At 36.6% G+C, this 114,804-nt stretch overlaps 3 protein-coding genes across 12 annotated transcripts; 2 read left to right on the top strand and 1 right to left on the bottom strand.

The window, feature by feature from the left end:
* Positions 1–50,227: 50,227 nt before the first annotated feature.
* KLRF1 (killer cell lectin like receptor F1) lies at positions 50,228–65,732 on the top strand. Of its 2 annotated transcripts, NM_001032961.1 has the most exon segments (6): positions 50,325–50,422; positions 55,405–55,503; positions 56,355–56,504; positions 62,263–62,402; positions 62,770–62,882; positions 64,835–65,083. In NM_001032961.1, coding segments are annotated over 6 exon segments (696 nt in total). In that variant the 5' UTR covers positions 50,325–50,337; the 3' UTR covers positions 64,944–65,083.
* Positions 65,733–74,237: 8,505 nt separating this feature from the next.
* On the bottom strand, positions 74,238–89,915 carry CLEC2B (C-type lectin domain family 2 member B). Of its 2 annotated transcripts, XM_015150998.2 has the most exons (6): positions 89,289–89,915; positions 83,824–83,909; positions 83,540–83,620; positions 78,532–78,695; positions 75,417–75,520; positions 74,238–74,439 (listed from the first exon to the last, which is right to left on the bottom strand). In XM_015150998.2, exons 2-6 carry the CDS (start codon positions 83,900–83,902, stop codon positions 74,331–74,333), a joined length of 537 nt encoding a protein of 178 aa, XP_015006484.1. In that variant the 5' UTR covers positions 83,903–83,909; positions 89,289–89,915; the 3' UTR covers positions 74,238–74,330.
* Positions 86,712–113,364, top strand: KLRF2 (killer cell lectin like receptor F2). 8 transcript variants are annotated; one of them, XM_077953569.1, is made up of 8 exons: positions 86,712–86,894; positions 87,210–87,332; positions 104,310–104,408; positions 108,356–108,403; positions 109,713–109,769; positions 109,922–110,070; positions 110,329–110,441; positions 112,621–113,364. In XM_077953569.1, exons 2-8 carry the CDS (start codon positions 87,233–87,235, stop codon positions 112,763–112,765), a joined length of 711 nt encoding a protein of 236 aa, XP_077809695.1. In that variant the 5' UTR covers positions 86,712–86,894; positions 87,210–87,232; the 3' UTR covers positions 112,766–113,364. The 8 variants fall into 8 exon arrangements, with proteins under 8 accessions (XP_077809695.1, XP_077809701.1, XP_077809700.1 ...); XM_077953574.1 differs by lacking the exon at positions 87,210–87,332 and having other exon boundaries at positions 86,770–86,894; XM_077953570.1 differs by lacking the exons at positions 86,712–86,894; positions 87,210–87,332 and adding an exon at positions 91,625–100,840.
* Positions 113,365–114,804: the final 1,440 nt, after the last annotated feature.

The raw sequence follows: 114,804 nt of genomic DNA, 5'->3' as shown, positions 1-114,804 counted from the left end.
CCCAGGATTTATTGTTGAATATGAATGTTAAGATCTCTGTGCTCATGGATCTCTCTCCAGCCTGGAAGAGTTTTATTTAGAAAGCTACTAATTGGTTTTTGGAAGTGTGTCATTCACTTCTTCTCTGGCGACTAGATGTATCATGTAGTAAGAAGTTGTTTTAATGCAGGAAACAGAAAGCTTGTGGTCTGGAACTTCCTTGCTAGGCTCTAAAATTGTTTATCTTAAATTATCTGTTTCATTTATTTCCTGCTAATTTTCTTGTCACATTTTCTTGTCATTTAGACTGCTTTTATGTCACCTCAGAAACATGTTCTTCAATTCTCCCCCTGTGCTCTAGGTTAGTCTCTTCAGATACCTCTGAGACTTCAGTCATTTGAAGTAGGATTATTATTTAAAACATTGCTGTGGTATCAGTCTCATTCAGAGAAGTAATGACAGTCAACACAAGATGAATGCAGAAAGCTATGTGTGGGGATTTAAGGAGGGAAATCAAAATATCACTCTGATTAACAATCTTGGTGCCCAAAATTTTATTATTAATATCACTGATTTAGAATAAAGACATTCTGCTTTCAGAGTAAAGCCTTGCTGAAATGTTATGTATAGGTGGGTTGGAAGTTATCATCTAGAAAAGTTAGGTGGACCATTAGATGCATTTGTCTACCTAAGACACAAAGAGGTACACGTTGACCCTAAAGGCTCCATTTGCTTCCATTCTATTTTCTAGTCAATTTCTTAGTCCCTTTTCCACATAGCAGCTAGAACCATTGTTTTATAATTAAGTCATATCATTTTGGTGAAGCATTTAACTCCTCCCCCCACTGCACTTTGAAAGGCTTCCTATCAAATGTACCGTAAAATCCAAAGACCTAATAGTTGAGAATGCTTTATACATAATATGGCCCCTGGTTACCTCTCCTACCATTTTTCCTGTTATTCAGTATCCTCTCTGACAGAAACCTCCTCCTTAAAAATGCCAAGCATCCTACCACTACAAGGCTTTTACATTTTCTCTGAAAGATTCTTTTTCCATCTCCCTGCATGTCTCGCTCTCCCTTTAACCGACTCACTCTTCAGCTGCCACCTGCTCAGAGAAATTGTCAGTTGCTGTTATATGTAAAATAGAACCTCCCACTCTGCCTTTACAGATCGCTGTAAATATCTGATATTATATCATGGTTTATTATCTGTTTCCCTTACTAGACTGTAAGCTGCTTGAGGGCAAGGGCTTTGACTTGTCTCCTCTGTGCCTCTAACACCTGCCATAGTAACTGGAATCTAGTATGAATTCCATGCCGTTACTGAATTAGTGAATGAATGAAAAATACGTATAAAACTCTAATAGTTCTAAAATATGGAGTACTATTTATTTGGGGTTTTTAGGATTGTTTGGTTGAGAAGTGTATGACCTTAGACTGCTACATGCAAAGAACAAGGTAATACATAGGGACAGATGTGAGGTCATTTATATAGGTCTTGTTGAGGAGGTCATAGGTGGAATTAAATAAAAATGAGAGGAAAGATTTAACCATTGAAAATCTGAGAACAGAAAGAACAAGAGCTAGAACACACTCTATAAAACAAAAAGAAGTTTAGCTTCTTTAAGGAAAAGAATGAAGGTCTGTGCAGTAAACCAGTAGTGCCTCGGGAAATTTACCATACAAGTCCACTGAGTTTTGGCTTTGTTACCTGTAAACTAAAAATATAATATCCAATTTATAAGGTTTCTATGAAGAAAAATTATGAATTCTAAATTTTTTTAACATAGTATTTGGTACACATTATGCATTCAATGATATGTAAGGGAGTGACAGTCTGATACACGTCATGAAAAGAGAAAGTTCCTCATTCGATGTAAGGCATTCAGAGATAATAACTGAGAGCTCACAGCATAATTGCTGATGTAATGTGTCTCTTCTCCATCTGAGAAAGAGACAGAGGAAATTGCAGTCTCCTACAACCACCTCTAACAGGTTTAATGGTACTAAGACTCATGGGCTCAAGGTTTCTTGCTGCTTCAACCGTAATCAAGTTAATGGATGCGTGTACACACACAAACACAGACACATATACACACACACACACACATATACATGCACACGTTTTTATATATATGTTACATATAATATATATTTTGCATATATGCCCTAAGCCACAGAAAAATGATACCTAGGAATCTTATTTTGAGAAAATATTTTTAAACATTATGACATTGATCAAAATCTATTAACTTTATTTTACTGTCATTTTTCTCTTCTTTTTTTTTTTTTTTTTTTTTTTTTTTGATGGAGTTTTACTCTTGTTGCCCAGGCTGGAATGCAATGGTGTGATCTCTGCTCGCTGCAACCCTGCAACCTCTGCCTCCCGGGTTCAAGCGATTCTCCTGTCTCAATCTCCTGAGGATCTGGGATTACAGGTGTCCACCCCCACACCTGGCTAATTGTTGTTTTTTTTTTTTTTAGTAGAGACAGGGTTTCACCATGTTGGCCAGGCTGGTCTCGAACTCCTGACCTCAGATGATCCTCTTGCCTCCGCCTCCCAAAATGCTGGTATTACAGGCATGAGCCACCGCTCCTGGCCCTTCTCTGCTTTTTTTTTAATGGGGACAGCCCAAGTATTTTGTTGAAATCAGTACTTGGGTGCGCGGGAGGAGGCAGCCACTGCAAGAAAAAAGTAGCCAATGTACCAAGCATATAGTTGTCAGTGGCCTCCTGGATATCCACTGGGCCCCATGCCGATCAAGGTCTTCGGCAAGAGCCTGAATTTGTTGAAAAATTAACTTTTTCTTCATTTATCTTCCCTCCCTCCCACAATTCTTTCTATTTTTCTTAAGTGTAAGAAATCTCTTTTAATTTGAGAAAGCAATCAATTTAAACTCACAGTGAATAGTGGTTGCTTGGCATTGTCCTAGCTGACACCTGTTGTTAATTTTTAACAACATGTAATTATTAACGCCATGCTATTTCAGTAATTATGAAGAGTATGCTATTTCACTTGTGAGAATGTCCTCTTAGGTACAATAAACTATATGCCCATGGTAGTAATCAATACTTGTTAAGCCAAAGGAACGTATCTCTACATGTGAAATTCCAGAGAAAAACAAAGCAAAGTGTAGAGGGTCAAGATGCAGTGTGGGAGAGATTTGGGGGTCAGAGGGGTTCGTCAGTACCCCTTATTTATCAAAACACGGAAGCAAAGTTCTTGTGGTCAGCCCTGATGGGTTTAGTTCTTTAAAAAAAAAGAAAGAAAGAAAGAAAGAAAGAAAGAAAGAAAGAAAGAAAGAAAGAAAGAAAGAAAGAAAGAAAGAAAGAAAGAAAGAAAGAAACACATGAAGAAAAAAATCTTGTGCAAACAAACCCTTTTCAACCTCTTTATAAAACACAGATGGCAATAATACGTAACTTTCCATTTTTAGGGAGACATTTTATGTGTCGTCTTTCATAAATGATATGTTAAAAAAGTAGGTGATATTTTTTAGGGCAGAGATTATCATTCACATTTCATAGTGTAGCTGAGAAAACTGAGGCTTAGAGAAATTAGTGTGGGGACAAAGTTGGCAAAAGTCATTCAGAGCACCAGCACCCAATGCAGCTTTCCTTCCGGTGTGACCTTATATGTAGAATCCGGGGTGAGACGTCAGACAGGAAATAAAGATGAGGTAATATGAGCTAGATGCAAAGTGTGCAGAGAAGGTGGGGTACACTGTGCTTATCAGACAGCTGCACCAGCAGGATGCTTTTGGGTACATGTGAAAAGGGACCACAGACTTCCGACCTTAGACAATTTCCGGAGACAACCTGCTCATCTTTTTGTTTTTTTTTTTCTTTCCTTTCAATGGGTGATTTAGGTTTCTGAATGGCTTTAATCTTGTTGTGAATCAAAACTTCAATTTAGAATGCATCATCCTCTTTCAAATTAATACAAATTACTCAAATTGGTAAAACTTATTTTTAACCTGCAGGTGCCTGTGTGTTTTTGAATTGTTTACCGTAAAGGGTCAATGAAGGTAACCATGAGTAAATGGGGGATTTCCAGTTTTAAACACTTTCCAACCTTCTCTCCTCTTCAAGTCTTTGAACTTTCTAATTTTCCTCTTCAATGGAACGTCTGAAATACAAAAAATGACCTTGGAAAGTGTGAGCTGGCATTTTCTTCTTTTTGGCTTGAGATGGTGAAGGTAAAATATAGTGCTTGTGTACACATAAACTTGGACTCTGAAAAATCTGATATATTATATTGTCATACTGGATTGTTTGCCAAATGAAAGGTTTAGGTTAAAAATTCCATAGGAAGAAAATAAATTTATTCAGGCTGCAGTGGCAGGAGACATTTCTCAGGAGAGTAAGAGGAAATGGGTAGAAACTGAAGACAGAAATAAGCTAATACATTATATCATTGCAGTATTCTAAATGTGTGACAATTAATTGAATCTAAAGAAGAACGGGTATGTGCAAAACACTGAAAAGAGCTAGTGAAATGATTCTGATAACAGAAAATGTGAAGGTGATAAAGAGGAAATAGCTAAAGATGACTGAACTACTCAGAGTAAAAAAAAAAAAGTGTTCCTTAACTAGCCAATATTTTCATAGGTTGTATTAACCAAAATAAATTTATGCTTTCCAGTTTTTCCCAATGTGATATACAAATCATTCCCAAGCATAGATGCAACCACGTCTTCATCATCCTTTAACAGGTATACAATTTATGCACCTGTTATTTTGTTTTCCATGCCAACACCATATATTCTCTTCTGATCAGCTGTCAAAATACGGCCCCATCTGTTGCACATGTTAATTAAATTCTTATTTTTTTCTCTTAAAAGGAGTCTACTTATGTGATGCCTCACAATCTCTCTTACTAATATTCATCAGAAATCTTCATTGAAAAATAATGAAGTGTTTGGTCTTATAAAATGAGTTTGTCAGTGTTTCCATACTTACTACTTTTCTGAAAAAGTTTGTGTATGTTTGTTGTTATTATTGCTTTGAATTTTTAAAAGAGTTGACTTGTGAAATAACCTGGACCTGGAGGTACTTTTTGTTGTTTATTTTGCTTTTTTAAAAAAGTATTTTTGTTTTTTTAATGGCAACTTCGGTTTTTTAATAGATATGAGGCTGTTTTCTGTTTCTCGTTGTGACAGTATTATTAAGTAGTACTTCCAAGTGTTTGGAAGTTGTTAAATTTATTGGTTTATTGTCTGCTTTCATTATCGTTTTAATGTCTACACAATAACTAGTAACAGTTCCTCTTTCATTTCTGATACTGAGAATCTGTAGGCTCTCTATTTCAATCTCTTTCTTTTATCAGCCTAGCTAGGAAATTGTACAGTATTTTTAAAGAGATAGTCTTTTGTTTCTTTCCTCTCTGCTTTCAGATTTTTCTTTTTTGTGCTCTTATCTTTATTATTAGCTTCTTTCTGCTTTCTTAGGATTGAATTTGTATTTTTTGAGTTTTTAAGGGTAAGTTTAGATTATTGATTATAGAATTATTTTCTTTTATAATTATATGCAAAACGGAGATTAGCAAACTATGGCCTGTGGGCCAAATTCCTCCTGTTACTTCTTTGAGTAAATAAAGTTTTATTGGAATACAGCCATGCCCACTTGTTTACATATTGTCTATTGCTGTTTTGGGGCTAGAAGATCAAAAAGGAGTTTTGTGATAAAGGTTATATGTCCTGCAACACCTAAAATATTTACTCTCCCGCTGTTTACCACACACACGCAAAAATGTGTGGCTGGCTGATTTAAAGCCAGAACATTCACTCCAAAAATTTTTTTAAACCTCTTCCCCCAATTTTCGTTGTTATGTTTTTATTACTGTTCAATTGAGAATATTTTCTAATTTCTTTATGATTTGACACATGCATTATCTAGAAAAGAGTTGCTTAATTTGCAAATATGTGTTTTTTCGATTTTGGTCAAAGAACACACTGAGATTTATGTATAGCTAAGTACATGGTTTATCTTAAACGCATGTGGTATGCCCATTTGGGAAAAAAGGGGCAATCTGAAATTGATGGGTGTATTGCTCTGTACACATAAATTAGACCAAGGTGATTGATGGTGTTGTTCAAAACTTCTATGTCTTTACTGATATTTTGATCTGGTTATTCTATCAATTATTCATAAAGGAATGTTAAAATACCCTTTGTTTATCATAGAATTGTCTATTTCTTCATTAAAATCGGTCAAAAATTCTTTAACAGATTTTAAGGGTATGTTGTTAAACATATTCGTATTTAAAATGTTTCTGACTCTGATGAATTAGCCTTTTAGATTCTGCAATATTTTCTGAATATATATTTAAAATATATTAATGTTTTTGTTTTAGTTCCCAATGGCCCATTAGACTCAGACTAGAACTCTCTTAACTTCTGTGGATGGTAGTTGTGATGGTTAATCTTCTGTGTCAACACGACTGGATCATGGGGTGCCCAGATATTTGGCTAAACATTATTTGTGGGTGCATCTGTGAGGGTGTTTCTAGATGAAATTAACCTGTAAATCTGGACTTGGTAAAGCTGTTTGCCTCCCCAGTGTGAATGGGCATTATTTAATCTACTGAGGGCCTGAATAGAAAAAAAAAAAAGGTTAAGGAAGGCAGAATTCACGCCTTCCTGACTGACTGCTTGAACTAAAATATTAATCTTCTGCTTACCGGAGCTTCCCTGGTTCTTCGGCCTTCAGATTTGAACTGAATTACACCACTGGCTTTCCAGGGTCTTCAGAAAATGGCATGTAAATATATATTTTTTAGTTTGCATTGTTTCCACTAATGGTCAGAAAATGGGTGTGTCTGTTCCAAGAATCACATGCAGACACAAAAGTCACCAACGAGGGAGCAGTAAATAACTGTACAGAACAGAACCAGTAAGATTATCTATCTATCTGAGAGAGAGATATATATATATAAGATACATGTATATATTTTAGTAAATGAAGTTTTATCATATACATATAACTTCATATACTAAAAGAGGTGACAGGAGGAATTTGGCCCACAGGCCTCAGTTTGTATATATAAATATGCAATATATAGTGAATCCTGACCAATACAGTGGTACATATCTAATTTCATTTTGTTTTAGCTTTTGTTGCGTTGCAGTGAGACTGTCCCCTGTCCTGCACATGCCTGTTTCAGGGGCCAGCCTGGGTATTTTATAACGTTTGAACCCATTCTCTGGCTCTTTTCTTTCTGGGATTCTTGTTTTGTTGTTCTTGTTGTTGTTGTTGTTGTTTTGTTTTTTTTGAGACAGAGTCTCGCTCTGTCGCCCAGGCTGGAGTGCAGTGGTGCGATCTCTGCTCACTGCAAGCTCCGCCTCCTGGGTTCACACCATTCTCCTGCCTCAGCCTCCCGAGTAGCTGGGACTACAGGCGCCTGCCACCATGCCCAGCTACATTTTTTGTATTTTTAGTAGAGTTGGGGTTTCACTGTGTTAGCCAGGATGGTCTCCATCTCCTGACCTCGTGATCTGCTCGCTTTGGTCTCCCAAAGTGCTGGAATTACAGGTGTGAGCCACCATGCCTGGCCCTTTCTGGGATTCTTATCTCTTTCTGTGGTAACTACTATATTAGTCAGGGTTCTCCAAAGAAACAGAACCAATAGGATAGATAGGTAGGTAGATAGATAGATAGATAGATAGATAGATAGATAGATAGATAGATAGATAGATAGATAGACTTTATATTTTTCTTTCATGACACATACAATTAACCATCACACTACCATTTTCTTTATTCTTTTATCATTTGTGAAAATGGTTTTTTCAACACTTCACCCCAGATTTTGCCCATTGAACTTCCTTACCACATTTATACTAAAGCCAATCTTTTCACATGTATCTCCCAGGCAGTGAATTCGCTTGGTAGGACACCGAGGTAGGCATATTCCTAGATGTGGAATTCCTCAGGCAGGCAACCTTGATTTGATGATTCCCTATCAATCTTGACAAACATTTTTAGAACTGCACTACATTCTAAGGCTTGTGCACTCAACTTATTTTCCTTCCTTCTTTTCCTCACATGGTATAATATGAAAGCTCTACCCTTCTTTTCTAGAGTCTTCTCATTTTTCTCGGCTGTGTTTTGTCTAATAAATATGTTGCATGTCTAATTCTTTATTGAAGTCTGCTTCTCAAGGGACCCAGAGTAACACAATTTGTCTGGTTTGTATAGTTAGAAAAATTGTAGAGTTTTTATCGGAAATTTATCACTCATCCTGCAGTATGCCTGGAGGCAGAGCTGTAATGTCACTGGGAAACTCATCTTCATGCTGATAATTTCTCCAAGTTGTGATTATTTTCCACATACAACTATTTTAATTGCTCTTATTAAGTCTTTAGATTACTTGGGTTTTTGTTTGTTTTTGTTTTTGTTTCTTGTATTTTGTCTAGATGACTTCTTTTTTTTTTTTTTGGGGCAAAATCTTCCTCCTAGGTTCATGCCATTCTCCTGCCTGAGCCTCCTAAGTAGCTGGGACTACAAACACCCGCCAACACTCCCGGCTAATTTTTTGTATTTTTAGTAGAGACAGGGTTTCACCATATTAGCCAGGACGGTCTCAATCTCCTAACCTCATGATCCGCCCGTCTCGGCCTCCCAAAGTGCTGGGATTACAGGTGTGAGCCACAGTGCCCGGCCTATATGACATATTTCTAATCAGTAAGTGTGTGGGTCTGTGTGTGTGTCTATTGGGGCAAAGGGGAAATACTGGTAACACTACCATATAGAGGCAGAAATTTATTCATCGTTTCTTAATGTTCAACTTGTTACTTCTTACACACTAAGATTCCTCTTTAGGCTGGTTCCATTTACTTTTCTTTGCATTTGAATAATACGAATGACTTCAACTGCAAATAAAAACTTCTGTGTCAGTTGACTAAAACAATAAAGAATCATAATCACTTAAGAAAGTCAGAAGTAAGGGATCTCTACAATTATGATGCATGTGGATGTACATACCCGATAATTGACTCACCATGATTTAAACATTATTATCTCATTGTAGGTTGAGAGGTGGTGATTTCAGCACTTCAAGAACCCAGGAGTTGTCTTTCTATTTTGCTATTCTTATTAGTTGGCATCATTTCTGCTAATAATTACAAAATGACTGTGTCTGTTCCAGGAATCACAGGCAGACACAAGAACAACCAGTAAGGAAGACATAAATAACTGTATGTAACTCATATTCTAAGTGTTAGAGTATTTTCCTTCAGGTTCTTCACACATGAACCAGAACCTTTAGCAATCTCAATGTTCTAGTCTAGATACGGCATAATTCCAAGAAAGCTTATTCTTGGAGAATCTATCCAATTCCTCTTTATCAGGGACGGTCAAGTATAGAATAATCGAGTTCAAATTATCTTAATTGTTCAATTTTTTTAACCTTAAAATGAGATAACATGTATACTTATCACATAAAATAGTTGCAAAAGTTTAATGAGCTCATACTTCAAAAACACTTAATATAATGTATGGTTGAAAGTTGGTGCTCAACCAATGTTAGCTACAAATGCTAGCCTTACTGGCTTTTTATAACCCAGTTGCTAGCATAGAATTGATATCACCATGGTTATCCGGACCAGTTAGGATTTGTCTTCTGAGTTACAGGATGGAAACTACTGCTCTTGAAACACCAGGGCCACATGAAAAATGGCGAGTATCTAAATAGATTCCAATTTCCAGTAGGAAAGGTGAAAGAAATAATAGCATGCTGGCTATGAAATCAACACAGTCTCTAACAATTATTGTAAAATATTTGCCAAAAAGAAATCTTTGTTACCGATCTTCATATTCAAGCTCTGGAACTTTATGTCCCTAACTCTCATTTGTCTTAATCTCCTAACAGGAAATTTTAAAACCACATCAGATGACTTGAAACTTAAAAGAAAAAAGAAAAAAGTGCTATTGTCCAAACACCATAGGGAGGTTTTCTATGAAGTAAAGTTTAGAGAAGTGGGTGGGGAATAGCAGAATCAGATAAAGAGGAAACAAAATGGAACCAGTGCACATCAGTAGTAACAGCTTCAAAGGGAGAAGGCCTAAGAGATACGTTCTGGTTGCAAGTTGTAGAGACTCAGGCTAGAAATCATAGAGGAATGTGATTTGAAAATTGAGTGCTACTAATGCATAAAATTAGATAAGTAATTGCATTTCACTGAATTGCACTAATTCATTTGATATTCAACCAATATTTAATGCACACTTACATTGTTCCAAACACTGAAATAAATATGTATTAAAGCTCCAGTATTGAGCAAAACAATGAAGCTATTCTTTTAGGGAGGGAGCGGTCTAGCAAATAGGACACACAATGAGTAATTAAGTCTTCTCTCCTTTTTTTGTTGGTCAGTCTAGTCAAAGTTTTAACAGTTTTGTTAATCTTTAAAAACAGTAACTTTTGGTATCACTGATTCTCTTCATTGCTTTTCTATTCTGTAGTTTGCTTATTTTCTCTTAAATTTTCATTACTTTCTTTCCTCTTGCTTTTGGTTTAGTTTGCTCCTCTTTTTTCAGTTTTCTTAAGGTGGAAGTTCAGGTTATTGATTTTGTTACTGGTGGTGAATCTGTACAGGTTTGCGGCAACCTCAATTTTTGCCTCCTCAGAAGAAAGAATTTGACCAAGGGGCATAAGGCAGAAGGAGAGACCAAGGTAAATTTTAGAGCAGGAGTGAAAGTTTAATAAAAAGTTTTAGGACAGGAATGAAAAGAAGTAAAGTACACTTGGCAAAGGGCCCAGCAGGCTACTTGAGAGATCAAGTGAACTGTTTGACCTTTGACTTAGGGTTTTATACATTGGTATACTTCCAGGGTCTTGTGTCCCTTCTCCCCTGATTCTTCCCTTGGGCTGGGCTGTCCGCATGTGCAGTGGCCTGCTAGCACTTGGGAGGGGAGCATACACAGTGTATTTACTGGAGTCGTATGCATGCAACTTGAGGCATTCTTCCCTTACCAGTTGAATGCCCCTAGAAGGCCATATACCAGTTGAACTCTGCCATTTTACCACTTAGTGTGCATGCTTGAGCCCACTCGTCCAAGTCCTGAGATCTTATTGGGAAACTAATCAGCAGTTTCAGGTTTTTCTATTGGGAGACTGCCTTTCCCTAGCGCCAGCTGCAACCAATTATTTTTGGAGGGACAGTGTAACAACTGCCTGACCATCGCCTGACATTCCTGGTCGAGCGGAGGACCTCTCCCACCCTTCTCATGTCTGCCTGAACACCTACTGTAACAATTTGAGATCTATCTTTCTTCAAATATAGGTGTTTATTGCAGTATATTTTCTTCTGAACACTGTTTTCACTGCATCCTATAAATTTTGGTATGTTGTGCGTTTATTGTCATACAATCCAAAGTCTAATTTCCCATGTGATTCCTTCTGTGACCCATTGGTTATTTAGAAGTTTGCCGTTTAATTTTCACATATATATGAATTTGCCAAATTTCTTTCTCTTACTGATTTCTATTTTCATTTTCATTGTGGTCAGAGAACATACTCAGCATGATCTCCATCATTTTAAATTAAGACATTTTAAAACTTGCTTTGAGCTAACATATGGTCAACCTGGAAAATTTTCCATATCCACTTAAAAGAAATCTGTTTTTGCCTGTTGTTAAGTGTCCTATAGATGTCTGTTAAGTCTAATTGATTTGTAGCGTTGTTCAGGTCTTCTATTTCCTTGTTGATCTTGTGAAAAGAAAATCTCAAGACTCCAAACCCACTATGCCAAAGGAAAAATTAAGTACAGGAACTGAGTCATGCAAAAACTGCCTTCCTTTTGTTACCAAACCAATAGCTGTAATTTCCCATGCTTACTTTATCTTATGTGAAATGTAGATTTACTGAGTGTAAAAGGAATGCATAACTGATTGTTCCTGTTACCTCTCTCACATATAAAATGTGGATCGAATGAATGCTAACCAAGGCCTCACAAGAATGTAACCGCTTGCTTGGTTGCTTACCCTAGCCTGCTTTTTTTTTTTTTTTTGAGATGGAGTCTTGCTCTGTCGCCCAGGCTGGAGTGCAGTGGCCGGATCTCAGCTCACTGCAAGCTCCGCCTCCCGGGTTTACGCCATTCTCCTGCCTCAGCCTCCCGAGCAGCTGGGACTAAAGGCGCCCCCCACCGTGTCCGGCTAAGTTTTTCTATTTTTAGTAGATACAAGATTTCACCCTGTTAGCCAAGATGGTCTCCATCTCCTGACCTCGTGATTCGCCCACCTCGGCCTCCCAAAGTGCTGGGATTACAGGCGTGAGCCACCGCGACCGGCCTTTTTAAAAAAATCTCTCCTCTTTCCCCTCCTGTTCTCTTTTCCTCCTTTAAATATTGAAGTCCTCCACACCTTCTTTGGAAAAAGCACATGTCACAGATCTTACTGTAACTTGTGTTTCTTTTTCCCAGAAGCATCCTCGACCTTAGCAAAATAAACCTCAAAACTGATTGAGACTTGCCTTAGTCATTTAAAAATTTTTTTGGTTTACATTTTCGTAAACGTGAGGGGATTCTGAGTAGGGTTTGGCCCTCGACCTGTGGCGACTCTTTCATTGGTGCCTGGTACTGGGGTGGGCTATCTTTATTGGTTTGAGAGGAAAAGTATGCTGAGGTCTGGGGTCTTCTCCCTCCAGAGATCCCTGGTCTCCCAAAGATTTTTGTTGCAATCTGAGGTTTATTTCTGCTGTAGGACTCCTTTTTTGGGATTTTCTTCTGCTTCTGTGGTGACAGAAAGCGGTCTTCAGCATGGATTCCATCTGCAGGTAAAGAGATGGTTTGGGGTTTCGTTTTGGGATTTAGTAGCTGAAGGACAAGATCTGTTGTCAGCTAGTGGTAACTTTTCCTTATGCTGAGAGATATTGAGTATATGTAAATTGTGTGATCTTTTAAAAAATTTCTCTGGACTTTTTTTTTTTTTTTTTTTTTTTTTTTTTTTTTTTTTTGAGACGGAGTCTCGCTCTGTCACCCAGGCTGGAGTGCAGTGGCCGGATCTCAGCTCACTGCAAGCTCTGCCTCCCGGGTTTACGCCATTCTCCTGCCTCAGCCTCCCGAGTAGCTGGGACTACAGGCACCCGCCACCTCGCCCGGCTAGTTTTTTTTTGTATTTTTTTAGTAGAGACGGGGTTTCACCGTGTTAGCCAGGATGGTCTCGATCTCCTGACCTCGTGATCCGCCCGTCTCGGCCTCCCAAAGTGCTGGGATTACAGGCTTGAGCCACCGCGCCCGGCTCTCTGGACTTTTTTTTATGGTGGGGGGGAGTGTTGATTCATCTTCTGTTAGATTTGACCAACTCCTGGCCATCTCTAATGTTGACTGAAACTCCCACAGCTGCAGAAAGTCAAATTTCCACCTCTAAAAAACCTGATTGGTTAAGAAAGATAAAAAATTTGAGTACCTGAGAATTTCATCTGCATGACGAAGTCTCTCAAAGCTTGCTAGCCAAGCTTCTGCCTTTCTTTCCCTCATCACCTTTGTTGTCACTAAATCTGACTTAGCAACATAACCTGGTTTTGGCCACGGCCTGATTCTGCATTCTTTACTGCAGCTTCTTAATCTTATTGTTGGGAAGGTCTTCATTCTGAAGTCTCCTGTGTGTACAGATTAAATAAATTTGTATGCCTTTTCTCCTATTAATTAATCTGCCTCATACCAGTGATTTTTAAGCAAAACTTTAGTGGGCCAATGGCCATGGCCCCCATGATAGTGCAGTAAAAAGGACTCAAAGCTGTTCTTCATTTCTGGAAGCTGCTGAGAAGAGAACCCAGGAACCTGATCTGTTGGCAAAAGGATAAAGTACCCACCAGGCACCTGGACTCTGTGCACTTTGGTGAGCAGATGGTAAAAATCACTGTCTCCTCTGGAAGGTTTTGGTTAACGAGAAAAAAGGATTTGTGTGATGACTCTTGGATTGTAGTGACTCTGGTGCACTTTTGGTACTTTGTGTAGCATCTGAACCTTAAAAAGGCATTTGGATTGAGTCCCTATTGAATCTGAGTATGCCACCGACAATAAAAAATGATTTCAGAGATCTCTTATTCTAAACAATTAATAAAAAGGTTGAATTAAAATTAGGATACATAGTAACGTCATGGCTAGCCTTAAGACTTCTGTGACCTAAAAATTAAAATCCTTTGCAAGCTCAAAACTCTGCTTGCTCTAGTATTCTTCTGGGAAGAACAACAGAGACCACCCCATGCTATAATCCAATAGCTAAGGCTCTGTCCTTTCACCACAGTGGCTTGGCTTCAATTCCCAGTCAGAGTATGAGTCTTCTTTGGTTTGATATATGGGTGACTTTTGTAATTTCTTTTTTAGAAAAATTTTATTGTAGGTTCAGCAGTACCTGTGCAAGTTTTTTTTATGTAGGTAAATTGTATGTCATGGGGGTTGGGTATACAGATTGTGTTGTCACCCAGGTAATTAGTATAATACCCAATAGGTAGTTTTTTGATCCTCACCTCTTTCCACCCTCCACCCTCAAGTAGCCCTGATATCTATCATTTCCTCCTTTGTGTTGTCCATGTATAATTGATATTTTAGCTCCCGTTTATAATTGAGAATAAGCAGTATTTGATTTTCTGTTTTTGAGTTAATTTGCGCAGGATAATGGCCTCCAGTTCCATCCATGTTGCTGCAAAGAACATGATCTCATTCTCTTTTATGGCTGTGTAGTATTCCATGGTGTATATGTACCACATTTTATTTATTCAGTCTACCATTGATGGACATTTAGGTTGATTCCATGTCTTTGCTATTGTGAACTGTGCTGTGATGAACATATGTGTGCATGTGTCTCTATGATAGAATGATTTATATTCCTTTGGTTATATAGCCAGTATGATGGCTAATATTGAGTGTCAACTTGATTGGATTGAAAGATGCAAAGTATTGTTATTGGGTGTGTCTGTGAGGGTGTTGCCAAATGAGATTAACATTTGAGTCAGTGGACTGGGTGAGGCAGACCCACTTTCAATCCGGGCAGGCACCATCTAATCAGCTGCCAGCACAGCTAAAATAAAGCAGGCAGAAGAAGATGGAAGGACTTCATTTGCTGAGTCTTCTGGCCTTCATCTTCCTCCTGTGCTGGATGCTTCCTGCCCTCGAACATCAGACTCCAAGTTCTTCAGCTTTTGCACTCTTGGACTTACACCAGTGGTTTTCCAGGTGCTCTCTGGCCTTCAGTCACAGACTGAAGGCTGCACTGTCAGCTTCCCTACTTTTGAGGTTTTGAGACTCCACCCACCTTGGCCTCCAAAAATGCTGGGATTACAGGCATGAGCCACCACACCTGGCCATTGTTGAGCCTTTGTTGGCCTGAAGTTTTCCCTTGTGTCTCTACCAGATTTTGGTATCTGGGTGATACTGGTCTCATAAAATGAGTTAGGGAGGAGTCCCTCCTTTTAAATTTTTTGGAATACTTTCAGTAGGAATGGTAGCAGCTCTTCTTTATATATCTGATAGACTTCAGCTGTGAATCCATATGGTCCTGGGCTTCTTGTCGTTGATAGGCTTTTTATTACTCAATCAATTTTGGAACTCATTATTGTTCTGTTCAGGGACTCAGTTTCTTTCTGGCTCAATCTTGTGAGATTGTATGTTTGCTGGAATTTATTCATTTCCTCTAGATTTTCTAGTTTGTGTGCATGGAAGTGTTCATAGCAGTCTCTGAGGTTTTTTTTTTTTTTTTTTTTAATTTCAGTGGGGTCAATGGTAATGTCCCCTAAGTCATTTGATTATTTAGATCTTGTCTCTTCATTGTTTATTAGTCTAGCTAGTGGTCTATTAATCTTATTTATTCTTTAAAAGAAACAACTCATGGATTTGTTGATTTTTGTATGGTGTTTCAGGTTTCAATTTCCTTCAGTTTCACTTCCAGATTTTCTTTGATTTTTGGTTATTTCTCATCTTCTGCTAACTTTGGGGTTGGTTTGCTATTGCTTATCTAGTTCCTCCAGTTGTTTTGGTAGTTTGTTAATTTGATATCTTTCTAACGTTTTCATGGTGTTTAGTGCTACAAACTTCTCTTTTAAAACTGCCTTAGCTGTGTCCCAGGGATTATGGTATGTCATATCATTGTTCTCATTAATTTCATAGAATTTCTTGATGTTTACCTTAATTTCATTATTTACCCAAAAGTTATCCAGGAGTAAGTTGTTTGATTTTCATGTAGTTATGTGGTTTTGAGCCATATTTTCTTGATATTGATTTACATGTCTGTTGTGGTGTGTTCTGAGAGCATGGTTTATATGATTTTGCTTTTTGGAGTTTATTGAGAATTGTTTTATGTTCAACTGTGTGGTTAATTTTAGAATATCCACAATGTGCAGATAAAAAGACCATAAATTCTGTTGTTTTAGGAAGAGCATTCTGTAGATGTCTGTTAGGATCATTTGGTCAAGTGTTGAGTTTAGGTTCTCAATATCTTTGTTAGTTGTCTGCCTTAATGATTTATCTAATACTGTTACTAGGGTGTTGAAATCTTCCACTATTATTGTATGGTTATCTAAGTCTCTTCCTAGCTCTCTAAAAAGTTGCTGTATAAATCTGGGTGCTTCTGTTTATGCGTGTATATATTTAGGATACTTAAGACTTCTCATTGAATCAAGCCTGTTAATATTGTTTAATGCACTTCTTTGTTTTTGTGCTTTTTAACAAAAATCTTTGTTAAAAGATTTTTAACAAAAAATCTGATTTAAAGTCTGTTTTGTCTGAAATTAGAATAGCAATCCTTTCTTTTTGATAATTTCCAGTTGCTTGGTAGATTTTTCTCCATGCCTTTACTTTGACTATGGATGTCATTGCCTATTAACTGGATTTCTTGAAGACAGCATACGGTTGGGTCATGCTGCTTTATCCAACTTGCCATGCTGTGCCTTTTTAATTGGAGCATTTAGCCCATTTACACTTACAGTTAGTATTGATTTGTTCAGATTTGTTCCTGTCATCATGTTGTTAGCTGGTTGTTATGCAGACCTGTTTATGCGATTGCTTTATAGTGTCACTAGTCTATGTCCATAAGTGTGTTTTTTTAATGGCTGGTAAAAGTCTTTCCTTCCTATGTTTAGCACTCCTTTCAGGACCTCTTGTAAGACAGGTCTGGTGGTAATGAAATCCCTTAGCATATGCTTGTCTGAAAAGGCTCTTACTTCTCCTTTGCTTTTGAGGCTTGGTTAGATATGAAAATCTTGGTTGGAATTTCTTTTCTTCAAGATTGCTGAATATAGTCTCCCATTCTCTTCTGACTTGTAGGGTTTATGCTGAAAGATCCACTGTTAGGCTTATGGGATTCCCTTTGTAGGTGACCTGCCCCTTCTCTCTAGCTGGCTTTAATATTTTTTCTTTCATTTCAGCCTTGGAGAAAATAATGACTATGCATTGAGGGGATGGAATTCTTGTATATTATTTTACAGGAGTTCTCTACATTTCCTGAATTTGAATGTTGGGCTCTTTAGCAGGGTTCTGAAAATTTTCATGGGTGATACCCTGAAATATGTTTTCCAAGTTACTTGCTTTCTCTCCCTGTCTCTCAGGGTCACCAGTGAGTTGTAGATCTGGTCTTTTTACACAATCCCAGATTTCTTGGAGGCATTGTTTACTGTCTTTATTGTTTTTCCTGTATTTTGTCTGACTGAGTTATTCCAGACAGCTGGTCCTCAAGCTCTGAGATTCTTTCCTCATTGGTCAATTTTGCTATTAATACTTCCAATTTTATTTTAAAATTCTTGAAGTGAGTTTTTCAGCACTCTTAGCTCAGTTTGACACTTTCTTACAATGGCCATTTCATCTTCCATCTCTTGTATTATTTTATTGTGTTCTTTTGAATCCTTGGATTGGGTTTTGACTTTCTCTTGATTGTCGATGATATTTGTTCCTATCCATATTCTAAATTATATGTCTGTCATTTTAGCCATTTCAGCCTAGTTCAGAACCATTGCTGGGGAACTAGTGTAGTCATTAGGAGGTAAGAAGATGCTCTGGCTTTTTGAGTTGTTAGAGTTCTTGCACTGGCTCTTTCTCATCTGTATGGGCTGAAGTTCCTTTGATATTTGAAGTTACTGTCCTTTGGATGGGTTTTTATTTTTTGTTTTGATCTTGTTTGTTGTCATTGGGGGTTTGCTATGGTATAAAATGGGTGCAGTTGACTGACTTTGTTTCTGATAGATTTTTGGGGGGCCAAGATTCAGCTTGGCACTCCTGGGCTGTGCACTCTGGGAGGCTGGTATAGGGCTCCCAGTTTTGTTCTCTGGACCATCAGGGTTGGGAACCTGCTTCGCTGAAGGGGATGAGGTGTTCTCAGACCACTGGCAACAAAACTTCAAAGGGTGGCCCCAGCCAATGAACTTTGTCAGGTAGTGGCAGCAGGATCCATGCTTGTTCACTCATGCCAGAAGCAATGGCATCGCAGCATGGTGTGTAATTTGGTGGCTGGGTAGGAGTGCTGGCAGGCCCAGGGCTGCCATCCTCCATGCAGGCATTGGCAACAGCAGCAGTGTTGGTTTAGGGTGGACGGGTGGGGACTCCAGTCTTCTTCTGTGCATTCGTAGCTGTGGTGGTGTTGGCCCCAGGGTGGGGCACTGGTGGGCATATATATATATATACATGTATACACAGACACATATACATACACACACATACACATATTATTTTAAATATATATGAGCTATATATATATTTTAAATTCTTTTATGTTTTTTCTCTTTTTGAATCCTGTTTGGGGATTTTTTTTTTTTAGTTGACTGAAACCTTTCAAAATAAATTTTTGTGCATGGTTTCTCCGTTCACTTCCTTTTCTTAAAAATTGTTCTTTCATTTACTTTTATTCCACAGTATTCCTCCTTCCCCTTGCTATAATAAACACCAAGTGAAAAGATGTACACAAGGCTTCTAATGACTCAGACACCTTAAAGAACTCAGAATAAAGGTGCCACTTACCCCTTCTCTGGAGTCTTCTGGTTTCTTTGTGGAGTTTCAAGAGTCATGGTGATATGACTCCAATGAGTGGAGGAACACCAGGACTCTTGTCTCATGTGACATGGACACACATGGAGTGGTTTTAAGGAGCAGAGCGTTTAAGAGGCAAGAAAGAAGGTAGAAGAAAGAAAGAAGAACCTCCCTTTTACAGAGACAGAGGGAGGGGGCTCCAAAGCCGAGAGAAGAGACTCTCATATGTGGTGGAAACTTGGCTGCTTATGTAAGGAGGTTGCAGGAGGTGGTGTCTGATTTTCTGATTTGCATAGGGCTCAAGGGATTGGTTTGACTCAGCATGTCACTCATGTGGCCCACAAAAAAACTGGACCCCCCCACCCTAGCCTTTTAATATGCAAATACAGGGCACCATGATGTTCTACTCACATGGGGAATATGTGGGGGGTGGCCAGGTTGCCAGGAACATGTGGGACAACAGCAAGAAGAAGGTGGTGGGAATCTCCATGTTTGGGTGGACCCAGTTTCTAATGGCCTGCATTTGCATGTCAAAGTTTGCCGCAGGGCCCTAAGAGTGGGCTTTCCTGCTCGACAAGAAACATTTCTGGAGCTGCTTTAAAAGAAATGAAAACTTTCCAAGGACCCCTTTTTCTCTCTATCTGCTTACAATAATTTCTTAGTAACTCCTAACACAATAGGTAGACAAAACTCTGCATTTTTTTGCATTGTGGTACTTGATCTTTTCAGCTTTTGGAGGCACCAGAAATAACTTTCCATTATAAGAGAATTTGACCTTTGGTATTTATAATGACTAAGAAATGGGCTGATTACAGAGCAGGCTGATTGGCTTTGGGTTACTCCACAGCCCTGGGGAAATATCCTTATAATTAGGTACATTGGAGGGATTACAGTCTCACCCCTTAATGTTTCCTTCTTTTTCTGGTCCCAGGGTTCAATGTAAAAATGAGATTTTTTAATTTTGCTGGATCTGTGTTTTGCCTCCCAGCTATGGCTGCTTCTGCTTTTCTTTTTTCTTTCTTTTTTTTTTTCTGAGACAGGATGCTCTGTTGCCAGGATGGAGTGCAGTGGCGTGATCTTGGCTCACTGCAACCTCTGCCTCCCAGTTCAAGTGATTCTCCTGCCTCAGCCTCCTGAATAGCTGGGATTACAGATGCGCGCCACCATGCCTGGCTAATTTTGTGTATTTCTTAGTAGAGACAGGGTTTCACCATGTTAACCAGGATGGTCTCTAACTCCTGACCTCGTGATCCACCCGGCTTGGCCTCCCAAACTGGGATTACAGGCTTGAGCCGTCACGCCTGGCCTCACACATTTAAATATTAGGTCCTAAAGACTGCGTGCTTTCTTTCCCATATTTATTGAAGGGCTCCACCCTGAAACCAAGAATCTAATTAAGAAACAAGACTAAGTTAAAAAGCCAAAATACAACTTTGTAGCATTAGCTGGCTACCCTAAAAAGAAATTTATGTCTTTAAGGAAATCTCTTCTTGTAAGGGTGCTTACCTGTGTACATTAGGAACTCTTACCATTGTTTTAAATTTACAAATATGCTTTTGTTCAAGGTAATTTTTGTCAGGCCTCTGAGCCCAAGCGAAGTCATTGCATCCCCTGTGACCTGCACGTATATGCCCAGATGGCCTGAAGTAACTGAAGAATCACGAAAGAAGTGAAAATGGACTGTTCCTGCCTTAACTGATGACATTCCACCACAAAAGAAGTGCAAATGGCCGGTCCTTGCCTTAAGCGATGACATTACCTTGTGAAATTCCTTTTCCTGGCTCATGCTGGCTCAAAAAAGCTCCCCCACTGAGCACCTTGCCACCCCCACTCCTGCCTACCAGAGAACAACCCCCCCTTTGACTGTAATTTTCCTTTACCTACCCAAATCTTATGAAACAGCCCCACCCCTATCTTCCTTTGCTGACTCTCTTTTCAGACTCAGCCTGCCTGCACCCAGGTGATTAAAAAGCTTTATTGTTCACACAAAGCCTGTTTGGTGGTCTGTTCACATGGACGCACATGACACTTTTTTTCATTGTCTTAATTGAACTTTTACTTACAGCATTTTTTTCCCCTTGGTTTGAACAAATGATGACGCGGTACTTAGGCTTAATTTCCAAGCCCTGTGATTTTCAAATACAAATTCTCTATCTTGTTTTACCAAAGTTGTCCCTTTAGAAATGCCAATTTAAGGTTGCCTAGCCAACAATTGCCTAGGGCAATGAGGCAGGTAATTGAAAGAAATTGATAGTCTAAAATGGGAGAGAAGAACTTAAAACACTGGCGACTAATGAACTTATAAATTTATAAGATCTGCTTCTGTTATGCCCAGACTGTTTATTCCCCGAAGAAGACCACCAGAGTCCAGAGTCAAAGCTAAGCAGCAAGGATCTTTATTACAGGTTCGAACCTGGAACTCTCCCTCGCTCGTGAAATGAGACGGGCAGGAGAGCTCCCCCACTCAGCTCCGAACAATGTTATATAGTCTAAGAAAAGTGGGCATAGAGTTATTATACAAATCAGATATATGATTGGCTAGTGTTTGAACAAGGCGATTTGGCTAACTATGATTGGTTCCTGCCATTTCTGATATTTTGGTTCAAACTTTGAGGCGGGAGAGCAGGTTTATGGCAGCAAGAGTTTATCTTACTTAAACACGTCTTGTGACCTTGCCTCAGAACTTACAAAATCTCTGGTATGTGCAAAACAAAATCTCTGGTACGTGCAGAAAACCAGGTACTCACAGAACTTACGAAATCTCTGGTATGTGCAAAGATTAGAGAGCAGAACAAGGGTGTAGCGGGTGGGGGGCGGGTACACATCTATCTTTGTGTCCTTTCAGGGTGGGTAATGGAAAATTACAGTCAAAGGGGGTTGTTCTTTGCGGGCAGTGGTGGGGGTCACAAGGTACTCAGTGGGGAAGCTTCTGAGTTAGGATAAGGAATTTCACAAGGTTATTGGCTCAGTTAAGATGGGGCAGGAACAAATCACAATGGTGGAAAGTCATCAGTTAAGGCAGGAACCGGCCATTTTCACTTCTTCTGTGATTCTTAGTAGCTTCAGGTCATCTCCATGTATACGTGCAGGTCACAGGGGATATGATGGCTTAGCTTGGGCTCAGAGGCCTGACACTTTTAAACAAGCTTTGTGTGTAATATTCAGAGAAAATAAAATATTTTTGTTTACCTTTTGAGTAAACTGAAAAAAAAAAACAGTAAGGGGAGAGAAGACAGATTGATTTGACTTCATGCCATCTTTATTAGCCTTTATTGTTTGGGAAAGATATTCTTCTGTTATAGAGTAAGGGTTTTTGCTTTTTAAAATCTTTGAATTATCATTTTGGCTAAATGGATGACTTACTTTACAGAGATCTGTGATCTTATTTTGTCATATCAAGCATTTTAATGTTTGCCATTTGACAAACTTTCCAAAATCAAAATTTCAAGTCTAAATTCAGTCTTTTTGACTTTATTAACTTTTTTAGATATTAGGTTCCCTGAAGTCTGAAAAAAGGACATATTTGGATTATTTGCTATGTTAAAAATCATAAAGAAAGCATTGTCAAATGTGCAACAATGTTTTCCTTTCTTTGGGTTCTATTTATAGAGATGTTATTAATATGTGTTTTATTATTGTATGAAGCTTCTATAATTCTGACATGTCTTAATATATGTTATAAGTAATAATTATCATGTTAAATTATTGTATGCCACAGAAATAAAAAAAAATTTCTAATCAGTTATGTCTTTAACTGTTACTCTCCTAAGACTGTCATCCTCAGATACTGTTTTATTTTTATTCTTCTCAAAAAACAGTTTACAATCTGCTCTAGTCCAAAATTTCCTTCCTTAATAAAATTAATTGAAAGGATGCTGACAAGTAGTCCTGAATGCAGGTTTCTGATAACTTTGGAAATCATACCATTGGACTACACAAATGAACAAACAAATAAACAAAAAACATCTTCTAAGATTGTAAAAGGCTGATGGTGTTCATGAGAATTGCTATCCTAATATCAAGCAGAACAAGAGGTCTGGAGCCTTGTACCTTGTCTACACAATTCCTTCACGGGATTCCTCATCTGTGATAAGCAAAAAAATGTTGCTTTCTGACAGCCCAGGAACCCCACGTTATCTTGAGACTTCATGAAGAGAGAAATTCACTCAATCCCTGCAGGCATCTTGCAGACATAGGAATCCTCGGCTAGGCTCAAAAGGCTTTATAACCTGAGATTTCTTATGATAAAGGTTTCAGCAAAACCATTTTAAAAGGATCCTATAGGATAAATAATTATTCTTGGAGCACCTTATGCAAATAATCAGGCAAAGTAAAATGAGGCTAAAATGTATTTTTGCAAATAAATGGGTCTTACTATGATGTTGTCTTTGATAACAATGGGGGACTGGAGAGAGAAAAAAATATGTTTCAAAAGAAACTATAGTACACCTGTTACTAGATTCTGGCGTTGTCCCTTGTTTTTCAGTTTTTATTATTTGTCTACAGTTTAACTAGACTGGACCCTGAATACTATCTACAAGTCTGCAAAGTAATGTTTCCAAAAATTTATTTTCTCCCTTTTTCTGACTTGGAATCACTAGAAATTATAACTGCTTTTCTTTCCTTTTCTTTTCTTTTTTGAGACGGAGTCTCTCTCTGTCGCCCAGGCTGGAGTGCAGTGGCCGGATCTCAGCTCACTGCAAGCTCCGCCTCCCGGGTTTACGCCATTCTCCTGCCTCAGCCTCGCGAATAGCTGGGACTACAGGCGCCCACCACCTCGCCCAGTTTTTTTGTATTTTTTAGTAGAGACGGGGTTTCACCATGTTAGCCAGGATGAAAGCCCTGTAAACTGAAGCTAGACAACTTATTTATATGTATAAATGCACACACACGTATATACACGCACACCCCATATTCATGCCTGCCTCCTGTTGTATGGACATCTCAGTACTATAGCCTGAATCAGTTGACCAAGATTGCTTTCCCTTTTGTTGCTATAATCTGGCTTTGGTCCCCCTCTTTTTCCCTCCTTTTACTCCATGACCTCCTAGAATGAGCCTTCCTAACAATGTGGGACCTATCCTTCTAGGAATAAAGCATCATATTGACAAGGGAGCAGATCAAGTCTGTGACCAGAAACTCATTTTCTTTTACAATACTTTCCCCAAAATATTTTGAACAATAGGGGGGATATGTAAAAGAAAAATAAAATCTCAGAACCCCAAACCCACTACGCAAAAGGAAAAGTTAGGGTTGGTAACGAGGTCATGCAAAAACTGATTTCTTTTTGTGACCAAAGAGATGCAATTTCACATGCTTACTTTATATTATGTAAAATGTAAATTTATGGAGTACAATCCGAATGCATAATTGACTGTTTCTCCACTCCTTCTTTTTACATGTAAAATGTAGATTCAGTGAGTGTGAATCAAAGCCTCATAAGAATCAAAGCCTCAAGAACCACTTGCCTTGTGGTTACACAAGAATGTAACCACTTTCCAAAGAAGGTTTTGAAAATATTAATATTTAAAGACAAAAGAGTGAGCAGAGCTTTTCTTTTCTTTCCTCTTTCTCTTCCTGCTCACTCTCTTGTCTTTAAATATTGAAGTCCTCAAAACATTCTTTGGAAAAAGTGCAAGACTCAGACTGTAACTTGCTTTTTTTTTTTTTTTTTTTTTCCCCCTGTGTGCATCCTCAACCTTGGCAAAATAAACCCTAAAACGATTGAGAATTTCCTCAGTCATTTTTGGTTTTGGTTTACAATTTACAATCTTCTGTTTAGTTCAGTTCATTATTCAAAGTGGATACAAAAATCTCCAACTATTTTCCCCTTTAATTCTGTTTTTGCTTTATACATGTTGGGGTGTATTTTTAGATGTACATAGGTTTAAGATAGTCATGTTTTTATGACAGATTAGCCTATTCATCATTGCAAAATAATTTCTAGAAATAATTTTTATCTTGAAGCCTATTTTATCTTTCCATAACTGTATTCATGGTCTACCATTTTTATTCTTTTATTTTCTAACTATTTGTGTATTTTAAACCTCGATGTGTCTCTTGTATACAGCACTTAGTTGGATCCTGTTTTGTGTCTGTTTTTCTAATATCTACTTTTTTTTTTTTTTTTTTTCAGAAGCACTGTTTCACTCTGTCTCCCATGCTGGGGTGCAGTGGCATGATAATAGCTCACTGTGGCCTTGAACTCCTGGGCTCAAGTGATCCTCCTGCCTAATCCTACAGATATGCAACACCACCCCTGGCTAATTTTTAAACAAAGGTTTTTGTAGAGATGGATTTCACCATGTTGTCCAGACTGGTCTCCTGGCCTCATGTGATTCTTTCACCTCAACCTCCGAAGTGCTAAGATTACAGGCATGAGCCAGTGCTCCCAGCCTCAACCAATATCTACCTTTAGATCACGGTGTTGAATCCATCTAAATTTAATGTAGTAACTGATTTGTTAGAGTTTGAATCTGACTTTTGTTGTTTTCTATATGTCTTATGTCTTCTTATTTCTTTATCATTCCATTACTATATTCTTTTGTGTTAAATAGATATTTTCTCCAAGTTAACTATATTGTTTCATTTTAATACATTTTCTCAGCTATTTCTTTAGTGGTTTTTCTAGGGGATTACAATTAACATTCTAATTCATAACAATCTAGGTGAGATTAATACAATCTTAATTTTAACAGTATCTCCAAACTTTACTCTTGGATAGCTCTGGACCCTCCGTCTTTCTTTATTGTTGCCATACAAATTATAGCTGTATATATTAGATGTCTATACAAGTCTATAAAGTGTGCATCTGTACACATTTATAATTATTGCTTCATGCAATTTTATTTTAATAAGTTAGCAGAAAAATAGTTATTAAACAAAAATATATGAATACTGTCTTTTATATTTATTCATATAGTTACTTTTACCAATGATCTCTATGTTTTCATGTGGATTCAAGTTACTGCCTAGTTGTCCTTTTATTTTAGTCTGAAGGACTCTCTATAGCATTTATTGTAAGACAAATCTGCTAATAATGAATCCTTTTGGTTTATATTTAACTTGTATCGTTAATCCTGGTAGTGGGATTGCTAGATCAATTGGCAGGTCTACTTTAATTCTTTGAGAAATCTCTGTACTATTCTCCATAGTGTTTGTATTAATTTACATTTTTACCAGGAGTGTATAAGTGTTTCCTTTGTAGCACATCCATGTCAGCATCTAGAGTTTTTCAATTTTGTAATTATGGCCATTCTTGCAGGAATTAGATTGTATCTCATTGTGGTTTTAATTTGCATTTCCCTCATTATTAGTGATATTGAGCATTTTTCATGTTTGTTGGCCGTTTGTATATCTTCTTTTGAAAAGTGTCTATTTATACAATTTGATTACTTTTTGATGGGATTGTTTGTTTTCTTCTTACTGATTTGTTTGAGTTCTTTGTAGACTCTGGATATTAGTCTTTTGTTAGATGAATAGTTTGCAAATATTTTCCCCAATTTTGTGGGTTATCTGTTTACTCTGATGATTATTTCTTTTGCTGTGCCAAAGCTTTTTCATTTAATTAGGTCCCATTTATTTATTTTTGTTTTTGTTGCCTTTTCTTCTGGAGTATTAATCGTAAGTTCTTTGCCTAACCCAAAGTTCAGAAGAGTTTTTTTTTTCTAGGTTTTCTTCTAGAATTTTTATGGCATTGAGTCTCAGATTTAAGTCTTTAATCCATCTTGAGTTGATTTTTGTATATAGTGAGGCATAGGGATACAGTTTCTTTCTTCTACAAGTGACTGTCCAGTTTTTCCAGCACCATTTATTGAATTATTTCCCCAATCTATTTATATTTTGTCGAAGGTCAGTTGGTTATAAGTATTTGGCTTAATTTCTGGGTTATCTATCTATCCTGTTCCATTGGTTTATGTATTTAATTTTATAGCAGTATCACGCTGTTTTGTCTATGATAGCCTTGTGGTATAATTTGAAGTCAAGTAATGTGATACCTCCATATTTGTTCTTTTTACTTAGGATTGCTTTGGCTATTCAGGCTCTTTTTTTGGTTCCATATGAATTTTAGAATTGTTTTCCGTAATTCTGTGAAAAATGATGTTAGTATTTTCATGGGAATTGCATTGAATCAGTAGATTGCTTTGGGCAGTGTGGTCATTTTCATGATATTGATGATCGTATTATTATAGGAATTATTAAGAAATTATTTTAGGCAGATAGGATAAATGGTCCTTGGTAAGGTTTTTTTCTTTAAATAAAAGCAGCTCCAGAAACGTTTCTCGTTTAGCAAAAAAACGGCTTGAAGGGTCAGGCCAGCAAGCTTTGATATGCAAATGCTGGCTATTAGAAGCTGGATCCATCCAATATGGCAAGTCCCACCTTCTTCTCCTTGTCACCACATGTGCCAATCATCATGGCCACCCCCAGAGGTCTCCACTGTGAAGAAAATCATGGCGGCCTGTATTTGCATATTGAAAGACTAGGGTGGGAGAGCCAGTTTTTTTGCAGGCTACGTGAATGACATACCAAGTTAGACCAATCCCCTGGGCCCTATACAAATCAGACACCACCTCCTCCAGCCTCCTAATACAACAGACTGTTTTCCACCACACTTGGGGTTTCCTCTCTCTGCTTGGAGCCACCCCCACCCTTCCCTTACTCCCTATCTCTGTACCTGGGAGTTTCTTCTTTCTTTCCTGCCTGTTAAACTCTCTGCTCCTTAAAACCACTCCACATGTGTCCATGTTGTTTTGTCTAAATTGGCGTGAGACAAAGGACTCTAGTGTTCCTCCGTTCATTGGAGCCATATCATTATTTTGTATTATTTCAATGCACTACTATAGGCAGCCCATCCCTCAAGTTTCCCTCTTAAGTTTTTTGGTCAGCTTTTCCTTTGCCCCAGCTGTTATTCCATATTAAGCAGCTACAATGTACAATAGGTGCTGAGCTGATTGTTTTTGTCAAATACCCCTAAGGAAAAAGCCATTTGCACTGAGCAAGCTCTGTTTCAGATCAAATAAAGTCGTAGGTGGGAATTTCCAAGATAATGTTGGATAGTTTAAATAATGACAGTACTCTGAGAATAATTTTTGAGGACTTCTAAACCCTTTATGCCTCCTCTGAGGCCCCCCACCCCTGCCTGCCAGAGGACAACCCCTTTTGACTGTAATTTTTCTTTACCTACCCAAATCCTATAAAACAACCCCACCACTATCTCCCTTCGCTGACTCTTTTCGGACTCAACCCGCCTGCACCCAGGTGATTAAAAAGCTTTATTGCTCACACAAAGCCTGTTTGGTGGTCTCTTCACAAGGACATGGCGTGAAAAATCATAAGGAATGTTTTGACTCTCTGATAAACATACGGAAATGAACATTTTGTAGGAAACCGTAAACATGAGTCATACAAATAAAAAGCAAACTAGTTCTATTTACTGTTGTCAGAGTATGTAGATTGATATTTTATTGCATTGGAAGCTTCATCTGCCATTTTTAAAGTAATCATTTCAACCAGGAGAATGGTATATCCTGACTGAAAACCTCCCAGGACCATATTGTGTAGGCAGATGATTTTTTCCAAAGACATAGAAAGGAAAGTGCTGTAAAGACAAAATGTATAACTTTGACTATAGTGGCTAAGGCTGTGTATCTATGTTTTCTACATTGACCACATGGCTGGTTTGAGTCATAGGTGTACTGAGTCAAATGCAATTGAATGATAAAATCAAGGAGCACTTTGTATCCAGAAGTACAACAGAACATATCAAATATTAAATTGATGCTTAAAATAGGAAATATCTTTGTTTATCCAGATGTTAATACCAAAAAGTACAGTTGCCCCATGCTTCACGATGAATATCCTGAAAGGAAGAACCATGGGAGATAAAAAATGAATACCATAGTCTCTGACCTGTGTGTCTGCAGTTGAATTTTATATATATAAGCCTTATAAATAAAATGTTTTACCTGCAAACAAAGTGATTGTAAAATAATATGATTACACAATAATTACACAAGGTGATAAAAGGAAAAATTCTAATAAGGTGGCTAAGGAGCCATATGATAAGCCAGTTGTAGGAAATATACTTCTCAGTCTTGCTTTGGATGTTGGAACGGTTTTTAAGTGTCCTGGTTTTAGGAAAACTCACCTTCTACCTTTCTTCAAAACTTCAGAATTCATTTGCAACCAAATAAGGATGTAACTCCGACGCATCTGTTTCCTATACACGTTTCTCTTCATTTCACCACAGAACTGCGTAATTTATAGGAAGTCAATTTAACTTCTTTTCTTAGAAACAAGAAGTTACAAATTTCAAGGGTATTTTTGGAGGTATTGGCGGTTTACAATTTCATTCAAGGTTATTGTCATAGTTTGTTACACTTATTAGCATAAGAAAAGCCTAATACAAAATATGTCAAACCAGCAAATAAATGAATTAATTAAGAGAAGATAAAATGAGAACATTAATAAGAAGAATAAATATAGAACCCAATCTACCTTAAATTTCAGGGAAGCAACAAATTGTTTTTCTTAAAATATCTGTGTCTATATGAGCACTAAGTGGGCTGGGATTGTAAAATCCTGTTAGTAACAGTCGAATCACCTTGGTATGATGACAACGATGAAATTACTGTCTCTTGTCACAGCTGTGTCATTTGACCAATATAATTTGGCTTATATAATTCCCCAGCAATTAAATCCACTTTCTTGATTACACTATACCTGCATCTGAATAGGTCTGTTAAGGTGGGAAAACAACAAAATCATGCTGAAATGTCTCATTTAAAAAATATATCCCACTTGAAACAGGCTTTTGTAGTTAGTACTCCACCTTGAATTATTCCTGTCAAGACCACCAATGACCTTCATTTTACAAAATGAATGACTGTTTCTCTGTTTTCATCTTGATTTCCATTTCTTTCTCTTTCTCTTTCTCTCTTTCAGTTTGGCTCACATGAAACAACTTCTATGTCACTAGTCATTTCTCTGAAGAATCCTTTTTCACCCCTTTGTTTTCTTCTACTTACTCTACACAAGCTTCCTAGATTATCTCATCTAGTCCACAGCATTAATGCCTTCCATATTCTTACAACCTGTTTTTCAGCTTTCACCTCCTTTTCGCACTCCATATTTGTCTGGCAACTGCTTAGTCACCCTCTCTACTTCAGTGTCAAATTGACATTTTGACTTTAAAATGTAAAAAACTCATCTTCTATTTTTGCCTTTCATACCAACTTATTCTTCAGCTTTTCATATCTCAATGGTAGTTTTATCACATTCACACATATCAAAAACTCTTGAGTCAACTTTGTCCTCTCTCTCCTAAACACAGCATCTAACCCTCAGTGAGCAACGCACACAGAGTCATACATCCACTGCGACCACTGTATTTCACATTTTGCACTAACACCAACAATTGCCTGGTATTGTTAACAGTGTTTTAATTGTGATCATTCTGCTTCTGTCTTGAAGCAATTGTAAACAACTCCCCAGCCCCCCGTATTTATGCCTGGCCCCTGCTTTGTTACTTCAAGGCACTTTTCCATCAACCAAATTATTGGTATAAGATTGTTCTGTTTACTGCCTATCTCTCTTCATTTGAATGTGAACAGCATAAGGGCATCCGTTTTGTTGTACTAATTTCTATATCCCTAGTGCCTAGAACATTGCCAAGTGATAGCAGATGTTCAATAATTATTTGTTTAATTAATACAGACATCAATGTGTACATATGATAGTGAGTGAGAGTGGGTTGAGCGAGGGCGGTTATATTAAAAGATGTGGTCAGGGAGGACTTCTCTGAATAATCCAGATGTCTTCTAGATTTCTCATTTGTAAGTATAGTAGTGCTCCTGAGGGAATAAGGCACTGCAGAAGTGACATGCAGATACCAAGTCCAAGAAGTCGGAAGCAGAAGCCTTCTTACCTTGGGGTACCATATATTCCCTTTAGTTTTACCCTGCTTTGAAAGGTACCATGACTCTGTACCTCTCAAAATTTCATTTCCAATGGTCCAATATATACTCAGCTTGAGCTTGCTGAAAAATCTCCAGCTCTTTTTTTTTCTGGGCAGGTAATATTGGTAGCATCCTGGCCAGGAGGTCTAGCCTGAGAAATAGAACTTTTTCAAATTGTGTATTGTATTGATTCCTCTTGTTGCATCAGTTAACCACCAAACATTTATCATGATTTAAGTTTATATCCTCAAGACTTTTCATACCTTTTCTATAGGAGAATGGTGGAAATCAAGGAGCAGTAGTATGTCAACCACTGGAATACTGTGAAGATGAACACATTGGCTTTTACATGGATTTTAGGAAGAACCACATGATTGACAGTGTCAGTCCACATCCCTTTTGATTATCCACAAATTAAAAATTGAGCTGAGATCTGAATGGTGATTACATTTGTCTGGGAAGACACTACCATTGTTGTTTTAGTTGTCATTATTTAATATCTGACATTTAAAGACCCCACCGTTTTCTCCTTTAGGAGGAAAAAAAAATCTTGGCTTTTCTGCTGTAATTGTTCTTCTGGATAAGTCTCAGAATCATTTTTTTCTGATTTTGTCAAGGTATTAAATAATTACTGATGTGTTGCTATATTATATATTTAATTTTCAGTTTTCTTCTTACTGGGCTTCTCAGAAAAATTTGACATAATTGATCTTTACTTTTCCTTTATCTACTTCCTTCCTTTGGTTGCTAGAGAAGTGGTATCAATAATACCATTGATATCAACATCACCATCTTTACCACTTCTAATGCTTCTGCTGACTCTACCACTATCAGTCTCTTCCTGTGAATTATGCGTAAGGGTTGTTCTTTGTTTCATATTAACTTTCTTAGGTGTTTTCTTTAAAGTAGTCACAATTGTAACTATAATATTTAGTTTCCCATGTAATCTGATTTGACAGTGGAGGATTTATGATGAATTATTTTCATGAGACTGCATTGAAATTTTATACTCTCTGGTTAGAGATCTTTTGTTAATTTCTTCCCATAAATATGTGTGTGTGTGTGTGTGTGTGTGTGTGTGAATTTCATTTTAAAGAAAAAAATGAGAAAAAATTTATATCCAGGACACAGAATAAATTGAAAATAGACATACTTTTTTTGGTTTGTTTATTTTCATTGCTCATTTTATTCAATTCAAAACAATATAAAACATTCAGATATTCTTTGAGCTGGTTTCAGGATTTTAGATCTCTGTGAATAATTTTCTTTCTTCTTTATTTTACGAGTGTTCCAACCACATTTTTTGGGGGAGCAGACATATTCATTTTGCCATTGAAATTATGGCAAAAACCGCAATGACTTTTGCACCAATCTAATACATGCTTTCGTTTACAATTAGGTAGCTTTCAAAAGGCAGGGGCCAGTGATCAGCCTTTTATGCATCTAATCTTGGGTAACAAGGACTGGCTGTAATGAGCTGTAATGATAACTCCGTTATAACTTTAGCTAAAGGATGTGTTGCATATTGTTTTCTTAGTAAATGTTAAACAGGAGGTAAGCATCATTTAGGACAAAGAACTCTCAGAAAAAAAAATAAACAGCACATTGAATGTTTACATAAATCTTAGTGGAATTTACTTTGGCACAATGCCTAACAGACTAAGTTATGACTCTGTTTTTTATTCCTTAAAGAAACAAAGAAAAGAAATGAATTTACAGTAATGTTGGAGTTTTCAAGACTATTGAAGATTTGGGATAGAGTGTGCTAGAACAGATTGACACTGACAGTTTTCAAGTTCCTTTTGCAAGTTATTTTACTTTGTATTTTAAAGAGGCAATATGTTTATAAAGCAATCAAATTAGCCTATTTGTGGCATATAAACTTTTTATATAATAAAGCTGAAAAAAGAAACTCTAATTTATTTACCAGCTTGAGGGCAATTGACTCTAATACAAGAGGGTTTCTAATCATTAACATATATGTTTATTTGCATTCATAAACTTGAAATGCATATTCAATTGTCTTATTTGGTATTTAATGGGGGATATCCTAAATCAAAATTACTTTAATTTATATAATTCTAATCATTTCAATGTTTTTGGAGGGGGAGCTAATGCTAAAAACTAAATCTTAAAAGATGAAACTATTCATTATTCCTGCTGTATAACAGACGGTGAATGCAGGCACATAATAATAGGTAGTGTGGCAATACTAAGCACAATGACCAGATCAGGACAGATGCTTAGAGATATTTTTAAAAAATAATTAGAGTAATTGTTTTGTGTGACTCGAAAAAAGAATCACGTTAAATAATAGGGGGCACTGGGCCAGCGAATTAAAGCACATCACTTGATTTTGTGTTTCAAATAACTGCGTAGGAGTAAATGAGCTTCTCGGGCCAATTTCTGACACAAGGTCTCCACCTCGCAGTCTTCCTGTTCTGCGTTCCTGCAAGGGCGCTTGTGCGTAGACCTTCAGTTTGCTTAGGAACTGTTGCCCTCTAGTGGTGGTGTGAGGTCTTAAGGAAACACCAGTAGTTTCTCCATGTACCACAGAATGCTGCAATCGTGCAGCCTTGGTTTGGTAGACTTTTGAATCAAAGAGCTTTAGGCAACAGTTGGCAGAGTGCAATATTAAAAATACAGTTAGCTAAGTCTTAGTAACTCTCCATATGTATAATATGAGTAAGTAGACAAGTGATGCTAGAAAGACCTCATATTCTTGGTGTTAAAAGAGTCATCACATTAATGGTTTTTGAAAACAATGAAGATATCATGTATATGATTTTCACTGTGATGTATGCCACAGAATGCTATAATATCTACATGAAAGCAGTGCTACCTCAGGTTGGGTGCCATTAGTTAGGAGAGAGGTCATTTTCTATATGCCAGAATGTCTTGCATTTCATTCCCTCTTACTCCACATGTTATAAATGCTTCGGTTAATATATTCAATGTATAGATGATATACAACTTGGATATCAAATACACTGAGTAATAGAATCATAAACTCCAAACATTCTGCATTTTGGAGAAAACTGAGAGTTTAGCAAGATGAATATTTTAAGTGTATTAAAATTTAAACTGAAGAAGTTAACAGGATGGGGAGAATTGCCTTTATTTGTAGATGTATACAAGAGCACTAGAGGAAATTCGGTGACCAACAAGCTCAATATAAGACAAGATTGTGTGAAGTAATGAATCTTAAGTAAAATCAATACAAGTATATCTAAAAAGAAAGGGTGAATTTTTTTTTTCCTCCATTCCTGGCCCAGTTCTTTGAAGTAATCTTTATGTGATTGTTTCAAACCATCTTAACTTTCTCTTTGTTTTCCTCTGCATGCATGCACATATGTAAATGCCTATTTTTAAGAGTCCAGAAGAGAAAAAACAGGAAGTTGAATGAGTTGAAACCGTAGTTTAAGTACTATTTCCAGGAACTAAAGCTATTTAGCCAGAATCAGGAAAAGAGCTGCTGGGAATAAGTTTGTTAATTTAAATTGTTCCAACAATTGTCATATTAAGATGGTACACTTGGTTTACCGGCTCCAGAAGGCAGAATTGATACAAATTCTTGAAAGAACCATCCATATACCCCACTTAATCTTGATTATGTCATGAGATTTTGTGTAGTATTCAAAGATAAATTGTTATTATTGTTTGAAAAAACTGGTTACTTGGATTTAAACTTAGGTTAAGAAAATTGATTTAAAAAATAAGTTCCACTTTCAAAAGTTGTTATTCTATTGATAAATCTGTTTTTTAATTTTTTTTTACTTTTAATTTTTTTTTAAATTATACTTTAAGTTCTAGGGTACATGTGCATAATGTGCAGGTTTGTTACATAGGTATACATGTGCCATGTTGGTGTGCTGCACCCATTAACTTGTCATTTACATTAGGTATATTTCCCAATGCTATCCCTCTGCCTGCCCCCACCCCACAACAGGCCCTGGTGTGTGATGTTCCCCAACCTGTGTCCAAGTATTCTCATTGTTCAGTTCCCACCTATGAGTGAGAACATGTGCTGTTTGGTTTTTTTGTCCTTGTGATAGTTTGCTGAGAATGATGGTTTCCAGCTTCATGCATGTCCCTACAAAAGATAGGAACTCATCCTTTTTTATGGCTGCATAGTATTCCATGGTGTATATGTGCCACATTTTCTTAATCCAGTCTATCATAGATGGACATTTGGGTTGGTTCCAAGTCTTTGCTATTGTGAATAGTGCTGCAATAAACATATGTGTGCACATTTCTTTATAGCAGCATGATTTATAATCCTTGGGGTGTATACCCAGTAATGGGATGGTTGGATCAAATGGTATTTCTAGGTCTAGATCCTTGAGGAATCACCACACTGTCTTCCACAATGGTTGAACTAGTTTACAGTCCTACCAACAGTGTAAAAGTGTTCCTATTTCTCCACATTCTCTCTAGCACCTGTTGTTTCCTGACTTTTTAATGATCACCATTCTAACTGGTGTGAGATGGTATCTCATTGTGGTTTTGATTTGCATTTCTCTGATGCAAAAAAAAATATGCTGCTTTATCTGATGTAAAAGTACTGTTTTAAAAATATTGACTGTACCTATGGATTAATGTAAGTATCAAACAAAATTACCCCATGAATAAATCAAATATTTATTTACTTGAAGTATATGAAAGGAGAATGACATAAAGATCAATTAGCAAGGTTGATAAATCAGCAAGAAACAAGCTTCTCAGTCCTAAATTTCATCATTAAATCATTGAAACTCAGAGTTGTGAATGACAACATCTGAATAGTGAGTGTCAACATAGATTTTCTACAGGCATGAGGGTTTTTATCTAGGAACAATTCTGTTTGTAGGTCATCCTTGATATATTCAAGGGACAATTATTTTTGGAATTATACAATATAACTTGATGTTCTCATAGTCAAATGTGAATGCATTTCTCACACTTTATCTGAATCCTCCCAAATTAACAACATGGTCCAAGTATATTCCCAAAATCAGAGTTTCTGAGCCTGAATGGAAATTAAGCTCCCAGAAATCACAGGTAGCTGTGTTAATAAGTGGTTAGAATAACTAGGGCTTATCTTTTGTGTGTCCTTTGATAAATTTAAACAAATTAAATTCCTCTCCAAAACAGATCTGATTCACAAACTTAATGACTATATGCTTAAATTTTCACCTATAGTTTCATCAAATGTTTGTTTTAAAAGATTTTTGAAGTCTAAAATAGACTCCCAGAACAGTGTCTGATATGTATTAAGTCCTCAGAAAATAATTCATAAGTATTGAATGACTAGTACAATATTAAAATGTGGTAATTCCTGCTGTTTACTTTTATCTGAGGGCACAAAGGTCAAGAACAATTCTATTGGTGCTAGACCTCCTAACAGGACATGCTAACAAGCTTGCAAAAGTGTTTTTTTCAAATTTTGGTCTATCAACTGCTTTCAGAGCACATTAAGAGCTTATGAGTTTTCAGAGATTAGGAAGTGAGAATTTTTTTAATGAAGTGACTCACCAGTGAACTTCCCATTTCCCAACATCTTTCTGTGTCAATAAGCAAAATAACTTCTCTTTTACCTTAAGCCAAGTTCGGATTCTGACATGTATCGGCAAGTGTCCTCTGGGAGTTGGGGGTTGCAGAGGTGAACACTTCCAGTTGTGAGGTTGTTAGAACTACACATAACCACAGAGTAAAAGTGGATGTGTAGATTAAGCCACACTTCCAGCAATGGTGAGGCTGAAAGGAGTGGTTCCTATGGGCTGAATGTGGATCTCATACAAAGCAGCCAGTTGGGAACCATCCTAAAATAAACTTCACCTAGGAGTGCTTCCTACCACAGGCAAGTCAGCCTCAGTGAAAAGAAGCTGGAAGTATAGAGTAGAAAGCAAAAAAAAAAAAAAAAAAAAGACCTTGGGAGTTGTGTGGGGTGAGGTGCAGCGATTTGTAAGCAGGATTGCCAAAGGAGATATCACACATCAGACAACCACAGAGTACCCCAGGAGCAGAATTTCTGAAAAACCCATAGAAGCAGTCCAAAAAAAAAAAAGAGAGAGAAATTTGGAGTGTCAGCATACAGATGAAAACTGTCCAGGCTGGTAACATCTTTCTTCCGTGTTTATTTCTATTTCCTTTGTTTCACCTTCACTCATTCTGGGAATCAGGGTTGGGGAATGGAAAGAGATACTAGAGAGGGAAGGAGCTCATGTAGAGCCCATTGTACTTACGTGCTCCCTTACTGGTCCCAAACTAAGCGTATCCAATCCAAGCTGAGAGAGAGGAAAAGTGTTAAGTTAGATAAAAGCCGGACTTAAGATATTAGGTGTAATTGGATCTTTTATTATCTTCATTATCAAAAGACCATGAGATCCACAAAGGAAGGAAAGGAGAAGACTTTATTCTCAGAGGGAAAAACAACCCTAGAATTAGGGAAATGCAGTTTTTGGGAAAATCCAAAAGTGCACTTTCTAAAGAAGTGGGAGGAGGCTGGCATACATGTCTTATACAGTCAGTTTTACATACATACTGAGCAGGGTTGGGAAAATCCTGTGACTATTTATGAATGTTCATGAAGGAAGTCAAGCACTTGTGCATTGGGTAAACAGATGTAACATGCACCCCATGGTCACTTTGGGATGGTGTTTTAACATTAAATCGGGTGGAATTAGGCTCTTTACCTTAAAAGGTGAACTATAGGGCACAAAAATAGCTTGTGCATAATCTCCACCAGTTGTCTGTAACTGGCTTAAGGGCTGTGGCCATTTATCAATAAAGATTGTTTATAAGATTGGGTCCTTTTTCCAATCTGAGTTATGGTAGGACAGTGTGACTCATGGCAGGACAGCAAGGCTGGGGAAGAAGGTTGTCCGCTGGCATCAGGCAATCTATCAAGGTATTTTGGAAATTTCCCAGCTGTAGTTGTTTTGGCAATGCTTTTCAGCATTTCCTTCCCGTTTAATGATGGGAAGGAAACCTTATGGCAGTTCATAACCCTGGGATACTTGACTAGCCCTTCACCCTGCTAGCTATCAGATTCTGGTTTCTCATTTGTTTGTCTGTTTCTATTATTTTCCCCACAGGGAGTCTGTTTCATGTTCCTTGGGGGCATATTTTATCACCCGAAAAGAGAGGATAATATTTACTACCTTAGAGAGAATGGAAAATTTATGGGAATTGCCTATGATGTGGGAAGAAATCAGTCTGACTTCCTAATAAGCAAGGGCAGGGCAGTTTTGAGACAGAATATTGTTGCTGCTTTCTCTTTTAATGCAGTTTGACCCTACTTGTCGAATCAATTAGTTACCTATTCATTTAATTTTGTAATGTTGTTTAAGCATTTCAAATGCTTGTACACTTGGAGGCTATGAGAGCATTCACCATCAAGGGGTAAAACTTCCATGGCGGATGGGCTGATCACAGAACGGGTGGTCAGCCACTGGGTTGCCCACTGGGCTTGGGGGAATGTCCTGACAGCAAAGTGCACTGTGGAAACCTGCTGCCAGTGTCATGGCATTCCCTCTTTTATGTCTTAACTGACATATACATCTAACCAAAAGTTCCTTCCTGAAAACTTTGTAGGATTTTAAAATTAATTCTTTTAGAGACAGGGACTCTCTGTAGCCAGGCTGGAGTGCAGTGGCGTAATCAGGGCTCACTGCAACTTCTAACTCCTGCGTGCAGGTGATCTCCCACCTCAGCCTCCCCAGTAGCTGGGACTGCAGCCAGCCCAGGCCCCCACGCCCAGCCGGGATTTTTAAAAATAGAATAACAAATTTGCAACGTGGCAATTTCGACTCTTTTTACACATTTCTTGGTACGGGGGAAGAAAACATTGTTTCCGAGAGAGGTTCCAGGATGGCTGACTAGAGGCCCTCAGTACTTCCCTCCACAAAGAATAACCAAAACAGCCAGTAGAAAATCACACTTGGAATATAGCATCTAAAAGAACACACTGGAATTAAGCAGAGAAGTGATAGGAAAGCTCTGAGGCGGGAAAGAGACAGAAGGGAGGCAAGTAGCCCAGCGGAAATCGTCTGGGAGCCCAGAGACCTTCTATTGCAGAGAAAGTGTGTCCACATTCCCACCGCAGGCTCCTGCAGTCCTAGTCATGGGAGAGCCCTAGGGGCCCCGAGATGAGGATGGAGAGCTGCCTGGAGCCTGCAAAACAACACTGTTCCAGGACGGAGCTCAGACTAGGTCCCACACACCTCCTGGACCAGGCCATTTGGAGCCCAGCCCCCACAAGACTTCATCCTGCCTTGGGTCTCAACAGCTTCCGCATCTCCACATCCCTGGAACCCCGCAGACATCCTTCACTTCCCCCATAACACCCCACACACCTGGAGGGCTGTAGTGGCACAAGGCTGATTGGTGCCGCTGTGTGGCTGGGTCCCTGGCGCTCTAGCCCCAAAGGTGTTCTACACCCCGGGGAATCGGCACTGCAGTGCACTGGGGAGGCTGCCTTCAGCCAAAGGGAGCCAAAACACAAGCTCCCCAGAGCCTGACAGCCACTTGAGTGAGGTCGCTGCCACTGACAGCTACCCCGACTCCCAATAGCAAAGCCGCTGCGCACTGACAGGCTTTCTCCACCCACTGCCATCTCCACAGCCTGGGCTGCCACCACCCAAGCACGCCCCTGGGGGGGCCTAGGGATTGCCCATTCTGCCAACCACAGCCTGAGCCCTGCGCACAACATAGGGGATTGGGTTGTCTGAGGATAGGACCACACCACCAAGCACAGCCTCTCCCAGTGCCTTGAGCACACTGCCCAGGGACCTGGGGATCCATGACCCTGTCCCACCTGTAGCTCCTCGTATGCTCCTGCACCATCAGGAGGCCTAAAGACCCAGCCTGGCTGCCAGCAAGACCCCCGGAGGCCTGGGAATCGCCCCGCCTCACCTATCATAGCCTGTGTGCACCATCAGGAGGCCTGGGGTTGGACCCGCAAAGCCTGGCACCGCCCACAAGTGCCCAAGTGCATCATTCAGTGGCCTGGGGACCGCCTTTCACCACCGCTGACATCTGCACTCGTTTGGGGGCCAGAAGGCTGCCCGCCCAGCCCACCCTTTGCTGCCACCATAAAAGGTTATTCTAATGGAGGTAAAGAGTAGAATGATAGCTACTAGCAGCTGTGAAGAGTGTGTGTGTGTGTGTGTGTGTGTGTGTGTGTGTGTGTGTGTGTGGGAGGGGGGAGGTATACAAACATACAGTTAGAAGGAATAAGTTCTAGTGTTCAACAGGACAGTAGAGTGACTATAGTTAACAACGATGTATTTTATATTTCAAAATAGAAGATTTGAAATGTTCCCAACACAAAGGAATAATAAATGCTTGAGGTGATGGATATCCTAAACGCCCTGACTTGATAATTACACATCCAATGCATGTATCAAAACATCCTATGTACCTTAGAGATACATGAAAATATTATGTACCAATAAGAATATAAAAAAGAAATAAAACGAAACAAGAATACTTTTCTTATAAATCATGACGATAACAAGAACTATAGAAATTGCACTTTCAAATTAACTTGACAAGGCAAATCCTACCTATATCCTAATATACTAGTTTCTAGCTTAAATGTAAAAAGCCTGTTATTTCAATGAACTCAAAATTTTTTTGTGGAAGTAACAGAAATATCTCAACATACTATGGTTTGATTTATCATTTCTACTCTAACTTCTGAGAGAAGATTCGACAAGACGACTCTTGGATGATTCTATCTGAGCCACAGATGGACTTCCATGATCTTTTTTTGTGGCTGAGGTCTGTTTCTGTCAGCAGATACCACTTGAGGAGCAGGAGACAAGATATAGCTTGCTAGGCACTCCATCTTCCTTTTCTTTGACTCTGTCCAGCTAATTGTACACAGTGTTTGGCTCAATCGATGACCTAGATTATCATTATATTGGATCCAAGTTATTGGTGTGTTTACTGGGTTGGCCTAGCATTGCATTTACCAAGATTATGAGGAAAGTGATGCTAAAATATGCTCCTGTAAGTCTCCTGGCTTCCAGGCATAGTCCTTACCACAGTGTATAAGAGCAACCGAATTTCTGCCTGTACAGCGGGGGCTCCTCCTCCTCCTCCTCCTCCTCCTCCTTCTTCTTCTTCTTCTTCCGAGATGGAGTTTCACTCTTGTTGCCCAGGCTGCAGTGCAATGGCATGATCTCGGCTCACTGAAACCTCCACCTCCCGGTTCAGGTGATTCTCCTGCCTCAGCCTCCTGAATAGCTGGGATTACAGGCATGTGCCACCACGCCCAGCTAGTTTTGTATTTTTAGTAGAGATGGGGTTTATCCGTGTTGGTCAGGCTGGTCTCGAACTCCTGATCTCAGATGGTCTGCCCGCCTTGGCCTCCCAAAGTGCTGAGATTAAAGTGTGAGCCACCGAGCCCCGCCACAGCAATCTTCTTCTCTGCCAGCTGCTTCAATGAGTGAGGAACCCAACATGCAACAAGGAAGTCTCATCTTCCTGTTCATCAGGATAATGATCATATTCCTTATTAGAATAACCTTGCCTTAGGCATTAGAACCTCTAAACCCAGCACAAACAAGATCTTGGGAAAAGGAGACAATTTTCCAGTGAATTATTAGGTGTACTAGTACAAGGTTACTCCAAATCTGAATCCTAACTCTATGCTTTGGTTCACAAACCTGTACATTCTTGCTATGGCAGAGACAGCAACATATATTGGTAAGTCCAATACCCCCTCTTATAAAACTGAATCCCACACTTGCAAGCTGTTTTATTCCAACTGGTATCATTAGTGTGCTTTCAGGAAGTCACTTCAATACCCTGGTTAGCCAGTTACTTATGGGCAAGTAACTTCTTTTTTTTGTTTGCTTTTTGAGATGCTGGGAAGTTAGACATCTCTACATCCCTAGGAAAGGGGCTGAATCCAAGGGGTTGAGCAGGGATTGTCTGCAGGCCCTGCTTCTATGGTGCCTCACAAGATAAGACCCACTGGCTTGGAACTCCAGCCAGCCACTGGTAGCGGGGTTATACCTCCCCTCAGATGAATCTCTCAGAAGGAGGGGCTGGACACCATTTTTGCTGTTTTGCAGCCTTAGCCATTGTTGCCAAAATCCAAGGTGACTAAGGACTGGAGAATCCCCCAAAGCAGCACAGCTGCTCTGCAGAGAGGCTGCCAGACTGTTCTTATTCATGTGGGTCTTGGATCCCATTTCTCTTCACTCAGAAGACTGTCCTGACTGAGGTCCACAACCATCTCCACAAGTGTTTTTGAGCTGGCAACAGGTCCGTACCCCTCTGGGATGGAGTTTCCAGAGGCGAGGATAGGCCACCGTCCTTGCTGTCTTATAGTCCTAGCCATTGTTGCCTTCAGGGAGTCTGAGGCGACTAGGGACTGGAGTGGTCCCCTGGCAGAGCACAGCAGGTCTACAGAAAAGTGGCCAGATTGCCTCTCATGTGAATCCCAGACCCTGTTTCTCTTTACTGGTTGGAATCTCACAACTGAGATCTACAACCACCAGATGTTTTCCAGTTGACAACAGGTCTGTTCCTCCCTAGGATGGAGCTCCCAGAGGGAAATGCAGGCTGACATTTGTGCTGTTTCACAGCCTTCACTGTTGTCACCTTTGGGCATTGGAGAATCTGAGGTTATGAGGGGGCTGGTGGGATCCTCAACACAGCACAGCTGCTTTACAAGAAAGTGGCCAGAGTGCTTTTTTATAGCAGTCCCTGCTCCCGTTTCTCCTCACCGGGTATGACCACCCAACTGGGATCACCAGCCATCCTCACCAGTATGTTTGGGCCAGCAACAGGTCGGAACCTCCCTGTGATGGAGCTCCCAGAGCGAGAGGCAGGCTGCCATCTTTGCTGTTTCACAGCCTTCACTGTTGATACCTTCAGGTACTAGAAAATCCAAGGTAACTAGGGACTGGAGCGGACTCCCAGCATACTGCAACAGCCCTACAAGAATGGTGACTAGATTGTTACCCTGATCCTATATCTTCTCACTGGGCGGGTCTTCTCAGCCTGGGCCTCCGGCCACCCCTGCTGTGGCTATCGAGTCAGTAGCAGCTCTGCAACTTCCTGGACAGAGTTCTCAGTGGGAGGGGCAGGTTGCCGTCTTTGCTGTCTTGCATCCCTCGCTCTGTTTCCAGGCTCTGGAGAGTCTGCAGGGACCAGGGGCTGATCTGACACTCGGCACAGAGCCCCCACCTCATGGATAAGTGGCTGGACTATTCTCCACACACATCCTGGACCTCACTTCTCCTCCCTGGGCACAGCCGCTGGACCTGGTACTACAGCACAATCACCCTGCCCCCACCTTACCACTTCAATCAAAGGCAGCCCAGAATTTCTCCGAGGAGGAAATCACAGAGTCAACCCACAACCCCTCCACCACTGTAGTTGCAGTGGTGCTGCCTAACAGTCGTTAGGCTAGAAGAGAACAAAGGGCCCAGTGACCACACTGGCCCCTCCAGCATGCCACAGTCACCATACAGAGAAGAGTCCAGCCCCTTTTCCCTGGGAATTTCCGCTCCCCAACTCTTCACCAGGCAGGGCCCCCAGCTCATGACCCTAGAATGGTTGCCCCGTACATGGCTGACCATACCCACTGGTAGTGGCCCAGAGTTCCCCCGGGGAGAGGCTCCCAGAGGCATCCAACAGCTCCTCTGCCACAGGGATGGAAACAGTTCTATCCCTGCTGCCCTCAATCTGGGGAAGAAACAAAGATCCTGAGGGCTACACCCAAGCTTACAGCATGCCACAGACACCATAGGGAGAGGAGACCATTCTCTCCTCCTGGTGACTCTTAATCCTCTGCTCCCCAGGAAGTGAAGTCCCAAGTTCATGCCAGCAATGCAGCCACCCCACCCACCTGGCTGAACACTCCCAGTAATAGCAGCTCTGCACTCCTCAGACATGAGACCCCCAGGGGAAACCAAAAGTCCATCTGCCACTGCCTCTGCAGTGGAACTACTCCTGCTACCCTCAGACTAACGAAGGAGCAAAGACCCTAAGTACCTTATCCATACCCCTAACAAGCAACAGTTGACCCAAGGAGAGGAGCAAAGTTCATCTTCCACAGGTTCTGCACACTCTGCCTACACATCACCAAGCAGGGAAACCCCCTGGCTTGGGCCCACAGCACAGATACCCCCATCCTGGGCAAACTGCACTGAGCAATTGCTGACCTACATCTCTCTGGGGTAGAGTCCCTAGGAAGTAAGTAAAAGCCCGTCAGCCACAACCACTACTAAGGTCCCCTCTGCTGCTGCCTCCAAGTTGGAGAGGAAATGTAAACACTGAGATCACCCCAGAGCTGTGGGGAAAGCCCAGAAATGACAAGCCATGATCTACAGCCAACACTCAAGTGGGAGAGGGGCCCAAACTCAGAGCATTGAGAGGCAGCATGGCTGTAACTGTGAAGAAATATGGGGGAGCCACACAACTCATCAAGAACCAACCAACTCAACACTCTGCCTAAGCACAACCTACTGGATCACATCCCAAAGTTTAATGCCAAACTACTTCATTAACATACCCCCCACTCCACCATGAGACCAAAAACAAGTCAGCTGCAAGTAAAGACCCTGCGCAAAGCCTCAACCCTGTGAATACATCCAGAAAAGAAGTCTACTGACTGTATGCAATCTACATCATGGGTAAAGAAACACTCAAATGCAGAGAAGAGAAAGAAGCAACACAAGAATTCCAGCAACTCAAATGGTCAGAGTTTCTTATGTACTCCAAATAACTGCACTAGTTATCCAACAAGGATTTTTAACCAGCAGAGCTGGCTGAAATGACAGAAATAGAATTCAGAATATGAATAGAAATGAAGATCATCAGCGTTCAGGAAAATGGTAAAACCCAATCCAAGAAAACTAAGAATCACACTAAATCAATACAAAAGCTGACAGACAGAATAATCACTATAGAAAAGAACCTAACTGATCTGCTAGAGCTGGAAAACGCACTACAAGAATTTCATACTACGAATGCAAGTACTAACAGCAGAATTGACCAACCTGAAGAAAGAACCTTGGAACTTGAAGATTAGCCCTCTAAAATAAGACAGTCAGACAAAAACAAAGAAAAAAGAATGAAAAGGAACAAACAAAATCTTCGAGAAATATAGGATTATGCAAAGCGGCCAAATCTATGAATCATCGACATCTCTGAAGGGGATGGGGAGATACAAGCTGGCATGATAACCAACTAACAATGACAGGATCAAATCCACACATATCAATACTAACCTTGAATGTAAACAGACTAGATGCCCCATTTAAAAGGTGTAGAGTGGCAAGCTGGATAAAAAAAGCAAAGCCCAATGGTATGCTATCTGCAGTAGAACTATCTCACACACAATGATACACAGGTTTAAAATAAAGGGATGGAGGAAAATCTACCAAGCAAATGAAAATCAGTGAAAAAACAGGGTTTGCAATCCTAATTTCAGACAAAACAGACTTTAAACAAATAAACATGAAAAAAGACAAAGAAGGACATTACATAATAAATTCAATTCAACGAGAAGACTTAACTATCCTAAATATATATGCACTTAGCACAGGAGCACCCAAATTCTTAAAGCAAGTTCTTAGAGATCTACAAAGAGCCTTGAATGTTTACACAATAATAGTGGGAGACTTCAACACTCCAGACAGATCATCGAGGGAGCAAATTAACAAAGATATTCCGAATCTGAACTTAACATTGGACCAAATGGATTTGATAGACCTTTACAGAACTCCAAACCCAGAAAACTAGTATATAGATTCTTCTTACTGCCACATGGCACATAATCTAAAATTGACCACACAATCTAACGTAAAACAATTCTCAGCAAATGCAAAAAAAAAAAAAAAAAAAAAATCATGCCAAACACACTCTTGGACCACAATGCAATAAAAATAGAAATTAAGACAAATCACTCAAAACTATGCAATTACATGGAGATTAAACAACATGCTCCTGAATGACTTTGGGGGTAAATAATGAAATGAAGGCAGACATCAAGATGTTCTTTGAAACTCATGAGAACAAAGAGACGACATACCAGAATCTCTGAGACACAGCTAAGGCAGTATTAAGAGAAAAACTTATAGCACTAAACACCTACACAAAAAAAGTTAGAAAGATCTCAAATTTAACAATCTAACATCACAACTAAAAGAACTGGAGAAGCAAGAATCAACCAACCTCAAAGGTAGCAGAAGACAAAATATAACCAAAATCAGAGCTGAACGGAAAGAGATTGAGATACAAAAGAAACATCAAAAAGATCAACAAATCTAGGGGTTGGTTTTTTGGAAAAAAAAAAATAGGTCTGTCACTGAACTAATAATGAAGACAAGAGAGAAGACTCAAATAAACACAATTAGAAATGACAATGGGGATGGTACCATTGACCCCCACGAAATATAAATAACCATCACAGAGTACTACAAACACCTCTATATACACCAAACTAGAAAACTTCGAAGATATAGATAAATTCCTGGACACATACAGCCTCCCAACACTGAACCAGGAGGAAATTGATTTCCTTAACAGACCAATAATGAGCTCTGGAATTGAATTAGTAATAAATAGCCTACAAACCCAAAAAAAGCTCAGATGGATTCACAGCCAAATTCTACCAGATGTACAGAGCTGGTAGAAGTCCCACAGAAACCATTCCAAAAATCTGAGTTGAAAGGACTCCTCCCTAACTCATTTTATGAGGCCAACATCATCCTGATACCAAAACTGGCAGAAGCACAACAAAAAAAGAAAACTCGAGGCCGGCATCCTTGAAAAACATAGATGCAAAAATTCTCAACAAAATACTGACAAACTGAATTCAGCACCACTCAAAGAGCTAATTCACCAGGATCAAGTGGATGTTATCCCTGGGATGCAAGGTTGGTTCAACATACACAAATCAATAAATATGACTCATTTCATAAACAGAACTAAACACAAAATCACACGATTATCTCAATAGAAACAGTACAGGCTTTAAATAAAATCAATATCCCTTCATGTTAAAAATCACTCAATAGGCCGGGCGCGGTGGCTCAAGCCTGTAATCCCAGCACTTTGGGAGGCCGAGACGGGCGGATCACGAGGTCAGGAGATCGAGACCATCCTGGCTAACACGGTGAAACCCCGCCTCTACTAAAAAATACAAAAAACTAGCTGGGCAAGGTGGCAGGCGCCTGTAGTCCCAGCTACTCGGGAGGCTGAGGCAGGAGAATGGCGTAAACCCGGGGGGCGGAGCTTGCAGTGAGCTGAGATCTGGCCACTGCACTCCAGCCTGGGCGACAGAGCGAGACTCCGTCTCAAAAAAAAAAAAAAAAAATCACTCAATAAACCATGTATTGCAGAAACCCCTGAAAATAATAAGAGCCAGCTATAATAAACCCACAGCCAACATTATACTGAACAGGCAAAAGCTGGAAGCATTCCCCTTGAAAAACAGTACAAGACAAGAATGCCCACTCTCAACATTTCTATTCAACATAGTATTGGAAATCCTTGCCAGAGCAATCAGGTAAGAGAAAGAAATGAAGGGCATCCAAATAGGAAGAGAGGAAGTAAAACTATTCCTGTTCTCAGACAACATGATTCTATATCCAGAAAACCCCACACTCTTGGCCCAAAAGCTCCTTCAACTGATAAACAACATCAGTGAAGTTTCAGGATACAAAATCAACATACAAAAATCACCAGCATTCCTATACACCTATACACAACACCCAAGCTGAGAGCCAAGTCAGGAATGCAATTCCATTTATAATAGCCACAAAAACGATAAAATACATAGGAATACAGTCAACCAGGGAGGCGAAAGATCTCTACAAAGATAATCGCAAAACATTGCTTAAAGAAATCAGAGATGACACAAACAAAAAAACATTCCATGCTCATGGATCAGAATAATAAGATATCATTAAAATGGTCATATTGCCCAAAGAAATTTACAGATTTAATACTATTCCCATCATACTACCAATGACATTCTTCACAGAACTAGAAGAAAACTATTTTAAAATTCATCTGGAACCAAAAAATTAGCCCAAATAGCCAAGGCAATCCTAAGTAAAAAGAACAACACTGGAAGCATCATATTACCCAACTTCAAATTATACTACAATACTTCAATATCCAAAATAACAAGGTACTGTTAAAAAAAAAAAAAAGCAGACACATAGACAATTGGAACAGAATGGTCCAATGCAGACACATAGACCACTGGACAGAAAGCTCAGAAGCAGTGCTGCACAACTACACTCATCTGATCTTCAACAAAGCTGACAAAAACAAGCCATGGGAAAAGGACTCCCTATTTAATAAATGGTGCTGAGATAACTGGCTAGCCACATGCTGAAGATTGAAAGTGGACCCCTTCCTTATACCATATACAAAACTCAATTCAAGATGGATAAAATATTTACATTTAAAACCCCAAAATATAAAAAACCATGGAAGATAACCTAGGAATTACCATCCTGGACATAGGAATGGGCAAATATTTCATGACAAAGATGCCAAAAGCAATTGCAAACAAAGTAAAACAAAACAAAACAAACAAACAAAAACCTAATTAAACATAAGAGCTTTTGCACAATAAGAGAAACTATCAACAGAGTAAACAGATAATCTACAGAATGGGAGAACACTTTTGCAGACCATGCATTTGACAAAGGTCTAATATTCAGCATCTGTAGGAAACTTAAGCCAATTAACAAGCAAAAAACAACCCCATTAAAAAGTGGGCAACGGACATGAATAGACACTTTTCTTGTTTCATTTATCAATCTTAATTTACTTCTTATCCATTTGGAGTGGCAAATAACGGCCAAAGACATTGTAATTATAAATTAAAGAACACAATTTAGCAAGGAAAAGTAAATGAAAATAACACAAAAATGTATTATTCTTTTACTTTTGTCATTAAGCAACAAACATATTTCTGATAATTTGTCAAATATTTTCTCTTTGAATTAATAGTTTATCTTATTTAAAAGGGTATATTATGTTTTTTAAATTTTTATTTTAAATTCAGGAGTACACATGCAGGTTTGTTACGCAGGTAAACTTGTGTGATGCGGGTTTGTTGTAAAGATTATTTCTTAACTCAGGTATTAACTGTAGTACCCATTAGTTATTTTTCCTGATCCTTTCCCTCTTCCCACCCTCCATCCTCTGATAGGCACTAATCATTAGAGAAATGCAAATGAAAACTACAATAAGATATCATCTCATACCAGTCAGAATGGCTATTACTAAAAAGTCAAAAAATAACAGATGCTGACGAGGTAGTGGAGAAAAGCGATCACTTATACACTGTTGACACAAGTGTAAATTAGTTCGACCATTGTGAAAGATAGTATGGTGATTCCTTAAAGACCTAAAACGAGAAATACCATTCGATCCAGCAATCCCATTACCGGGTATATACCCAAAGGAATATAAATCTTTCTATCATGAAGACACATGCATGCATCTGTTCACGGCAGCACTGTTCACAATAGCAAAGACATGGAATCAACCTAAATATCCATCAGTGGTAGACTGGATAAAGAAAATGGGATACACATACACCATGGAATACTATGCAGCTATAAAAAAGAATGAGATGATGTCCATTGCAGGAACATAGATGAAGCCAGAGGCTATTATCCTTAACAAACTAATGGGGGAACAGAAAACCAAATACCACATGTTCTCATTTATAATTGGGATCTAAATGATGAGAACACATGTACACGTAGAGGAGAATGACAGACACTGGGGCCTACTTGAGGGTGGAGGGTGGAAGGAAGAGCAGGATCAGAAAAACATAACTATTTAGTACAAGTCTGAATACCTGGGTGATGAAATAATCTGTACAGCAAACCCCTGTGACATGATTTTACTTATATAACAAACCTGCACATGTAGTCCTGAACCTAAACGTTAAAAAAAATCAAACTGTATTGTTAAATTATTAGGATGATTTATAAACAATGTTGTTTTAGGATAAACAATTTAATTGTTCGACAATTGCAAATTATTAAATTAAATATCAATATGTTAGGGAATGTAATTCAAATGATGTAAATATTTAGACTCTAACAAAAGGCAGCCATATATTATTTACCTCACCTCAAAAAGGGGTATCATTTCCATTCCCTTGACTTTAAGGTAAATTAAGAGAAATTTGTAAAGCACTCAAAAGAATATTCAATTCAATATGTGGTGGACAGTTGAGAAATTATGTGTTATCTAGGTCATGGAAAAGCAACTTGTAAAAAGAAAACATTTCCTCTGAGGTTTTCACAAATAAATGAAACTGTGAACCCTCGTATGTACTGTGAAAGGACGATTTGAGGAGCATCTCTGATTAGCAGCAGGTTGATTATTCTTTCCTCATTTCATGTTATACTTAGTAAAACAAACCATACTTGTATATACACACATTCACTTACACTGAAGATGCAAGATGAAGAAAGGTACATGACATTGAATGTACAGTCAAAGAAAAGGACTTCTACCCAAACAACTCAACTTACATTTAAAGGTATAGAATTTAATTTTGTTTTTCAATTGGTGTGAATTAACATAGTAGTTTTCCACATTCTCTTCTATTGTGTTATCGGACTGTTTCATTATTTGGGTACTTTTCTTTCTCTGTCTCTGTATCTTTCTTCCCTTCCCTCTCTTTCAATATTAATAATGATTTAAAAATAACAACCACTCTTACCATTTAAGAAACACCAGTTGCAGGCACTATACAGAGTGTTTTATCTATGTTCCTTCATTTAATCTTACAAATTTCCTGTGAGATACTCTCTCTCTCTCTCTCCCATTTATCAATGTGGAGCTAATGCTTACTTGTAATATCTTGTCTGATGTAATTTCTTAAGGACATTCTCTGAGGAAATATGCACACTTAATTAAAATTAATAATTTCAAATTAGTGAATATTTGGTGCCATTCACCTTCTTATCATTCAGAGAATATGGTGTTTTAATGCTTTTTTTTTTTTTTTTTTTTGAGACGGGGTTTCACTATTGTTGCTCAGGCTGGAGTGCAATGGCACGATCTCGGCTCACTGCAATCTCTGCCTCCCGGGTTCAAGCGATTCTCCTGCCTCAGCCTTCTGAGTAGCTGAGATTACAGGTGCCCACCACCATGCCTGGCTAATTTTTTTCATTTTTAGTAGAGACAGGGTTTTACCATGTTGGCCAGGCTGGTCTTGAACTCCTGAGCTCAGGTGATCCACCTGCTTTAGTCTTCCAAAGTGTTGGGATTACAGGCGTGAGCCAACGCGCCCAGCCTTTAATACTAATTTTTAATTCAACTTCTCTAAAACTTTAAAATATGCTCTTCACCAGGTTGACTCAAAATAAAGTTTATGCACCAGCAATCAACAATTTAATTTCTACTTCAAGCATACCCTCCATACATAGTGCAATTCCATCATGCCACCTGAATGTGATATGGCAAAAGAGATGAGCAGAACTTAAAGACACAAATCACCACAGTTATAGAGACTGTCTGTTCTGTTCTATTGCTTTCTAAATATTTCTCTTTTAATAACTTCACCCATGAAAATGTTACTTATCTCTTGACTCCTTCTGCAAGTATCATCCATCACAGATTCATCTTAGAGTTACACACCTGCTATGTGTAAAAAATTTATTGCTTCTTTCATGTCAATTTTTACAGAGTCCCATATTTTCAAGTCTTTACTTCCTATGCTCAGTTTTTATTTCATTTTTGGAAACTAGAGATATTAAACCTGAAAGACTACAAAATGTAGTGAATTATCTGCAGACTTTTTTCCACACTCTGTTCATTAATGTCTTTCTGAGGCAAAAATGTGCAGATTTTCATCTCCCAGATATTTAAGTGACACATACTAATATTTATGTCTTGTACCTTTAGCTAATATTTATTAAAGCTTGAGGTAAGACGTATCTTATGTAAATTAGATTGACAATTTGAGCCTTGGGGTTATGATGTTCATTCATATAACTTAATTTTGTGATGGCATATTTGTAAATCTTTTCTCATATATTGAAAAATCTTTGTTGCCAGGGATAGTAAGAAATTACATAGCTGCTCTATCCCACTACCCATATATAGTAGTTTCAGAATCACTATAGGAATAATATTACAATAAGATAGTTAAAACAGATTAAAATGTTTTGCAGGTTTAAAAAATCCTTAAGATATATTCCATTAAGCATGCACCATTAAATACTTTAAAATCACTTTAAGTAATTCCTCTCTCTATAGTGAAGACACTAGCAATACCTAGTTAGATTCCTGTTCTTCATTTTTTATGATTTTTTTCTTTTTGTTTAACTTATTTTATAGTAATGTAAAACATTTACATATTTTCAGTCAAACTTATATAATAAAGGGCCAAGTGTGGCAGCTCATGCCACTAATCCCAGCACTTTGGAAGGCCGAGGCAGGATGATCACTTGAAACCAGGAGTTCAAGACCTGCCTGGGCAACAAATGAAGACTCCCATCTCTACAAACAATAGAGATAAAAGAATTAGTCAGTCATGGTGGCACATGCCTGTAGTCCTAGCTACACACGGTGCTCAGGCGGGAGGATCTCTGAGCCCAGGAGCTCGAGGTTACAATGATCTATAATGGTGCCACGCTGCACTCCAACCTGAGCAACAGAGTGAGACCCTGTCTCAAATAAATAAATACAAAGTTAAAAAATTTAAAAAATTACTTTCAGAGAAATCCACCTCGCATAAATCCAGCACCCTTCATAAAATTGTACCATTTTGTATTTCTATATTTTCAGTGTTTACTTAGCTATTCTCACTCTTTTGTTCTTCCAAATAACTTTATAAAAAATTATTCAGGCTCACTCACCACAAATAACAAAAAATAAAACAACCCAATGTAGCTTTTACATCTAAATTACTTCCTAGTTTGTCATTCAACTTAGGGAGAATTTATATTTATGACACATCGTTTTCTTTTCCAAGAACATGATCAAATTAATATTATTCAGTTTTCAGTTAGTTTAGTTTAGTTTTGTTTGTATTGGGTTGGGGCACTTGTCGATTTTCTGTCTAGTTTTCTTTTTGTTTGTTTGGTTTTTTTGGTTAACTGTCCATGAGTAATGAATTTCTTTCATCTATGTTTTCATAGTGGTTACTGGATTATACAGGGCACTGATTTTAGTATGTTATTTTTATAAATGCAGTTACTATTTTTTGTTCCTGGAATTATGGTATTTTTTTCAATTGATTGTACTCACATTACCTTCAAATAATTTTACCTTCTTTTTCTAATATTTCTACCTGTAATTAGAATATTTTTTCTTCATTGCGTTATATTTTACCTCTTCATATTAAAAAGTAGTGGAGATTTGAGATATCTTTCTTTTTCTGGACTTAAGCAGAAAAGCTTCTTTCAGTTTTCTCAATTCAATAAGATGTTAGCTTCATTAGACATAAAAGTATTACATTGAACAAGTATCCATTAATTTCTGTTTTTTAACATAAAGGTGTAAGATTTTATCAATTTCATTTTTTACTTCTATTGAGATGATGATAGATTTTTCCTTAACTTTATTAATATAATATTAACATGGATTTTCTACTATTGAATAATCTTTACATTCCTAGAATAAACCAAACATGGTTATAATATATTTTGGTTGCTGATAATGTATTTAACATTTTTGTATAGACATTCATAAGACTGATTTTGGTTTTTTATTTTATTATTTCTGGTTTTGAGTGGTAAAAAGGCTTGTGTTTTGACCATTATAAGTTAAATTAAACCACTTCCTTACAGGAGAAAATACAGGATAATGAAAGTGTTACTTTCTCCATTATTCAGCATCTCTTAAAAAATTTTTTTACTTTTATTTTTATTTTATTATTATTATTTTTTGAGACAGAGTCTCGCTGTGTCGCCCAGGTTGGAGTGCAGTGGCACAATCTTGGCTCACTGCAACCTGTAGTGCTTGGGAGAAATAATTGAGTCTGGATTGAATTTCAACTGCCTTCCACAACTTTTTTTTTCCTAATGTTTTCTGATAATTATTTTTTAAGTTTTAAAATAAATATATGACATTTTTAATACACCATGCTTGATTTCTTGGAATTTATTGCTTATCAAAGTTAACATATCAAAAATTCAAAAACAATCTGAGAAATGTGTAGTATGCATTAAATGAATTCTGATAAAATTATTTTAGTATCTTTGACAATGTTATAATAAGAGAAAACCTGCAAACTACTTATATAAAATATAATTCTATAGGGTTCATCATGTGCTTTTCTGACAGGGCTTGACAGCTTCAAATGTAGTTTCTCTATTTTATCCAGGTTTAAAGTGTATTTAGAATATAAATTTCAGCATTAGTAATTTGATTTATTGACTGAACAATAAGAATTATTTCAGCTACAACAGAGGATTCTTATCAATTATTATGATAGATTTACATAAATTATCTTTGATAAGGACAAAGTGTTTCACAAAGTACAGATATTCACTTATTCAGTATAACATAATTATTCATGTAATTTCATAAGTCAGTGCCCAGAAGACCTAAATCCTCTGATGAGACTCTCTAATGTCTGTTCAATGATAGCAGTTTCTTGAATAATAATCATTGAACAAGGACTTTTTTTTTTGAGAGGGAGTCTCGCTCTGTCGCCCAGGCTGGAGTGCAGTGGCGCGATCTCCGCTCACTGCAAGCTCCGCCTCCCGGGTTTACGCCATTCTCCTGCCTCAGCCTCCAGAGCAGCTGGGACTACAGGCGCCCGCCACCTCGCCCGGCTAGTTTTTTGTATTTTTTAGTAGAGACGGGGTTTCACCGTGTTAGCCAGGATGGTCTCGATCTCCTGACCTCGTGATCCGCCCGTCTCGGCCTCCCAAAGTGCTGGGATTACAGGCTTGAGCCACCGCGCCCGGCCAGGACTCTTATTTTTAAACTTGACAGTGTAAATATATGAAAAATAAAACAGTTCTTAAAAGTTTACCATGCAATAAGAAGATGAAATATTATTCATGACCTACGAAGGATTTTAGAGTTTTTTTGATTAGAATAGCAGGATACCTAAAGCCATATTTAGTTCTGATTCATCCTTAGTAAATAAAAAAGGCTCAGAGGACTTGTACATGTTATATTAATGATGATTTAGAAGGTGTTTATGTGGCTGTACATGTATTATCTGTAAATGCATGTGCATGTGCGCGAGTGCATGTGTCTCTGTAATGGTTGGAAAATTATTCAGTATATAGAGTAAAATTCTTTCTACAAGTTAATAATGTTAAATATTAGCAATTTCTTAGGATTTGATATGACATGAATCATAGCTTCTGACCATCCAGAGTGTTATCATTATTAAATAAATGTATTTTTCTATTTACTTAGCCTTCATGCTTTTGTTTGCCTAATATCCTTTGAAACCCAACCTTATGTATTATACAATCCTATTATTACAATTGCTATTATATTACTTCCTGGAAACATACTTTTCTAAACTAATTCATGTGATTAATGTCTCAGATTATTCAGTGGTGTTGCACTGGTATAAAATCTTACTGGGAATATCTGGAACCCTGAATGGTATTCTGGCTTTGGCTTTGATCTCCCTGATCCTATTGGGTAAGTTAGAAGATCTTAATTAAATAAAAGTATGAAAGATGTTTACTTGTTTCTTATAAATCTTTTTATAATTATTCATTCATTCTTCACGACATTAACCAAGATTGAATTAGAAGCTACTGCATATAAAGCTCTATTAGTACACTACATGGTGCTATATTTAATATGCAATCAAATCAGGTAAGTCTCTTGTCCTCAAGTGGCATGCAGTCTAATACGGAGAAAGGAGTGTATGTGTAGAGAGTGTGTGTGTGTATGTGTGGTATTTGAAACCATTTTTCTGTGTTTCTTAGATACTGGTAATAGATACAATTTTACTGTTTTGCTTAAACATTTTAATGCATTTTATCTAAGGTTGTATTTAGTTTGCTTTTCCTTTTGTCCAACAAATATTCACTGAGCAACTACAATACTCCAAATATTACAAATTGCCCAAAACTTTTAAGAAAAGAATAGTCAGGGTGAGGAATGTTATATTCTAGTGGGAGAAGCAGGTATTAAGTAATTATGTTACAATGTGCTGAATACAGTATTGGAGGTTGCAGCAAAACATTAAGAAAGGATGAAAAGAGCCTATACACTTCCCAGAGCAGAAACTTGACTTTATTTACTATTGTATTACCAGTTCATAGGGATGTCTGGCGTAGAATAAATTCTCACCAAGTATGTGTTGTATACATGAATTGATTGAGTAAGATTTTGAATTCTTTCCATCCGTAGACATGAAAATTTTAAAAAGATCCTAGTGATCCCTTCAATTATTTCTTGTTCCAATCATCGAATTATCCCAATGAATGTGTCTCTGAGACATTCCACAGAGAACATATTTACCTAACCTTAAAATATTCAAGTTTCTCAGGGAGTATTGCTAAAATGCCAAAAAGGAAGTCATTCAAATACCACCGAGCATGAAGATATTGGAGACCTAAAAATGAATAACGGCACAAGAAGAAATACAAGTAATAAGGACCTTTGTGTTTCGAGATCTGCAGACCAGACAGGTATGTCTCAAGGCTTTGGCTTATCCTTGTTTTAATCTTTTGGACTCTCTAAATGTTGAGCATTTTTGAACAGGTATGCAATAGATTAAACTAACATGTAAAGGTTTGGTATAAATCTACTTTTTATTCAAAACTTGATTTAGATTTTTTTTTCTTTTTCTTTTTTTTTTTGAGACAGAGTATCACTCTGTCGCGCAGATATCTTTAAACTTGTTGCAGTGGGAGAAAAATTGTAAAACAACATAAGAAATAGGCTCTTCCATCTAGGAATTTAAAATCAAGTTGATACATACAAATACGGAAAGTTAGTTGTTATTAAAAAGCAGTATGTAAATAGCCATTCTTGCTTGTCACTTATTTATTCTTCTTTTTCTGAAATACAGACTGGATAAAAGTCAATATTTTAAAAGTTACTCAGTATGATTTTAAGCTTAGACTTTTAAGCTTAGAAATTCCAGTCATACAGAATTTTGATAACATTACCTTCTATTTTTAAATGTTTAAGTTGAACTTTTAAATACTTAACTGATAATTTTGACATTTATTTTATTGTATGAGATGATATATTATGACTTTCCAGATAAATGCATAATTATTATAAAAGGATTTTTTCTAATCTGCTAGTTCATATTGCCTCCTTTATCATACGTGAACATTTTACACATTTTATGTTCTACTGATTGATACTCTCTTCATTTGGCTTATGTGTCTGTTTCACAGGTATACGTCCCAAACCAATAGAGATATTGTAGCTTTGTCTCATATTTTATTGTCTCCCTATCTCTAATGTCTGTCGTTGTGTTGGGTATCATTGCAATAACACCTTAGAAAAGTTAAGGCGACTTTGGTAGGTAAACATGGAATCCTATACATGTCATTAAACATTAATTAAAGTAGGTATAAATACTGTATATTGAGCTATAATATATTTATTTCCTATTCCTTTTTTTAACTGAGGTACAATTCAAAAACTTGAACCTTTAAAAGTAAACAATTTCATGATGTTTAGAACCTTCAAACATTGTGCAACTACCATGTTTATCTAGCTGAAAAACTTTTCCCAAAAATAAATCCCTTACATACCCAATAAGCAAATCACTCTCCATTCTCCCCCGATTTAGCTTCTGACAACTACAAATCTTCTTTCAGTCTATAAGGATTTACCTATTCTGGATTTTCACATAATAGAATCACACAATATTTGGCCTTGGGCTTCTTTCACTTAGCATAATGTTTTTAAAGTTCATCCACGTTTTATTCCTTTTTATGGGTGAATAATAGTCCATTGTGTGTGTATATCTGTAAATATAGAAACATACATATTTATATGTATCTCTATATCTATAAATATTGATAGTCATATGTATATCTGTAAATACAGATATGCACAATGTTTATGTGTGCAGAGCTTAAACGTCAGTCCGATGTGAGATCTTAGGACCTTTTCAGGTGATTTCTGAGCATGCACCCAGCCCAGGGCTTGTGCCTGGCCTTCCAGATTTTCAGGATTGTGTAGGAGCTTTTCAAAGTCCTTATTCCTGAAACAGCTCATCCCCCAGCTTTTCCTTTCAAGCTTTTCAGTTAGTCCTGTTGTTTGTTCCAACTATTGTACGTTGCCTCATGTGACAAAAGCTAACATATTTAACTTAATTTTTACAAATATCCTTTGGTAGCCTCATGGCAGGTGTCTAAGTCTTCTTTACTGGCAGTGATATCTACTGCTAAAACAATTCAAGAGTCCATAGATGCTCTGGATTTCATGGAAACTCATGAAAGACAAACTCAGTTACTGTTGTCTGCTAATTCTACAAATAACACCTCACCTGACTTGAATCAAAATCACCACTGATAGCAAGGCCATCTCTTCGCTAGGCCAAACACACAACTTACAGCCAGGCCCCTGGTCCAGGGTGAGCCCTGAGAAAAAGAGAGTTTATATTGGACCCCAAAAGACAGGTGGGTCCCAGGTTGGATAATCTCTGGTAGAATGATGAAACAATTGCAATACTTACTAGGGTTGGAGGACAACAGTGCCAGGCTTCTCCCTAGCTTCTGGAGGCGATCTTTCCTTCTGCACCTCCTTCTGTATCCATGAGTAGCAGGACCCCACTCCCACATAGGGATATGGTGGGCATGAAAGCTGGTGTCTTCTAGTAGATATTCACTCTTTTACCAAATTAATTGAGGTTGAGTCTCCAAAAAATAATCAACTTTGACTGGCTCTGACTGACTTTTAGATATGAATGCCCCAATTCCTCTTATTCCAGGAAGCACTCATAAATTAAAGTGATTTTTCTAGGAGGTGAATAGCTTTGAGGAAGGGTAAATTAAAGAGGCAATTCCCTGCTCAAATATTAAATTTGGTCCCATTTTGCTGAAAGATGCTTTCATCCTGGTTGTCCCTCAAGACTGTTCCTTTGATCATCCTTGAAATGGACCTTCTCAGTCAGCACGTGATCTCATGGAAAGCTTTTACACTATTGGCAGGCACCACATAGTGGAAAACAGTTAATCTTCCCCACCAGTGTGAGTGGTAAATACTCCAAGATACCAAGCAAGGCAAAGCACTGCAGGATTGTGGTCTGTTATAGCTGACTTTGTCAAAGGAATTCTATTCTTTACCATGTTGCCTTTTAACTTCCTGGTATGGCCTATGTGTAAAGCCACTACTAGAGAGTGAAGGCTAACTATAGACTACAGAGAGTTAAGAAAAATTATTCCTTTTATTAGAGCACCTTTATTGGATAATTGCTTTAATGAATGACCTTCAAAACATAGGTAAATGGTTTGGGAACAGACTTAGCTAACGTGTTCTATTTAGTAAAAATTTTTCAGGAGAATCAATCACAATTTGCCTTCACATTTACTTGGTTGCTGTGGACTGAATTGTACCCTCCCCTTAATTCATATATTGAAATTCTAACCCCCGATGTGATGGGATTTGGAGATGCGGTCTTTAGGAAGTAATTAGATTTAGATGAGGTCATGTGGATATGTCTGTCTTAGTTTGGGGTGCCACAGCAAATTACCATAAGCTAGGTTGCTTATAAACAACAGATATTTATTCCTCACAGTACTAAAGACTGGAAGTCTGAGATTACAGTGCCAGCATGGTTGGGTTCTGGTGAGGGCCCTCTTCTCTGTTGCAGACTGCCAGCTTCTCATTGAAATCTCTCATGGCAGAAAGCAGAATGACTCAAGTTATCTCAGGACTCTTACAAGTACTAATCCCATTCTGATCTTCATCTGTTCTTAGCTCCCAAATGCCCACCTCCTAATACCATCATATTGGGAGGTAGGATTTCAGCATATGAATTTTGGGGTATGCAAATATTCAGTTCATAAAGTTTTACCTCTGAATTCCCAAAATTCATGTCCTTCTAACGTGTCAAATGGAGAAGACAACACACCAAAAGAGAAAGATATATTTGCAAATCATGTGTCAGATAGGGGTATAATATTCAGAACATATAAAGAACACTTATAACTCAAAAACACAACCCAATTTAAAAATAAGCAAAGGACATGAGTAGACATTTCTCCAAAAAACACTATACAAAAGGCCAATAAGCACTTGCAAAGATGTTTAATATGATTATTCATTAGGGAAATGTGAAATCAGAACCAGGGTGGAAAGCTGCTACACACCCACCAGGATGGCTACAATCACACAAAAAGAGCAAATGTTGGTGAGGGTGTGGATAAATCGCTCACATATTGCTGGTAGAAATGTAAAATTTTATAGTACTGCGGAAAACAGTTTGACAGTTCCTCAAATCATCACATGACCCGACATTCAACTTTTAGGTATATATCCAATAAAATGGAAGACATATGTCCTTACAAAAATTTGTACATGAATGTTCGTAGTAACAATATTCATAATAGCCAAAGAATGGAAGCGGCTCAGATATCTGTCCATCAGCTGATAAAGAGATAAACAAAATGCACTACGTACATGTTATGAAATATTCTTACAACCATAAAATAGAATGTAGTACTGATACATGCTACAACTTTTACAAGCCTTGAAAACATGGTGCTGAATGAATGAAAAAGCAGATGCAAAAGGCCATATATTGTATGATTCCATTTATATGAAGGGTCCATCATAGTCAACCCCATAGTGACATAAAGCGGGCTAGTGGTTGCCAGGGTTGTGGGAGTAGAAAATGAGTAGTGACTACTTAGTGTTTATATGTAATGCAAATGCTCTGGAATGAGATAGTAGTGACAGTTGTACAACATTGTGGGTGTATTAAAAGCCACTGCATTTGCACTTTAAGATGGCCAAAATGGTGAATTTTATGTTACGTGAAGAAAAATAGTCATGGTAAGAAATAAATAAAAAGAGAGAGATTGTAATGGATCATAAGTTAAAATAGTTATATTGGTCTTTATTTATATTTTTATATATATCCCACTTTTTCTCAATATGATGTCAAAAATCTCAATATTTCCATTTAATTTAATTTTCCTTAATATTAACTTAGGAAAATCAAAGAACTACATAATATTGCAGTTATTAAGAGGTTGAAAATAAAGAAGTTGAAAATAAAGTATTATCTTTCTTGGCATAATTTAATCATTTAATTATTAATTACTTAATATTAAGAGGGAGGAGGGGATACACATACAAAACTACAAGGAGAGTGATTTGAAAACTTTGTGTGGTTTTTATTTGCATTTCCTCTAATGATCAGTGATGTGAACCACGATAAGGTACTAACTCACATCAGTCAGAATGTCTATTATTAGAAAGTCAAAAACTAACATGCTGGTGAGGGTGCGGAGAAAAAGGAATGCTTATACACTGGTGGCAGAAGTATAAATTTGTTCAGACTGTGTGGCAATTCCTCAAAGATCTAAACACAGAAATACCATTCAAATTCAACCCAGCAATCCCATTACTGGGTATATACCCAAAGGAATGTAAATCATTCTATTGTAAAGACACATGTATGTGTATGCTCATTGCAGCACTATTCACTATAGAAAAATCAATCTAAATGCACATCAATAGTAGACTGGATAAAGAAAATGTACATATACACCATGGAATACTATGCAGCCATAAAAAAGAATGATATCATGTTCTTTGCAGAGACATGGATGGGGTTGGAGGCTATTATCCTTAGCAAACTAATGCAGGAACAGAAAGCCAAACATCGCATGTTCTCACTTATAAGTGGGAGCAAAATGATGAGAACACATAGACACGTGGAGGGAAAAAACACACACACTGGGGCCTACTTGAAGGTGAAGGGTAGGAGGAGGGAGAGGATCAGAACGAATAACTAATGGGTACTGGGTGCTACCTGGATGTTGAAATAATCTATACATCAAACCCCCATGACACAAATTTACCTATGTAACAAATCTGCACGTGTACCCCTGAACTTAAAAGTTAAAAAAAAAACTTTGCGTGGATAAATTCTAAGTAACACAAATTACATTTTATCTAATCTCTCAAATAGCTATTTTATTTTGTTCATGCTATTTTTGTCAATATAATAGATCTTGGCATCAAAATTCCCATTATGTCTAGGTTTTGCTTCATCTCATTAAATTAATTGTCTTAACTTCCAAGGACCATCATTTGTGTTTTGGCCATCTTTTATGTCTGGACAATTTGCTATGAGTGATTTTATTGTAGCTCAACTCTTATTTATACAATATATAAGTGTTGTTCTTACTGCCAATTTTCAGAGATGCATATGTACTTTAATTTCATTTTGTTTTCTACATTTCTCTGTAGTACTATGCCAATCAGAATGGCTCAAATACCGAGGGAAGTGTTATTGGTTCTCTAATGAGATGAAAAGTTGGAGTGACAGTTATGTGTATTGTTTGGAAAGAAAATCTCATCTACTAATCATACAGGACGAACTTGAAATGGTAATTGGTCTAGTGTCAGGGTTATGGCATCTTTGCAGTTGAAAATGGCTTTCCTTAAATATCTTTCCATCTTTGCATTAAATCATCATTTACTTTGATTATGAAGTTTTGGGCACTGTCTTAAATTTTGTATTCCAAGCAAGGGCCTCACTTCTCATGCTGGATCTGGCCCAAATTCGTATATTCAACTTGCAATTGCGTGTGTGTGTAACATATATATGATATAACGTGTGTATAAGTAAGATATGAATTGATTATCATAAGAATCCCCATGCAGAGTGCTCTTTTCAATAAAATTTAAAATCTTCAGTGTGTCTGAATTGCTGAAATATTTTGTTTATTTAGTCCCTCATTGTCCACATTTTAGGCTTTTATACAGAAAAACCTAAGACAATCAAACTACGTATGGATGGGGCTTAACTTTACCTCCTTGAAAATGACATGGACTTGGGTGGATGGTTCTCCACTAGATCCAAAGATGTGAGTCAGTCTTAAAAGGCAATCTGATTTATTGTCTGTTGTAGAATATGTCTCCTCCAGGTTCACCAAATTCAACTCTGAAATAGTTACTGGTACTACAGAATTCAAAAGAATGAAAATTAATTTAGTATTTACAGGAGTAATGATGGATATTTTGATTTTATTTTTAAAGAAAAAGGATTTGAAAAAGGTAGTTTATGATTTTAAAATTTCTTACACTTTATATAGAAAAGTAGTTTGCATCAACGCGGTCTCCTGTTTTGAAAGTTCTCAATGCTTTCTTTAGCCATCTTCAGTAATAAAATAAAACCAATGTGCATTTTTTGTGTTATGTGATTATCACAATATTAAAATATAAACAATATATACAACATAGAACAAGATTATCCAAAAGTCTCTGAACAAATGCATGGAATTATTGATTTTAAAAGTTCTGTCAATATTTTTGTGTGCATTATTTTATAATAAAATATTTAATTAAAAATATAATTAGTAAAACAGGTAAATTCAAAATCCTATTCCTATGTTAATAGGCATGATAATGGTCCCCAGAGATGTCTACATTCTAATCCCAAAATGCTGTGAATATGTTATTTTATATGGCAAAAGAATCTTTGCAGGTATGATTAAATGAGGAATCTTGAGAGAGGAATGTCATGCTGGATTATCTGGGTGGTCCCAATCAAATCCCTTAGAAGAGGGAGGAAGCAGAATTAGCGTCCTATTGGGAGATATGAAGTGGAACGCAGAGATTCACATGATGTGAAAGCACCTCTGTGGGCCAAGGGACGCAAGTGGCCTCAGATTCCTCCCTAGTACATCCAGAAGGTGACTCTGGAGACATTTTGATCTTAGTCCCGTAGGGCAATCTTGGGCTTCTGATACTCATAAGTGTAAGATAACAAATTAACCTTGTTTTAGGCCACTAAGTTTGTGGTAATTTGTCATGGTAGTGATAGAAAAATAGTACATTATAGTAACCAACTTAATAGTGCTATTATTTTCCCCTTATTTCTATTTCATCATTAAATATTAAATATTTTCTATCTGACTGCACTATAATCAATATAAAAAGTGAATAAAAACATTATTTGGATTGAAGGATAAAATTATGGATGTGTGTCATCTGAGAGCAGAGTTGTGTCACTGAACATGACATGAAGTTGCCAAACTTTGTTTTGTCCTCTTGCCACATCCATTCAACCCTAAAGGGTAGTGTTTTAACTCTAGATCATGCTTGGAGATTTTTGTCCATAATATATTCAATACAAAATTTAAATCTAAGCTTGGACAAAGTGTATTTTCTAATATGAAAATTCAGTACTTACTTGCCCTTATCAATGTGGAAGCATTGAAGATCATGTGCACCTTTTCCAAGATTCTTTCTTGAACTTTTTCCACAGGTCAAACAAATTTATCAGAATGTATCACTAACACTACATTATTTTATATATAAATTTGTTAATATTTTTAATCTGTTACATTATAAGTAAATAGTGCAATAAGTATGGAATTTATTATTTAGGTCATACATAGATCGCTTTGTGTATTGAGTTCTTTACAAACATCAATTCATATAAATGCTAAACAATATCATGAAGTATTGTTATCATCCTTATACAATTAGATATAAGAAGGAAAGAGAGGTTAAGCGAGCTGTCCAAATGGAGTTAATCTTATTTTTAATGTAACTGAACTACATGGGGCAAGAGAAGGAATACTAGAATGGGAATGTGGAGGGAAATTTATTCTCATCTCTGTTAGTTGCAGACTCTCTGGCAACTCTTGACCAACCACAGCTAACAAGGCTAAGTTACAGTTATTGTAATCATTAGTCAACTCAAGTATGTAAAAATGCTTTGAAATTTTGACAAAAGAGGATATTAGCAGAAGGTACAAATGGATGTCTTCAGCAACAGTGCTTAACAAAGTATTCATTCTCTCTTCCCCAGATTCTTCATAAAGGGACCAGCTAAAGAAAACAGCTGCGCTGCCATTAAGGAAAGCAAAATTTACTCTGAAACCTGCAGTAGTGTTTTCAAATGGATTTGTCAGTATTAGAGTTTGACAAAATTCACAGTGAAATAATCAGTGATCACTCTATTTGGCCAATTAGTTGCTAATATTAATCTCCAGGTGTAAGATTTTAAAGTGCAATTAAATGCCAAAATCTCTCTTTTCCCTCCGTCATCGACACTGGTCTAGCCTCAGAGCAACCCGTTAACAGACTAAAATATACCCTTCAAAATTTGTACCTGATAGTATAAACCAAGGTGACTTCATGTGATCATATCCAGGATTTTTATTAATTGTTTATTTTATGCCAAATGTGATCAAATTATGCCTGCTTTTCTGTATCTTGTGTTTTAAATTCTTAATAATGTCCTAAGCAAAATTTCTTATTTCTAAGTGTTGAAATATAATGTGGATTTATACATTTTTTACCCTTTTATCAAAGAGAATTAACTTTGTTTCCAGGCTTCTGATACTCTGCACTCAGCTACAATAAACATCCTGAATGTTTTCTTAAATAGTAACACCTTTATTTCTATGATACAAGCCCTAAAAGTAGAATTTCTAGGTAAAAGTGTTAAATGTGTTGTTTTATATTTTGTACAATTTTTATATGTTGCACTTTTGTTTCCAAATTTGGAAGCTTTCAAACTTATAAGAAGATATTAGGTGCAGAAAAAGAACATACTGCTTTTCTTGAACCTCTTGAGAATTACTTGCCAAATTGATGCATTTTATTATAACATTTCATTTGTTATTGGATACTTTTTGTGTATTTCCTTCCAAAAAAGGGGCTTTCTCCCACATAACCACAATAAAATTATGAAATTCAGAAAATTTACACTGACATAGAACTATCATCTAATTCCCAAATTTCCTTCAAGGTTTGCTATTTGTCAAAATAATGTTTTTAGAGTAAAAGCATCCAGCTCAGAATCAATGTCTACATCTGGTGACTATTATCTCTTTAGCCTCCTTCAATATGGAAGAGTGCGTGAGTCTTCCTTGACATTCATGACCTTGACACCTTTGAATACTACACGTTGATTATTTCGTAAAATGTTCTTCAACTGAAATATTCTGATTGTTTCTCATGGTTAGATTCAGGTTTTATCTTCTTGGTAGAAATGGCATAGAAGTGATGTAGTGAAGCTTGGTCTCTGAATCCTTTCAGGTGGTACACAGTTTTATTTGTTCCATTATTGATTATATTTATTTCATTCACATGATTGATGTAATTTCTGCTTGAATTCACTGTAAAGTTATTATTTTCTCATTGTAATTAATGCATATTTTGGGGAAGTGACTGAGATGGCCTTAATATCCCCTTCAGCTTGGGGCTACATTCTTCTTTTTTTTTATACTTTCAGTTCTGGGGTACATGTGCAGAATGTGCAGGTTTGTTACACAGGTATACACGTGCCATGGTGGTTTGCTGCATCCATCAACCTGTCATCTACATTAGTTATTTCTCCTAATGCTATCCCTCCGGATAACAAGAACTCAGAAATAATGTACAGAGTTATGATCTAATAACAGGTGTATTCTAGCTTTTTTACCCAGAAAGCTAACTTCTTTTCTACATTCATTATACAGAAATATCAGATTTTAAAGCCTCTTGAGGCTGGAAAGCCAAACCAAGACAAACTTTAGATTTTTTCTATAGTATTAAGGTCTTTGAAACTTCTAGGAAGTAACAGTTTTTATTTACTCATTATAAGGCTGTGAACCTTCAAAGTTAAGCATGTTATGTATATTGTTAAATATGACATTTTAGTCAAAGCCTTAGTAATGTAACCAATGTTTTTTAAATTGTATTATACTATTAAGAGAGAGCAGAATTTTATTGGACTTACGGAAATAACTTTATGTAAATAACCATATTGTCATAAGAATACTAAAAAGTACATTTGAAATTTTGAAAGAATCAAGTAAGGAGGAAAAATGCCAAATGGTTTTATCTTTTTTCACAAAAGTATATTTTATCAAATTACCATAAATTATAGGTCACTCAAGAGAGAAAATTTCTTTACACCTGAAAGACAAAACATTTGAGTAAAGGACCAACAACGTTTTAAATAAACATCATAAAAACATGATCAGTTATTGAATTTTATGTAATCAATTTTATTTCTGCTTGATCTTCATTAGTAATTTTATAAATCTACTATTTATTTTATTAGAGTTTTGGACATTTTTATTTAGTCTATTAATCTTAAATGTATCAGAAACCTGTATCTATGAGTACTTGTGGGGGTCTTTTATGAATCTGATTATGAATGTTTTAGAGAAGAATTTAAAACCGTAGAAGAAAACAATTAGAATAGTCATGGTTAAAAACCTGAGGAAAGTTTATAATTGACAAGAAAATTAAGTTCCTTGTATTATAGATGGCATTTAAAAATAACAGCCAGAATTATGACTGCTAGAATATTAGGTATTTATGAATTTACACACATTTTGAAAAATATTTATAACAATAATATATTTATAAATGTAACTAAAAGATGATCTACTATTACTTATTGTTTGACAATGTTTTCTACATGATTTATCTAATAAGCATAATTCTTTAACATTTCTACAGGATGAGAGTTATATCTTTTAAGGCTTTTCAGGGACCCACCTGGAGAATCCCAAACGTGATTTTAGGTGAAAAAGATTTAATTTATGATTTCATTTTGAGGAAGTTTATTAAAGATGTTAAAAGGCTCAAAACACTTGATCAGAGAGTGGGGCTTCAAGATGGCTGAGTACAGGTATCTGGCACCCGCCAGCTCCACAAAGAAGCAAAATGTCAAATAGATAATCACACTTTGAAGACAGCACCTGAGAGAGAACACTGTAGTTCAATAGCAAATTGATGGGAAACACCTAAGGTAATGAAGAAGAGGCAGTCTTCCTGGCCAAGGCTGGCTAGGAAACCAGAGAGACTCTCCAGTGCAGAGAAAGAGTAAGTGAGAGATCCCCAGTGATCCACATTCCCAATATTAGACTCCTGGAATCCTTGCCATGGGAGAATCCAGTGATGGTTGCCGACCCTGAGACTAATACACAGAACTCTCTGGAGCTTCAGATATTGCTCCAGAGACAGATCCCAGTCTAGGTCCCGCATATTAACAGAGACCTAAGCAGCTGCAGTATAGCATAATTATGAGAGCTCAACTCCACCAGACTGCATCTCACCCATGGGCCTAACAGCCCCTCAATCTCCACATCCCTGAAACCCCACTGACACTCCCTCCCTACATCCAGCTGAAGGGCTGCAGTGGCACAACACTGGGTGCCCCGCAGCACAGCAGGTCCTCAACACTCTAGCACACAGTGTCCTACGCACCAAGGAATTGGTGGCACAGTGCACTGGGGTGGCTGCCCTAAGACAAAGGGAGCCAAAATACATCTCACCAGAGCCTGATTCTCTCCTGGCTAGGGTTACTGCCATAACACTCACCCTGTCCTGCTAAGCAGCAGGGCTGCTGCACATTCGCATTTGCCCTGAAGACTGGATCTCCCCATTCCTGCTCTTGTTGCTTCCACTACGAGGGATCTGAAGCATACACTGCCCAGCCTCTTGTCTCCAGCTGCTACCACTGACAGCAACCCTGAACCCCCCAGCAATAGGGCTGAAATGCACTGATATGTGTCCTGAGGGCAAAGTTCCTCCTCCAACCTCTGCCACTGTTGCCATCAACCAAGTACTTAGCCAGGGACCTGGGAATAACCTTGTCCCTATTAACAATAGCCTGTACCCAGGCACAGCAACAGGAGGTCTGAGGAACGGGCTGCCTGGCCTGGCATTGCTCTGCTCAGTGCCTGAGCATGCCATTCAGGGGCCTATGAATCATTACAACCTGGTCATCATTCTTGGTTCCTGTACACTCCCCTGGCAGCCTGAGGATGGAACTGCCCAGCCTTCCACTACCACCATAGCTGGCACCCACTCACATGTACTTCTTGGGGTCCTGGGGAATGGCCCACCAGCTTATTGCAACCATTTATTTTTTTTAATTATTATTATTTTTTTGAGACAGAGTTTGGCACTTGTTGCCCAGGCTGGAGTGCAATGATTTGATCTCGGGTCACTGCAACCTCTGCCTCCTGGGTTCAGGCAGTTCTCCTGCCTCAGCTTCCTGAGTAGCTGGGATTACAGGCATGTGCCACCAAGCCTGGCTAATTGTGTATTTGTAGTAGAGACGGGGTTTCTCCGTGTTGGTCAGGCTGGTCTCAAATGCCCGATCTCAGGTGATCTGTCTGCCTCAAACTCCCAAAGTGCGGGGATTACAGGCGTAAGCCACTGCGCCCGGCCTTTTGCAGCCATTTATAACCCAACAAAGGCCGCTTGGAGGCCAGAGGATTATTCCACACTGCTGGAATGATCTCATAATTGCCCATGCCATGCACACTGCCTAAGGATCAAAGACTTGCCCCCCTACCTGGCCCACAGCTGCCACTTCAGGAATTCAACAAAACCAGCTGGAGGACCAAAAATTGGCCTAATTCATCTGGTTAACACCAGATGCTGACCTGGGACCCAAAGACAGGCATGATTGGCCCACTGCTGCCACCACTGGGGTCTGAGGACTGGCCCACTTGGCATCCTTGTCCCCAAAAAACCTCACCACAGCCTCCACTAACAATCACACCCTAAGTCAATGTGGAAACCACAGATACTTTAGATGCTGCTTACAGTGTAATTGTTTCTCCTTATAGAATGTTCATTTAGATAATTTGGAAGTTGAACCTGATGAAAAGGACACTTGAATTTAATCAGACACAGGAACAATGTGTCTAACATTATAAGTGCAACAATTAGATATATCAAGAAAAGCAAAGAGTACAAAATCAAATTATATTGAAGGAAAACACTGCTTTTCTAGGCCTTCATGGTAAGTATTTTACTGTCAGGACATAACAGCAGAGTTAGAACCAGAGGAAAAGAGTTACTGGAGTGGACAACAAAACAAAAAGGCCTTCTCAAGGTTCTCGATGGTATTAAAACCCAAGGTAGTGATGTATGCCTGCAAATCACGTGCAGTGAGATACAGCAAAACTTGAACCACTGAGATATGAATCTGAGAAATTTGGAAATGAAAATTTTGTTTCAAGAAGTGAAATTATTATGTAAATGAATAGGAGAGCATGTTTAGCCTGTAACTAGGGAAATTAAATAGACCTCCAGGAAAAAAATGGCTGAAACAGACACTGTGGTTTAGAATAAGGCTGGTAAAGACACAGATTTTGTGATTATAAATCAAACCTCTTGCAATTTTATGAACAGCATATACATGTTTTAAGAAAACCTTGTAGTTTCAAATATTGAGGATCAGATTTTGGTCAAGTATCAATGCACCCTTGATACCAATATTTACTTTTTAGAAAAACACATAAGTATATTTTTCTCAATCTCACCACATAAAACCTCTTTTATAAGACCCATCTTTTTTTTTTTTTTTTTTTTGAGACAGAGTCTTGCTCTGTCTCCCAGGCTGGAGTGAAGTGGCCTGATCTCGGCTCACTACAACCTCCGCCTCCCAGGTTCAAGCAATTCTCCTGCCTCAGCCTCCTGAGTAGCTGGGACTACAGGCATCCGCCACCACCCCCAGCTAATTTTTGTATTTTTAGTAGAGATGGGGTTTCACCATATTGGCCAGGCTGGTCTCGAACTCCTGACCTTGTGATCTGTCCGCCTCGGCCTCCCAAAGTGCTAGGATCATAGGCGTGAGCCACTGCGCCCGGCCAAGACCCATTTTTTGTAACTCTTCTTTAACTTGCTTAGACCTTCTATAATTTTTTTAAAACCTCCAGTCTTAGTCTTATAATTTTTGGTTTTATTTTTTCTTTTGGGAAAACCAACCATTTTATCTTAGGAAAGAAAATTATTATGTAAGATTTTTTTTCACACACAATTACCCTTTAAAATTTATATTTTGATTGAAAACCTATATATTATTAGTCTTTTTATAAGATTTAAGATGCTAGAAGGAACTTATTTAACAATTTGTTTTAATTTTTTAACTTGAGTATTAACCAGACATTTAATGAGTACCTAATATTTAACTTAATGTAAGGTAACTTTAAAATTTTAAGTTATATGAAAACTTCATTTATAAACATTTATTTTATCAATAATTATCTAATTTATTTATTAACAATTATATCTGAATTACTTATGAAAATTCAGATATTAGAGCTACTCATTTAAAGTTTTTTTTATTGACCAATTTGTAGCTGGTTAATATCAGATGTTAATCTAAGAAGCTTGAAGTTAAATGCATGTACATCTCATCGTTAACCCAGAAGATATATATGTATTAAATCATAATTAACTTTTAATTAAATATATTATTAATTTAATAATGGAAATCAAACCATTATTTAATAATTTAATTTAAATAATATAAATTAATAATCTGATAAATTATTAATAATTTATTGATTAAATTATTAATTTAATATAGATTTAAAAATTAATCTTATGCATTAAAAATTATTTATAAAAATAATATATCAAATATTATTTTGTTTTAAGTTGGGTTTATAGGTTTATGACTTTAAAATATCTAGTAGGGGCAAATATAAAACTGACCAGTTAACTCAGGCAAAAATGTATGCTGGCAATTTTGAAACCATTTCTAATGCTATTTTATTAACAAACTAAAAACAATCTATTTATTTGAGATTTAAATCAATCTCAAACTTTGAGATTAAGTTTATGTAAACTAAAGAAAACATTTGCATAATTAAAATACATTTTATATGAGTGCCCATTTATCTAAATAAAAATTTTAAAGAAATTTCTGTCCAGCAACAGCATATTTTATCATTTAGACTTAATATATAATGTAACATATGTACGTTTGTAGAAACACTTCTAAACATATATATATATGTCTAGAGACCTTATAGCTTAGATTTTCGAATTTAGTCATAAAATAGTAAAGCATATTAACTCATCAGTTGATTAAAAACAATCGTATCTCAATCTTTTTTTCTTTTTTTGACAAAATGGGATAAGGCTAAACCTTAAGTTTTGTTTTCTTTTACTTTGACTTTGTCAATAAACAATTTTACAAAGGCCATGAACTAACTTTTGGGGAAAGACGGTTGAGTCAGTTACCAACATACTGGATCGGACAAGGAATAGTTAACTTTGAGAATGTGACTCAATTAAGTGAGGAGGCCCCCAGAAGATTTTAACAAGGTTCATACAGTGTTTTCTTGGTCTCAATTGCTTGTCTTTGGTCATAATAATATTGCCATTCCTTTTAGTATGGAAAAAGTGTCTTTTACATGGGAATTTCACCTTTTGCTTTTAAGAAACAGCATAAAAGTAAAAATGATTTTCTTTTATATTTTCTGACTTTCAAGTGTTTTCACTTAAAAAATCAGTATGCCAGAATATTTGAGGAGTTTGGAAAGAGTTTAGCTTAGAGAAAGATGAAGAGGAAAAATTATAAGAGAAGAGGAAAGATCTGGAGAGGAAAGAGTCTCAGCTAGCCTTGAGATAGTATTTTGTAGTGACACAATCAATTGCGATATGAGGCTTATTTGGAGTGCATAATTTTATAGCCGTGGTCTTTTAGTTTAGATTTAAGAACAGAGTGTTGAATGATCTCTGTAATATTTGAACATGTTACCAGCTAGAGTCACAAAAAATACCTTGGCATGCCTTTAAACTTTGAGAATCCGTTTGTAACTAAATTTATCTAGGTGATTTTGTTTAATGCAAAATACACAAAAGCCAGTTAAATGCAAGCACTGATTATGAAAAGGCCAAATAAACCCAAGAAGGAAGATCAGCTGCCATCAACTGAAGGAAAAAATAAAAATGCTTTTGGCGAGGCTTCAGCCTGAAAAGGGAAATCCCGTCACCCAGATGTCACAGCTGAGGTCTGCCAGGAGGAAAATAGTCCTCCCTAACAGAAGACCTTCCAACCAGAGGGAGAAAGAGGTCTCTGAAACAAGAAGAGGAAAGACTCCTCCTCATCTAAAATCCAAATAAAACAGAAGCAAACTAAAATTGGGAGGTCAGTCCAAGAGACTCACCAGGGAGAAATGGGGCAACCTGCAGCAATAGTGGGGTCACAGGAGTCAATAAGCCCCAGTGTGAGTACATCATGCCCTAGCCCTGTGGGCCAGTGTTTCTCCCTAAGCTGAGTCAGCTTTGGAACCCAGCTTGACACTAAGTGGGTCAAAATCAAAATAAAATATAGGGACAGATCTCTACATTTAAAATATTTTATTAGAGAGGTAAGAATTGTGATTTGGCCTAAATGCGAGGACCAGGAGTGTTTGGTTTCTCTAAAGAACAAAACGAAGGTTGGAGGTGTTATTTAAAAAAAAAAAAAAAAGTTACGTATTGGTTTGAAAGAAAGTTTATTGGCTCTAGTAAAGTTTTGAGGAGCTGGCACGTTCTGACTGGTGTGTGACAGTGGTGGGTAAAACCAGTCTTGCAATCACAGTAGGTTGTTTTAATAGCTGTTAGATAAAATTGGTTTTAGGTGACAACAGGTAGTTTTAGCAACTAGGTTTGTAGAGAATTATATTTTTGAAGCAATGCTATGTGCCCTGAGTGCCTTTTTCCCCTGGATTGTCTACCCTGTTTTAGTTGCATATGACAAGAATGACCCCATTTGTTTGATCAACTTGTACAGATCAAAGAAAGTTTAATTTTCTTTTGGGTAAAGCCAATTAGCAAACACATACGGTGTATGATCTCCTCCTCACCTTCACTCTTAAAGCCCCCACCCGCTTTGTTTTGACAGATTTTAGTTCAGACTGAGTCCTAGTCTCTTTTCCATATTGTAATAGTCTTGAATAAAATAGCCATTACCCATGTAACATTGTTCAGTGCCATTCTTGCTCTGTCAGGAGGTACTTCATCTTTCCATTTACATCTTTGTGGACTCCCAGTTTCACATTTTGTTCAATAGGCTATAATCTCCTATTCTGGTACTCAAATTGTTCCAAATTGGGTCATGAAAGTCCTATCTAAGTGCCATGTCTATCCTTGATCCCTACAATTGTTTTCTGGTTTACAGTTAAAAAAAAAAAAAGAAAAAGAAAAAGAAAGAAAGAAAGAGAGAAAGAAAGAGAGAAAGAGAGAAAGGAAGGAAGGAAAGAAAAGAAGGAAGGAAGGAAGGAAAGAAAAGAAAGAAAGAAAGAAAGAGAAAGAAAGAAAGAAAGAAAGAAAGAAAGAAAGAAAGAAAGAAAGAAAGAAAGAAAGAAAGAAAGAAAGAAAGAAAGAAAGTCAGCAGAATACCTGTAACCATTTTTTGCCAATCTTTGGAGTGGCTTTTATGTGTAGCATGACGCATAAGCATGAATTAACCAGACAGGTACAAAACTTCACCTTTGTTTAATTAAAAAAATGCTTTGTTTGGTTTACACTTAATAATGTTATTTTCTGTTCTTCACATTATCAGAGACATTAACTTAGTGTATTTTTTTCCTGCAAATCCATTTCCTTTCTGTGTAACATCTAGCTGTTGCTGCACCATCATCACTGAGGTAGGCACATCCTTCACTCCCTCTCATGCCAAACCTGCAACAAAGGGGTTAACCATTATGGAGTCATGTGATTTCTTCCTTGCCCACCGACACCTTTAAACAAAAATTCTACTTATCTAAAGTGCTGAAAGGTATGCTGTCACACAGTTCTCTCTTGCTAGTGTTGAAATACCTATACTAATTTGGATCAAAAGAGTTTCTTTTCCAAGAATTTGTACATGTTGAACTGGCATTAGGTTGGTTACATGTAATCAGTGGAGCTACCAGTTCACATAAACCGATGGTTTTCAATTAGGGGTGATTTTGGTTCCAAACCAAGGGACACTTGACAATATTTGGAGATGTTTTTTATTGTCACAAGCAGAGGCAGAAGTCAAGCAGAGTGGACAGTATATCCAGGGATGCTGCCAATGCCCTACAACACACAAAGAAAAGTGCCCCCTTTCCACGACAGAGAAGTATTCAGTACAAAATATCAGTAGTGTTTCTATTGAGAAACTCTAACATAAACCAAGTGGCTAAGTGACTTAGAGTCACCATTTGGGATGTGTACACACATTTTCCAAATTATAATGCTAAAGATATGAAGCCCATGACAAATTGCATAATAGCGAAATTGCAAATAAAATCAGATTAAAATGAACATCAAATTGAAATTGAACTGTAAAAGACATCAGAAAATAGGCAACAAAAAGTTTAAAGAAGAGTCATATAATTGGACAAGATAGTTTATTATCAGATGAAAGTTTCAATTGGGGTGGGGGGAGTTTTGTGTATCAATCTCAGGTCTTTATTTCCAAAATAGCCAACTAGGAGATCTGTTCCCTTATATCTTAATTTCCAACCTTCATGGTTGCCTCCTTGAATGAATCTCAATATATATTCAATCTCCCCTCTATCTTTCTAACATATGCAAAAATCTTGGGCTCTGGAGAATTTTAGCTAAAGCATAAGTCCTAGAGAAGGCTGCACTATCTAAATTTAAGTGATCCCGGAAAAAAATAAACTCACGATTTGGTAAATATAGCTCCATCTACCCATTGTCCTGTTCGATTTTTTGCCATCTTCAGACCAATCCAGTGATCAGAACTGCATTTGTATCGCCTAAGAAAATTCTTTAGAGACAAAGTTAATTTCAAAACCATACACGCCAATTTTTACGACGACCTACTGTGTACCTCTTGTTCTGTAGGTTGTGAAGTGCAAGGCAACAATTATTCAACTCCTGGCTTCACTAGAAAATAGCCATGGAGTTTTTAGAAAGTACTTTATTTTTCCTATGACCTTCAGTTTTCTTTGTGAAACAAGTATGTTAGACACATTTTCTTTAGATATGATTCCAAATTGATAAATGTTCAATTTGAAAATCTATTCCTTCACAGTTTTCAAACTGTAAGCTCCTAGAAAGCCAAGTTTGAAATTGAGCTCTTGCACGGCATTTCCAATTACCAGATATTTATTATACTATTTGTCCACTTCCCAGTAAATAGTAGTAGCTTCATTTTAGTGTTATGTTTTACTTCAGTTTATCTCCCCAAACTACACATGTAAATACACACACATACACATCCTCATATATCCAGTTTCTTTAGAACCTAATTATCAAATTTTATTTTTCTGCTAAACATTTAAATTTCCAAATACGTAATTCAGAAATAAATACAATGCTTTTTTCCTGACATTTCTCCTGCTGATGCATTGTTTAACTTACCTCGCCCTTGCTTAACCCTCGACCTTTTTCTTTAATCATAGAGTTATATTAAAGTCCTGGAGGCTACTCTGCTACTAAACAGCTTGGATACTATAAGCTTCACACTGCATCACTCTACTTTTCAATTTAAGATAAATATAAAGGAGTTAGGCCAGATCACAACGCTATGGTCAAATCCTATCTACCCCAACTTTACAAAAGTTACACCTGTAACTTTTGACATTTTAATACACTATCTTCACAGCATTGTGTAAACTAGAAAAAAAATTAGTTGGGCTAAGTTTTGGCTTTACAAATAAACAGATTAATAAAAACGCCGTCCTACATTCAAAGGCCTTCATTTACAGGAAAGTAACGTAAACATAATGTTAGAAAATATTCTACTAGATACGGAGAAGCTATGAGTGTGATAAATACAATGTGGAATTGGAACTTACAGAAAAAAACATATGAGTTTTTAAGGGAAACTTTGACACAGGACGTGCTCTAAGGCAAGAGTAGAATATTACGTGTAAATGCAGATGGCCAAGGAGAAGAGGGTAATTCATAGTCTAGACTCAGGAAAGAACTTCAGGAAAGAACTTCAGGAAAGGCTTCAGGCGAGAGCTTGACTGGTCTTGGTGACAGAGAACTGGGAGATGTGTTTCCTAGTCCTGCTCTATGAAAAATGTTAACATTTATTTGCTCAATAAAAGCTTGCCCCGTTTTAGCCCCTTGTTAGAAGTGCAATAATTCTAAATAGGTGGAAATAGATATAAAAATATTTTGTAAGACAAACTTTATCTCATATTATTTTGTAATTAAAGTTCACATTTAAATTAAACTATTTTAAATCATCTATTAAAATTCTTATGCAAATTTCTTCTCCACTCCACAGACAGCTTTACTTCATTCTGTTTGTCACTTAAATTTTGCCAGTGTATGTAGTACATATGGTCATCCATGATCTTCAAAATATATCAGGATATGTTATGATCAGTGTTTTTTCTTCATCCAGACAGTACAAGCATTCTTCCTTGATAGATTTGAAGATTTCTCTTAAGTTCAAAACCAATTATTTTTATATACTTCTTGTCTTCACATTCCATGATCCTCACTATTTATTTAGTCAATCTTTGCAGACAATATTCCTACCGTGGATATATTTACTTTAATATTGATTGTCTTTACATTTCTTCATCTTTCATTTTATTAACACTCATTATTTTTCCATCTCACTGCTAGTTTAGCTTTCTTTCCACCAAGAGGAACTGTAAGGAACAGTCAGAGTATTTCTCAATACTCCTGCAAAATTCAGCAGTGACATTATTGACTACAGAAGCCCTTCCTATGATGTTAAGCTTGCACCTTAATTCTTGATTTGCAATATCTACTCCTAATTCATCTAGCTTTCAACATTTTATTACCTTTTGTTTCTTGCAAAATAGTTTTGTTTCCTTTCACTGACCTATAAATTGGCTCTGCCTGATTCACATGCATTTAAATTTGAACCAATCTTCAGGCAGATTGCATAAATAAACTTTCTTCACCACAGAGGGTTCACCACAATTGTCTTTTAACAATGTCGACTGTTGCGCTATTCTGCTTTTCATTGAAACACTTCTCAATAGCATATTATTTGCAAAAAATATTTTTAATCAAGTCATATTACCTCTTATATTTTCTTTTCATTCTTAAAGAGACCAAACAAAGGTAAGTAAACATGTATGTTTACAATATAAATGACTAGGGGAAAGAACAAATTTCACGAATGCAGAGGTGCAGTTTTTCAATCCCTTGTTAAAGTTCTTGGAGAGCCTCTTTACTCATAGAGATTTTGTCATGTAAATCAAAATTTATTCAACAAAGATCCGTTAGACTTTTCATTTGTACCTGCTTTGCACAATAATGCTAAGGATAAAATTTCAGAGAAGACATGGTATCTGCTCACTGAAAACTTATACTCTGGTCTAGGCAGAAATTTTGATTTTCCTCTCTATTGCATTACTGGTAGAGAGTGTTCTAATGGGAGCTGCCATGGGACCTCAGAGACAGACAGCAAAACAAAATGGAGAAGTCAGAGGAAAGTTTCTCTCAGGAGGTAGAATGGAGAATCCCCTCCTTTCTCTGACAATTCTCCTTTCTTGGGAGAGTACTGGCTCTTAAAACGTTTTCAAACATTATCAAGCTCTTCTGTGTACACTCTTTAAAATATAAAGATAGATATTAAGTCTACTACTTGATGTTAGTCTTACATTCTTCAAACAAAGCATCACTAGGTATTTCACCTTTGTGTCACATGGCATATTCTGAACACCTTCAATATTCTGCATAGATAGGCATGAGTGAAAAGACTTCAAGACTATGATGGTATTTGAATATTTCTAATGTTCTGACTCAAGAAAATTCACAAAGAATGTATATTAAATTACTTACCATTTCTTCTGTGTTGTCAATTATAGTTAGGTCAGCATGTTGAGTGGAACAGTTGTATTTACTTGAATTCCAGTCTCCTTCTTCTTTAGAAAAATAATAGCATTTGTTTTGGAAACCAATCCAACCATATGGGCAAAAACTCTGAGAATCTTGAGTTAGTTTAACTGGAAAAGAGACAAATACATATCTTACGGGCCATATAGAATAATAAGCTACTGAAAATATGTTTTGAGATCACTGCACACAGGTTTTTGATGTAAAAGATTATGGTCACTACGAAATTTGTATATCTATTATATGATAGGTTGGAAAAAAATTTATATCTTTGTCATGTCAGGTCAAATGACAGTAGTTTAAGATTTATCAGGGCATTTATATTTCTTTCAACTTCAACTTCAGTGATATACAGGTCTTCCAGGAGCCACCAGAATTATTCTACTTGTGTAACTTACCCTCACCATTTCTGGGTAAATGAAATAAAAGGAAGTCCAAGCATTAACTAAGAGTAATCCAAGTAATAATTTGTATTAGTCACCAATGAATCTAAATACATGATTTAATCTACAAAGAAGCAACAAAAATAATAAAGCAAAATACAAAATAAGTTGGACCGCTCGTTGTCAGCTAAGAATCACCATCACTGTATAGCTCTGGGTTATCCAATGAATGGAACTCACAGGGGATTTGGAAGGTGAAAGTAAAGCAGAAGGTATAATTCCTGGAGACCATGAGCATAGGAACTTCACAGGTCTTTCCATGTGTTGCCCTGTTGCAGTCTTGGCAGCTAGATATCTTAGCTTCTTAGACGTTCCTCCAAATGTGTTAGTGTGTTATGCCAATATTCTTAGTGACCATTTCTCATCCAGCTTGTAGCACAGCCCCAGCCTTCAGCCATGCATCACTTCTAGATGTTCCCACATTCACATTATCCCTAATTTCTATAGTAAAGCCTTATTCTCATAATATGTGTTTGTATTTTGGAACACACCCAGACTGAATCAGTTTTTGGTACCAAACATAATTCTAAGGAAACAGAACCTTGAGGATGAGATATGGTGTTACTTTTTAAACATAATTCACTTTAAAGGCATCGATCCAACTACCAGTTATAAATAGAATGCTGATGGCAGTGGAGCACAGTGGCAAAATAATTAAATTATCACCTATAGTCATCTGGTGCCAAGAGTCTATAGAAGATAAAATTTTATATACATACACCGTGTGTATATATATGTATATAGGTATGTGTACATATAAGGGTATATATATACATATACACATATGTGTATATATCCCTCTCATATACTAATATAAATTAGTGTTTGCGTTACCCTTAGATCATGCTATGATTTCATTATATTTCATTTACCCAGAAATGGTAAGGATGACCTTTACATGTAGAATAATTCTGGTGCCTCCAGGAAGATATATCACTGAAGTTGAAGTTGAAAGGAATATAAATGTCCTAATAAATCCTAAACTACTGTCATTTGACCTAACATGACAAGACATGAAATTTTTTCAACCTGTTATATGTTAGATATACAAATTTTGCTGTGACCATAATCTTCTACATCAAAATCCTGTGTATCTTCAATGATCTCAAAACACAGTAGCATCCAAACTTCTGGGATTCAACTAAACTTGTGGGACACAGCAACTCCCTTAAAGCTTACAGGAAAATTCATTGGCTTCAGATTATGTTTTAGAAATGATGAAAGACTTTTTGAAAAGGTAATTATCTTACCTTACAAAGTTAATAATACTGATAAATTAAAACCAAAGTAGAAAGACACAATTTAAAAAACAAAAAGAACAGAAATCAATTGAATAAAAAATTAATGCCAAATAGAAGAAAAGTTTAAAGTCATAAGATGACTTTTGTTGAATACTCTAAAACAAGGTTGACCACTAGGAAAACTGATTTTAAAAAATGTAAAAGTGAGAGATAAAAACACAAATTAGCAACACAAAGAATGAAAAAGTAGAGAAATTTCTAGAAGAACACAATTTAACACAACTGACAAGATAAAAGCAGTACTTCTAAATAATACTATATCTAGTTAAAAATTGCATCTTTAATTTTAAAAAATTGCACAAAAAGAAATCTCCCTGTCCAGATGGCTTCAGTTAGAAATACTTCTAATCATTTAGGAAAGGCATAACAGCAACGTTATACACACTCTTTCAGAAAATAGGATAGGAGGGAATACTTTCCAATCAAATTTTAGAAGCCATCACAATCACATCAATACCTGACAATAGTATTGAAAGAAAGAGAAATTATAGGTCGATCTCTTATGAAGACATAAGATGTATGTGCATACATCTTAAACAAAATACTATTCAGTTTAATTGAAGACTGTTAAAAGGTTAATAGGTTATGATCAAGTTGAATCTATCACAGAAATTGAAGATTATCTTAATATTACAAAACCTGTATAGTTCTACATATTAGCAGAGAAAAGAAAGTATCTCAATAGATCAAGATAAAGCATTTGACATTTTAAATTAAATTAAAGGGAAGTAAATACAACACCTTTAATCTAATTAAGAATATCTGCAAATGCTACTACTTAATTGGGAAATATTAAAAACCTCTTTATTGATTTAAGAATGAGACAAACATGTAAGCTGTCACTACTTACACTCAACCTTGTACTTGAAGTTATAACCAGTAAAATAAGAGAATACAATGAATAAAAAAGGCATAAGGTTTCCAACAGAATAGGTAAAACAATTATTATTTTCAGATAATGTAAATTTTTACATAGAACCCACAAAAGAAACTGAAGACAATTTATAAAAATGAATAGTTAACTATAGCAAATTTGCTATGTGAGGCTTATATAGGTATATATTAAATATATAGCAATAATTTTTATAGGCCAGCAACAGACTAAATAGGAAAATAAGGTTAATGAAAATACTTCTATGTTACTTACAATTGCATTATAGAGCATCGAGTCTTTAAAAAATAAATTAAAAGGATGTGTGTGAAATCTATTATGAAAGCTATAAAAATTGCTGGCAGAAATTATGGAACACCAAATTAATATTTTAAATGTATGGCTCAATATTAAGATAATGGCTCCATGAAAACTGACTATGGTTTAATGCAATCTCAATCAAAATTATAGATAATTTATATGGCAGCTTAAAGGATCTAAAATGCTCCAGGTAAACTTGAAGAATAAAAATAAAACTTTCAAACATTTAAACAACCAAACATCAAGAGTTATTATAAACTGACAGTGTTAAGACAGAATGATACAGACACAAAGATAGATAAAATAGAGTAAGTTAATATAATAAAATTTTAGCAAAAATGACCTTCACCTACACAGCTGATTGATGACAAAGACCAATTGCCGTTAAATAGGGAAAGTATAGTCTTTTTAATAAGCTGTTTCAGGTTGAAAGTTTAACTAAATGGGAAATAATGCATCCTAATATCTATCTTCTAATATTTATAAAAATAAATTTCAAGAGGATTATGTTTTGGAAAGTGAAAGGAAAATAGAAACCCTACAAAAATATTTTTATGTCTTTGAAGTAAAGTGAATTTCATAGGATGAAAAATGTAGTGACAATAGGGAAAAACATAATTACACTACTTTAAAATTCAGAAGCTCTGTTGATTGAAAGACATGATACAGCGGGTAAACTTCAGCTTCATAGTTAAAGAAGATATTTGCAATACCTATAGAGTCTCATCTAGAATATTGAACAACTCTTATGAACCAAGAAGAAAAAGACAGCTAACTCACTACAATATAGGGAAAGTATTGAAACATTCCAGTCACAAAATATTACACCTAAATAAACAGCAGTTATGAAGGTACTGAACAGTATTGATCATCAGAAAGACGTCAAAGCCAAAATTGAGTAACAACATGCACTCATTGGAATGGCAAAAATTGATAAAACCAACAATAAAGCATTGACATGGCATGGAGCAATTGGCAACTTCTGCTGAGATTATCTACTATTTTTGGTAAAATATACTTAAGTTAATCTATGCATATTCTGTGCTTAATAATTCTTATAAGTATATCTCAAGTTATTTCCAGTATTCATTAAAAGACAAAAAATATAAAATTATACAGTTGTTCAAAACCACCCAGTTTGCAATAGTCAAAATGTAACACAATCCAAATGTTCATCAAAAGTGATACATAGCAGTGAATGCACTACACTAAACATCTGCTAATACAGCCTGAGACCAACTCAGCATGCCTTCTGTTTTTGTACAACCACCAGGTAGAAATAACTTTTACATTTTAAAAAGAAAGAAAGTAATCAAAATAATTAAAAAGGAACACTATTTTGTGACATATAAAATTTTATAATATTTACATTTCCATGTTCAATTTTATTGACACACAGTCATGGTCAATGTCTATGCGTTTTCTATGGTTGTGTTTCTATGAAGAATTAAGTAGCAGCAGCAGAGACCGTATGGCCAAAAAAGCATAAAATATTTACTATCTGGGTCTTTTCATAAAAAAAATTCAACTTTTTTCTATAATAGTGAGTTAATGAACTTCTGCTACCTATTATGACATTGAAAAATCACACAAGCATAATGTTGAATAAAAGGAAAAAGATACAAAGATACATACAAATTGCATGATTGTATTTATGATACATGCAAATTGCATATTGTATTTTATATGTATTTACATTTGATTGTATTTGTATAAAATTTTTTAATAGACGAAACTAACCTATAACAATAGAAGTCAACATAGTGATTAACATAGGCAAGAAAGTGTTGAATAGAAGTGAGATTATCAGGGTGAATAATTTTACTACAATAATTTTGGTATCTCTGATGCCTTACATAGGTCATGTAATTAATAAAATTTATTCATTTGTACCAAATAAATGTTATCATGTATAATGGGAAGATAATGAGATACTGAGAAAAGATCATGACTGAGACAGAAAAGAATAGGATCATACATAGAAAGTCATGAAAAATAAAATAAAGGATGTAACTTACCTACATATACAGCAATAATATTAGTTATTATTATTAAAGCAGCACCAACTATAAAACACTTTTTATGTTTGGTCATCATACCTGAAAAATAAAAATAAAGACATTTAAGAGACTTCTGGCTCCAAAATGATGGCATAAAAGTAAGTTGGCTTTAATGTCCCCCACAGAAAACAACAACAAAACATTAGTGCTGTGATTATCACCAGCAATGCCCCAGAACTCAAATGTGAGGAGACAATTCCTGCAGCCACAGAAAAGTGAAAAATCAACAAAAAACTCCATACCAATAATAGAATTAGAGTTCCACATCCATGAGGCCTCTCCCGGCAATCTTCCTGGTACCCAAGGGCATGGAAACATCATTTCTATACTGGAAAGAGTGAGATCAAGATGGATAACCAGCTTCCCCATCAGCTTGAATTCCCTGGCAGGAAACTTGCCCCTGCCTTAACATTTGGGAAGCATCAGGGCTGCCTGAACGAGGACAGGCAGAGACAAAGTGGGGAGGCAGGACTACCATCCCCAGTACCAGAAACTCTGCTCTGTTACTTGACCAAAGGAGATGCCAACTTAGAGTGGTCGTCAAGCAGCATCATGCTATAGGAGATTCGTTGCATAGGTCCCTTGGGCTGGAACTCCTAGTCAGTTTTCCCACACTACTGGGATATCCCCTTTGGAAGCTCCCCCATTTGGTATGGGTGGCACTATAATTGTTTACTAGAACCAAGGCAAACCTGGGTTAAGGCACCATGTAGTCTTAACAAGGAGGCAGAAACCTAGCCCCTCTCCAAAAAAATCAACAGGCAAATTACAAAGAATATTTAAGCAAACATGCTCAATATAAACCACAACAAGCCATATGGAATCATTCAACACAAAGACATAGATGAATATCCATAAGAAGCAAGAGCAAACAGGGAACTGTGATATCCCCAAATGGACAAAGTTGGAACCAGAGACAGACCTTAATGAAATGGCAATATGAGAGCACTTGTACCAAGCATTGAAAATAGTAATTTTAAGAAAACTCACTGGTCTCTAAAATAACACAAAAAACAATTCACAGATTTATCAGAGAAATTTAACAAAGGGATTGAAATAATTTTTGAAGATCAAAAAGTGATATTGAAACTGAAACATACATTTGCTGAACTGAAAATTTTACTAGAGGCTCTCAAAAGAGAATGGATCAAGAAGAAGAAATGATCAGTGAGCATGAAGATGGGCTTTCGAAAATACAAAAGGAAAGGAGAAAAAAAGAATAAAAATGATTAAAACTGAATGAAGAATGCCTACATGTTATAGAAAATTATGCAAAAGACCACATCTAAGAATTGTTGGTGTTCAAGAGAGAGTTAAGCTAGAGCAAAGGGTATAAAGCCTATTCAAAGAAATAATAGCAGAAAGCATTACAAAGCTTGAGAAAGAGATAAAGATTCAGGTAGATAAAGGTCAGAGAACACTAAACAGATTCCGACTCTAACAAGACTATCTCTAGGCATAGAATAATCAAACTCTCAAAGGTCAAGGAAAAAGAGAGGATCCTAAAATCAGCAACAGAAGACAAGCAAATAACATTTAAAGGAGCTCCAATTTATCTGACAATAGACGTCCCAGTGGAAACCACACAGGCCAGGAGGAACAGAGATGACATTTTTTAAGTGCTAAAAAACAAACAAACAGAAAACAAAACAAAACAAAAACCTCTGCCATCTAAGAATGCTGTATCCTGCAAAGCTAACCTTCAAATATGAAGAAGAGACAGTGTTTCCCAGACAAACAAAATACTGAGACAATTCACCACCACAAGACATGTCTATTAAGAAATGTTAAAGGGAGTTCTTCAGCCTAAAGGTAAAAAAACACATGAATAGAAAACAGTTGATAAAATTAAATGTATGGACAAACCCAGAATACTCTAATACTGTAATTGTGGTACACAATCTTCTCACATCTCTAGTATGAAGACCAGAAGACAAATCTATCAAAAACAATGACAGCTACAGAAACCAGTTAAGAGGTAGGCAAAAAAATATGTAAATTGGGACAACTAAATTAAAAATGTGTGAGGGTGGAGTAAAAGTGTTTTTGTCCTTTGTTGCTGTTCTTTTCTTTGTAATGTAAGTTGTTATCTCTTTTTTTTTTTCTTGAGACGGAGTCTCGCTCTGTCGCCCAGGCTGGAGTGCAGGGGCGCGATCTCGGCTCACTGCAAGCTCCGCCCCGCGGGTTCACGTCATTCTCCTGCCTCAGCCTCCCGAGTAGCTGGGATTACAGACGCCCACCAAATTTTTTATATTTTTGGTAGAGACGGGGTTTCACTGTGTTAGCCAGGATGGTCTCGATCTCCTGCCCTCGTGATCCGCCTGCCTCAGCCTCCCAAAGTGCTGAGATTACAGCATATGTATATTATACATACATATATATCTGAATTTATGAACATCATTTTAATAGCAGTAATTTAGATGTGTGTATATATATGTATATATATGATTTATATATATAAGATCGTATATATTATATATACATATAAATTTATATAATTTATATGTGTATATATATGTGTGTGTGTGTATATATATGACTGTATAGTCATGTCAGGCTGATGGTCATCCTTTTTGGGATTGTACATACCTCAGTTCAGAACGTCAGTCCAAGCTCTTTCTGATGAGGTTTCTTATCTTTCATATATAACCTTATTAATATCGGAAATTATTTATTAATTTTCTTTAAACCTCAGGTATCAAAAAGACAGGAAGTTCTTTCTCCCTTTTCCATGCCATGAATCAAGTAAATATGTCAGTATGTCATTCCGTTTTTCTCCCCGTGAATTGGCATAATGTAAAAAGATAGAGTTAGAGATATCATGATTTCAAAATCTTGATCAAACCTTTGTGCCATGTAATTGTATTTTCTTACCCCATTTGATCCTATATCTCTTCATCCATTAACTAGTATCACTTCTATTTTTTTTTATTAAAGAGCATATGTGTGTTGTGTTTTTAGAAAATATAGTTACAACAGGAAGTAAATAAAAGGTAACTTTTGCTATTTTTTTTCTTGTGTTATAGTTGTACTATTTTTAAATATTTTAATAATTTTGTGTGTGTTAAGAGTGTAAAGTTTATTTACATTTGCAGCAAGTAGAAGTATTTTTTGAGTCAGTTTCATATCCGTTATTTGAAGGAGGTAGTCAGACCATTTTGATATTCTTTCTTTCATAATGACTATTGAAAAGAAAACCCTAAGCTACTTAAATCAACGGCCTTTTCAATTTAAAAAAATCTAGCTTATTGAAGTAATGTTTCTGAGAATTGCGAAGGGATTTAAAACAGAGGAAATAACTCCGAGCTAACAGGTAAGTAGAAGGGCAATGCACATCCTGACAATATGAGAAATGACAATTTGCAGATGCGGGGAAAATAGGAGGCCTTTCAATTGCAAAGTTGGCAAGGTATTAGAGTATAAGGACTTGGTGGTGTATACAGAGATGGTAGATCTTATGTACAGATGACCCCAGCTTCAAAAAAGATGATTGTACTTTAAATGTGGCAAAAACAAAACAAAACAAAACAAAACAAAACAAACCAGTGTGGCTTTTGTTATGAGTGCAGCACAAAATAGTAGAACTAGGCACGAAGAGATAATTTATATTGGAACGTGGTCTTCTCAGACGTAATCAGTGGAGACTGATGAATGGAGACCGTTATAACACTTCGATGTCTTATAAAACCTGGGAAACTTCATATAACCTTGGAAGAAATCTCTCACTCTCAATACCACCAAATGACAGAAAGTAAGTAACCCGTCCTGTCCATTCAGTGGGATAGAGACTTGAAGTAACATTTAATTTTATTTAAATAACTAATGAATTCAACATTTATTGCACTTCTGAATATGTAGGTACAAATTTAAATCTACTATGTGTTCATTCTCTACTTAATCTATTTCCTGAGCCCTGAAATCTAGCTTTTTACACTCACTGTAAGTTGTTTTCACTTTTTATTTCCCAGAATCTTTTCATTGTTACTGAATTCTCAATACTTACTTAGGAGGCTGTAATTATTTACAAGAGTTATCAAAAAAAAAAAAATATAGTGGCATTGGTAGAATGTGGTTAGCATAGCTGCCTTTCAAAAAATTAAAAAATTGTGATCTCCCACGATGAAGCTGATATTGAAACTGAATTTCAAAGTTGCTGAGCCTTCTTAACGTTTGATGAGGCTATGCATCAAAGAACACTTCCCCAGACGATTCAAGAACAATGGATTTAATTAACAGTGTAACTAAAATTTATAATCAAATTTATAATCTAAATTTATAATCTATTCAAATTTGTAATCTAAACAGCTAAGGACTGCAATTGTTTTCCCCATAGAAAAGTTCCACTGACTCAACCATTTTGTGTTTGATTCTGCTCTCTAAGGAAAGATAAGAAAGATGCAGAGTGACCAGTGCATTTAAAATCAAACAGAATATTATTTTTCTTAGCTGATAGCTATAGAAAAAAAACAAAAAATATTGATAAGCGGAGCAAATAAAATATTTATTAAAATGTATATAAAAACTAACTGAATTATATCACACTGCCCTAAATTACTGCTATTAAAACGATGTTCATAATTTCAGATATATATGTATATATAATATATATAATCTTATACTGAATATATTATTCAGTAACTTTTAAAATATATTCATATGTAATATGATATATATTATTGTATTATATAATGTATTTATATACAAATGTATAAATCTATACAACCGAAAATAACACTGGTTTTACTAGTGGCTGGAAGGCATTCTTAAAACTTTTGATTAAGATGATATTGTATGCTACCATCAAATATTGATCTAATTCCCCCTAAACTTCTTTTATCTAACTTTAGGTAGAATTATAAAACTGGTTAAAATAAGGGAAGAAGGATAAAGTATGCATTCTATTGTACCACAGCAATAATTTTTTTGACGGTAGCATGCACTGGTAGGTTGACATTTAGTTAAATGAGAAATGCTTAAAGCTCATCACAGTCCCTAAATCCCTGAATCATAGATTGTTGTATTGAATGCATTTAGTTTCAGCCTCTTCTCTTTCACATATTTTGACATAAATAAACCCTGTTGAAATCCCAGCGATGTAGTTTGGATCTTACATATTCTGAACTTGCTATTTAATAAATCCAGTGCTACCACGTTGTTTCATAGTGTATTTTTTAGAATATTTTCTCTCTTATCCTTCTTAGGGTTGGTAAAGACGTCTCCATGGATATCGGAATACTAGCAATTCCTTAGTAAGAGTAGGAAAGGGATATATTCTTTCCGTTAAGTACTCCTAAAGCCCAGAGTATCTTTACACCATCCAATAGAGCAATCTTTAAAAATATTAGAAATATTAGCTAAATTTTTCATATTATGTATGCATTCTGAGAACTGTATGAGTATCTGGATCATAGCTAACATCTTCTTAAGTATTTGTTTTATAAAATACTTAGTAAAAGTGAAACTAAATCTTGAGCAGTTTTAAGTCATGGTTAAACCTTCTCCATTGTAATTCAAATAATGTGAAGTAAGTCTGAATTTGTTAGGACAAAACAGTCACATACAAATCTCAATCTTGTTGTTATAACAAGGAATTTTCTAGCTTCACAAAAGAAACCACAAAATATATTTCTTTTCTCAAAGGCTTTAACGTTATGCATCACAATTTCAATAAATAACGGTCAATCTAAACAAACAGAAATGTTCTTACCTTGCTTCTTTTAATCAGTTTTTTGATTTTCTGCTAGCAGCTTTCTGTCATGTCTTCCGGAACCTCTCTTCAAAGTTATAACTTTATTTAACTTTAATATGAAAATGTTGCTCTTGTCTTTACAACACAGCTCCAAACTAGAGGTATATCACTTTTGAAGAGTAACTCAAAGTCTAAATAGCATTTTGCAAACTGGAAGTGACCAAGGGACTATCTATTAGTCATACTGTTGTTTTATTACAATTTTCTTCTCGAAAAAAAAAAAAAAAAAAAAAAAAAGGTTGCCAAGGAGGAAGGAAGTTGCGAAATAAAAATTTAAAGCTGAAGAATAAACACATATTTTCTTATGTTCTCAACGGGGATTCTCATCTGAACTACAGAACACAAAATTGCTCAAGTGGCTGATTCATCCAGGAGTGGTACAGAACTGGTATCCTTCCAGAGCTGTAGGAGAGGCTGATACTAATTAATTAAACAGCATTCTTTAGGACATTACTGCTTTATTATTCTGTGTTAAGAAAGATCACCTTAAAAGTGATAGAATCAAAGAAAAAGCAATGGTTTAAACTTTGGCTACTGAAAGAAAAACAAAAACTATTATGTCTGTCTCAAAGACAAATGTGTGCACAGTCACACTTATGGGTGTGAGCACACACACACACACACAGAGGGAAAACAGAAAACGAAAGTAACTAAGGGCCCAGAATGTTATCAACAGCATATAAGATGACGCCATTGCCATTATGCTTTTGCTAAGTTACCAAGCCACAGTTTTATTTTCAAATCTGCTCTAATCAGTTTCCCAGTGATTTTGAATTACCCCTCAACAAATATATTAGGGTGGAAACTGAGGAGAAGAAGCCAGTGTCCCACAAGTGGCTTCGGGATTAACACTGCATTTGTTCTGAGAGAGAAACTTTAAGAGAAAAAGCAAATGAGAATAGAGAAGAAACCGTAGTACAAAGGAATTAAAAGAAAGAAAATATGAAGAGAATAAGAAATACAGGTTTAATCATTTCTGGGCAGAAGGAAAGGACAGATAACAAAATTGCTCTTCTCATTTTTGGACAGAAAAAAAGACAGAAAATTCATGAGGAAATGAATATATTCCACCTTTGTTGTTAACAAAAGATTGTATCCAAAGAACTATTAGAAATGGTTAGAAAAATATAGAGATTACTCAATTATGGTTGAGTGAAATTTAGTTTTGTTCCAAAAAGGAAAACAGTAAAGATATAACAGTTAAGATAGAAAACATTTTCAACACAGCAAAACGTTCCCTGCCATTGCTTTGCGGTTCATCCTCACCCCTGAAACCAGGCAGCAGTCAACTTACTATCAATAAACATGAGCTTTGCTGGTTTTAGAAATTCCTGTAAACAGAATGACACAGTCGGTAATTCTTGTAAGTCTGATGTCTTTCACTGAGCATGTTTTTGAGTTTTATCCATGTTGCATAGATCATCAGTTCATTTCTTTTTATTACTGAGTACTATTTCATTGTATCAACATAAAATATTTTTTATCCATTTTATAATAAAATGTATCCATTACTACCTTGAGCTTTTTCCACTTCTTGGATATCATAAGTAAGGTCAAAATAAACATTTATGCAAAAGTTTTTCTATTGACACGTTTTTTAATCTTTTGAAGAAATACCTGGAGGTGAAACTGCTAGGTTAGATAGAAAATGTATGTTTTATTTTATAAATGTATATTTTTCCAAAAAGTTGTGCCATTCCCAACATTACTATTGGATGATTCTATTTGCTGTACATCAATAGCCACATTAGATATGCCCAATGTTTTTCAATTTAACCATTCTAGTAGGTGTGTAGTAGAATCTAAATGTGATTTTAATTTGTACATCTCTGATGATATATTGAGCATTTATTCATGTGCGGATTGGTAACTCATATATCTTTTTTCAATGACCTATTTAAATATTTTTCCCATTTTTATGGATTTATTTGTTTCCTTATGATGACTTTTAAGATATTATATATATGTAAATATATGTGTAGAGAGAGAAACATACACATAAAAATGTGTATATAAATAAGTAAAATGGGTTGCAAAATAATATAGAAAAATCCCATTTTCTATATTATTTAAGTATTTGAAGTATTTTCTAAGTATGTTAATACTTTCATCATTTATGAAAGTATTTAAGTATTAAAAATACTTTCCATCTTTTATATAGTGATTTTTCACAATTTTTTTCTCAAAAATTTTAAAAATCTAGAAGCTTCTAAATGTTGGACTCTCTAATCCTAACAAAGTTACATATTCTCCCTTATTGAGGTCATACCTTTTTCCTTACTTAAAGAAAATATTGAGTCCTTAACACCCTCCTTACAACCCTCCCTTACTTTCCTTTCTAAGAAGTTATTGGTCATAAGACCAATAACTAAGGTTATGTGCTAAGCTTATAAGGGAGAGAAAAGGCTATACTCAGAATGAATTTGGACTTAACCAATATGTAATAACAACAGCTTGGAGTGTACACAGTGGGATTGGATTCTGAGGGCGCTAGATCATGACAGAAACATAAAACTGGATAAGGGAGATTTTATCAGCATTGGGGCATTCAGTTGCAACATAGAATTTAATAACTTGGAAAAATGCTGTGAACAGCACTGACACACTGCTGAAATAACTCCCAGAAGACTGGAGAAAGCAATGGCTCATACTAAGTAGAGTAACATTCCAGAATTCCCATGGCAGGTAGCTGAAGAAAAGATAAAAATGCTTAGAGAAGTGGGCGTGCTATAGTGGGTAAACTAGAAATAAGGACAGGAAATCCACCAATTGACTATGTTCTATGGGATGGTATAATGGGCACTTTATTTCCCAAAGCAATAAGGAAAGCACTGGTGGAAGAACTTAAGTCCTACATAAACATTGCTGAGAAGCTTGGCATAGCTCTTCTCCGCATGCCAAAGATCACAGTAGGAGATGTTCCCACAGGACTGAATTCAGAGAGAGTAATTGGCACAGAGTTTAATGTAGGAAATGCCAAGTGTCAGAGCGCCACTCTGAAACAAGGTGGGGCCAATTATGGTAATGAGGGTTGGATTGCAATAACAGCCGGGATTACTGACATATACAGCTATAGCAGTGTCAGATAGAGCTCAATGTTCGCAGAAGTAATACAGGGAGCCAAAAAGGGTGCTTCCACTTCTGTGCTTTCCTTTAACAACTGGTGGAACAGAGAAAGACTCACATACGACAAGCTCTGGTTTGTAACACCAACCGATTTCCGTGATGTAATTATTCTCAACATTGCTGATTTCAAGGTACCCAGGTGACATCACTGAACACACAGAGTTGGAAATAAATATGCAGTAATACAGCATTACATATTATTTTCACTATATAGGTGTAACAGATGTTAATAATTTCATGCATCGATAATAGCAAAATGTTGTAAAAACCATCACGAATTGATGAGTTCTAAGTATTTATTTTATTAGATTGGCATTAAGGCCACAACTACTCCAAATGTCATGACCCGGGTTAGGTTCCAGCCCCTGCTGAGGTCTGAGGGGAGTGGGTGGATGGACGATAGCTGAAAGAACACTTGGGGGCCCTAGGCAGGTGAAATGTAGTTTTATTTACCATCAGTGACGCTCTCACACTGTCTGCCTTTATCTCTGCGATCTGCTCTGGCTCTGTGACTCCTGCCACCGCCGCGCTTGCAGCAGCATGCCCTGGCCTGCAAGGCCAGCTCTGTCAGGATCAGCAGCTTAACTCTTTCCCTCTGGGCACAAGCTTGTTCCTGGTTCCCCTCTGCCTGCCTTCAAGGCGACTGGCTCTCCCTTACAAGGGTCAGTAGTGCTACTCTCTTTCTGGGTACCAGTGTAAGCCATGCCATGCCATGCTGAGCCCAGGCAAGCCCAAGAGCACCTGTACAGCATCAGCAGGGCAGTTATACCTTTTCCAAACAATAGTGGATTTGAGCCAAGTATGATCTTATACAACTAGGATAAATAACAAGTGGAGTTATATGCCTGCGCTCCAAACGTGCTAAGTCACTATGGCCTGGATGTCTGCCTCAGCCTACTTGACCAAAGCACATTCATGCACCTTATAGTTGGTGCAAAAGTTACTTTTTTGCACCAACGAATACCTTTGCTTTAATATTGTTTTATTAATTTAATCTTATTAATTTGAAGTTTAGATAACAATTTTTACAATTAACTATGTTTAACAATTGGTTTGAGAACCTTTGAAAATTTAACAGTCAGTTGTATGCCACTGACTTTGCTGGACATGTACAATAGGAAAGAAATCAAGGGTGGATTACTAGTAGGCTAAGGGCAACCATGTACTCAAAAGGTATAAACTATTACCCCAATCTAGTTTGGCCCAAGCCAGTTTTCTGACAGAGGACCCATTAATGGGAGAACTCATCCTTAAAAGGAAGCCTTCTTCAACACCAAGACTAGAGTAAATGGTAAATATTTCTCCAGTCCATACCCAGTGCGACTTATATTAGTATTCTCAAGCTGCCATAATGAAGTAACATAGGCTGGGTGGCTTAAACAACAGAAATTTATTTTTCATCATTCTGGAGGCTCAAAACCTAAGATCAAGGTGCTAGCCAGCTTAATGTTCAATAAGGTCTCTCTTCCTGGATCTGGCTACTGCCTTCTCACTGTGTCCTCACATGCCATTTTCTCTGTGTATGTGCAGGGACGGTATCTTTCCCTCTTTTTATATGCATACCAGTCTTACGAGATTAAGGCCTTACCCTTATGAACTTATTTAACCTTAGGTTCCTCCTAAAGACACTCTCTTAAAATATAGTCCCACTGGGGGTTAGGTCTTCAGCATATGTGTTTGGATGGGAGCACAAATCAGTTCACAACAGGATTCATGCCCTTTTATTTGAATAACTGGGAAAAAATCCAGGACATACATTTCTAGGGTTGCAGAATGCGGGTGTAAGTTGACATTGATTCCCAGGAAAGGATCATGACTCTCCTGTCAGAGTAGAAGCTTATGGAGTCCCAGTAATAGAGTACTTGTTTATGTCTGGTTCACAGCAGGCCCAAGGACTCACCCAGTAGACATTCTTTGGTCTTTGAATACATAATTGGACATCACATACTTAAGAATTGGTACAAAGTTCACACTGATTCCTTGGCCAGCTTGGTATGTACTGTAGTGAGATCAAGGCTCCTGAAACTGCTCTCCTCCCCTCCACTGGACACGATAGTAAACCCAAAATAATTTTGCATGATAGAGTGAATGACAAAGGTTATTGCCACCCATAAATACCTCAAAGATGCAAGGATGCTGGTATCCATTTATCTCTATTTTATTCACCAGTGCAGCTCTGACAAAAACTATATGGATTCTGGATGATGACAATTGATTATTGCAAGCTCAACCAAACAATAATTCCAAGCGTAGCTGCTGATTTAAATGTGGTATACTTGTTAAAGCAAATTACCCCACCCTCAGGTACAGAAAATATGGCCACTAATTTGGCAAAAGAATTATTTTTTATCTCTTTTAACAAATGAGTACCAAAAATGTTCGGTATTTATTTAGGGCTGACATGAATAAACACTTACATTCTTACCCCAGGTCTGTTAACTCTCCCACTCTTTATCATAATATAGCGAAGAGACCTGGACTGCTTGGACAGCCTACAAAATTTAACTCTTGTTCACTATGCTAATAACATTGTACAAATTGAACTAGATGAGAAAGAAGGAGCAAGCTCATTGGAAACTCTGGTAAGATGCATACACTTCAGTGAGTTGTGAATACAACAAAGATTGAATGGCCACTGCATCACATCAGAGAGAGAAAAAAATTGTTTTTTAAGACGGAGTCTCGCTCTGTCGCCCAGGCTGGAGTGCAGTGGCGCGATCTCGGCTCACTTCAAGCTCCGCCCCCCGGGTTCACGCCATTCTCCTGCCTTAGCCTCCTGAGTAGCTGGGATTACAGGCGCCCGTCAAAATTTTTATATTTTTGGTAGAAATGGGGTTTCACAGTGTTAGCCAGGATGGTCTGGATCTCCTGCCCTCGTGATCCGCCTGCCTCGGCCTCCCAAAGTGCATCAGTGAAACTTTTATGTTTACATGGGTTTGGTGCACGCCGGGGCATCTCTTTAAAAAAGTAGAGGACACAATGTCTGGTAGGCCTCATTGGATACTGAAGGGCCAGTGTTCATACCTGGAAATAGAGTTTTGACGTATATATTAGGGGACACAAAAGGCTGCAAGGCTCCCATCATGGCCCAGAGAGAAAACATGGACTCCTCAGCAAATCTGGCTGCAGCGGAAGCATCTCTACCACTGAAGCCATGTAACCTGTGGCACACTGTAATACCAAAGGTATCAATGGTGAGAAAAAAAATGTGTGGAATTTATGGCCAAGTCCTAACAGGTGAAACATAATTTCTACTGATCCTTTGAGTCCTAGAGCAATACCAGGTCAATTATAGCTAAGCATTTACAGAGCTTTTGTGAAATAGCTCCTGGAATGCTCCTGGACCTTGCAGAAATAGATTACTCGGATGTGAGTCATCAGGCCTCCATATGTTCTGAACTGCCATTAATAAAATGAAACCCAGCCTGGCGTGGTGGCTCATGCCTGTAATCCCAGCACTCTGGGAAGCCAAGGCGCACGGATCACTTGAGGTCAGGAATTCAAGGCCAGCCTGGCCAACATGGTGAAACCCCATCTCTACTAAAAATACAAAGAATAGCCGGACGTGGTAGCGGGTACATGTAGTCCCAGCTACTCAGGAGGCTGAGGCAGAGAATCACTTGAATCTGGGAGGCAGAGGTTGCAGTGAGCCAGGATCCCACCATGGCACTCCAGCCTGGGTGACAGAGCAAGACTCCATCTCAAGAAAAAAAAAAGAAAGAAAGAAAGAAAAGAAAAAAAGAAAAAGAAAAGAAAAAGAAACCTGCAAGACTCACCAAATATAAAGAGCAAGACTCCATCTCAAGGAAAAAAAAAAAGAAAAAGAAAAGAAAAAGAAACCTGTAAGACTCACCAAATATAAGTTCAGGCACTCCCAGCAGCAATTCATTATAAGATGAGATTGGTATATCCAGAATTAGCACAGGCAGATTCTCCGTGAAAAGGCAAGCTGAAGACCCCTATGCCAACCAGAGAGCTTCAGAAATGATACTAATGGTACTATCCAGCTGTTTCACTGGCACCTCTCCTCGGCTCATGTCTATGGCTGTTTAAGATATTTCCTAGTACCTGCTGATAAACGAGGAATAAAGTTTAGTTGGTTCTTAGAAAGGTCTGTTTTGGATGTAGATGCAAGCTTTAACTGGACGATGGTTACACTACAGCACCACTAAGTGAGCTTCATAAGACGATAAAAGTAACCCACATTTAAAACATATACGAATTCCTGGGCAGTGGGTAACATGTGTCTCTGTCTCTGCCACTGCAATGAAAGCTCCATGAAGCCATGAACTCAGAGTTGTTTATCTGTTTTACTCAATGATGTATTCTCAGTGGTTAGAACTGTGGCCATAGCATAACATATATTCAAACAGTCTTATAGAATGAATCAATACATGAATGTACATATATGGAGGAATAGTCATAAATATGTTAGTAACAGAAAATGAACAAAGGCACAAATAGTGAACCCATGACAAGGCATGTATAGTCAGTGTATCCAAAGTTGTCTAAACACAATGAAAATCCAAGAAATCTAAAGTGAAACAATGCAACAGCCTATCAGATTAACAATGTGTCTATAATCACTTGAACTCAGGAGTTTGAGGTTACAGTGAGTTATGATCACACCTCTATATCCGGCCTGGGTAACAGAACAGACCCTGTCTTAAAAAAAAAAAAAAAAAAAAATGGAAATGCCCACTTAAGATTAAAATGATAATCTGGTATGGGTGTGGGAAATTCTAAATTTCAGAAGTGTAAAGTTGTAACGTTTCTGGAGAGAATGAAGACTTCCTTTTATTCACTAATTCATACATGAGGATATGAATTTTGTAAAAGATGCACATTTTCTACATCTATTTTGGATTTGTGGAGCATCATATTTATTGAGTATCTCAACCCTTAAAGATACTCTTCTTTTGTTCATGGGCCAAGGGGAGAGGGCAAAAGGATACTAAATGCCATGAAGGAATAACATCAGCCTACACGGAGGTTGAGCCAAGATGATGTCCTTTAAAATGGGAAGTAATGAATTTACTAGGGAAATATGCAGAGGGTTAAACTGACAGAACTGAATTACTAATTATATAGAAAACACTGAATAAATCTATAGTTTGGGAAAAACATTCAGATACAAATTTTATACATCTTCAAGTTTTGATACTCTAAAATATTTCAGCATTCGATCCCACCAAATCTGTTAGACCCATACTGAGAGAATTAGCCCAGACATAGAAGGCAAAGGAAAGAGAAGTTTCTGAAGCTACTTGATGGCTCTTGGGTAGAACTGAGGGGTCTGGAGCCCTGGATGGGGGTGGGGGAACAGTTTTAAGGTTGCCACCTTTTATACAGTGAGGAGGCTGGGCAGTCGTTGACCACCTTCTCTCTCCTTTCTACAGCCTCCTCTAGACTTTGATTTCCTCTCTTCAAGGTCAGTTTTGTGAACTGATTTTTTTGGGAGGATGGGGGGATGGAGAATGCTTTTGTGAAGGAACCTGGTGACAACCTGCTGTGGCAACTGTTCTCTGTTGACTACAGATGTATTGGCAGATGCTACAGCGGAATCAGGCTTTCTGATATCAATGGCAATAATTTGCTTCTAGAGGTCAAGGGGTTGCAGTTGCCACAATAAGCCAAAGGGAATGATTAGTAATCAGAGTTTTCATCCACAGAAATCTGTGACAATGATTAGCTGGTTTTGAAGTTTTGGGAAATGAAAAAAGAGAAGAAAAGAAAAGCAAAAAGAAAGGATATTTCACTAAGGAGCTGCTTGATATGCTAAGGAAAATTCCATGTATGTTGGCCAGAAACTTAACCCATATTTTCCGAGAGGAGATTCATTGTGTCTCACCCAATCCCCAGACTTCAATGTAGTTAGTAGGCAAAGCTCTTCCCAGACCAGGAACCACTCAACTGGAGAGGAGGTAGGCTGGGTCTCTTGGTGAAGGACATTGTAACGTGGCCACAGGTGTAATTATGATATTTATTCCCCAACACCTAAACCGGAGGAAACTTCAGCCATTTTCTTGAATGACTATATACTGGGAAAAAGCTGAGAACCTGTGATGGTTTCTGGCTTGTATTTACAAACAGAAATAACAAGTATTTCTTTGTTGCCTCGCCCAGGTGTGTGTCAGCTCTCCTGATCTCTGTTATAAGATGGCCCAGAGGGAACTAAATCATCTTGATAAAGCTCCCAACATTTTATACCTCAGAACTGGTTGCACACAATAGATTCATTTACATTGATGCTATCATGCTAACTGTTCCTGGTGAAAAGTAAGCAGTAAACATACTACATATTTTTATAAGATATATGTTCACCACCGTGAACTTGATCCAACTTGACCACTTTGACCCAATGAACCCTAGATTTAGAAGTGCACAGAAGCATTTTATCACAAACATAATTGTGGCATTTTGGAGGCAAGGCCTGAACAATTCCAAAGAAGCACAGTAAACTGCATGAGCAGATGGCTCAGACTCCAATGGCACATGTTCGCATTCCTTTGCCATCTCCACCTCAACCACACCTATGGCCCAGGTTGGGGATGGAAAAGAGGGTTCTGTACGATCTTACACTGAAGTAGTTGAAAAAAATAGGTTTATCAGTGGATACGTAAAATACAGCAGCTGGAATAGATGCCACACTACAGTCCCATTCAGGAGAAGACTCTGAAAGACAGAAATGAAGGTAAGTGTTCCCACTGAACAGACTTTTGGACGATATGTCTGGTTGTGCACCTGACAGGAGGGATAAGCACTCAGAGAAATACATCTAAATTGTCTCATCAGAAACTAATAGGTGAGACGGCTTGTCAGAAACTCAAAAAGAACAAAATAGAAAAACTAATGAGAAGCTAAGAGGTACATATAGAAATCATGCAGAATGGACATGGAGTGTGTAAATATGCATTCCCATGTAAATATTCACAAGTGACGTCCAGTGTTGAGGAGGAGCCTCAATAATCAGGTGAACACAACACGTGCCGTGGGAAACAGCCTCTTTCCCCGGATACTCTGGTGTTTAATGAATGGATTGCTATTGAGTGGCCATGTAGCAGAAACAGAACCATTAGCGTGTGTGTGTGTGAGTGTGTGTGTGTTAAGTAAAATATATATAAAATAAGGAATGTGATTATGGAGGCTGGTAAGTCAAAATTCTGCAAGTGGGCATGGACAGATTGGTACCTAGGAAGGCTCAATTCAAGTGCAAAGTCCACTGTCTGTAGAATCAGGAGGAGCCAGTGTCGCAGATAAAGTCTGAAGGCCATTGCTGGAGAATTCTTTCTCACTCAGGGAAGATAAGTCTTTTTGTTCTATTCAAGGCTCCAACTGACTCAATAAGGCCCAGTCACATTACAGAGGAGGCAAATCTGTCTTACTCAAAGGTCGCTGATTTAAATATGAATCCCGTCCAAAAACACCCTCACAAAAATAAGCAGAGTGATGTTTGATCAAGTATCTGGACTCTCTGTGACTCAGCCAAGTTGACAGAAAATAAACAGCCACACCTTCTGAAGGAAAATCTGTCAGGCATTTTCTGAAAAACAAACAAACAAAAAGTTTAAAAAGTTAAATTCTTTCCAAGTGATTCCTATTGTCACTGACTTGAGACTTGCTGATCTTCTATTTTCCTATTTTGTCCCATCTAACCATTGTTATTTGGACCCTGCTAGTCAAAAATTAGTCAGACCCTAAAGCCCACAGACTAAATGTATGGCTCTGGGCAGAAGCTTTTAGCCTTCTTAAATCTCAATACTTTGATTTATAATAAGAAAAATCTACCTAATGATGCTTTTACGTGACTGTTAAATTAAATTTACTACTTTTTAATCTATGTCCCAAATAGCAAAATCGCTATTTTAACTTTTTTAATTTAAATTTTCAGTTACCTAGACATTTGTTTTGTTTATTTAGAGATTTTTTGTTTTATTTTATTTTTTCTCTTACTTTATTATAAAAGACATGAAGAAAAGAAGTAGGTCTAGCTTGTTCTCTATTATGTTTCTAATATACCGTACACAACTGGCAGGAACAAAGTCCATTTGTTGAAAACAGTAGAACACATGAGCTACTTTTACCTTGAAATTCACAGAATTGTAGCCAGATATTAACAAGCTTATATCCATTTTCATTTACCAACACATCCTGTGTGGTTTTAGACATCTGTGTCTGAATAAATTTTGACTATTTTTGGCCTTCCCTTTAGTTTTCTTTTGGTACTTTGTGCCTAAGAGACATATCCAAGGTTGAGATTAGTTTCCATTTTCTTTGTACTATTTTCTGGATAATAACACATTAAACATTTGAAGAGATGGAGAATGAAGATGGGTATATGATGTTGAATTTCAAGAATCGTAAATCGAAGCAGAAATCTAAAGGTAGGAATATTACTCCCCATCACCGCATTTAGTTTAAAATTTCATTATTCTTCTAGCAAGAGAATTATCTTAGAATATTTTTAACATCTTAAAATTGATAATAATAAGGAATATAAAAATGGTCATAAATTGTCTGTTAGATTATTTAGATTCATGAAAGCATCAACAATAAAAAGGCTGCATTTTCAGAGTCATGAGGTAAGAGAAATGCTAATATGACGATGTGTAATCCTGTGTGTTTTAGCATAAGAACATAAGTTTCGAAGAAAAGGCTGAAAAATCGTGTTTTTATAGAAACTTCCTCCTACAAAACTTAAAGTTTATGGAAACACTAATGTTGGTATGATATCTATGAAAACATGTTTCGTGAAGTTGCCTATTATAGTTGGAAGGTAAGATCTAGTGGTGGTTGTGGGAGTACTAGTGGTCCTGTAGTGTTTTATGGCTTAAAAAGCGTGTATATATATATATATTTATATATATAAAAGCTTATATATATATACTTTTATATGCTTATACATATATAATATTTTTAATCTTCATAACATCTCTATAGGATTGGTAGAACAATCCACCAGGAATGCGAGAAGAGAGGAAAAAACAAAAAAACGGGAATCCTTGCTCCTTAGGGCTGCTCTGTGGTTGGCTTTATTTGTTTATTCAGGAATTTTGAAAAGAATCATGTTGAAATAGCCAAGACCTAAGTTAAGATGACATAGGCCAGAAATTGAGAATTACCAGTCACAGTGGCAGTTCTGCCATATATATTGAACGTTCTCGTGTACTATCTCATTTTATATCTAGCGAATTCAAACTTTCCCTTCACCCCCCCAAAAGTGACACTTTTCTCATTATCTGAAGACTCAGGATCTTTTTTGTGTTTCAATATCATGAAGCAAATGTTTACTTTTTCCATAGTAACTTACTTCCATGCAGCAAAAACTAGTACCCTTGGTGTTAAATTGACTGAGGCAGGCCAGGCATGGTGGCTCATGCCTGTAATCCCAGAATTTTGGGAGGCAGAGGTGGGTAGGTCACCTGAGGTCAGGAATTCAAGACCAGCCTGGCCAACACCATGAAACCCTGTCTCTACTAAAAATACAAAAAAAAATTAGCTGGGTATGTCGGCGTGTGCCTGTAATCCCAACTACTTGGGAGGCTTAGGCAGGAGAATCACTCGAACCCGGGAGGCGGAGGTTGCAGTCAGCTGAGATCATGCCACTGCACTCCAGCCTGAGTGACAGAGCAAGACTCCATTAAAAAAAAAAAAAAAAAAAAAAGTTAATCAGACCCTAAAGCCCACAGACTAAATGTATGGCTCTGGGCAGAAGCTTTTAGCCTTCTTAAATCTCAATACTTTGATTTATAATAAGAAAAATCTACCTAATGATGCTTTTACGTGACTGTTAAATTAAATTTACTACTTTTTAATCTATAAACTACTTTTTAATATACAAATGTGTACCGAGACTTAAAATCTGAGTATTGATACATAAAATATAAGATAATATCCATTTAAATTATGAAAGAAAGAAGGATAGGGCTGGGAAAATAAATTGGGCCAGAAAAATTACTGTAGGCATGTTTGTGCTTGCCATACATTTGCTTCCAAGCTTCCTTGTTATTATTGACCTAAAGGTAGTTATTCAATTCACCTTGTGTATAAGATAAAGTTACACCTATTGCTTAAGATAGATATAAATAATCTTGGTCCTAAATGAGAAAAAGTATTTTCCTGAGTTCTCATGAAGCACATAAAATAATACATTTAGTGTTCTTGCAATAGTAGCACTAGCAGATTTTGCAGGGTAATTTCTTCATATAGCCCCATGTAAGCCAATGGCATCTAGCCAAGCATTGCTAAGCTAGGTCAGCATACTGCACTTCAGGTACTCAGCTCTCTGTTCACCTGGCTTGATATAGTATGTAAATCATGGCTTACATGAAAATATTAATTTTTGATCTATTGTTAGGTTTTTTATAAATCTTATTTGGCAAGAAGTTTAAAGTCTGTCCTCCATGGAGACTTTTTTCCATGTATGGAAAGAGCACTTGTTCTTTATTACCAATTAACTACAGATCCATATACCTGTGATTGGTATTTTCTCATAAAATTACAGAAATGTATTTTGACGATTTTCAGTTAAGTAGAAGTCTTTCCATGTTTGCTTGAACAGCAGAAATATCTACAGGGAAGAAAAAGAAAGAAAATTATTTTGGACTTACTCAGTAATACAGACAATTGAGTAGTAAATTTCAAAAGGTACGCTACATATAGTAAATTCTCTAAGTATATACTACAGATCTAATCAGATGCAGTAAATCCATAAAACCTATTGAAGTAAGGCATCCACACGGAAATTGGATTTGAGAAACAGCACTTTTATTATGACGTAGAAGGCAAATTATTTGTGAAATGTACGACCAAGGTGATGAAATTAAATGCTTGTTTATAGATAAAATAATAAAAACTAGCGAATAATTATCAGAGTATCTCAAATTACTTTGCTTTCTCTTTGGCCACTAGCCTGGTAAGTTGGCTAGAATGATTCTAGATTGAGATATTAATTATATGATGTCTGCATGTAAAAGGACATAATTTTGTGAAAAAAGTGTATAAATCCAATTTATTCAAAAGTACTAATATGTGGGAAAAAGTAGATAAAATTGAAAGAGGATTATAACATACATGTCCCTGTTTAAACTCTCTAGAGATTATTTGTTTATTCCTCTGTAAGGAAACTGTTCTTGCCAACTCTAACGTGATGAAATACAATAGCATAGATGCCATATAAGCATCATGAATTGGAGATCTAATACTACCTAGGGTGAAACTGATTCCTGTCTAAAGAGTCAAACCCAGAAAAATATAATATATTACAGGTATAAGGCGAAATAAAATGTGGCTATTTCCAGTACAGTGACTGGTACATAATAGAATTTTAATAAATATTTCTTTCCCTCTTTTATTTCTTAACAGTGACTCACTAAATTGAGTAAAACACGCAATTGTGCCTGACATAGATATATACATTTTATATATTATTCTTTCTATATAATTTACATGTATAGAAAAATATACATGTTTACATTGTATATATTTATATTTTATATAATAATATGTATAACAAATATTTATATCATATATAATTTATATAAATAGTATATATCATATTTATTTGTATGTATAATATATATGGAATTTAAGACATCATTTTTAGGTCCTCAAAAACACCACCAAATAATTAGCAAATCCATGTCAGTACAATCCAAAACATTTAACAATAGTAGTATCTCCTTGGTTTGGGATTATAGAATTTTTATTTTAAATTTTCATTTAATCATAAATTCTAATGACATCTCTAAAATGAACATGAATTGTCTCTGTAATAAAAATGAAACAAAAATATTTATAAAGTGAATAATCACAAGAATTCTAAAATTCATGAAGTAAAATTCAACATTTCAGATTTCTCCCTATATCCACAATATTATTGTCTTCTGCTCATATTTGGATGCATTGGGATCCTTATTTTCATTATGACAGTGATTGGCCTGAAGTTCTGGCGTGAGTAGTAAATTTTTATTTATTTGAACATTTTCGGAAGATAAATGTTGATACTTCATTCCTCTGAATGCCAAGATAAGCTATACATTGTAGCCCAAAACTGGTATATGTCATATTATAAAATTATGTTAAATTTAAAAAATTAAATGCTCAAATGCAAACTTGGTGTTTATTCTGTATCTTTTCTTATAAAGAACCCCCAATAGAGGTTGACTTTATTATCTTATAATAAAAAAGGAATGTATTTTTACTAAAGAGTATGTGCTCATTGGTATCACTTTGTGAGATCATTATTTAAGTATATATATATTTTTAAGACTCCTCTGAAAACCATTTTAGACCTCCAGACTTTTTTCTTCCTGAAGTGGTATATGTGTATACTGTAGCTACTCTATTTGAACCAAAGAAATTCATAGTTTCTTTGATTTTTCTGTCTTGCTTTTAAGGCTGTGAGCTAAAATGAGTAGTGTTTTACATATAACATGACAGGAAATAGATTTTGGGGGCTTTTGAGATGAGAATTCTAAAAATAGGTGAGTCCTAAAGCAACTTCTGTAGCGTAGAAGATCCTTCACTTCTTAATAAAGAATCTATTTTTGTATTGGGCAATTGGGCGATTTTGTGTTTTTCCCAATACAATAAGGGAAAATGTCAGACTTTTCTCAGACCAAATAGATATTCTACTTAATGTATTTTTTTCTCTAAATATCAATCATATACCTCAAATGTGTTCAGTGCTATACTGAAATCAATTACTAATCACCCGAAAAAGTCCACTTATCTAACATTCAATGTTAAACGACTATTTTTAGTTATTATGAATCTATCTAAGTACGTATTGCCTTCTGTTAACCAGTAATTCTAAGAAGTTGAATCCACTGTAGTAATTACTACGGCTTTAAAAATGTTCCTAAAATTCGGGAGTAGATAATTTCTTGTTAGACACTGAGTATGATTTTTACAGGCCAGTCTGCTCTCTTGTAAATCAGTTTTCTCTTCAATAAAATATAAATGGTAAAATGACATAAATGATGCAATAATTATTCTTTTAAAGAAAAATGCTATTGAGAAGAAATCAATAAAATTTGATATGTTGATGAATTACTAGTAGGAAAAATATTTTTTTCTAGCCATATTTTTATTCTAATAAATTAATAACAATTACAATATGTGTGTTTCTATAAAATTTGTCCTTGGATTTTGACCAGTTTAAAATATTCTTCATGGCTTCCAGTCAAAATGGAGTATTGACCATAAATATTTATATCTCCTCTCTTCCAAGAATCTATCCGTAGAACAAGAAAAGATAACAAAATAGAGTAAATTAATCAAAGCACATAGAATGGAAAGGGGAGAAAATTTAAAAACAAATGAAAAGTGGAAGGCCGGGCGCGGTGGCTCAAGCCTGTAATCCCAGCACTTTGGGAGGCCGAGGCTGGTGGATCACGAGGTCAGGAGATCGAGACCATCCCTGGCTAACATGGTGAAACCCCGTCTCTACTAAAAATACAAAAAACTAGCCGGGCGTGGTGGCGGGCACCTGTAGTCCCAGCTACTCGGAGGCTGAGGCAGGAGAATGGCGTGAACCCAGGAGGCAGAGCTTGCAGTGAGCCGAGATCGTGCCACTGCACCCCAGCCTGGGCGACACAGCGAGACTCCGTCTCAAAAAAAAAAAAAAAAAAAAGAAAAGTGGATAGTATAATGCTATTGGATAAATCATTAAGGAGAAACTTAGTTCAAAGAAAGTGTAAAAGACAGCTTCTATGTAGATGAAAGCTGTTCACCACGGCTAAGCTAAGGCAGGGCTCCACTTCAGAGAGGAGAGTCAGAGGGTAAATGGAGGTCTAAAACAAGGTAATTCTTTAGTACATACAATGCTTATTACCCATTAAATTAAAAATAAAATAACTTTTGAAAGCCAAAAAAATGAAGCAAAGTAACTAAGTGGAAGACTTTCTAAGCCAGGCTCTTTTCGATTGGTGTCTTGTCAATCTGTCGGTCTATTTACACAGTGGATTTTGCCCCTATAGCATGCAAAAAAAAAAGAACTCTCTAAAACAGTGAGATATATAGATAGAGCTAGGTAGCGTTCCTGATTTATGGACTGGTGGTCTGTGCAATAAGGTGTATACCCCCTTGTTTTGGTTTTGGAGTGAGAGAGGGGAGTAATGTATAGGTCTACCACTAGCTTGCTGTTTCTTGTGCCCTGTCTTCTGAAAAGTCATGATAGCTAACCAAATATCCCAGAGCATAAAGAAAAATGTCAGAAAAAAATAAATAAATATAAGAGGATATCTGAGACAAAAAAAAAAAAAAAATCAAAAAATACCTGTTTATCCAGGAAGGTCAATAGCTCTTTTAACAAGCTTCCAGAAGAAGAAGATAGGTGAAAAAAAGTACATATAAAATGATGAAAAAAGTAATATAAACCATTTTTCAAGAGTAAAAGCAAAACCAAAAAGTATGAGTTTTCAGCTTACAAGAACCCACTAAGTTCAGAACAGAATACAAAAATAGATAATACATAGAAAGAGATGATAGATTAGATAGATAGATAATTTCAGAACACCATGAGTAAAAATATAATCCTAAAGGGTTTATATAAATAGTTTTCCCCCCAAAGCAAATTAGCATCAGATTTTTAAATGCACCTAAAAAGACTTTACTGGAGCAATGCCTTCAAAGGTACAAGCAATCCTGATTTTAACTTAAATTTAAAACAAGAGTAATCAAGTAAATATTTTTTCCATTCATTCTTTTGGAATAACAACAGCAAAAAAGAATGTGGGAGGTGGGTGGCTATCTTAAGATAGAATCAAGCTAGCCCCAGAATATAATAAAAGACTTTTCAAATTAACAACTGTTCTGTTTTCCTAGCTAGCAATTAATTCTGTCTACATGAAAACACACTCTAAACGATGCAACTAGGAAGCTGAAGGAACTTGATGATATGGTCAAAAGATTTTTTTTTTTTGGTCTGCAACAAAGGAAAGTAAGATCAAGACTAGGTGTTGGAGCTCATGCCTGTAATCCCAGCACTTTCGGAGGCGAGGCAGGCGGAGCGCTTGAGCCCAGGAGTTCCACAGACCAGTTTGGGCAACATAGCAAAACCCCGTCGCTAATAAAAAAATGTACAAAAATTAGCTGGGTGTGGAGGTGGGCGCCTGTACTCTCAGTTTCTTGGGAAACTGAGGCAAGAGGGTGGCTTGAGCTCAGGAGCCAGATGTTGCAGTGAGCCGTGATGGCCCACTGCACTTCAACTCAGGTGACAAAGCCAGATTCTGTATATATATAAAATAAAATAAAAGTTAAGAAAAGTAATAAAAATAAAAAAAAGAAAAAAGAACATCAATTAAAAAGTCCAGTGAAAAAAATAAAATAATATACAAAAATGTAACATCATATATGAAGTCTAAGATTGTACATAATATTTAGAATTGTAGGCCGAACGCAGTGGCTCAAGCCTGTAATCCCAGCACTTTGGGAGGCCAAGGCGGGTGGATCACGAGGTCAGGAGATTGAGACCATCCTGGCTAATATGGTGAAACCCTGTCTCTACTAAAAATACAAAAAATTAGCTGGACGTGGTGGCCTGTAGTCCCAGCTACTCGGGAGGCTGAGGCAGGAGAATGGCGTGAACCTGAAGGCAGAGCTTGCAGTGAGTCGAGACTGCACGAGACACTGTCTCAAAATAAATAAATAAATAAATAATAATAAAAAATAATAAAAATAAAAAAATAGAGTTGTGATTTGCACTTAAACGAGTAAAAGCAGATATGGTGAAATGTAGTTAAATCTGGGGAAGAAGAGGAGTGGATGCATAGGAGAAGAGAAACTCACAATTTTTATTAGTATGCCTTCATTTACTGCTGGTACTTTTTCTCATGTACCCAGATTGCTCTTAATTTTTAAATGTTTCTCATATCTTTTCTTTGCACTGAGTACAGATAAAAAAATGGATTTCTCCCAGAATGTAAATATCAGCAGTCTATCAGGTAATACTCTTTTTGTTTGTTGTGTGCTACTCTTAGGGGTAAATTTAGTTTTGAGTTCTCTCTTCCCGCATTCACCCATGTTACACAGTAAGCCAACAGCGCTGGTGGAGAAAGGTATGAGATTGAAAAGGACATCCTCTTCCTCAGTGCCGCTGCTGCATATCAAATGGTTGAAAGGAAGGACAGTTGTAGTGATTTCTAGGAGGAAAAAAATAGGGTTTTAGTGAGTCAACAACAGGATGATAGTGGATTTCCTGCCATACCTAACTTGCCAAGTATTTATTGACCGTCCACTGATAGGTGTAACATGTAATGGCTGTAGGCTGTAGTGGGAAGAGTGTGGGTTTGGTATAGACCTGTGTTTGAATCAAGAGATTTCAGCCAACTTTTCACATGAATTTAGGTAAATTAAACATAATTTTTTTAACTTTCAAATGAGGATATTATAATAACTATATCATAGAATATTTCATGTAGATTAATCAAACATAGGTCTATCCCAAGCCCACACTAGGATTATATTAGATAGCAAGATGACAGCATGTATTAATGAGTTAAAAATATAGATGATGTTTCATAAATGTAAATTTAGGTCCTAATAACCTTTTTCAAGTTATACTTGCTCAGGTTACTTTTTTAATCTTAGCTGGACATATAGTTTAATTTCTAAAGATAATTTTTTAATAAAATTTTAGGGTCATAGTTGACAGACTAAAATATTAACAGTGAAAATATGACATGCTTTAACTTAGAAATATTTAATCCAACCAGTCAACATTCAACAATAAGCATTTATTACATACAAAGTACTAAATGATAAGATAGTCAAAGATGAATATGACCTTCCCACCTCACAAACCTTCCAATCAGGTGGAAGATACAGAGATGTTTACAAATGACCAGGACATAAACGATTTGTCCTTTGCTTTAGCAAAGGTATCAACTATGATACCTATGTGTTGAGTCTTATAGATAGCAGAAATTGACTGGTTCAAGGCTTCCTTTCTGAGGTGGACATACAATTGTACATTAAAGAAAAAGCGGGTAAAGAAGGAAGAGGAGGCTATTCAAGACTAAGGTAACAGTATGAACGAAAAGCACAGGAGAATAAGTACCCAATGCATCAGTAACAGTAAGTAATCTCACAGACATGAAGTGCAGGATGTAAAGACAATATTGAAATGTCAAAGGAATTAGAACCAGATAGTGGAGGAAATTAAATAATAAGCTTTTACTTTTTCAGTTTATAATTAACTGTCAAAAATGTTATAATTTGCTTCCTTTGATTATGCGGATTGGAATTCACAAGCTTTGTTCTCCCCTACTCCATCATCCAAAACCCTGCCTGACTCCTGGAAATATACAGGTTAGCAAATTATTCTCATTTTATATAACTGCTTTTTAATGACAAAAAAAGACTTGGAAAAATCTATTTTCCAAGTAGTCACATTTGATAATATTTATATCTTCCCTGTTGGCTGTAAAGTTTAATTAACTTTCCCCTATATTTTCCTTTAGGACACAATTATTTGTGCCCAAATGACTGGTTGTTGAACCAAGGGAAATGTTACTGGTTTTCAACTTCTTTTAAAACGTGGAAAGAGAGTCAACGTGATTGTACAGAGCTACAGGCACATTTACTGGTGATTCAAAATGTGGATGAGCTGGTGAGAAATCAAAAACAGGATCTAACCGCACAAGGAAAAACGGCTAGGTGCAAGTTCACTGCCTAAGAAGCATGGGAGGTTTATTGTCCTTGCTTTTGAACATGTGTTAGCCATAATGCAGTTACTATTGTTCATGAAAACATGCTAATATATATGAAAAAATATATTTTATTAATGCCGGCACAGAGACTCACACTATAGAAGGCATCAAAATTTGTTTAAACAAATGAATGAATAAATACACTATTTCCTCTGCAGGAGTTCATACAGAACAGTTTAAAACCTGGACATTTTGGTTGGATTGGACTATATGTTACATTCCGAGGAAACCTATGGATGTGGATAGATGAACACTTTTTAGTTCCAGAATTGTGAGTAGTTATTTGTAAGAGAGGGGTGATAATGTTTATTTATAGAATTATTTTTATATTAAGCTTCCTCACTTTCTATTCTTTTTTTTCCTTCTTTCTCTGTTTTCCCTTATCTTTAATTTTTTTTCTCCTTTTTCCTTTCTAGCTCTCTCTTTTCTTTCTTTCCTTTCTCCCCCTCCCTTTTTTTTCTTTGCTTCCTCTCTTCTTTAACATTCACTAATTTTGAAAAATGGGATGGAAAGTATTCATTTTGTCACCTGGCATTTTAATTGTCCAAAATTCATAATAATTTTTAAATTTCTAATCTGATTTAAATCTCATTTGAAAATAATTTTATGCAAATACTTTTCATGTGGTAAAAGCAAAGACAAAATTCACCTATAAATAAAAGCTGGAATATGTAGAAAGATCTGGAGTTGAAATCAGAAAACATGATTTTAAAAATTTTGCCCTTCAGAAATTCAACTAAACTTGTTGATATCTGTTTCCTTCCCTCCCTCCCTCTCTCTCTTTCTCTCTCCCTTCCTTCCTTCCTTCCTTCCTTCCTTCCTTCCTTCCTTCCTTCCTTCCTTCCTTCCTTCCTTCCTTCCTTCCTTCCTTCCTTCTTTCCTTCCTTTCTCTCTTTCTCTCTCTCTCCCTTTCTCCCTTTCTCCCTTTCTCTCTTTCTCTCTTTCTTTTCTTTTCTTTTCTTCAGCAGAGCCTTGCTCTGTGGCTCAGGCTGGAGTGCAGTGGCATGATCATGTCTCACTGCAGATTTGACCTTCCAGGCTCAAGCAAGTCTCCCACTTCAGCCTCAGACTAGCTAGGACTACAGGTGTGGTGCCGTCACACCTGGCTGATTTTTTGTATGCTTTGTAGAGGCAGAGTTTTGTCATGTTGCCCAGGCTTGTCTCCGACTCCTGAGCTCAAACTATCACCCACCTCAGCTTCCCAAAGTCCTGAGATTACAGGTGTGAGCCACCACTCCCAGCCTGATACCTGCTTCTTTATCTGTATAAAAAGATTCATGATACTTTCTTCACATTGTTCTTATGTGAACAACATGAGGTATTGCATGTAAGAGTGCTTTAAAATTCTGAAGTTCACATTTGATATTTTCTTCTGTGCTTTCAGTTACTAGTCATACTACCAAAACACTTGAGATGTGGTTAAGCTTGGAGCAAAGACCATGGAGTGATAGTTCATTTCAGTTTAGATATTTATCTACACCTGGATACATCTATTCTACATTTATTATCATCCTTCATGAACATAAAACTAAAAGATGAAGTAGTGTCCATTTCCTGGACCTGCTTTTAATGCAATCTTTGGAAAAAAAAAAAAGTAAGATTTCTTACTAATTTTTATTATAATTATTTTTTACTTTTTTGGAAACCAGCATTACTATAAAGGTAAAATATCCCTTTTAAAAGCTTTTATGTTATCATTTAAGGAAAATGACACACATGCAAGTGGTTATAACAGTGTTCAGTCTGTATTTTCTGAAATAATCATTAGTAACTAGAAAGAATAGTTTATGAAATAGCTCTCTTCAAAGGCATTCCATTTATACATTGTGCGTTGTCCTAACCTTATACTGTGGAAGTTATATGAGGAATTTAAGAGTCATTTAATAGTTTTTACTTTGACTTAAATAAAATCCTGGGCAACTGCCTCCCAACTCACATTGTTATAGCATACCTATCACTGTGTAATTTCTATTAAAAACTTTCATTTTGGCATCTACTTTCCTTATAAAAAATTATTTATGCTGCTATGTGGAAAATTAATAGATGGGAAACAAAATTGAAATTATGGAGGTCAGTTTAAAGGCTATGGCTAGAGATAAGGGAGAGATAATGGTAGCTTGAGTCTAAATTGAGAAGCTGGGACAAGTGAATGGATAGAAGAGATAATCTGGAAATAGAATACTCAGGTCTTGCAGGTATATATAATGAGAGGTTTGAGAGGTAAGGAAGAAGCTGCGATGTCTTCTAGTCTAGCTTGAGCTTCCATGGTGTTGTTATTAAGATAGGAAAGAGGAGAAGAGGCTGCATTAGCAATGAAAATTCCATTCTAGAACCTCTGCAAAACTTTGGCTGCTGAAGACTTACCTATAAAAGTTTGGCTGGCTAAAATTTTAAGAGATACTACCATCTTTTTAAGATAGATGCTCAAAAATCTGTCCTTTATCTCTTAGGTTTTCAGTGATTGGACCAACTGATGACAGGAGCTGTGCCGTTATCACAGGGAAGTGGGTGTATTCTGAAGACTGTAGTTCCACATTTAAGGGAATTTGCCAGAGAGATGCGATCTTGACGCGCAATAGAACCAGTGTTATGTAAATGTACAACAAAATGTAGAAATACTTTGCACGTTAAAGCAGAGCCAGATTTTAAAGACTTGGGTTCTTTAGGTAAAGTTTCTAACAGCAAGTTTCTGCTAACAGACATCATCTAAATAGGAGAAAAGTATTTTATCCTAAATTGATCACAAAGACAACTTCTGAACAGAACTTTTACTCCATACTTGGATTTCCGGTTTGTCTTTTCCATGGCATTGACAATAAAAGCTAAATAAAAAGTTAGTAATTCTTTTAATAGTTATTTAACAGCTTGATATTTTTTGCAATTAAAATAGCATAGAATAAAACAACTTTAAAGGAATGTTATTTAGCTATATGTACTATGTGGTAGATTGGAAGGAAAGAAGCAGTATATGTACAAATATAATATTTGAAGCATGGAATTTTGAATTTTTCATTTGTGTATCATAGCCTGAAGTGTTTGGTGGGGAGTGGGTAATGAGAAATTACCTAATGGGTATAATGTACAATATTTAGGTGATGGATAAACTAAAAGTTCAGACTTCTCCACTCTGATTCATGTAACAAAATTATACTTGTACCGTTTAAATGTATACAAATAAAAAAAAATTAAAGTCATGTGGCCAAATATTCAAAACAAAAAGAATAAAAGCAAATCCGTGCATGTAAATTAAGAATTGAAAGAAATGTGTATGGATGTTAACAGTGCCTATTCTTTTTCTTTAGTGAAATACAAATTTATTTTTCTATCCAAATATAAAATTTTAATGTAATACTTCTAAATGAAAAAACTACAATAACTTGTTTTTATTTTTAATACACGTCTTTATTCTTTAAAGTTTTATTGAGGTCAAATTGATACACAAAATACTGCACATACTTAATGTATACTTTCTGGTGAGTTTGTATATACCTGAGATGCCATCACCACAGCTAAGGTACTAAACGTATCCATCACCTCCAAATATGTCCTTATGTTCTTTTCTGTCTATCTGCTTTTATTTTTATAAGAACACAACACGAGATATAGTCTCTTAATTTTTTTTTTCCCCGAGATGGAGTCTCGCTCTGTTGCCCAGGCTGGAGTGCAGTGGCGCAATCTTGGCTCACTGCAACCTCCGTGTCCCAGGTTTAAGTGATACTTGTGCCTCAGCCTCCTGAGTAGCTGGGATTACAGGCATGCACCACCATGCCCAGCTAAATTTTGTATTTTTAGTAAAGACTGTATTTCACCATGTTGGCCAGGCTGGTCTCCAACTCCTGACCTCAAGTGATCCGCCCGCCTCAGCTTCCCAAAGTGCTGGGATTATAGGCATGAGCCACCATGTCCAGCCTCTCAATTATTTTAAAGTGCACATTACTAAATTGTTAATAGTAGGTACTATGTTGTAGAGGAAATCTCTAGAACTTATTCATCTTGCATAAATGAAACTTTCTGTGCTTCGAGCAGCAATTTCCCATTTCCCTTTCCATCTATCCCCTGGAAACTAGCATGCTATTCTCTGTTTCTTTGGGTTTTATTTTTAACAGAAAAACACAAAGCCTTATTTTTTCAGTATATTAAAAAATTAAATTTAATCTAATTCTGCCTCTTTTTCTGTGTATGTGATGCAGGATCTTTTGCTCCTTAGTTCAGTTAAAATCCAAGTTCTTGTCACACGACCAGGAAAAATTAGGCACGTGGACACGTTGAAAAGCGAGGAGAGCAGAATTTATCAAAAGAAAGCACTCAGTGTTAGAAAAATAATAATAATAAAAGCAGGGGGAGGCATCCTGCCAACAGTGCCACCTCACAGATTGAATACCACGTGATCACACACACAAGCTGAAGAGGCCAGGCTCCTCTTGCCTGCATAAGCTTTGAATTCTCAGGGGCTCTACCACATTCTCCCAGTGTGCAAGCAGGTCCCCAGTCCATTGTGGGCATGACCAGACAAGGCCTTGGGTAGGTTCCCTCATCTGCACAAAAGCATCTGATGTAAACACTTTTGGGGTGGATCAGAGATTCTCTGGGGATCCGCCCTTATCTGCCTACTGCATCTATCATATGTGTTTTCT

The sequence above is a fragment of the Macaca mulatta genome, chromosome 11 (assembly GCF_049350105.2).
Source record: "Macaca mulatta isolate MMU2019108-1 chromosome 11, T2T-MMU8v2.0, whole genome shotgun sequence".
NCBI classification, from domain to species: domain Eukaryota; kingdom Metazoa; phylum Chordata; class Mammalia; order Primates; family Cercopithecidae; genus Macaca; species Macaca mulatta.
This window is presented reverse-complemented; position numbering and strand designations above follow the sequence as displayed.

What these genes read in the sequence shown, in the direction of transcription:
- CLEC2B (XM_015150998.2), bottom strand. Translation starts at nt 83,902, where the DNA reads ATGATGTTTCCATGCCCTTGGGTACCAGGAAGATTGCCGGGAGAGGCC. An exon ending in GAACTCTAATTCTATTATTG is followed by an intron (nt 83,621 to 83,823) that starts GTATGGAGTTTT and finishes TTTATTTTTCAG; the next exon opens with GTATGATGACCAAACATAAA. An exon ending in TTGACAACACAGAAGAAATG is followed by an intron (nt 75,521 to 78,531) that starts GTAAGTAATTTA and finishes TTGTCTCTAAAG; the next exon opens with AATTTTCTTAGGCGATACAA.
- KLRF2 (XM_077953569.1), top strand. Translation starts at nt 87,233, where the DNA reads ATGGAGACCGTTATAACACTTCGATGTCTTATAAAACCTGGGAAACTT. An exon ending in AAATATCAGCAGTCTATCAG is followed by an intron (nt 108,404 to 109,712) that starts GTAATACTCTTT and finishes GGAATTCACAAG; the next exon opens with CTTTGTTCTCCCCTACTCCA. An exon ending in CACTTTTTAGTTCCAGAATT is followed by an intron (nt 110,442 to 112,620) that starts GTGAGTAGTTAT and finishes TTTATCTCTTAG; the next exon opens with GTTTTCAGTGATTGGACCAA.